General features: G+C 42.5%; 2 protein-coding genes across 5 annotated transcripts; both read right to left on the bottom strand.

The window, feature by feature from the left end:
- Window positions 1-8,242: 8,242 nt before the first annotated feature.
- med25 (mediator complex subunit 25) lies at window positions 8,243-42,511 on the bottom strand. Of its 4 annotated transcripts, none has more exons than XM_021321412.2 (20): window positions 42,365-42,511; window positions 41,720-41,891; window positions 41,588-41,633; window positions 41,347-41,471; window positions 40,764-40,862; window positions 40,543-40,663; window positions 38,897-39,053; window positions 36,568-36,692; window positions 36,356-36,431; window positions 32,982-33,244; window positions 30,656-30,757; window positions 28,016-28,098; window positions 27,707-27,764; window positions 27,512-27,619; window positions 26,296-26,472; window positions 18,870-18,986; window positions 18,640-18,711; window positions 11,006-11,176; window positions 10,605-10,722; window positions 8,243-8,472 (listed from the first exon to the last, which is right to left on the bottom strand). In XM_021321412.2, the coding sequence occupies exons 2-20, from the start codon at window positions 41,842-41,844 to the stop codon at window positions 8,369-8,371; spliced, it is 2,247 nt and encodes a 748-aa protein (XP_021177087.2). In that variant the 5' UTR covers window positions 41,845-41,891; window positions 42,365-42,511; the 3' UTR covers window positions 8,243-8,368. The 4 variants fall into 4 exon arrangements, with proteins under 4 accessions (XP_021177087.2, XP_012727596.2, XP_012727587.2 ...); XM_012872142.3 differs by having other exon boundaries at window positions 10,605-10,725; window positions 18,870-18,983; XM_012872133.3 differs by having other exon boundaries at window positions 10,605-10,725; window positions 42,365-42,510.
- A 6,324-nt stretch (window positions 42,512-48,835) lies between these two features.
- Window positions 48,836-116,394, bottom strand: syt3 (synaptotagmin III). The gene is made up of 13 exons (XM_012872121.3): window positions 116,017-116,394; window positions 102,905-103,195; window positions 99,408-99,770; window positions 84,680-85,054; window positions 80,443-80,551; window positions 78,143-78,319; window positions 70,137-70,263; window positions 61,889-62,107; window positions 58,169-58,289; window positions 55,789-55,960; window positions 55,123-55,252; window positions 52,717-52,810; window positions 48,836-52,323 (listed from the first exon to the last, which is right to left on the bottom strand). The coding sequence occupies exons 3-12, from the start codon at window positions 99,556-99,558 to the stop codon at window positions 52,721-52,723; spliced, it is 1,671 nt and encodes a 556-aa protein (XP_012727575.2). The 5' UTR covers window positions 99,559-99,770; window positions 102,905-103,195; window positions 116,017-116,394; the 3' UTR covers window positions 48,836-52,323; window positions 52,717-52,720.
- Window positions 116,395-118,411: the final 2,017 nt, after the last annotated feature.

The following is a 118,411-nucleotide window of genomic DNA, read 5'->3' as shown; positions in this document are numbered from 1 at the left end:
TGGCAACGCGGCTCCACCTGTACGGAGCGCTGCAGCCTCTGCAGACACCGTCACAGCCACGCTGCCCTATGCAGCCGCATTTCAATAAATTACAATATTATGGAAAAGTTCATTCCAGATTTAGATCACTTTCACACAAGGTTCCACATTTCCATCATTTGTTTATGTTCATGCTGATGGTTTAAAGCAAACCAAAGCAAAAATGTTGTTTCTGGGAATTTTATAGCTTAATAAAAAAGACTTTTGACTTGATAATTGTGCAGCAGACGGTCTGTTCAACCCTCCAGCCAGACGATAAAAAATCAGATCGCTGTATCCAAACATATTGGTGGGACATTTAGTGGAAGGAAAAGGTGCATAAGCAACATGAATGACAGGAAATACTGTATAGTCTAATTAACTGTGATTATTTTAAATAAAGGGAATTACTTGTTAAAATTGTATCTAGCTGGATCTAACCATAATGGGAAATTGAGTGGAAGGAAAAACTTATTTTTTGCCTTTTCCATGGGCATTTGATAATCTTAGTTGTTAAAAAAATTAAGTAAAAAATGTGATAGAAGGATGTGTACAAACAGCAGGGAGATGATTGTGAAGCAAAGTTAATTCAGGATCTTACTGTTAGTGGAGGCAGTGCACCCACCCAGGAGCTGCACCTGTCCCGTCCCTGTGCTGGGGTTCCCTGACCCAGAGGTGACATCAGAGCCGTCTTTCCTCAGCTGAGGGGAAAAGGATTCAAAGTCCTCTTTTTAGGTGAAGGTACATTTTCTTCTGTAAATCAAAAGTTCAAGAGTCAGGAGGAAGAATGGAGAGTGGAGAGGCCCTAAACCAGAGGTACCTGAGGTCCAGAGTGATTTTTTTCTGCATAAGTGATGGTTTTCTCTGAGGTTGGTCCACAAAGTGCTTGACTGGCCAGACAACAGCTCTGGTCCAAACCCCCACGGAGACCTGGATGATAAAAGACACCAGAGGCAACGATGCAGACAAGCTGAAGGGCACGATCAAAGCAACCTGGGCTTCCTCAGCAGAACCACAGGCTGATCACCTGAATGCCACGCCGCCACGATGCACTCATTTATTCCCAACCAAGTGTTGAGTGCATACTGTATCATACATGGACATAATTTTCAGTTTGCCTCCATCTCTTTATGAAAAATCATTTGTATTGAGTTCAGTTCTATTAATTTGTATCCATGTAGCGCCAGTTTTCAACAGCTGTACTAATAATCCAGACAGATTGGCTAAAAGGTTTCCTGTGGAAGGACTTCTAAACAATAACTGAGTTATTGAATGAGGAAACGGTGGAGTGATGAAGTTCCAGCACTTTTATTGAGAAACAGAGCAGAGATCCCATAGATGGAAAGTAATCACACCCCTCGGTCCCGCTGCAGTCTGCGTCTGCCTGTCTCACTCCACCGTTTCCTTATTCAGTCATTCTGAGAAGTTATTGTTTAGAAGTCCTCCAACAGAAACCCAGCAGACTGCATGGACTCACTGACTCCTCCCCAGATCAGCATAGAGCCACAGTCGACAGATTGGTCTTGTGTAATATTTAAATTCTAATAATAATCACCAAAATTAACAGAAAAACGTATAAAAAATCTCAGTGTGCCTGAGTGGAGGATGCACTAACTCGCTCGGCGCCGTTCCCTTTTGAAGGGGATGTAAGGCTGATCCTGGGTGAGAGCAGTTTATCAAAGGCTCCCCAGGGAGGGATAACAGAGGCAAAAGTTAAGGTCAGCTTAAAGGGAAAAGGTCTGCCTGGGATTGAGCCGTCACTCACCTCAGCAGGATATTAAACGGAGGACGTTGGAGTGTTGGTGGGGTGATTAGTGCAGGACTGATGACTCTTTGCAGTTTGTCGTCACAGCCACGTGTGAGGAGGACCTGCTGGTTCAGATAGAAACGGATCGCTGCAGAGCAGAACCCCCACAGGAGCTGCAGCTTTAGAGACGCTCTAACCGACCACCAGCTAGCCACCATGAGGGTTTTACATCAGGACCCACTCTTCTCTGCAGGACTGCTGTAATTCAGCCTCACCGGAGGCTTTCTCAGCATGTTTAAGGTTGTTTAACAGCGTCTCTATCACATTTAAGTTCAGACTTTGACTAGGCCACTCCCAATCCTTTATTTACTTTTCAGAGGTGGAATTGCTGATGTCCTTTGGATCTTTTTTCTGCTGTGTGAAATAGGAGGGCTGAATATTCAGCAGGACTTTCTGCTACAGAGCCAGATGTGTGGTTCCATGACTGACTGTAAAACATTTAGGAACTGATGCACCAGCAAACTACCACTATGTTACTTTCATGCCAAGTGAAACGGGACGCACACCTTCTTAAAAGTCATCAGTCCATAGAACATTTTCCCAGAGGCCATTAAGATGTGTTTTTTTTTTTTTTTTTTTTGGTAAATGTGAGATGGGCCTTTTTGGTTTTTGGGCCAACGGTGGGTCTACCTTAGATTTCAGTCTGGTTCTTCTCCTTGAATCACGAAGTCTGACCTTGAAGCAAGTGAGGCCCGCGGAGCTTCAAATGCTATCCTGCCATCTTTTGTGACCTTCTAGATGAGCCGCTGATGAGCTCCTGGAGTCATTTTGGTAAGTTGGCCACTTCTAGGAAAGTTCTTCATCACTCCGTGTTTTCTCAGTGAGTGAATAAGAGCTCTCATTGTGGTTATCTGAGCTTTTGGATTCCCAAACTGATTAGTAACCCTTTCCAGACCTACACCTGTCAGCTGTGGCGTCTCTACATGTGGGGCCCACCAGATGTCGCTGTGGAGCTCTATGTTCATTATAACTAGTGGGACAGGATCGTTCTTTATAGAGTAATATTGATTCTCTTACCAATAAGATTCTGTTTTAAACATCTGTGTTAATATATCTAAGTCTGCCAGAAAACTGAGCTCAGCAGCTAAATCCTCCTAAGGGACCTGGATATTGGGGCCGGCCCACCAGCGTTTGCTTAAATAATGAACATCTGAAATCTCAGAGAGCATGACCATCACGCTCTCTGTAGACATAGTGGGGCATAAATCCTACGGCCCCAAGCGTCCAATCAAAATGCTGCAAATGCAGACGTTATGTTTACATTCTGCTGGATAGAAAGACCATCTAGTGTCGGTTAGCCTTGTTAGCTCATTAATGGATTGATGTGAATCTGTTCAATAAATGAACAATTATGAGTGAGCCTTTAACTGTAATTTTATGTATAAAATGGATTTTCTAGTTTGTTGGTCGAGGCTTAATTATGTGTTTAATTTAAAATTTTATCAAAGTCAGGTTGTATTCATCACAAAAAAATTTATTTCTGCTAATTGGCGTTGAGTTTTGAACTTATTACTGCCTTTCAGTGACTTTCTTTCTCAGCTGATGTTGCTTTTTAGACGTCTTTTAGCCCACTTTGAGTTGTCAGTCTGGTTCTTCTTTATCACACTGAAATCATTCAGTTGTGGTCTTCACAAAGTGGAGCAGCAATGCTCTGAGGTGCGTCTGAGAGCAACTGGTTTTGGTGCTGTCTCTTTAAATCTACAGGAGACTCTTCACACCCCGCCCCCCTGCAGGTCTCAGAGCGTCCCACCCCGTTCAGCCATTTTTGCAGCATGCTGGGTATAAATGATGAACAATTCATCATTTATTCATTTAAGCTTCGGCATCCTTCAGTTTGAGCTACAAAATCGTTCTGAGAAATAAAAATGGTCAGATTTAACGCAGTTAGTAAGCTGGACGTCCATGACCTGGTTTTGCAGCTCTGCAGCAAATATTGTGACGTAATTGTAAAAAAAAAAAACGTAAAAGGGAACAGAGAAAACTGAACGGCTTGAATGATATGACCTAAAGAGAAAATAAAGATGTCCATGCATCGCCTGACTACATTAAAGTTTTCTGCACTCATATACGCCACGTGCTCAGCAAAATGTATTTAAGGTCTATTTGGATGACATCTCCCCTTTAAGGGATTCCTTGATTTTGCTGATATGCGACTCATGAAATTAAAGTCAGCTTTCCCAAATATGTTGTTAATCACCAGAAGCAGGATTAAACTACAGGTGAGGGGAGCAAGTGCTTTAAAAGTGTTATAACTCCCTAATAAATAGAATCCTAGTTTAAAAACTGTGTTTGGGTGATATTAAATGTCCTTTAATGTGAAAACTAAAAATGTGAAAGAATAAGACATCTGAACAGCTTCCCACCTGTAACCCCCCCGGTCAGTGGTCATAATGTTACGCCTGATGCGTGTATGCACTGATGGCGGCCGTGGAAGGAGCCTCGGCATCGCAGCCTGTCCCGCTCCTGCTTCATCTCGGCACCAGGGACTCTCTCTCAGCTTTTGCATTGCGTCGCTCCTTCCTCCCCCCTCCTCCTCCTCCTCCTCCTCCTCCTCCCTCGCTCTATTAAATTTCCAGTCACACAACAGTGCAGTGGATATCCCTCCCTTTCGCTGACTCCCCCCCTCCCAGACCTTCTCCTCATACCTCAGCAGGTTGTGGAGGTGTTGTCCTCCTGCATCTCTCCCTAGCCTGACTCTATTGACTCTTCTCTCCTTCGCTCTGCTTTGAACCTCTCACCCAGCCGCTCTCCTTCTCCTCTTCCTCCTCGGCTCGTTATTCAGAGGAGCTTTCTCACGTTCCCCCCCCCCCCCCTGTTTGTGTCTGTGTGCTGCAGTGTCTACCCAGGCTGTGGTGTGGAGCGTAACCTCCCTTTTCCCTCCCTGGCCGTGGTGTTTGTGCAGCGCCTGCTCCGTCAGCCTTTAGCCGGCTGATTGAGTGGACACCGCAGGCCCATAATGAATAAAGATGGGAGCCTCTGTGAGGATTAATGCGCCTCATATGAAGATAAAAAGCAGAGCTCTGAGGGCCGCTCCCTCCTCCTGCGCTGGGCTTGCCTTTCAGCCGTGGGGGGGGGGGATGGACCGGTTCCGTCCGGCTCTGGGGTCGTGCTCGGGTCCGGGGGCGTCCACACCGGTTGCTGTGCTGGGCTGAAAGCGCCAGCCTGTTGGGGGCCTTTCCTGAATGGCCTGCTGGGAGGAAGCAGAGGAAGAGGAGGAAGAGGAGCAGGCCTTGCCACAGACTGAACTCTGCACAGCCTCCCGGCTCTGAAACACACACCCTGATCCGTGTCCCAGGGTAAAACAGCACGCCTCCAGCTCCAGAGACCAAAGCGAACTCTCAGGCCATCGTGACAGCCAGGTCAGGGCTGAACGCTCTAACACACTCAGCCAGGCGCTGAGTTTTCACCTGCAGAGAGGGAAGATGCTCTTTTAACCAGAGCTAACCAGACTCCAGCACTAAAACCACTAACAGCTGCTTCATCCGACCCGGCACGATCGTCTCAACCTCCTTTATCCTCTAAAGTTGGGTTCAAACTGCTGAACCTGCAGCATTACGGCGGATTAACAACAGAATCAGATGCGTCGTGTCTTTAGTGTTCAGGATTTAATAGAATAGATCATGAACTGGACCTGAACTGGGTTAGATTGAACTCCTAAAATAAAAACACACCCTGTCGTATTTCTGGTGCAAAAATACAGGAGAGGTTCTGGGGTCCTTAGCAGCTTCTGACCTAATGCGTCTGGAATCATTTATCTGATTCCCCACATTGTCATTAATTACTAAAACATGAAGCCAAAGTTTGTTAAGAGCCCTGCAGACCCAGCAGCTTGTAGTTCCTGCAGCACCAGCTCTAAAGTCGCTGTGGAGGAACTTGGCCTGCTCTTCTTTAGCTAACGCTTTAGCTCTTTTAACTTTGCAACCTTCCTCATCTGCACCACCACAGCATGTTTAACTAGACCATTTCAGGGATTCTGTAGATTTGCTAAATTTGGGATCACAGGCTGAATCTCTTTACAGAGCCAGGACTCTTTAGCCAAAGCAGAAGAACTGTCTGAATATCAGTTAGGAAGGAGGTAGGAAGAGGAGCCTGTCTGCTCCATCCTGCATCTAGTTTTCCCCAGGAACCTCACAGCGCTGAGGAGCCTTATGGTATCCCACAATCCTTTGCGTGACATGACGTACAACCACAGCTAAATGCTGAAATCCACCAAAATGTCCAGAGAGCACTTTGTAGTTCATTTTCAGAAGAACTGATGATCCAGTTTGGTTTAAGCTTCAGCTCTCAGACAGATTATGACCTTATGCTTCAGTTTTTATAGGTTGGCACCTGAACGAGCCCAAATCACCCCCCCCCCCCCCCCCCCCCCCCCCCCCCCCCCATGCTTCAGTTATGACATACTGAGTCTTCTGGTGGATTCAGATGAAACTGAAGACCTGAATCTTTCTGCTGCTTTCTCTCTCCACCCCTCAAAGCCAGCTCTAATTGTTCAGTGATGAACTTTAACCTCTAACATGCCAACCGAGGCCTGTAGAGTCACAGATGGACCCCCACCAGCAAGTTTGAAATATTTTACACTTAATCTACATTCTACATGATGAACTTCCAATAGTTTGGACATGGTCATTCAATCTAGAGCCATTGCTGATGTCTTTCCATCCTGGCGCTGCCTTAAAGATGGAGATGTCGCTCTGGGGATAATTTACTCAAGGACTCTTATTTAAAGCTGGCTGCTACTTTTCCTCTTCAACATTACGGACACAGCAAGGGTGTGCTTGGTTTTTCCATTCATCTTTATAATTTTGAATTAATCCGTGTTGAATGCATCATGGCACGACAACATTTTCACTGAAAAGGTAATGACAAAATTTTTCACTACGTTTCATTTTCCTCACCCTGCAGCCTAAACTCACCGTATTCTTCTTTTTACCACGACTTTATCACACAAAAAAAAGACAAATTAGTCCTGAATTTGGAAAGTTCTCATCTACTGCAGCCATCAAAGCTGCGTGTGGTGAGGCTGATGCTTTGACTTTCCGTCGGTGTTCTCTGGCCACAGGAAGGGAATCAGCTGAGGAGGGCGGGGTTCATTAGGATGGAGGTTTTCCTGACACGTCCCACCAGGAGGAACCCTCGGGTCAGACGCAGTACTCCTGGTCCTCCTGGGAATACCGTGGGTTGAGTAGTTTTGGCCATGACCTGATCTTACATGGACGGATAAATGAAGACCCAGATAATATTTTACTTAACAGTGTAAATTTGTAAAATCTTTGCTTTATTTTACTTTTATTTCAGAGAAAATCAGATTTTTTTATATGAAACCTTATGCAGAGAGACTCTTTAAACTCTGTTGCATCACTTTTGAGTCATTTACCCCTGGCTGTTGTTTTTTTCCCACCTGCACACAAAAGCATCAATGATGGCGCGTCCATATTCCTGACTGGCCAGTTAAGAAGCTTTAAACAGGCCAGGTCAGACCAGTCGGGGTTTTATTTACCATAAAGCTTCATTCTGTAAACATTCCTGCCAGTAATAATAGAGAAACTGAGAAAGTTATGAGTTCAGGGAGAGAGGAGGAGGCTGAGAGACGAAGCGAGGCTGAGCCGGCCACTGATGAAGGGATGAGCTCCAATCTCTGAGGGACTAGTGTCTATCTGTGTGAGGGGGGGGGCTCACAAACAAGAACCCTCTGTCACGGTAACTTAGCAACCGTCTCCATCTCCCAGGTGACACAGGGTCTGACATCACTTCCTGTGGGTGAGTGTGTACACGCTGAGAGAGTCCAAGGAGCAGCACCAGCTGAGATGCTGAGATGTGTGGCGCGTGTCCGGGTCACCCCCCCATTGCCCCCCCCCAGCAGCTCCTGGGCAGATCTGAGTATCTGAGGCGGGTGGAAAGCGTGCGAGGACACGTGAGGAGCGCTCGCTGCGGCGCTGCGCTCACAGACCGGCGCTGGTCTGATCGTTCGCGGCGCCAGAGGAAGCGCGGCCAACTGATGCCATCTGGTAGGACTACTTGGCACAGACCGCCCCGCTATGGTTTCTGGACATATTGGAGTAGTTAAAATTAACACTGTGACACTATTTGGCAGGAAAAGACAGTCAACTATCTATTAGGGAATCTATTTCAGCCTCTCCCTCTCACCTTTTCAGTCCAAGCTGGAGGCTTTAGGTTGTTATATATGCATGCACCACCGAGGGCTTCTTCACTTTCTATGCTCAGTTTGATTTATCTAGAAAAGGCTTAACTTGATTACTTTAAAAACAACAATAAAAGTTTGTGTTTCCTGCAGCTCGGTCCAGCATGCAGCAGGAGGGATTAGTGTGCGCACAGTTTGACCGTTTCCCGTTAAAAATCCTAATTTTCCTGCCCCCAATTAACTCTGCCTGCTCAGTGGCGCTAAAAAAAAAATAAAAAAAGCAACAACACAGGGCTTGTTTAATTATGTTGAAGATTTAAAGAAGAAAGGAAACAAAATGCAGATTTATAAGTTCAAACTGGAGGTAAGCTAGAAGTCCCAGAGTGTGTAATGGTTCAGGCGCCTCAGAGAAGATCCCTCATGACGTCCTCATCCGTGATGCTGGGGACCTGGGGCATCCCAGGCTGGGGTATGGGCCCTCGCTGCCCCCCCGACATCAGCATGGGGCCTGCACACACAAATTAACCCTTTACTGTTTTCAGACATGCTGCTAATAAAAAATAAATAAAATCAGGAGCAGAGCTTCTTTGGAGGCAAGTTTATCCGATTACAGTTACTTCTGCTTTATTTCTCACACTTAAGATGTTTCACATCATCAAATGTTAATATCAGATAAAGATAACCTGAGAAAATACAAAAAGTCATTTTCAAATGATGATTTTAAGCCTGGGAAATGATCCCCAAAGCTAATAAGCGGTGGTGCCAGCCTCGGCAGCAAAACCTGCCATCAACAGGCAGAAAGTGTTTTAAATCTCTGCTCAGGGATTCTGACCCACTCTTCTTTACTAAATAGCTTTGATTCAGCTGCACTAGACGCTTTTTCAAGCATGAGTCACATATTTCTGGGTCCGTCAGACCGACAATGTAGCTAGGCAACTCCAAAACCTTCATTCTGGTCAGCAAACCGGGTTTTTGCCCTTCAACTCTCCCACTGATGCAAATCTAGATGTTTGTTTCTCTGTGGAGGTTTTGATGAGCTCCTCCTATATATGCCTAACTTTACAACACCGTGACAAAAAAAACATAGACCAACACAAAGTGGTACACAGCTGTGAAGTAGAAACATTTCACAGAGCGTCGTTCATCGCATCATGTGGAAATGGAAAGAGTACGGCACACTGTAAACCTACCAAGACGAGGCCGTCCACCTGAACTTACAGGTGAGGGAGGAGAGCCCTGATCAGAGATGCAGCCAAGAGGCCCACAGTGACTCTGGAGGAACTGCAGAGACTGTGAAACATGGTGGTGGCAGCATCATGCTGGGGGGCTGCTTCTCTTCAGCAGGGACAGGGAAGATGGTCAGAGTTGATGGAAGATGGATGGAGCCAAATACAGGTTAGTCTTTGAATAAAACCTGTAGTAGTCTGCAAAAGAGATGAGACTGGGGCGGAGCTTCACCTTCCAGCAGGACAACAGCCCTAAATATGAAGCCTGGGCTGCAATATTCATGTGTTATAACGGCCTAGTCAAAGTCCAGACCTAAACCCAGTGGAGAATCTGTGGCAACATCTGAAAGCTTCTGTTCACAAATGTTCTCCATCTAATCTGACTGAGCTTGAGCTGTTTTACAAAGAAGAATGGGCAAAAATGTGTGACTAGACGAGCAAAGCTGGTAGAGACAAAACCTGAAAGACTGACAGCTGGAACCGCAGCAGAAGCTGCTTCCACAAAGGATTCACTCAGGGAGGCTCAATACTTTTACACAATGCCCTTTAATTATTATTTATTTATCAAAAACCAATAAACACGAAATATATGTCATGGAAAAGTTGTCTTTTTCCCTCAGGATGCAAAAGGACACGTTTAACAAAATCTGGACTAAATGGATTGAGTACATAAAACCCTTACGGTCAGATTTTGTATGAAGGATACGTTTCTGTACTTAAAACCTTGTCTTGTGAATATTGGCATGCTTCCCATATGTTTATGTTTGTGTTTATATATGTCTTGATACTGTGAAAACGTTTAAAAAAAATTTATATAAAAAAACAATAAACAAAACAAGAAGTCATGTATGAATTTCTTTCTACTTCACAATTATATACCACTTTTTGTTGGTCTTTCACATAAAATTCTAATAAAATATATCTATGTTTGTGGTTGTTCAAGGGGTGTGAATACTTTTCTAAGTCTCTCTCTCTATATCTATCTATCTATCATATATATATATATATATATATATATATATATATATATATATATATATATATATATATATATATATATATATATATATATATATATATATATATATATATATATATCATCTCTTCACTCTTCAAAATGAGAAGAAAAGCAGGAACTCTAAATATCTAACAGATGCTGAACTAGGTTTAGACGATGTGCACAGTTTAAACATTACAGTATCGTTATTATTATTATCAATATAGATTGATGACAGTTTTGCTACGTGTCAGGAAAAGTCTGGAATGATGTAAATAAAGTTGAGTGTTTTCTCTTGAGTTTCTTCTCCAGAAACCTTTTGTTCTTTTCATCTTTAGAATTTCAACACAGTCGTGTAAAATGTAAATGAGGTTTGTGGCTCTTCAGTCCTTTATTAACAGTTGGCTGTGTGCTGACCTGCCATGGGCTGCCTCCACTGGCTTTGCATTGGAGCCCCCCCTCCTGGTGCCGGATGGACCATCTGCTGCCCCAGTGCTTGGTGGGACATCATGTTTGGCATGTGAGACACCGCTCCCTGCTGTGAGAACACACAAACCCCTCAGGAATGCTTGGACTCGACACCTACGTGTTTAGAAACGTGAATAACGAGCATAACGAGCATAACGAGCATAACGAGCATAACGAACATAACGAACATAACGAACATAACGAGCATAACGAGCATAACGAACATAACGAGCATAACGAGCATAACGAACATAACGAACATAACGAACATAACGAACATTACGAGCATAACAAACATAACGAGCATAACGAACATAACGAACATAACGAGCATAACGAGCTGCTCCTACCGGCTGCTGTTGGCTGAGGAGGAGGCTCCGCAGCTGCGGATTGGCTCCTGGATTGGGGAGGCGGAGTATAGATCCCTGCGGCTGGGCCTGTCCGCCCTGAGCCACCTGATTGGGTGGCGCTCCACTGACCGCCGGCTGCTGATTGGTTGGTCCTGTGGCTCTCATGGTCATCTGAACGCATGAAATCCAGGTTAACAAAAGTCTTATGATGGCAGAGAAAATGCTAGACAGTGACTGAAAGCTGGAATGGCAGCCAGCCTCGACCTGCAGAGAGACGCTGATCAGGTTTTAAACTTTAAAATATAAAAGGAGGCTAACAGCTAATAAAACCCTCTAAGGGCTGAAACATGCAAGCTGAACGTGTTTTCATTTAGTTAAATCACGGTTAACTGTTAATTAGATGAGAAACCAAAAACTTTAAAACAGTATTTTATTTTTTTCCAGCACATATTTATTTAAAGTCTTGCTTTTCAGAATAAGACGTTGACAATGTCCCTTCAAGCAGAGCTTCCCACGGCCTTTGACTTTTCTCCAGCTGTATAGAAGGAGTCCAGCAGGATTGGGGACTGGCTGCCGTTGTTACTGCAGCTAGAAACAGGCTCCCCCCCCCCCCCCCCCCGTTACCGCCTGCTCTGCCATCTGACTGCTTACCGTCGAGCAGCAGCATGCCCGTCACCCCAAAGTTGTTCTATAACGAACAACAGACAATAAATCACACATTAAAACACTAAAAACAACTGGACTTTTTTCCAAAGTCTGAAGATGTTTCACTTCCTCACTTTTTGAATTAAGAACGCTTCCAGGATGGGAAGCAAAACGTCTTCAACCTTTGGAAAAAAGTCCAGTTGTTTTGTTTTTTACTTTTTTGGCGTGACCCGGATGACTGAGAATCTTCACCAGCATCACACATAAAAGGCCCGTTGCTTCAGAACAAATGACACATTTACCATATTTTAAGGTTCTTGGCCGTTTCAGATGAAAAATGGCTTTAAATGTCATTTCAAAACTTGGAAAAAAAAAATAAATAAATATAAGGATCTCAACATATGAGCTTTAAAAATGCCCATAGTTGAGACTAAGCACAGCCCAGGTATTGACTTTAATGTTAAAGCTTTTAAAAATAAAGTGTGAAATAAAAATGTAGATTTCTGGTGATTAAATGCTGTAAGCTGCTGTTTCTGCCGTCTTCTTAAACCGGGTGGATCTTGCTTAAGATCCAACCGGTTTTATTCAATTCAATTCAATTCAATTTTATTTATATAGCGCCAAATCATGAAACATGTCATCTCAAGGCACTTTACAAAGTCAAGTTCAATCATATTATACAGATTGGGTCAGATTATACAGATTGGTCAAAAATTTCCTATATAAGGAAACCAGTTGATTGCATCAAAGTCCCGACAAGCAGCATTCACTCCTGGGGAACCGTAGAGCCACAGGAAGAGTCATCTGCATTGTACATGGCTTTGCTGCAATCCCTCATACTGAGCAAGCATGAAGCGACAGTGGGAAGAAAAACCACCCATTAACGGGAAAAAAAACCTCCGGCAGAACCGGGCTCAGTATGAACGGTCATCTGCCTCGACCGACTGGGGTTACAGAAGACAGAACAGAGACACAACAAGAGAAACAAAAAAGCACAGAAGCACACATTGATCTAGTAATCTGTTCTACATTAGATGGTAGTAGCAGGTGAGCCGTCTTCTCTGGATGATGTCACAGTTAACAGAACGCCAGACCAGGTGTACCTACTATGAAGAAAAAAGAGAGAGAACAGAAAGTTAAAGCAGAAATGACAACACATAATGCATAATTGAAGAACAGTAGAACTCAATATAGTGAGAAAATTAGATCCTGATATACTCCAGTAACCTAAGCCTATAGCAGTAAAACTATAAAGGTAGCTGAGAGTAACATGAGTCACTAGTTATAATTTTTGTCAAAAAGGAAAGTTTTAAGATTAGTCTTAAAAGTAGACGGGGAGTCTGCCTCACGGACCAAAACTGGGAGTTGGTTCCACAGGAGAGGAGCCTGATAGCTAAAGGATCTGCCTCCCATTCTACTTTTAGAGACTCTAGGAACCACCAGCAGACCTGCGGTCTGAGAGCGAAGTGCTCTGTTAGGAACATACGGGGTAATCAGAGCTATGATATATGATGGAGCTTGATTATTAAGGGCTTTATACGTTAGAAGAAGAATTTTAAATACTATTCTTGATTTAACAGGAAGCCAATGAAGGGAAGCTAAAATTGGAGAAATATGATCCCTCTTGTTGATTTTCATCAGAACTCTTGCTGCAGCATTTTGGATCAGCTGAAGGCTTTGAACTGCATTTTGTGGACTTCCTGATAGTAAAGAATTACAATAGTCCAGCCTTGAAGTAACAAATGCATGGACCAGTTTTTCAGCATCACCCCTGGACAGAATGTTTCTAATTTTGGCGATATTCCGGAGGTGAAAAAAGGAAACTCTGGAAACCTGTTTAATATGGGATTTAAATGACATGTCTTGGTCAAAAATAACACCAAGATTTTTTACTTTATTACCAGAGGCCAGGTTAATGTCATCCAGATTAAGTGATTGGTTAAGAAGTTTATTTTTTGAGGACTCTGGCCCAAAGATTAAAACTTCGGTCTTGTCAGAATTTAGATGCAGGAAATTTAAAGTCATCCAGCTTTTGATGTCATCAAGACATGACTGCAGTCGAAGTAATTGATTGGATTCATCAGGATTTATGGATAAATATAGCTGAGTATCATCAGCATAACAGTGGAAATTAATCCCATGCTGTCTGATAATTTTGCCTATCGGAAGCATATATATAGTAAAGAGAATTGGTCCAAGGACTGAACCCTGTGGTACTCCACAGGTGACCCTAGAGTTTGAGGAAGATTTATTATTAACATGAACAAATTGGAATCTGTCTGACAGATAAGATTTAAACCAGCCTAATGCTTTCCCCTTAATCCCTACAGTATGTTCAAGTCTTTGTAGGAGAATATTGTGATCAACTGTATCAAACGCAGCACTGAGATCTAACAGGACAAGTATAGACACAAGTCCATTATCTGAGGCCATGAGAATATCATTAGTGACCTTCACCAGAGCTGTTTCAGTGCTATGATGAGCTCTGAAGCCTGACTGAAACTCCTCAAGTAGGTCATTACTTTGTAAATGTTCACAAAGTTGATTAGCAACTACTTTCTCAAGAATTTTAGATAAGAAAAGAAGATTAGATATAGGTCTGTAATTTACTAACTCATCTTGATCAAGAGAAGGTTTCTTAAGTAAAGGTTTAATAACAGCTACTTTCAAAACCTGTGGTACATATCCATTTACTAAGGATAGATTAATCATGTCTAAAATAGTGCCACTGATCAAAGGGAATATGTCCTTAAACAACTTGGTTGGGATTGGGTCTAACATACAGGTAGAAGGTTTAGATGAAGCTAAAATTTTAGATAGCTCAGAAAGCTCTACTGCTTCTAAACAGTTCAGACACTGCGCAGGTTCTAAGGATTCCTCCAATGCTGCCTCACTTACTGAGGACGAGGTAATCATGTTTGGGAGGATGCCAATTATTTTATTTTTAATGGCATCAATTTTATTTATGAAGAATCCCATAAAATCATTACTACTAAGAGCTAAGGGAATGGATGGATCAACAGAGCTGTGGCTCTGGGTAAGTTTGGCAACTGTACTAAAGAGAAATCTAGGATTATTTTTATTCTCTTCAATTAATGATGAAAAATATGCTGCTCTAACTCTGCGGAGGGTCTTGTTATACAACAATAGTCTGTCCCTCCAGATTAAGTAGGATTCCTCTTGGTGTGTAGAGCGCCATTTTCTCTCCAATTTCCTAACATTGTGCTTCAAGGAACGCAGCTCTGAATTAAACCAAGGAGCCAGCTTCCTGTGAATAATCACCTTCTTTTTCAAGGGAGCTACATTGTCTAATGCAGAACGCAATGAGGAAGTCACATTGTTAGCAAAGGTATCGATTTGTGAATGGGAAGAAAACAGCAATGCTGCCATCTACAGGGCATTTCTGCAATACTGAGGATATTAAGAAGGGGACAGACTCTTTAAGTTTTGATACAGCATTATCCGATAAAAATCTACTATAATGGAACCCTCTTTTGGGGGTGGAGAATTCAGTTAGATTAAACTCAAATGTTATTAAAAAATGATCAGACAGGACAGGGTTGTGAGAGAATACTGTTAATTCTTCACAATCAATGCCATATGTCAGAACAAGGTCTAAAGTATGGAGCCGAGAGTGCGTCGGTTTATGCACATTTTGAACAAAACCAATTGAATCTAGGATAGTTTTAAAGGCTACACTAAGGTTATCACATTCAGTGTCAACATGGATGTTAAAATCACCCACTATAATAACCTTATCAGTATTTAACACCAAATCAGATAAGAAATCTGACAACTCATCCAAAAACTGAGTGTAAGGGCCTGGTGGACGATACAAAACAACAAACAGAAGAGGTTTTATTGCTTTGCAGTTTGGATGAGGGAAACTGAGGGTTAAATGTTCAAAAGAACTGTAATTATTAGTTGGCCTGGGACTAATTAATAAATCAGACTGAAAGATGGTTGCCACTCCTCCTCCTCTTCCCACAGATCTGGGAATGTGGAAATTTGAATAACTGGAGGGGGTTGACTCATTTATACTAACGTAGTCCTCTTGTAGCCAGGTTTCTGTGAGACAAAACAAATCAATCTGATTATCAGAAATCAATTCATTAACTAACAAAGTCTTTGGAGGAAGAGACCTTATATTTAATAGACCACATTTTATTATTTTATTTTTAGGTTCAAGGTGAACCATATTGATTTTTATTAGGTTTTTATGATTTGTTCCTTTTAGATCAGTTTTTGATCTGTTAAGTTTTGGCCGTGGGAAAGACACCGTCTCAATAGGATAATGGGTGGGTAACAGTACAGAAGCTGCAGAGAGGTGTGGTAAACTACGGCTCTGCTTCCTGGTCTGGACCCTGGGTTGTCAGCATTTAGGAGAACTAATAAATCCGGCCAGATTCCTAGAAAGAAGAGCTGCACCATCCAAAGTAGGATGGATGCCGTCTCTCCGGATCAGACCAGGTTTTCCCCAGAAAGTTCTCCAGTTATCAATGTAGCCCACGTCGTTTTCTGGACACCACCTAGACAACCAGCGGTTGAATGATGACATGCGGCTAAACATGTCATCACTGGTCAGATCAGGCAGGGGACCAGAGAAAATTACAGAGTCCGACATAGTTTTAGCAAACTCACACACCGAAGCAACACCAACTTTGGTGACCTCTGATCGGCGTGACCGGGTGTCATTACCGCCAGCGTGAATAACAATTTTGCGGTATTTACGCTTATCCTTAGCCAGTAGTTTTAGGTAGGATTCTATGTCGCCTGTTCTGGCCCCTGGTAGGCATTTAACTACGGTCCCTGGTTTCTTTAGTGCCACATTTCTCATTATGGAGCTGCCAATAATTAAGGTCGGCTCCTCGGCGAGATTGTCGCTCAGAGGGGAAAATTTATTAGAAACGCAGATGGGTTGGTGGTGATCTGGGGTCTGTAATCTAGAGCTATGCTTCCTACGAACTGTCACCCAGCCAGCCTGGTTACCAGGCTGCTCGGGTGCTACTACTTCAGGTTCGCTACGTGAAGTTACTCTATGCGGCTCCGCGCTAGCAAAAGAGCGGCTATCAGCTGGTTTTTCAACAGCACGGAGCCGGGTCTCCAATTCTGACACCCTCGCCTCCAAAGCTACAAAAACACTACATTTATTACATGTACCATCATCACTAAAGGAGGCAGAGGAATAACTGAACATCTGACACAGAGAGCAGCAGATAGGAGACTTAGTCAGAGCCGGAGAAGCCATTATGAGGCTAAGGCTTGGCTAGCGCTAGGCTAACGCTAGGCTAAAGCTAGGCTAACGCCCTATTACCACGCCAAAGAACAAACCGTGTGAAACACGAGGAGTTCCCAAACGTGATGAGCAGCCACAGACAATGTTTTAAAAGTGCTTATGTTTGGAAACAGATGTTACAGCAAAGAGGTTTAAAGATAAAAAGCGAGAGAGCCTGGAGCAAAGCTCCGTCGTTCACACAGCAACAACAGGAAGTGACGCAATACGCCTTACCGCAAACAGGAAGTCCGCCACACCTCCAACAGAAACAGCTCTAACAACAGGAGTTAGGTGAGGAAAAAAACCTAACCTAAAAATTCAGAACAAAAAAGCAACATGTATTACAATGCAGCCGCTAAAACTATATGTTCGTTATTACGGCTTTGATAAATTTAATATTTTGCTCCTGATACAGGCAGACAGACATGGAGAGCCAGGGACAAGCTGGACTGTCCGTCTGTCTGAGAATCCGTCTCTGCTTTGCTGCCGTTCTGCTCCCTGGAGTCTATCCGCTGATATTAGGAAGACAATTTAACACTAAACAAATGAAAATTCCCCGTTAGGGTGGTAATCATATGTTTCCTCCAAGGCAAAATAATATTCTTACTAGGACTGGCTGATATGGCTTAAAAATAAAATCCAGAATTTAAACTACACCAAATCTGATTAATCGATTTTTGTTTCACGAAAAAAATTAAGAAATTATTTTCAAAACTTGCTTTTATGTCAGCATTTCGTTGGCCTGAATTCAAAGTGCAAAAAAAATAAACTGTGAAACATGCTTGTAAAACAAGATGGCTGCCGTTGTAAACAATAAAAATATAAAAGTTTGCTGCTGGTGGTTTTACACATGAGCTGAGAACAGAATTCACTTCACTTGTGTAACTAAAACCTAAACTTAAAAAAAAAATAAGTAAAGTTTCTCGTCTTAATAGTAAAATAAGTTTCCTCTTTATAATATTTTGACAATATATTTTTCTAAACATACATTCAACATCGCTGCTATTCTCTTAATGAAAGCCCAATGAGTTCATTGGTAAAATAAAATCCCAATTTTCTAAAATTTAAATCTTAAATTTTTTAATTCGAATTAAACGATTACATCGATTTATCGCCCAGTGCTAATTATTACTTATAAAAAAACAAATTAAAGCTACCAACAACTGCAACAGCTTATATTTAAGACGTCTTGAATTACAATAATAAAAGTAAGAAACACGTTTAAGGCAAAAAATTATTTGTTTGCCTTAGAAGGATGATGTTTGTATGGACAGGAAGAAATGCATTCCAGATATCTGACACTTATTACCAGGAAGAGTTGATTTGAAGATAGTCCCCGTCTATTAAATGTAAAAACAGCTTGCCGTAGGGGAGCGCCACAAACGGAGGCAGCAAGTTTCCTGAGTAGTACGATAAAAAGCCCCGACTGACCGTTAATAAACATTAACAGCAGCGTAATTACTGTATTAAAATAGATTTTAAGGCAATAAGTGGCATTATTTATAAGCTGGACTTCTATCTTAAATTAAAAGCGACCTTTATGGTGTAGTTTTGCTTTAGAAATGTGACGTTTTGGTGGCCAACGCCTACAGTTCAGACATGCAGGAACAGTGAGGCCAGCGCTTTAGACTGTGAGCGATTAGCCAGACTGGAAGCTGAACCAAAGCTTAAAACCCGCAGTCAGTCGTACTTTAAGGACGTTTTGGGTTCTCACCATGCTGCTCGGCCTTTGCTGCTCCTCCATAATAGAGACCTGACTAACGGGGGGCATGCCCACCACCACAGACTGGATGCAGCCCAGACCCAGGAGGAGGAGGAGGAGGAGGAGGAGGAAGAGGAGGAGGAGACAGAGTTAGCAGGAAGGCATGCACCGGGCAGGCGGCGTGAGGAAGAGGAGGAGGAAGACGTGGCGCGGCTCAGGAAGCAGAGAGGGACGCCGTTTACCTGCTGCTGGACGCTGCCGCCGTGGGACACCGGGATGGGACCAGGGGCCCGGTTCAGAAAGTTCTGGTTGGGGGGGACTTGGTTGGGCTGCATTGGAACCCCGGCTCCACCCAGCTGCTGTAAAAAACAAGAGAAACGAAGCAGCCAGCGTCACATTTACGTTTCCACTCAAGTTAAACCACAACAGACCAGCAGAAAGCCACGCCTCAGAGGGACGCAGAGGGAAAACGTAGAAATAAAAAGCTGAATGTGCGCCGTGCATTCTTACTCAGCCCACTAAACTCTGGCAGCTCTAAATAAAAACTCAGAAGTCACCCGACTAGTAACTGCAGTCCTCCTGATCTCAGTATGAATCCAACCGTCCTGAGAGAGCGGCCAGCATCATGAGGACCAAGGAAGGCAACAGACGGCTCAGAGAGAACGCTGAGGAGGGTGAACTAATAATCAGGAGAACTGATAATCAGGAGAACTGATAATCAGGAGAACTGATAATCAGGTGAACTAATAATCAGGAGAACTAATAATCAGGTGAACTAATAATCAGGTGAACTAATAATCAGGAGAACTAATAATCAGGAGAACTAATAATCAGGTGAACTAATAATCAGGTGAACTAATAATCAGGTGAACTAATAATCAGGTGAACTAATAATCAGGAGAACTAATAATCAGGAGAACTAATAATCAGGAGAACTGATAATCAGGAGAACTGATAATCAGGAGAACTGATAATCAGGAGAACTAATAATCAGGAGAACTAATAATCAGGAGAACTGATAATCAGGAGAACTAATAATCAGGAGAACTAATAATCAGGTGAACTAATAATCAGGAGAACTAATAATCAGGAGAACTAATAATCAGGAGAACTAATAATCAGGTGAACTAATAATCAGGTGAACTAATAATCAGGTGAACTAATAATCAGGAGAACTAATAATCAGGAGAACTGATAATCAGGAGAACTAATAATCAGGAGAACTAATAATCAGGTGAACTAATAATCAGGTGAACTAATAATCAGGTGAACTAATAATCAGGAGAACTAATAATCAGGTGAACTAATAATCAGGAGAACTAATAATCAGGTGAACTAATAATCAGGTGAACTAATAATCAGGAGAACTAATAATCAGGAGAAGAAGGGAGTCTCTGGGTAGGGCTGCCACGAAAAATTCTGCTGGATGATAAAATAATCCCAATAAACCATAATCCTTTCAACTAAGATGATAATAACATGATAACAAGTATATCCTCTCAACATGTTCTCGTCTTTGGCTTTGATACCAAATCCACTTTTTCTCAAACTAACGTCTCTCTGGCTCTGATGCTGAATTTTGAGCCAACCTGATTAGATTTAACTCCTCCTTCACTTAGGAAAGGAGGCGATAAGGGGAAGGAGACGCCGGTGCACCCAACTGAAACCCTCTGTTGTCCAGTCTCAGAGAAAGGAGAGCGAAACACAAAGGGGAAATTAAATCAAGCATGCATATTTAAGCTTATCACATAAATGGTGATTAATTGCTGTATTATTTATCGTGATATATCAGCGCAGATATTATCACCAGGTGGATTCATGGGGATTATAAAGGGATGTGGAGTCTTCAGGCTTTCTGCTGGACAGCTAAGTTAATTCAACATAACAGTGAAGTTTATTCTGCCGTCATGTTAGAAGCAGGACAGCGTAGTCCAGCAGCTACTCTGCTCCCTCTGGCATGCGCATACGCGGCGGGGCGGAGGGATACCAGGCGGTGCGACGTCTGTAGCGCAGCATCACTTTACTTCTTTATAGCGGCTTATTTTAGAGTCCAAATAAGCGACTACACGTTCAGAAATGATGCCAGTTTACAAGCGACAACGGGAAAAAAAAAGTCCAAAGTCGCCTGTAATAAGCAGACTTGGCAACGGAGCCAAAAACATTTCAGAGGAGCCGTTAGCCGTAGCTTGGTACCAAAAACATGGAGGCCATGTTTACATGGTCACTATGACGCTCCGTGGCTGCTGCAGCCGTTACTATAATTACACACCGGGGCTTTAAAAGAACGTAATTATCAATCACTGTAGGTGATCAGTGTTCAGAAAGGCTGACGGCTCATTTCAGATTTTTTTTAAAGCAGACCTACAGATGCAACGATCAGCCTTTCCCTCGCCGACACGATTACCAATTTTCTTTTAGATCTGAGCTGCTGATTCCGATTTTAAACCGATAACGAAGGAGAAGCGCTGAATCCCATCAAAAACTAATTAATTACAGCATTATTTCCATCTCTGCATCAAACCAGAGGTCATGCCTCCACTTGGGAGGATCGCTCACAGAACTAAGAGAGAAATCCAGATGTTCGTCCTCCCAACATCAGCTCAGCCTTTTCCTTTCAGCGTAGCTCGTTTTTTACCATAGCGACGGCCGAATTACTGCAAACGAAGCTCCGACCTGTGGATTTATCCTCTACTTCATCCTGACCATCACCTGTGTTGAACTCCTGCATAACAGGAGATTTTCAGAATCTACCAGATGTGCGACTCCACCAGCAGCTACTAAACCTGCTTAACTAAACTAACTAAACTGTTTAGTTTTACTCTCGCTGTGGTCTGGGAACACGGATTAGAAACAGACTAATACTGCATTAATTGATTAATTGGTCCAATTAATCAATTAAGGACGGCCACCAAATGTGTCGGTGGAGTGGATTTCATTTGGTCTGTGCCAATCTAAGCCCTCAGAAAGAAAAAGAAGCCATCTGCTGAGTAAAGACGTCATGTATGACCAGTTCATAGCAGTTAAGCTGTGAAATCAAATCAAAACCAGATTTACTGTGGAGGAAGTCCGTAGTGACCCACGCATCTTTAACAATTACAGCATGCAAAGTGTTTCTCTTCATCGCAGAACATAAACGCTGAAAACTATTGTAAGTTTACGGATTAAAGTCTGTTAGAAACCATTTAGTTAAGAGCCTTTAAGTCTCTGAAGATGCTGAAACCGGACAGATATCCGCTCTTCCAGAATCAATGTTTTCAGATGCAAACGCTGTAAAACACCAACAATCAGCATGTGTGGCTCAGTTTTAATACCGTGTTGCTGCCTTAAACCTTAAAGCCAACAGAAAACATGACCTGGAGAGAAGAAATGACTCAAATAAAATGTTGGTGATATTCATCGAGTGGGAAATATGCAGCATCCTCCACCCTCAGTAAAGGGACTAGAGAATCCACCTCTGCACCAGGGGCCACCGTCAGGGGCCACCGTCAGGGGCCACCGTCAGGGGCCACCGTCAGGGGCCACCGTCAGGGGCCACCGTCAGGGGCCACCGTCAGGGGCCACCGTCAGGGGCCACCGTCAGGGGCCACCGTCAGGGGCCACCGTCAGGGGCCATGCCCCCCCACGTTTCTCTGCTTCTGACCTGGGTGGAGAGAACGGCCCCAGAACATCACAGAGGTTCTAGGAAAGCTTCACGCCTTTATATTTAAACAGAGATTGAAAAAAAAAAAAACCTACATTTCATAAGACATCTTTATGTTTTAGATTTTGCACGTTGAGCCGTTCTGCTGCTTCTGTTGACATAACTTATATTTACAGCACACACCTTTTCTCTCTGTGATTTAATGTGTTACCGTTGTTGACAGTTTGCTAGACGGCTTTCACAGCCACCATCAGACAACAGATGGAAGGAGAAAAAAAGTTTTACTTCAGGCCCCGCCTGCCAGGTCACAAACTCCACCTGAGACCCAGAATCTCCAGCAGAATCTGGAGATAACAACAATAATCACTGATAAAAAATGTGCAGAAAATTGCACTTAAACTGGAGGAATCCTGCAGGGCGCTGCTTTCACCTCGACGTGTGATTAAATGTTCTGAAGCGCCGCGTATCTCTAATCCAACGTCTCATTCACAGAAGAGCTGACGGCACACGTCGCTTCGCCATGAGATCAGAAAAAGGTTGAGAAATTAACATTAACATTAAAGAGGACGCAAAACGTGGCTCTGCTTCCATGAACGGCCCTGAGGGTCCAAACCGTCTGCCCCAGATGAGATGAAATCTGCCCGGAGGTTCAGGAGCCAACGAGGCGTTACCGTCTGCAGGGAGGCCGTTTTAATGCCGCCGTGGACGGCACCGTCTCCACGGAGGAGGAGACGGTGCCGTCCAAAAGCCGAACCTTTCCTGCATTATCTCTTCATGCTTTTTGACATTTGACCGCCATCCATGGAAAAAACTGCTGATCTAAAACTGTCCAGTCATGTCCAAGTTTAAAATGTCACAACATATTTAGGGTCATCTGTCGGGAGCACGGCAGTGTCCAAAACGCCCTGGTATGCCTGGAGTCAGCGACATGTAGGCGGTCATGTTCTGCAGGAGGAGTGGCTGATGCTGCGCCTTAAAGGAAACATTGTAGGCACCATCTCAACGGGTCACATGGTACAATTTCATAAAAACTATCCCTGAGAGTCTTTAATAACGTAATCTAGGCACACCTCTTAGCAAACCGCTCCTTTGAGCTTTAGTGGAGCCAAATGTTCCTGAAACCCAGCAGCGCTCCGACATACAGCTGCAGAATACAAGAGAAACCTGATCAGGAGGAAACGCTCCTGATTAATGACAAACAGAGATTCCCTCTCGTCTTCTGCGTTTACTTGGAGACGTCCACTGAAGCTTCGCTCAGACGTCCACTGAAGCTTCGCTCAGACGTCCACTGAAGCTTCGCTCAGACGTCCACTGAAGCTTCGCTCAGACGTCCACTGTGGATGTGCAGCTGTCATTTAAAGGGACCAGCAGCAGCAAAAATGTCCAAGATTTGTGAGGGGGGGAAAGAAAGAGCTGTATGTTTTTAAAAACTAACATCATTGAAATGTTGACAGCTTATCTGCAGATAGTTAGCAGCTAGTTTTAAAAGGCCTGTGGAGGATTCTGGGTCTCCACAGTCTGGGAGACAAGGAGAAATGAAGGACATTTCATCTCCACTCCCAGAAAAGAAAAGATTAACTCCAGAGTCAGGAAAGCGTGATGGAAAATAGAAACACCTTCACTCATCCATCTTCCTGAGTGAACAAATCAGCCGGGGATGGTGCTAATAGGCGCTGCGCTCTCTGCGCTCTCTGCGCTCTCTGCGCTCTCTGCGCTCTCTGCGCTCTCTGGCCGTCCACAGCGCAGCTCTGTCTCTCTCCTCTGCCGTCTGTGATCCGTCTCCTGCCTCAAACCGCTAACCTGTTCCATCTCTGATGACGGGTCAGCAACACTTCAGACGGCAAAATATCCCAAACCCAGGAAAGGAACAAACAGCAAGCTGGCTGCTGAGCCTCTCTGAGGGCGCCGCACAGGGAAACCTTCACTACACGGCCCAGATTGAATTTTAATTACGTTAAGATTGCTGTAGCGCTTCCTTATTAGCAATGCAGCATTGAATTCGTGATGACACACAAGAGGCAGAGGTAGAAAAAATAAGTCTCCATTAAAATTTCATGTTTTCTGCATTCTCTAAATGCCCTGAAACTCGTACACACACGGCGTCTCACAAAGACATAAAATGATCAGGATGGTTAGAAAGGAGCCATCAACAGTGACCACATCAGAGCACGAGGGGAAAAGTAATCTGAATCATGTAAAGTTGCCAAGCAGCTTGATTTCTGCACCGACTGCAGGAGGGTTGGTGTCTGTACAGCCAGGAATCGGCTTGGTTTAGCGCTGAATGGCAAAGGTTTACACGTTTTATAAAGGGGCGGTGCTAAAGAAGCCAGCGTAGCCGGTGGAGTGTGTTCTCAAACCCAACTGGACGTACGGAGCGCCTTGAATCCACGCCGACCCGCTGCAGCTGGCCTGTAGGGCCAACAGGTCTGTAGATGAGGTAGTAAACTGTTAGAGGTGCGCCTGACTCCACCTGCAGGTGGATCACTGACGTCCTGACAGACAGGAAGCTGGACAGGAAGTCAGGGATCCACCTGATCAGGACGGACAGGAAGCAGCACGTCTCTGATCCTCGTCCACCAACGGCTGCACCTCCAGTCACCAGCAGAGGAGGTGCTTCCTGTAGGAGCTGAAGGAGTTCAGCCTGCCAAAGACAGTCCATCCTCTCCTCCTCCGTCTCCAGCTGACACGCTGCAGCCACCTACAGGCATCAGGGCCGGCTTCACCTTATCATTCGCTCTGCAGAGAAGGTGATCAGCTGCAATCTCCCTTCTCTTCAGGAACTGTGTGTCTCCAGGACTCTGAGGCCAACCCCCCCCAAACCCTGGACACAACCCGTTTCAGGCTCTCCCTACCAGCAGAAGGCCAGGGTCCATCAGGACCAAACCTTCTCACCACCAGAACAGCTTCTCCCGTCTGCAGCTGCCGTAATTAACGAGGTCCAGCTCTCCCCCCCTTTGCAAAAAGCACAAGTTTCTCCACATATGTGATAAACGTTGAACTTTATTTCATACACAAACCTGTATATTATAGTATGTTATATAGTATATTATATAAGCTATGATGTTATATTCTCTATTTCTCCGCCTGCCTGCATGCATCCATGCATATCCTGCACATAAAATGCACAGATGCATATCTGTCCTGTTGTTCTTCCTCTGTAAAGTTTTTATTATCATCATCATCATCATCATCATCTAATTCTGTTATTTCTTTACAACTTGCAGTTGTTTTGTTTATTTCAAATTATTTCTATTATGCCGTTTCTATGTCCCTGTATGTGTAAAATACGACTTGGCAATAAAGCTCATTTTGATTTCAATTCTGGATATTTGCTATAAATTGTAATGATGTTGAAAAATTCTTAAACCTAATAAAAAAAAAAACAATTAAAGTAAAGACCATTCAAAACTGCAATAAGTAGCACATCTTGTGCTCGTTATGAGGAGATGAACAGCGAGTGAGATCCAAAGAGAGGTCTGAGGCTGTTAGAACAAAGACTGCAGCAGTAAATGAGTCTAATAAGAGATTTTAAGGAGGTCTAAGAGGACTTTGAGATTCAGTAATCCAATGTAGGCTAAATGGTGAACAAGTAGAGGACATTCATAACACCTGCTGACATGCCCAGCAAGTTCAGCCAGAAAACAGACTGAAAGATGCTAAGAGAAGCTCCTAAAGCCTAAAACATGTCATCACAGCACCGACAGCAGACTCCTGCTACTCTAGACATCATTTGCTCTCCATGAAAACCAGACATGAAGCATGGAGGTGGACGTGTCACCCAGCAGGACCCGTACAGCTCACCACATTGGGGAATGTTTACAGAATTAACCTAACGGTTGTAGGTTTAGTTTTGAGGTAATATTCTGTTCCTAAGAGCCGACCCTCTCCGGTGCTGTTCTCCTTTTAGACGAACATATTAAATCACTGCTCTCTGTTTTGGTCATTAAAAAGAGGAGAAACTACCCTGTGGACCATGTGGGTGAAGTTATTCTGATCAGCGTTGGTAACAGAGGCGTCCCGGCACTCACCGCCCGGTGCTGCTGGACCTGCTTGTGGTTGGTGATCACTTGTCGGATGCCGTTAACGAAGCCGCTCTGGTCGTTGGGGATGAGGCCCATGAAGATCTTCTTCTTGGAGGAGTACAGCAGCATCAGCACCCGCACTTCACACGGCGCAGTGGTGTGGGGGAAGTGCACGCAGCCCGCCTATATATATAACAATAAATACATTAATAATGATAGAAACAATCATGACTTCAGCTAAAACATAAACGTCCCCATTTGATGCGCTCTACCACATTATAGCATAAGCTAATTACCATCTGCAGTAACTTAAATACCTCCATACACACCTTTTAGTTCCCATTTAGGCCTGATTTTGTAGTTTAACATGTTTATATGAATCCTATCATTAATAATCACTTTGCTTTTTTTTCAGTTTCCAAAAGTCTTAATGGTCTAGAACCATATTTGTCTAAACGGTTGCACCTATAATTAAAATTTTAATATATTCGTACATCCCGCCTGGCTCAGGAATGTTCTGAACCCCCCTTATATACATTTTTAAATGCTTTTTTCTTTGTTTATTCTTTAGTTAACGGTTTACGCCACTGGTCATTTTATACATTGTGCAGAGGGTTTTTTTTGTGAAAAAATTTAAAGAAAAAAAAAAACTTTTGGACTTTTCAAATGTGCTTTAGAAATGTACTAGGACTTTACTTATTTATGCAACATTATTATTATTATTATTATTATTTACACGTAGATCTTACTTCAGGCACTGTGAAATCGTTTTTTATTATTTTTACAGCAAAGACATAAAGTGTTTTTTCCCCTCTTTGCGTTAGTTTCAGTCACATTCGTATTCTTTTCCTTTTTTCCTCTAGAAGATAAAACCAAAACGTTCAGACGCTGATGCGGTTCCTCGCTGTCTCAGCTTCAGATACAAATGGTGTTAATTCATAAAGCGCCGTTATCTGTTTGTTTTTCCTCTAGTTTTAACAGCGGTCCTTTACAGCTACAGAACATTTCTACCAGAAACAAAAAGGACATTTGTGATAATATTTCGACTCCAAATTAAAAGATTTAGTGGAAAAGAACTCCTGTTGGGGTTTTTAATAGATGAGGATTCTTGTTGAGGCCACCTAGTGGGCAGAGGAGGAAGCTGCACTTAGATTTATACGGAACAACAGAAAAGAAAACACAATTTAGGTTTAGCAAGAGAAAGGAAGAAGTAAATACTCACGAAACCATTGGCCATGATGCGATAGAGGCCCCTCAGGGACTCCATGTCTTTGTTGGTGAAGAGAAACTGAACCATTCGAGAGTTTCTGAACAGGTGACCCAACGTCGTCTGCAGGACAACCAACCAGGACTTAATTAAACATGGTTTAGGAGGCGTCGGCTGCAGAAGGCAGAGACGGAGGAGTAGCTGGCTCACCAGTAACTGCTGCGGGATCAGCTGCATGATGAGCTTCTGGGGCCACTGGTCGGTGTTGCTGCAAAGACACGAGAGCAACAAGTTCAGAGAACTGATTCCCAGAACCTGGGGCATCCAGATGTTCATGGAGCCAAATGCATTATCTGAGGCGTCCTACACATGTCCAACATCTGTCTGCATGCCACATAAGGTGGGATTCAGATGACGCCTGAGCGCCTTGTACTCTGCAGACGTCAGGGACTTAAAACCAGGAGGCAAACACAGGAAACAGCTACAATGTGACGGCTGGACCTAGCTTCAGCTGCTCACAGGTTCTCTCCTTGGTTGACGTGAACTTGACACGGCAGAGAACGCGTCAGTTTGGTTGAATCCATAGACGAGGCTTTGGGCTTCTGCAGGAATGAAGGAACAACAGAGAGAGAAAGAGATGTTTAGTATTCATTTAGTAACCTGAACATACAGCTAAATATAATTATTCTCCACCCAGAGTTCCTCAGGCACGCTGGTGAACGTCCAGAGGAAAAAGTCCCGCTCCAACCTTTGTCAGTGACCCCAATCAGGACAAGCAATTAGAAAAAGTCCCAACGGGAGGACAGCCAAGTCTCATCTTCAGGGCATCAATACAGGATAAATGATTAATCAATCACACATTAGTCAGGTCCACTGTACTCAATTACAGATTTATTGCAGTGAAGACAAATGGGTAATTTATTTTAAGTGCTGGCTCAGGCAGAAAGGACGTGGAGCAAAGATGTAGAGAGCAACAAAACAATTCCTCCTGCCCTAAATCAGAGCTTGATTACAACCAGGGAATAAAAAGCAAATACTACGCCGATGACGCCGTACTTTTGAGAAATCGCCGTCCACTCCTTTGTTTTCTCAACAACTACTCTCTACAAATGACTTTTGGATGCTGCGATGTAATTCTTCCCAACAATACAAACTGCCCTGGCAAATAATCAATCCCCAAACAAAGAGCCAGATGAGTTAACCGGAGGAGGAAACCCTAGATTAAGAGCAATGCTTCATGCTCCCAATTTGACCCGTACGGCCGTGTATGGATTTAAACTTTACGCAGCATCTCAATCTTATTCCTATCCATTTAACCGGCTTCGATAATTCTGACAAACAGATGAGGGAGGATGAGGCTGCAGTCGATGGAGGCCATTGATCAGACCCGCGCCGCCCAATGCGAACACACACGCCGTCCCTGGCGGTGTCGCAGAAACGCCGTCCGCCTCAAACTTCTTGGTTCTGCACAGTAAACTTGATCGATTTGCCCTTGTGCTAAACTGGCGAGAGCAGGACGGCAAGTGATGCGCGATTAATCAAACCGTACAGTGATCGATAACGAGGGCTTATTAGGACTTTGCACTACAGCGGCTTCAGGACGTCAGTGACGATTACATCACGTCTTCCCCACCAGCAGCTTTCAGATTCATCAAATACAGATATGGAAGAGAGTGTTGAGGATTTAGAAAAATAATCTTCAACCGAGGCCGACTGCTGCCATCAAGGCACCAAGTTCTAAACATACAAACCATTTTTCTACAGTTTTAAGTCCTTTTAAATGTGTATTTTTATCAGATTAAAATACCCTGGAGAAGCTCATATATCCCAGTTATTAAACTGAGAAGTAAAACTGATATTTTATAAAAAAAAAAAAAAAAAAAAAAAAAAAAGTACAGACAGTGATAAACTTTAAGTGTTTATTTCTATAAATTTTAACGGTTATGGGTTAAACATAATAAAAACTCACTTCTCTGAAAATAAAGGTATATAGCCATGTTATATGCTATAAAAAAGACCGTCTGATCATGACAAAAAAAAAAAAAAAGGTTATTTACACAAAGCCTCCATCTTGATAAGGTTTTGAGCTGAAAAATAATTTGCTCTCGGGCAAAACTAGCAGATATAAACAGAAGTGGCGCCATCTGGTGGCAGTGTCACAGAACTATCATAATGCCGGTTTGCTTAATTAATAAATCACTAGTAAATAATGTCAGACAGAGCCTGACCCTCTGTGATGCCTCGCAGTAAAGCAGCAGCTCAGCTTGATGAAGACCAACATTTATCAGCTCTGTGTCACATCTGAGCCTCGGCAGGTTTAGCTTCAGAGAACATCGACGTTCAGACTGGATTCACAGAGACATTCCAGGATTTTCCATCTTGGAATCTTATATTTATGCACTTTTTTCACTGGATCTTGGACCATTTTTAATAGTTTTGCTGAGAGATGCTAATATCCGTTAGCCGCTTCCTTGTTTTAACCCCTGCTGCACATGCTCAGTACGTACTTCCATTAATATTGTAAATAAATATGACAGGCTTTATTTACTAACGAACTGAGCAAAGACAAAGATTTGGTAAAACACCAAAATAACAACTAATACGCCAGCAGGACGTGATAATATTTTATAAAAACTCTGTATGCAACCAGAGTTAGGATCGATAAAAAGGGATTTTTTTTTAAAATCAAAGAATCGTTATGTCTTGACCATGTTACGGCCCATGAAATCATGGGGAAGCCTGCAGACTTCACAGCTGTCCAGCAGACAGAGAAAAGAAGTGTGTGAAGAAGCTGGCTGTGCACAGAGTGCTGTATCCAAGGGTGTTAATGGAAAGTTGAGTGGAGGGAAAAACTGTCTTGTCTGTCTGTCAATGGCACTCTTTTAAATGAGATTATTAATTGCAGCAGATTTCTTTCCTGTTTAAATAAAACTATAATCAGATGGATATATAAACTAAATAAATGAACTGCGGTAGAAAAAGGAGAAAAATATCCTGGATTAACTGCAACCTAGAGAGGATTCTGAAGCAAAGCCCATGAAAGACTTTTAGAGTCCAGCCAAGTTTTATTCTCAGAGTGAAGAACTTCTTAATTTCAGTTCTTCATTTTGGAAAAATGAACAGTAAACTCAACATGCCTTGGTTTTTTATTTTTGTTACCTCTTGCCACTCCAGAACGCCGTTCCAGGCCACAACTTTGTTTGCCACTCCTTGAGGTTGTACGATTGCGTTTGCGTTGCCTTGACCTGCGCCGACACCAGCCTGGGGACAGAATAACAACCTGTAATTGTGCTGCAGTGATACACACGTTTTAATTAAAAAAGAAAAACACCCAATCTGACGTAACTTTGCAGAGCAGACCAAAGTGAAACATCATGACTTTAGTTTCTGAAGAAATAAAAAAAAAAAACCGTACTGTTGTGATTTTTAGAAGAAAACAGGACGTTGTTTGGTTTCGATCAGCCAGCAGCGATCGCACAGATTCATAATTAATTCTGATATTAAAAAGTTCAGACAGCGTTTGAGTCTCTGCTGCTAGAGGCTAAAGCAGCAGCAGCATGAATTAAAGATCTGGTTGTGTTTTTTATATCTAAAATCTCATTTTGTGTTTCATTTGTCTGTCATTTAGCCTGAGAAATGAGCTGTCCTCTTCCAGGGAGACCCATTAGAAGCAACAAAGCGTTTAGGAGTTAGGCAGTGCCATTAACCCGCTCCTGTTCCCTCTTTAGTAATTAATACAGACAAAGCAAAGAGCGCTGCTTCTGTGTGCTTCTAAAGCCAAAGCTGCATCCTGGAATGAGCTGCAGTCATGTGACGCACCGGGGAGCCTTTAACTAAACATGTTTAAACTATTTCAGCTCCCACTTACCTACTGCATTAACTTTCACCTCCTTTTACAACTCAAATTCATCTTTTCTCCTCTGGATTTTCTCTAACGCTGCCTTTTCTTCAACGTTCTTCATCCTTTGGTAAAAGCGATGAACCTGGCAGCATTTTAGTCCCACAAAAAGTTTCCACAAACGAGAAGTTGGGGACAATAAGGAAGCTTTGCGCTGATTACGAGGAACATTTTGACGGCTGTGCCTCCAGGCATGTAAGGAGCAGGTTTTATGTTTATTTCTCACGTCTTACAAGAAATAAACATCATCCTCATGAAAACCTTTCTCCTTTTCCCTTCAGAGCCACAGATGAAACCTAAAGGAACTTTATGAGATGACCCAACACTTTGCAAAGTATTCCCCAAATAAAAAAAACGAAAAATGTTTGTTGCATTTGTATTCTGCCCCCAGTACTTTGAGACCTCTAAATAAAATCAGTTGCCTTCAGATGTGACTAAAAGTAAATAAACACCAATGCTGTGTCATTTAGTTAAATATAAAACGCTGTACTAGGAAGTCCTCAGAGAGCTGCGGAGAAGTTTAAAGCATGATTAGGTTCTAATAAATTCCCTAATGTTTGAATATTTCACAGAGATCTGTTTGACAAATCATCAAGGCAGATAGACTAGCTGCATAACTACCAAGAAATAACCGTCCACCCAAACTGACAAGCTGAGCAAGGAGGGCATCAGTCAGAGGAACAGAGGCTCATGGTGGCTCTGGAGCAGCTGCAGAGATCAACAGAGAATCTGTTCACAGGACAACCATCACGTAAAAAAAAAAAAAAAAGAAAGAAAAACTCCACAATAATGGCCTTTATGAAAGAAGGGCAAGAAGAAAGCCTGCCTACCCTTTGCCACCACAATGCTTGCATAAGCAGATGTAGATGTCTGTAAAAAGCAATCCAGCATTGGCCATTTAAAAGCATCAGTCCCTCAGACAAACCTTTCCTCTGCAGCATCAACGCTTGTCAGAGCTGCTGGAAGGGTAGATGGAGCGGACCACGAGTCAATTAAGGTAGGACACCTGCTAGAGAGCGGGCCAGCAATTAACCACCCCAACCACACAGTTTACATCAAAGCATATTGAGGTGCTAGAATGTCCTAGTCAAAGTCCAGGCCTAAATCCAACAGAGCACCTGTGGGCTAGGCTTGTCCACAAAGAAGCTCTCCATCCATTGTGACTGAGACGGAGCTTTTTTTGTAAAGAGGGATGAGAAGACCTTTCAGCATCTGGAGGACTTGCAGCCATAACTGCGACTAAAGCTGCTTTTACAAACTATTCTGATCACATTGGTATTCATAACATCCTGATTTTCCTATTACCTCACAGTTATGCTCCACTTTGTGTTGATCTATGTATAATCCCCATAAAATACACTACATTTTTAAGATTTTACAAGTAAAAGATAAATAAATCAAGAGGTAAAAGTTGTTTTTGCAAAATGCTGCTGGTAATATAAGGGTCCCTTATTTTAAATTGTAACCATGTATTAAAAGGTTTAACTCACTTTTAGCCAAGTAGTCCCAGTAATTATTTAAAAAGCTAAAGGTGTGTGTGTTACAGCATTAAAGCCCATAAAGTGCCCTGGTTCCACAGGAACTTACCATGTTGGGCTGTCCCGGCGGCGCAGGGGCCTGATTGGCTGAGGGCTGCTGCTGCGGCTGCTGCTGCGGCTGCTGATTGGCCACGGCCTGACCCTGGGGAGGAACCGGCTGCTGGGGGTTGGGAGGAACCTGCTGTGGCATCATCGGCTGGTTCACCGTGGTGACCGTGGACATGCTGGGACCGTTGTGCTTCATTCCAGAAACCGAAGAGATGGGCGGCTGGTTGGTGAACGGAGGCCCGCCTGCACCGGGCATCACTGCGACTGGAAGGAGGAAGCAGAGCCTACAGATGTAACGCTGCAGGGACCCGTGCCGAGCACACGCAGTCAGACAAAGGTTTTCATCACCACTCGTTTATTCTAGGGGCCAAATGTGGAAAAGATTCCCCCTAAGCACTCCACACCAAAGCAATGCAGGAACGGCTACTGGCGACATAAAAAGTCCCCCGCTTGTTTTACTGAGCAGTGAGGAAGGTGTTCAGGCTTTAGCTGCATCGTGACCAGCAGCTGAACCGTAGTTGGTATTAGGGGGCATATTCCCCTAACAGCCATGTAGGTTAAAGAATAATTATTATATAATAATGATAATAATAATGATGCTATGGAGCGGCAGCAGCTTTATACACGGGTAACTCCAGGAAGATGTGCACACAGGTGCAGCCTGCGCCTGAAACGCTGCACCAGCCTCCATCTAATGATCTCTGCAGCTTTAACTGTGTTTGGTCCAGAAGTGATACAGACAGGAGCTTCATGCTTTTCCCATCCAGAGATTAAACCATCTCCCTGGTAGAGGATGGAGAAGACGCCGCCTGGAACGCTCTGCTGGGCTCTTTCCATTCGTCACTGGATCTTCGTAGTGTTCAGGCAGACTAACGCAGAGCTTCATCGTGTGACTGAACCAGAGATCAGACGAGGCTGTAACGCTCTTCACAGCTGCTCCTCTTCCTCATCGAGCAGCTCTACCGCCGCTGACGCTGAAACATTTGAAACTTCCTCCATTTTCTCAGCCTCCTTGTCTCTTTGGCTTCTTGGTTGTAGTAACGTACCTGGACGGGGTGAAGGCGCGTTGCTACACACCGTAAACGTAGCACACAGTCTTAAAAAGCACAGCATGGCTTCACCTATAAAAACGACTTTTCCTTTCATCTTTCTTAAAAACCCGAAAATACCGACATGGGCAGAAATAAGTTAGTTATTGTGGGTAAATCCTCGGCTTGTCACCCTGAAAACAAGGAGACCCTGGGTCCACCCCTCCTGTTTAGCCGCAGCGTGTTCCCAGCACCAAGAGAAAAGCCGACTGAGGTCTGTAGATGCGTGCAGACATTTCAGCGTCGAGGAGAACGGAGAGGAAGCCGAGCCGTGGCTTCACTCTCTGGGTCGCCTCGCTATCGACAATCAAGAATGTTTATTTTAGGGCTGGGCAACGATTAAAATTTTTAATCGCGATTAATCGCATAATTTGCCCGATTAATCATGATTAATCGCATTGTATGCGCAAACTCCAAGAATGAATTCAAAAGTAGTGTAAAGAGCACTTTTATTTTAATGTTCTGCTGCCATATGAACAAAAGTGTTGTAGCATTTGTAGCACTTATTTTATACTGGATATTTTCAACCCATCTATTGAATTTAGTGCACTAGTTGATCTTTTCTTCATAAGAGAACAGCAAGCACTGCAGCCAAAATATGGCCTTTTTTGACCTGCTGTATATTAGCCAGTCCCTAAGCTTGATGTATCATGAAACTGTTGACCTTTTGGGTTTTGTGGTTTTTATTTTATTATTACAAATAAATAATAATAACAATAATGTTATATTCAGTGTTTTTTCGCTAATCCACCTCTTATATATTTCAATCCTAATGTAATTTTGTCTGTGTTGTGTGCACCTGCCTGTTGCTTTAATCCTATAAATTTCCCCGTCGTGGGATAAAAAAAGAATTAGCTAATGTTATCTTATCTTAAATAACACTTTTTAATATATGTACTGGGTTCTTTCAAGGTTTTAATTACATTTTCTGTGTGGGCTCCAGTAACATATGATAGATAATATCTACTTTGAAAGTTAACATGAACTGCTGCTGAAGATGACCACTCTGATCTACCTGGATGTTCCATGGAGGACTGAAACGCCTCAGTCAGAGACGTCTGTGGGTCTGTCGGGGCAATGACAGAAGTTTCGTCTCCTCTCTCCGTTTCTGTGGCTCGACGTTTTCATGTTTTTTCACGTGCTTAGATAAATTTGTTGTGTTTCCACTGAAATGAACCGGCTTTTTACAAAACATACAGCTTGATTTCATTTACGGTATTAAAATAAAGCCAAACGGTGCTACTTCCCCTGTTCATGTTTTTCGCTGCTGCGGTCTCTCTCAGCTGTTTGTTTGTTAAGTTTGTGTGAGAGCTGAGTGGGCGGGCCAGGCTGAGCCTGCGTGCTGATTGGCTGGCGCCGCTGAGCCATGTACGAGAGGGGGAGCGGGAGAGTGCTGCCGTGAGACAGCGCGCTGCAGTCAGCGCGCCTGCTGACTGACACTGACTGAAAGCATGTGAGCAACATGCATTAATGCGCGATAAAATAAATATCACCATTAATAGTCTAATGAATTAACGCGAAATTAACGCGTTAACTTGCCCAGCCCTAGTTTTTTTATGACGGCAGCTTCAGCATCAATGGTAATGGAGAACGATCCTAACCGAGTACGGCCAGTCGAGCTGAGCAGGGGCTGATGGGAAATATTTATTGATTTATTGATTTATTACACGGGTCTCATCATCGCAGCAATGTGACGTATTTCTGTTATATCGTGCAGCTCCAGGGGAACGTTTGGAACGCATCGTCTATATTTTCTTAACTTTTAATAGGAAAACTGTCCAAAATGCAAATTTCCTGTTTGAACACATTTGTATTCAAAGTTTACACTTTGCTGTATCCATTTCAAACTAAATGATGTTTGTACTGTATGCCTAAGCTTTGGACCTTTAGACTCGGTTTAAAACATTTCTCTCTGAGTTAACACACATTTTTTCACTTCTTAATAAAGAAAAAGCAGAAGAGGTGGTGCTATCAAAAGTTATACTACTGTATTGCTCACAGAGTCCCACTTTTGATGTTTAATATGCTCGTTTTTTAAAGTGTGGTTCAGTTTTATGCATTGAAAACCTCAAACCTTCACAACTGCAGCGACTCTGGTAAACATCAAAAACACAGAAAAAAAAAAAAGAGAGTGAGGACATAAAGGGGATTTCTAGAGGCAAAAAAAAAACGAAGGATTTAGAGAAAGAAAAATCACAGACATGGTGGATAAACAGGGAGGAAGTGCAAAACAAAGCTTGGCAAAAATTAATTATTCTCAAAAGCTTAGCGCCTCCTGTTAACTTACAGCGATTCTTCTGGTTATTGGCTGCATCCACGGCCATCTGTGCAGCCACCTGAGCAGCAGACATGGGGGCCGGATTCTGCAGCAAGCAGATTAAAAGGCACACAAAGCGGCGTCAAACATTTTACTGAGGAAGACGTAAACACCGCCTTCTGAGGGCCAGCCAAAAAGGAGGCGACAGGAATTAGCATGAAGGGCGCCTGCTCGCCCGTTACCTGATAAGGGTGCGTGGGGGGGTTAATGGATGGGGGGGGCTGCGAAGGTCCGACAACAGACTGGCTGCCAGGCAGCGGCTGAGGAGGGAGGACGGGTTTGTGCGGTGGTCCTCCACCTGCAGAAACTAATAAAAGACAAAAAAAAGGTTTTCTGCTCAGTAAAAAGTGTTAAACCTCGCTCCTACGCAGCGAGGAATGTGGGGGAAACAGTTAAAAACAAGCGTCTGGTTCTGCTGAGCAGCTAAAACCTCTCAGGAATAAAGAAAGTGCAGCAGATCTGTGAAAAATCTATAAAAAAAAGTGTGAAAATTAACAACCAGAGATGATTTGGCAACAACATAATTAAGAGAAATCTGGCAGTTCAAAAAATAAAAGACAGGAGGGTTTATTTGATAAATCTGCTGGTGGACAATAAAATCATGTATGCTCATTTATTTTTCCCCAACATAAAAAAAACATAAATGTGTAAATTGAACACATATCTAAAGTTTCTCTGAGTTTGGACCCAGCTAGGTGTTTTAAAACCTTTTTATTATTGCATTGTGAGCTAGATGGGCAGAAAGCTCCAGAGCGTTTTCTGCAGATAATACAGGCTGTCAGCTGAGCAATAAACAGAACCTGAACAGAGATGTGAATATTTCAGAAATAGCCCAGTTACATTCAGCCGCTTCCATCATTTATTAGACTCAGATTCATTTATTTAGTCTAGAAAAACACTTTGACCTTAATGACGCAGCTTGAAATCGCAATATGAAAAAAGAGAGAAAAAGTGTGAGAATTTCAGGAGTTCAGTGTCAGCGCACAGGCACTAATGATTTTTACTTTCACAGGTTGTTTGCTGCAGCTCTGTTACAAACGATCAAATTATGCGAGTAATCGTGCATTTATAATGAGTAAATATTTCTAAACCTGGAGGCGTTTCTAATAAGCATTTTCTCCATCTTATCCCCACTTTTAGCTCTTGGGACATTTTATTTTTTACCGTACAGTTTTTACAGTAATTTAAAGTTTTGTTTTTTAGAGCTTCCTTTTAAGTTATTTACATGTTTTAGGGAGACTAAAACCTGTTTTAATCCATCTGTTTATGGCAATAATCTTTGCGTCGGGTGCCTGCTCAGTTTTCAGCATCTCTAGGAACTGTTCACCTATCTTTGTATTGTTTTGTTGATTTATTTTAGCAAACAGTGTGTACCACCTTAGTATTAAGTGTCAGATAGTCCCCCGGCAGCATCTAAAGACAGAAATAAACATTTCCTCTTCAAATTCACGACATCGAGTGCAGCTCTAACCGTTTGTCCTTGAACCTAAATTACTACAGAAGCATTTGGGAATTATCTTTAATAATGAACTCATGCATGCAGAAAAACTGCTGAATGCTACTTTATATCATATGAAAATCGATCAAATGTGTTATTGCTTCCCTTATAAACACAAATATGCATTAATGCTCAAACAAAAATAATAGAAAAAGAATAAAACCTGTTAATGTTGAATTTCTCATGCTTTTTTATGCTTTATAATGATTAAATTAAACCTTGTTTATCCCCATCCTTTGATTGTCCCCTGCTTCATTATATATTGTTCAAAATAAGGTTTAGAGGGTTTTCTTCTCCTCACTCTAAACTGGATGATTTTTAATAATATCAGAAAACCATTTCCTGAAGCCATATTTAAAAGCTTTGTTCTCAACTCTAAATAATAAAGACGTTCAGATTTAATGTGTAAACGAGGCTCAAGCGCCGATCAACAGAAAATCGTCCAATCTCAGGTTGTTGCAGCTCTAAAACAATTTCTGCAGCCATCATTACATTTTAAATGAGTGACAAAAGTAATGGGTATAAGAGCGTTGAACAGGAAGTGCTTTTATTTTGATATTCCAAGCTGGAAGTGAGCTTGTAACCCTTCCAGCTTAATAATGAGACTTCGGGAGGTAAATTAAGCTCGTTTTGATCTGAAATGATTTCAAGTTATTTAACGCAGCATTCAGTTAGCGAGACATTGACGTGGTCGTTGTTATGAAGCTACAGCTAACATGAACAGATGTTAGGAGTCAGTAAAATCCCACAATAATCCAACTACACTGCTGGTTAATAATAGAGCTCATCTTTTCACAGGAAAACATGCTCAGCAGCAGCAGGTTCCCTTTACTCTTCATCACATGAGATAAAAACTGATACCAAGACTCAAGTCTCAGACCACGAGTCCAAGTCGTGGACTCAGAGTCTCAAATTCAAGGAGCCGTCTCCATAGTCAGGATTATATTCTAGGGCCAAAAAGAAAAGTATAGGTGCGTAGTGATGAGATCAGGGCTGTAAAGAAGCGGTCTCACCAGGCAGTGAGATTCCTCTGACCAGCACCATGTGGAACGGATCCTGGCTGTAGTCCGGATGAGGTTCCACCGCCCCTGCCACCGGAGACGCCCAGTCAAACAACGCCCGCAGAGCTGGGAGTTTCCGAGGAGCCACCACAGAGAAGTGAATCCCTCGCTGCAAAGGAGGAGGGATATAAAAATGTCCAAAATCATTTTCCTTCTTCCTGGTCAATTAAAAACAGAAAGCTAAATCCCTCTAACACAGAGCTTCTCCCCGTGTTCCACTGTTACGCTTTCCTAAACTAAAATATAAAATCAATTTTCAGCTGACATCCACGTAGAAATGTTTCAGGTGATTTGCTTTTAACCTGTTAACAGTGTTTTAATGTTTAATTCTGTTTAATTCTTCTCTGCTCCAAACATCATACAAACAAATCCTGTACACATGTAGGCATCCCATGTCCTTATTTAAATTTAATGTCAAAACTCACTTCTATAAACGCGCTCATTCTGTCTAACCTCGTTTATTAAACCACTAATCAGGATACTAATTGTTTTATTAACTGCTCTTATATTTGTCTTGTTCGGTGACTTGATAAGCGCCTTCAAATATAACGGATCCTTGTTATGAAATAAAACTAAAGTTTGCTGAGGAGCTTATAGATGGGGAATAGGTGTGAGCTGCTGTGTTTCATGTACTAAATGTAACGTAAAGAGTTTTCCGTATCCAGACTGATCCATGAAAAACTGGCCGCCTGAGTCTGATCTCCTTTTGGAGCGTTTCTAAATCCTTATTTCTGCATCAGCGCAGTTTAAATGACGGAGACAGGCAGGAGGTTTAGACAGGAAGGTTTTAGGTTCTTTTAACGCTGGATTTCTGTCATCAGTTAATGACACACATCCAGTTTTCTAACTTTTGATTTCAAGAATCCTCGATTTTTACCAACTTAAATGTTTTTTTTAGCAACTTCAGAGGTTTAGCTGTAAAGTAACGGGGAAAAGTATCCACGCATAATCTCCTGATCATCAACAGACCATAACCTATGTTGCATTGACTTGCTATTGTTTTATATAATGTATATAGAGTTTTTCTCTGTCTGTCCCTTCCTGGGCTCCACATGGACCGGGCGGCTGTAAAACAAGTTGCTCTTTAAAGGTTTAATGAAGTTCTACTGACTCAATCTCATCTTAAAGTTTAAAAGTTTTTTTTAATTTTTTTTATTAAATCTAACCTCAGGTGTAAAAGAACGGACATCCTCCATCCAGCCAATAACCAGAAGACTGGCAGCAGTTGCTGAGATTAGCAGCAACGCTGTGCTTCTTTGTTCCACACAAAGCTTGTTTCATTCTGGCTTCATCGTCTATGTGAAATAATGAAAGTGGAAATCTGTAGTTTGCTTTAGTCGACTTGAGGATAAATCTAAATAAATATGGGTTTAGGAAAACGACAGAAGCTACTTCAACACATTCCGTGATTCCCCTATGATTATCTAAGGCAGAACATCTTCACGGTTAATTTTATTAACATTATTAGCCCTTCTAAACAGCGCAGGATCGCATCTTGAGCCATTTCTGTCTCAACATCTAAAATCAACGTAGATCATGGAAAACGCTTAAAGCTAATTCAGTACGTTTGAAGCAAAGGAAGAAAAGGATTTGCTCACATCTCTGATGATTTTGACCAGGTTGTCCGCCGTGTAGCCAGTGTAGCTGACGCTCTCCACGGCGGGGAGTAGATAGGGGGGAGAGTTACACAGCAGCACGCACACTTTGTGCGTCTGACCTCTGAAACGTGCACAGAATCACCAAATCATGCTCCATTAATGCAAAAATGGAAACATTTCAATCAGTTTATGTAGGATGAGAAATAAAAACCCTGCCTTACATTTGCTCTCTCATCTTTTTGAAGTCGTCAAAAAGCTGCAAGGCCACAGAAAGTCCCTCTGCAATCAGACTGCAGCTTTCAGCGCCGCCGCCCCTAAACCTGCAGCCAAGCATAACGTAAGAATCAGCTCATCTTTGACGACACATACGGTCAGTGATGGGAGATAAAGGAGGGCTGGACGATACAGGAAAAAATATATATCCATAAAATAGAAATCATATTGATCGATATCGATAATTATCAACAGATTCAAAACATTTATTTTAAGTGCAGCTCTGGACATTTTATGCTGCTGATTAGCAACTTGTTTTTAGATAATGACACAAACACTGAATTCAAACTCAACCCTTTAGTCAACCAACTTTTACCAAAATTGCAAGTTTTTAAAGAAATGTGTGCTCTCTGAACTCTGAGGGGGGCGGAGCTTGGTTTCTGTGTCTGTGTTGTGATTGGTTGTGAGAATCTAATGATGTAATATTAATCTACATAGCTAAAATACATTAAGGAACTTTTTTATCATCGTCTATCGACCGATATATATCGTTATTAAATCATCGTCCAGCCCAAAGATAAAGCTATTTACTGGATGCTGTCGATCCACGACACAAACTCGAAGGCGGAGCTGGTTGGTGCGTGACACTGGGCGTACGACTCTGGGGCGCAGTCGACGGTGTTGAACACCACCAGGGCGTACTGCGTTCCCCCATACTGTAAAAAAAACAACAAAAAAAAACACACACAGGGATGCTTACCTTCAGGGATTTACCTCTGTAACAAACACGCATGTCTGTCAAAAAACAAAGAGAGGTAAGAGGAACACTCACGTCTCCACCAAAATCTGTTTCTGCCGGGGGGCCTCCGTTAAAATATCTGATGGGTAAAAAAAGCAGAACAAGCAGGTGTTAGTTCTGCACAGCAGGAAGGACACTCAGCAGCTCGTGTCTCCAGGAACTCACTCAATGGCTGGAAGAATGTAGTTTTTCCTTAAGGACTCGAAGTAGGGGCCCAGGTTGGCCGTTCCCTCGATGACAAACACCACATCAGCGACCTGGCTGGAGCCGGGCTTGCTGGGCGGCTCCATGGCCGCTGCAGAGCTCAGAGCGGGAGAGCAGGGCAACGAGATGGCATCTAGATGGAAGCAGAGCAAGCAAAGTATTCACACCCCATGCTTCTGATTTGTGAAAATACAACAACGCTGGGCGTCATTTCATCTTAACAATCTCTTGTTAACTTGGTGAGCATTTATTTTCAGCAACGCTTTACTTTGATCCAGCAGGTAGTTCTGATCGATGAACTCCAGGATCGATTTTTATTTCCCCCACATTTAAAACCAGAAAAGCGGGGAACCAGCCCTTTAATTCAGCTCCAAATCAACGTGATTATTACCTTTAATTGGTTCAATGTTTTTCTTTTTTTTTTTTAAAAGCTAGCTTATCTTAAATTAGTTTTAGGTTGAAAGAATCCAAAAGCAAAAGCTCCAACAATGACGAATGGACCTGCACAGAGATTGTCGTTTAGCATTAGCAGGTGTGACAGTTTTGGATCATTATGGCGAAAACTTTCTCCTTCATTAACCAAACTAGGAAGCGATGCGGACTAACCTGGCGTTTCACGGCTGTCCGTGGAAGCCGTGGAACCGGAATTAAAACGATGTGAATTTAAATGGACAGCAGAACAAGCAGGCTAGCGCTAGCATAAACAAACCAACGCTTCTTTTATTTCTTATCCTACGGAAATGACGCAGTGATCCACTCACCAAGGCGGAACATTTCTTCTTCTGGTAAAAAATAAATAAAAAAACTTAAGATGCGCGTTACCGCCACCATTTGGTAAGGGGTGTGGGACAAAATATTTATTACTATTAAATTATTCAATCTCGTTTTACTTTAAAAAAAATTAATTAGTATAACTTTACTCCCTGTTTCTTTTTGTAGTTTAATTATTATTATTACATATAGGTGTTTCTTTAATCTCTCTAAATGTGTCATGCATCTCCTTTCTCTCTGGAGAAAGGCAGCCACGGGGGTCATGCAACAAACTGCTTCAAGGACACGTCAACACGGCCGCCATATTGGCAAGGGAGACCGTTGCTCGGAAAAAAAAGGAACCAGACGGAGATTTCTGTTTGTAAAAGGAATAAATAAACCTTAAAGAAGTATGTATTTACAATTAGGAAAAGGTGACAATAATACTTTATTATTATCAGCGATTAATTATCCCTGAAATATAATTTCGTATAACATAGTACAAAAATTAGAAACAATAAAACAACTACTACTTAAAATTAATATGTCAACTAGCACGTTTTGCATACTTTGCACACTTCATTGAACAAGGATTTTTATTCTTATTATCCCGTCAGTAGTAATACATTTTCAAATTACTATTATATTTACATATAAATATAAAAAAACATTATCAATACCGTCTTAGTTTTTACTGTATATTAATTAACAAATTAAACAGTTTCCTTGTGTTGTCAAACATTTTTCGACAGTTTCCAGGGTTTTATTGGTAATTGGTATTATTGGTGGTAATAATAATAATAATAATAAAAAAAAAAAATAATAATAATAATAATAATAATAATAATAATAATAACAACAACAACAACAACAACAACAACAATAATAATAATAATAATAATAATAATAATAATAATAATAATAATAACCACAGTCTTTATACATATTCCCTGTAGCAGTTTAATAACACAATAGCCATGTAAGTTTATGATATTTGAGCTGGAATTAAATTAACATTTTAAGTTTATTGTGTAGAAAATCAAAAAGTGGATTTTCTTTTCATATTAAATAAACCTGGGTCAGTCTTCTGCTTTTTGCTGTGCCACTTCTGGACGTAGTCAATGTCAGTGCTGTTGTTTCCAGTAACTTTATGTGCACATTGTGTTTCATTCCTATAGAAAATACTGCCGGCTCACTTTATCTATGTGTTGAAGTGTCCTTACACAATAGAATCATTGAGTAAGATACCATTTACCTACACTTTAGGTAATCTCTGGTTTATATTCTCTATGTTTCTGTTTTTATTCTTTTTTTCTCGGGAGTAAATTGGTAAGCCATTACTGCATTTGACTTTGTGTGCTTTTGGTTTTTCTTTCCCGTGGAAAGTAACCCTGGCAGGGCGATTAAGTGTTTAGCTTTCGTTAAACTGAGATTTTGATGGCTCCATTGGTACAACTATCTCTGTTACTCCTTTATTTGCATTGAATTGGACCACATGATTGTGACTATAACATTGGATTGAATTAGAGGAATTAGACTGACGTTGACCATATTAGAAATACATAATTTAATTTTTTTGTGTGAATTGGCACATCTTAAATAAACTCAACTAGGCTCGGAGAGAGAGAACTTTAACATGTATTGTTCTGCTTTGCATTCTCGGCATCAGTCATAAAGAGAGGAAGTTTTCCAGGACCTCCAGTAGATGTCAGCAAATATCTTTGACAAGTTAACTCCTTTATCAAGCCTCTGCTCAGTAACTTCCACTAAAAGTCCAGGAGGAACGAAGCTTCTTTGGAAACGTCTGGAAGTTTCATGGCTTTTGACTGACGTTATTTCCAGTAATCTCACTTTGACGTATTTTTACTCCTCCATGTTGTCTTCAAGGATTGTTAATCATACAATTTCATTTACAGATCAGGCCTAAAACGCTGTAGATGCATTTTTTAAATTAAAAAATGCATCTACAGCATTTTTCATTAAAGCAAATGAAAAATCAGACAAAACAGCAGCGATCTGCAGCCTTCAACTTTTCACCCCACATAAAATCAATGGGGTGGGGGGGTGTGGGGGATGGGGCAATTACTGAGTGTTTTCAAGACTCACCTTTACGACCAGCAGCAGACTTAACATAAAAGCCCAGGGAGACCAACAGGATGGGAAACATACAGCATCCCAAGTGTTCCAGGTAGCTCTGGTAACCCACTTGTGAGGATTTAAGTGCAACAGCATGTTGGCTGTGATTACCTGTTGTGAGGAGACCATCTGGCCCCTCCAGCTGGCTAAAATGGTCAGAAGATGGATCGTCTTCATCACACCACCTGGACCTTGCAGACACAGTGCACCATATTTTCATTCATATTTTATTATGTCAGAGTCGGACAGTACAAAAAAAAAAACAACAACAAATAAATAAAATAAATTGCAGTAGAAGTACGCATTGTCTGGCTGTCCAAAGACACATGGAGAGAGCAGGTCCTCTGTAATTGCTTGGCAACGGCTTGCATCGTGTGTGTGGAAGTTCAAAGATAGACGGTCTATCTCAAAGCAGCAGAAAACATCAGAGCTGCAGAGAGCAGAGAGGTGCTTACTCCTACAGGCACAATCAGGCTCAGACAAACATTGGCCAGCCACCCTGTCGGTTTAATTTGACCGTGCTGCTCGGTCAGAATCAAAAAGCACCGTGGGAGGTGGAATGTTTACATGCAAACTTTACTCATCAGCTGCCGGAAGGGGCCGGGTCGGGCCCACGGCACTTTTCTCCTCAATCTGGGTTAAACCGATGCCGATTATCGTGTCTGTGGGAGGTTTTGACTTTGATGAGCTCTGAAGATGCTTTGACGAATGCTGAACCAAGCAGCCTGCCTGCCTGGCTGGCATTGCCACAGGGAGAGAACAGACCTATGGAATAAAGGCAAAATTATGCTGCTGCATTAAAAACTCATGTTTAGTTTCATGTTTAATGCTCAGATCTGGTAACTTGCCCATGATGGTGCTTCAAAGTGCTTTACAAAACCAATTATCCCCCTTAGCTTTTCACCTCCATTGCAGCCTGTAATTTAAATGCTTTAAAATAAATGTAAGTTTATGTAATGGGCCAGCACAGAAGTCTAAGTTGGTGAAGTAAAATGAGAAAAAAAAAATACAAAAATAGAATGATAAATTAAACAAAGAGCTGAAACTAACATGTGCATTATGTATTCAGCCCCTTTGACGCTGCTAAAAAGTTCTGGGGCGACCAGTTACCTTCAAAAGTCCCATAATTAGTTCAATTAAGTGGGTAATCTAAGTTTCATATGATCTGCCAGTATAAACCCACCTTTTCTGAAACAACCCAGAGGTTGTAGCAGTACTAAGCGAGAAGCGTCACACCATGAAGACCAATGAGCTCCCCAGACCAAAGGAGACCCTGAAGGAGCGGCAGAGACTGGAGGATCTGTCCAGACGCTCCATAGAGCTGGACTTTATGGAGGAGCTGTCAGAAAAAAGCCATTACTAAATTTTTAAAAAACACGGCATGTTTTGAGTTTACCTAAGGGCCTGTCAGCGACTCCCCAAATGTATGGCGTGAAGAGCTCTGGTCAGATTCAACTAAAGTGTAACTTTTTTGCCACTAAAGAAAAAGTCTGTCTGGACCAAACCCAACACACCCCATCCCTGAGGAGTTTTCAGCAGTAGCTACGGTTCTGGTCAGCAGTGTTCTGGAGCGCTGCAGTCAGTCTGCATGTGATTTCACACTGGGATGGAGGCCCAGCTTCCAGCGGGACGATGGCCCGCAGCATGCTGCTAAAGCAACACTCGGGGAAATATTTAAAAGTGTTGGAATGGCCTAGTCAAAGTCCAGACCTCAGTGTGTGGTTAGATGGCTGATCAGAGGTGAAAACCATCCAACCTGAAGAAGCTTGAGCAGTTTAGCTTTGAGGAATGGGCAAAAATCCCCCAGGCCAGATGTTGGGATCCATCTTCAGTTGTTTGGTCCCATTTGCTCGTTTGCTTCACAATAATAAAAATAACACATCTTCAAAGTTCCGGGCATGGTCCGAAAACGTAAAGATGCAAACTCTCAAACAATCAATTCTAATTCCAGGTTGTGAGGAAACGAAACATTAAAAAAATGTGGGAGGTGAACATTTTTTTAGGCGCTGCAGACGTTCCTGTCCCATAAATCTTCTGCACTCTTGTGTAATGATGCAGGTGAAGTCATTACCAGCAGACGTATCTGACCTTTCTCCCCCCCCCCCCCCCCCCCCCCCCCCCCCCCCTCGCTGCAATAACAGTTAATGTTTAGTTGTCGGGTTTTGGAATAAATTCCTCCAGAGTGAAGCAAACAGCATCAGCCCCGGCGTCTGAGTGCCCCCCCCCCCCCCTCCTTCCTCTCTGCCTCTTTCAGCTCACTGAACTGAGTGAAATGTCTTTCCGACTAAATGATTTTTTTTTTTACACGGTGGGAAAGTTGCCATGGAGACAGCGCTCCCTCTCCCCCTCTGCACCCCACCCACCCCATCCTCTCATTTTTCTCTCTTAGTCTTTAGTGTTAAAGCAAAGCTAACGGGTGGGTTGTCACACTGTGTGTGTGTGTGTGTGTGTGTGTGTGTGTGGTCTGCATGTTGCCCATTATGAGTGTGTCTATATACAGCCCCATCCTCCACACATCCAGCCAGCAGCAATCTCCTCTGCTGCTCCAGGTTTTCCCGTTCCCACTCTCCTCTTCCTCCTCCTCCGCCGCCTCCTCGCTCTCGTCATCCTCTTTCATTTGTTTAATCCTCTCCTACTCCTCCTTCCCCCGTCATCCCTCTGCTCCTGTGATCTGGTTTCTTCTGTCTGCAAGAGATGTCGGACGTGCAAATTGCTACTGGTTGCCTTTTCTCTCCGGCAGAGATGGCGGGAAGAGCAGCAAAAAAAAAATACAAAATAAAAATAAAATAAAAGCAATTAAAAGAAACAAAAGAAGACGGAGCAGAAGTTGGAGCGGGCAGCGGCTGGAGCCAGCACTGGTTAAATAAAGGAATAATAATAAAAAAGCACCGGTTCTACATTTTGGGCCGTGATGAAGAATTCATGACAAAGTGGCAGAGTAATTAGCAGACTTTATGCAGAGAGAGTCTGCAGGTGGAGCAGCATGTTGATCCCAGCACTCCAGTCATTTACAGCGGCTAATAATCTGATATCCCCACAGCTTTACATTTGATACACTGCCTGGAGGCGAGCGGCTAAAGAAACAGTCGGAAACAGGAGAGTGGATGATACATATCCTTTATTTCCATTATTGTTGCTTCAGCCACGCCGTTACTTACACATTCACCGACATCCTGTGACCTGTCCTGACTGAAACAATCGCCCTCGCTCCAAATCTCACCAATAACCAATAAAAAAGTAAACTTCTTGAATAAATTATATATATATAAAAAAAACAACTGTAATCTGACAAAAGAAGGGAACAAACCAATACTGATAAACACAGCATAAACGTCATTTTCATCATCGTTGTTTTTCTTGACAACAGAGATTTAAACAACTGCTAGGTCTCCATTTAGTCGTCATTAGTAGTATTAGTATCAAGTTCATTGTCAGATTTTGCTTAAAGCATCACTTATAGAATTTTTCATTGCATCAAGTTGACATCATTCGTGTTAATATAAGCATGCAAACATGTTTTCCCCATGACCATTCAGGACTGCACGAACAAGAGAGGACAGCAGGAGAGGGAGGAGAGAGGATGGAGGGAGCAAACAATAAGAAAGACCAGATGGAGGGCTGGAAAAAAACTAAGAGGAGCAGGTGAAGGTAGGGAAAGAAGGAGAGAGCCGGAGAGAATGAGTAATCAGACAGCAATCAGACGGACAGAAACAGAGAGACAGGTCGCTGACGGAGGGAGGAAGAAGCGGGGGGGAATGAGCTCGTTACACCATGAGCTGTGTAGTCTCACACGAGGCAGTGAGACAGGAGCTAAACCAGGCTAACACACAGAGAGGAAGACGGGGAAAGAAGGGGAACCATGGCGCTTCTGGACCCACGTCCTGGTATCGCTGGCTGATCATCCCCTGACTGGCAAATCACACAGAGCATGTGACCTGATTTCCTTCATCCGGAAGTTAGGAGGAAGAAACTAGACCCCCCCCCCCCCCCCCCCCTCTGGAGAACACACTCCTGTGGAAAGGTGTGTTTGTGAGAGAGAGGATTAGAGGGAACACACCGAGCTGCTGTTCTGGTAAAGTTCAGTCGTCTTAGCAGAGACAGCCACGGCTTTCTGGGTCTGTATCCGTTTACAGGGGAAGACATTTCAGCACCCCCCCCCCCCCCCTCCATGTCGGCTCTCTTTCAGGGAGGGGGGGGGGGGGGGGTCTAAAATCGTATGGAAGCCCATATCTGCCACTTGAAAGGAAGAAACACTAACGCCCCATTGCATTTCTAAAATACTACTTCCAGCTTGATTTTCAAGCTCTTGAAGCTAATTTGCTGTTGCTGAAGCTTTTCAGCATCAAGGTCACACACCAAGCAGCTGATACTCAGCACACACGCCTCAGGTTCCACCTTGCCCTCATTTTTCAGGTCATTTCAAATGAATTCTCTGGAACTTTTATTCTCTAGCGCTCACTGTTAGCGTTAGTTTCCACCACCCTGCTCCTTGTCACTATCCGGTTTTGTTTTATATGAAGAGAGGCACCAGACCTGTGATGACCTCCAAAAACAAGACAAAAACAGAGGATTTTCCTGAGGCTATGGGCCTCGCTTTTAAACAGATTTGGCATCCAAAAAGCCTCAATTTAAGACCCAATGAACCGGATCTTTAATTATTAAATTCAATTCAGCCTATTTATAAAGCACCATTTGACAGCACGTCATATCAGGACCTTTTACAAAGTCAGATGTATAAAATCCTCCAGACAGGTTGGTTAAACGTTTTCTACAAGGAAACCCAGCAGATTGCAGCATTCACTCCGTCCTGGACGAGTGTGAAGCCACGGCGGACAGTCGTCTGCATTGTGTTGTTAGCTTTGCTGCAATCCCTCATACCAAGCATGCATGTGGTGACGGTGGAAAGGAAAACTCCCCTTTAACAGGAAGAAACCTGCAGTATAACCAGAAGGTGGGGAGACATAGTTGTGGCCGGGGCTTACAGTTCAAACTAAGCTCTTTACTCACGGTTGGAATTTGTTCAGGACCTGGGACAGTTCCTTTAATAATGAACCCTGTTTTCTTAATATAACTGGCTGTCAGCTGTTGTTGGTTCTTTTTGAAATCTTTATTGGAAGTGTTCATTCTGGGCTGATTCTAAACACATTTTTGATCCTTTAAAATATTCAGAATCTGTCATTTGTTTGATTTTGATTTGTTATAAAAATGTTTAATAAAAAAAGGAATTTAGCCATCAGATGATGATTAAAAGAATGCTGATCATTCTTATCTTTTTCAAAATTCACTTTTTAACTCATTATTCCATTCAAACTCAAAATTAAAACTTGTGAATTTAAGTGCCATATTTGTGACTTGTTAACTAGTCTTTTTAATGTTATTTACGTTTTATACTATCAGGATTTTCAGAGCAAAACATATGACTCTTAAAAACTGTACCTGTTTGTCTTCTTTTTAGTGAACAAACTCATAGTTTGTTCACTCAGAATTTTTAATTATAATTACGCAAAAATTGTTATACTCAAAAATATTACTTTGATTCTCATAATTATTGCATCTATAATTTTGTCTCATAATTAGGACATTTTACCTAATGGTTTTTTCAACTAAAATCCATGACTTCATCTCATAATAATGACTTTCAGTTTTCTAATTATGACGTTTTACCTGATATTTATAATTTGAATTTATTTTCATAACTATGATTTGAACTGCACAAAAAAAGTTGGGATTTTGTTTTGTGATTAGGGTAGAATTTTTATTTTATATCATCATGACTTTCAAACTCAAAACTTTGACTTTTTGACTATATAATCATAAATCTGATTTAAAAGTCAAAATGGTCCCTTTACTATGACTGTTATACAGAACATTATGGGATGCTAATTCCCCATTTTCCTTCCCTTAATATTGGCATAAATGGGCTTCCATACATCTGGTCAATGGCCCATAAATGCCTTTGAATAATTATAAGCAAAATACACCAGCACTTCACCACTTTCAATCCCATCTGATTTTTCCCTCCGACATAGAGCACAGGAATTAGTGAAAGAAATACACGATTAACACACGATTACTTACATCAGGCAAAAGGGTTGGAGAGGAGAGGAGGGCTGACTGGTGACTGGCAGCAGTTTTCAGAGACAACATAGACAATAAAAACTAGCGTCTATCAAAGACGGTGCTTCCCCACCTATAGTGCAATGAGGCACGAGTAGAACACACACACTCACACCCTCTGTCTCTCACACACACACACTCGCACACATTAATTTACCCCCTTTAGAGACACAGAACGAGACAAAGTTTGGCTCCGGAGCAAACTTTTCAGTGCAGATGCCTGGATTCAACGGGAGAGGAAAGAAAAAAGGATGGGGCGTGGGGACGACGGTGAGCACAGATACGTGTCAAACATACACACACAGACGCACACGAGTACAAAACAAACACGCCCACAAACACTGAAACACTCACTGGTAAAAGCAACACAGAAGTGTGTCCTTCTAAAGTCCTGTCACAGACATGATATGGACAACAATTTGATCCGTTGAAGCGTGACAATTACATTTTCTGTTCTTTTCTCTCTTTTTTTTTTTTTTTTTGATTGAGAAAGCAAAACATTAAGTCCTGGAATGATAGAAAAATAACTCGAGTGGTGATACATCCTCCAGAGAGCACGCTCCAAACAGTCCAATCCCAAACGCAGGATTGTGTAAACCTGTGAAAGTCTGGTGGTTTGGTGGGAGAACCGGGAACGGCCAAGTAGTCTGTAATCCATCTGTAAAAACGCCACGGATAAACTCCCCTCCTGACGGATGGATGCCTCCTCCATCACACAGCTGACAGCCAAAGATGATTTAAAAAAATTACTAATGAGTCCCATTAGGACTGAGATGAAGAGCATGAAGAAGAGGGACACGTTTCAAGGTTGCGTAACATGCTGAGACCAATGAGTCCGTCCTCGGTTTTCACTCGTCTGACATCAGTAATGACCCGACGGACGCTGCGACGTCTTCCCTCCGGGCAGAGGCACCCGGGTCTGGCCAGGAGACCCACCCCCACCACCCCCCCGCTTACAGGAGACATATCTTCTCCCTGCCCAGTGCAGCTCTTACTGCACAACCCTTTGACGCAGAGGTTTTCTCTTGATAGTCTGTACAAGTGCACGAAGCTTTGGTCCTGGCTCAAACGACCACTCTATGATGGCTTTCTTTTTTTGTTGGTTTTTTTTTCAAGAGAGAAACGCTCTAGAGTGAACTACTACACATATCTGAAGAGCACATGAACTACACACATACTACAAACTCTGTGTATGCGTGTGTGTGTGTGTGTGTGTGTGTGTGTGTGTGTGAAAGAGAGAGAGGAAGGTGTGTGCCCTACTTGCTAAGTCTGAAATTTACACCTGACATCAGTCCCTGGCGTTATTGTCTGCATGTGTTTGCAATGTGTAGTCTGATGTTCACACCGCAGCTCAGGATGGATGAGGTCCCCCCCCCCCCCCTTCAGCTCAGCAAAGACAGCACAGAAGTTGGACTATTCATTAGCAGAGGCAAAACGGCACTAGCAGTCGGACACTGGCAGCGTCTCCGCGTCTCTCTTGTCTTTGATGGAGAGAATTATTCACAGATGAGAGGAGAGGAAATAAAAACAGGAAAATCTGGAGCTGTAGAGATGATAATGACCTGAGGAAGGAGAGAATAAGGGAGAAGAGGCGGATTAAGCACGCGTGAGACAGTGGGAGACAAGATAATAAATAAACAGCTTGGAGTTTTTCACAAGTCAGTGGTGGTGGGGGGGGGATGCGTTACATAAGGCATAAAATCTAGATTATACAGATGCTGGAGCCTCAGAGCTGCAACATCTGACGACTCCACAGCCTGCGCTTTATCGTGCTCTCACAGTTTGTGTCATGCTTTTTAAGACTCGACTAGATGTCCCCGTGCTAATCGGACCGGAGAGCATCTGCCACACAGCGCTGGACGTGTGCGGGAATTTAAAGAGTCACAGGGAAACGGTGGAGAGAGTCTGAGCTATTTACGGAGTGCTTGGAGCTAATAAACACTGAGGCGACTCACCGTTTTAATCAGAGTGGGGGCTGTCCACCACAATATGCGGCTTAGGGGAGGATGTTGTGGCACTCTTTGATACGAATGTACCGATCGCTTTTTCCTGCAGGGAAAAGTTCATGTTTTAGAATGGAAAACAACACAGAAAATGAAGTTTTTACGTCATTCTTTCACAGCTGCAGGGATCACAGAAGATTGTGACCCTCGGCAGTCATAGGAAAAAAAAAACAGCAGAAATTCATTCAGGCTTTCAGTTTAAGAAATTAAAAGCTATTTATTATCTCTCATTTAGTTATAATATTATTTCAGTTTTAGAACCTTTTACATTTTCTGTATGCATTGTTAGGCTATAAATAATCATGGCAAGTACACGCTTAACAGTTTTAGATATTCTCGTACATATGGTCTTAACTATAGTGTTTTTATACATTTTATTTAATTATTTTTTGCTTATTCTTTATCAGTTTATTTGATCATTCCATCATGCGTTTATGTTTTTACATTCCTGTGTTAAAGTGTTCTATGAATAAAGTTTGATTTAAAATCCTCCAGGATCAGTTATGGCCTGTTAGGAAGTTTTGACAACAACTGCTTTTCCAAACATGCTTAAATTTTGTGCTTGTTTGAATTTATTTAGATTTTCTCTCAGCACACAGGGTAGAATTCTGCAAACAGGTTAGGATCCCAACGTCTTCTTCTTCTTCTGCCGTTTCCCTTTCAGGGTCTCCACAGCGAGTCGTCTTTCTTCGTTTAGCCCTTTCTTCTGCTTCTTCTTCCTTCATGTCGGCTTTAACTCCATCCATCCATCTCCTCTCTGGTCTCCTCAGCTCCAGCCTCAGCATCCTTCTACTAATGTCCTCACCATCCCTCCTCTGCAACACCTCCAACCATCTCAGTCTGACCTCTCTGGCTTTATCTCCAGAACATCTGACATGATCCTGATCCTCTCCATCCTCGTCACTCCCAAAGAGAAGCCCAACATCTTCGTCTCTACTACTCCTGACTCTTCCTCGGTGCCTGACGCCATTTCCCTACATGTTCCAACTTTCTTGGACTCGTTTCTTCGCCTCTTTTCCACACATTCACCTAAATCTTTTAATTGGTGGTGCTGAAGTCTCCAGAACTGATTTTATAGCGACCAGTTTAAGACAGCTGACAAGCCATGTCTCATACCTACAGAGAGGTTATGTAGTCGGCTGTGACAAAGACTGAGCTGAATGGCCTCAATGGAAACACAGAAAGTCTGTTTGTTGAAGTCTAGTCGAGTCATTCAAACCTGAGAATCCTGTATTATCTGTAAAACACGGTGGTGGTGGCATGATGCTGTGGGCTGTTTCACTATCAGTGCTAACGATGCACTAACTGGAAGAAATAATAAAGAAGTGCTTTGTAGCCCCAGCTTAAATTAATAGCTGTAAGGGCTGAAACTCAACAGGACAACAAATGTAAAACCCAGAGTAGTTTAGGACAGATGTCTGCAACATCTGCAGCCTGTGGCTCTTTACACCTTCAGCTTTGGCTCTTACAACTTAGACCAAATATGTGTGGGGAAAAACTGGTCAATATCTCTAAATGTAAAGGTAATTTAAAATTGCTAGCTTTAGGATGCATTTAGTTCTGTAATACATGCATAACTTTACCAGAAAGAAAGACACTAATGGTGTATAGAATGTTTTACTATAAATAAGTGAAGCATCTTTTTCATCTTTTTGATTCCACTGGCTATACAAATCAAATGTCATTAAACCTAAGCATAAAAATACGGTTGATTAAATAATAAAAACTGTTGATCTTTAATTAAAAAAAATTAAACAAGTTTCCTATAGTATACTATAAAAACAGGCTCTTGTTTCAAAGAGATGTGTAACTTTGGTGGCCTTTAATCAAAAAGTGTTTATCTGGACCGATGGCAGAAATGGCTCTGTGGTTGTAAAGGTTGCTGACTCCTGGTTTAGGATTAAACATCAATGCTTCTGGCAGGACCTTCTCTGATCCCTGGCTGGTAAAAGTCCCATCAGGGTTTAACAAACTTCACGTCTTTCTGATTGTGATGGTAGAACCTGACATGGCTGGTTGTCTTCCTCCCTCAGTCTTAAGGTAGATTTTTAGTTTTAGTCAGTAGCCATGTTGTTTTAACCATTTCCTGATGTATGCAGCTCATTAAGTATCTTCATGTAATGTTTTCTCTTGTCTTTCCCATGTTGAAGCTTAGAGAGAAGGGTCTCTGTGTTGTTTAAAACTTATACCTCAGCAAAACAGGACATTTTTTAACTACTAATTAAAAGGTAAGGATTGTATGAATAGATTTTTGCCTCTTGTCAACAGATTTTTCAAATTAAAGTGATAGATGACACTAAATTTCTAAAATATGAATTAGTTTTAATGATTTTTAATCGATCTAGCAGGGGCGCCTACCTCGACCAGCTGATGCCAGTGCTCTATTGGTTTGCGGGGGTTTGCCAGCATGGCCGCCCAGTGTTCCCTCCCGGGACCGTCAGCATCGCTTCCCACTCGACACATGCCTATAACCTCGTTATGACCGATGCTGCCACACACCGAGAGAAGACAAAACAGGACAGATAGAGTTTCACAGGCTTGTTAAAAAGGCAACAATAAAAGGAAGGAAACAGGTTCATTTCTCAAGCGTTGGGGTAGATATTAAATACTAGCTCACAGTCACAGCTTTGGATAAAAGCTTGATATCAACGAGGGAGCGGGCGGACATGCACACCTGTACAGATGTCAAATGCAGCGTCTCCACAGAATAATGGGGAGGCGGCGCATTTCTGCACAAACACATAAAAGCCGCCAAGTGATGCTGCAAGCGACTGTGAGATAAACATTGGCAGGACCGCACGTCTTCCTTCACCGTTAGCATAAATCATGCTTATTCATGAGCCGCCCATCTATGTAAAACAGGGGGGGGGGGGGGGCTGTCGTCGTGTTCAACACCGGCCCCAAAAATCAACAGCATGCTGCGTGCACACAGACGTTTGATAAACAGCTGCTTCCCGTAACGATGAGGCGGCTGTGAAAGCGCCCGGAGCGTGCAGCGGCAGAACGGCGCCTCGACCCGCTCACCAATCATAATCCATCACTGCGATGATGATGGAAACGCTCTCTATGTTCTCGTTGGGGATGTCAAACACCAGCGCCTCGTTGTACGTGGGATTCAGCGTGTTCTTCTTGATGGAGGTCTTCCTCTTTTTTAGCCGCCGCCCGTCACATATCAGGGAGGCCTTCACGTACGGGTCTGAGACGGGAGAGAAAGCTGGAATTAGGAGGAGCGAGGGAGGAAGAGGCAGACGCACAGAGCGTGAGATAAGGGTTCACACATATCTGCATCTGTCACACATGGAGGCTGTCCAGAATGGAGTCGCTGAGGCAAAGCTGGATTAGGAACACAAAGGGGAGCGGCGGAACCGGTCGGATCCCTTCGGTTAGTGACGGCGGCCGGGAACAATCACCAGCATCTGCCATGTCTGCATCTCATGATGCTCCTAAATCTCGCTGAGATCAATGAGGCAATAATAGCAGCACGTGGACATAATCGGTAGATGTGCATAACAATAAAACACGTCCATCTGATGCATTGTTTGTTTTTTTCCAGTTCTTATTGCGCCATTTGTTACCTTTCTGCAGACGAGTTCAGCTACGTGAGCAGCAAGGAGAGCCGTGAAGATCCTGCAACGTCGCACCAAGCCGGCAACAGCGTGGAGGAAGCAAACCCAGAGTTTGCATGAGAGTAAAAGTATTCACACGCCTTGATCTTTTTCAGCCACAACATTCAATTTGTTTCATTTTCCAGGATACACCAGCACAGAGGAGTCAACGGGGAATGACTTTATATGTCAATTAGAAGTGGAAATCTGAAAAGTGTGGCAAGCATTTATTTTCAACCTTCTTAAATTTGATACTATAGCACAGACGATTACTTTTAGGAGGTACGCTCTCCTGTTTCTGCACTGAACCAAAAGTAAGTAAAGATTTCTTGAAATTAGTGTATTTTTTATTTAAGCGGTTAAATAAGACTATTTGCCAATGGAATAAGATCTTTTGGACTAAAATAGGAACAATTAATCTCCATTATCTTATTTCAGGTGCAGGGTATCTAATTATCTTAATTTAGGGGTAAATATACTCATTCCATTGGCAGATAGAGTTATTTAACTGCTCCAATCAAGGTAAAATACCTTAATTGGAGCAGTTGGAGTAAAATTACTTTTAATTATTTTTTGCAGTGATGCCTCAGAGGTTTGTTTCAGAACAGTGAAAAATGGCATCTTGAAGATCGAGGAACACAGAGTCAGGGATAAACGTTGAATTAATCGAGTTAGCTCTGGAGGAGCTGCCTAGATCCACAGCTCTGGTGGAAGAATCTCTCACCAGGACAACAAAACATTCAGTAAATCTGACCTTTATGGAAAAGTATCAAGAAGAAAGCCGTAAGACGTCCTGATTGCAGTTCTTCATAAGTCATAGAGAGGATGCACCAAACACGTGGAAGAAAGTTAAGACCTATGTTTAATGGGCGGGCTGTAACTGCACAGGACAACACCGCACATTACCCTGAAGGCAGCATCCCAGCTGTATAACATAGTGGTGGCAGAATCATGCTGTGGGGATGATAGTCAGAGAGCAATGGAGCTAAATAAAGCCAATCTTAGAAGAAAACCAGCTAGAGGTGACAAAATAAATGTGGAGGTTCACCTTCCTGCAGGACAAAAACCCTAAAAACACGGCCAGAGGCTAAATGTACAAAGAGAGACCCTTCAAATTATTCTGTGTGGCTTCTCTTGTTGCTAAGGAAAAAACAATTAAAATCTGCTCAAGATAAAAAAAATGTGCATCTACCATCATTTAGAGATTCCTTCGTTACACCCTAACCCTTGTCACATCGTCCTAAGTGTCTGGTAGAAGGAAACTGGACTTCTTCTCTTGTTTCTTGAAGATGTTTCTCCTCTCATGAAGAAGACCATCACTGTGACTGAGCTTCAGCTATTTTACACTAAATAATGGCCAAAAGCTTCAGGCGCAGCTGCTGGAGGGAAACCCTGAAGAGTTGACTCAGTAGGGGGGAACAGACATGCACACCACACTTTTAAGATTGTTATTTGCATTTATATAGAAAAATCTAGATTTTCCTTCTACTTCACGATCCTGCAGAACCTTCCTTGATGTGTCAAAGAAATTTCAATAAACTACAATCCAACTTGTGCCTGTAAGTGAAGAAGTGGGTGTAGACTTAATGAGTGGTGTCTAAATGAAAGTGCAACGTGTCATTGCGTCAGATTATTATTAGCTGATGAGGCTCCAAATGCCTCCAAACTGCGCTGAGATTGCCAGCAAAGCCGAGACCAGCAGCAGTTCCTGGCTTCCTGTCCCATCCCTCCTGTAAACGTGTTTCCAGTCAGACCTTGGCTGGAGGTGCGGCAGCAGCAGAGACGTGTGATTTGTTCACCTGAGAAACCCGTCAGGTCCATGGCTTTGAGGTTGGTGGCCTTGATGACTGTGGCGGTGAGTCTGCCTGCGGTGGGCAGGTAGCACAGCGAGAAATTAAGCTCCCCGAGATCAGCCTTCTCCTGCAGATAAACACACCAGGAGGAGAGAGACAGATTACGCTGGAGAAAACAGCCACAGACACGCATGCCGTGCTTTCCCGTGAAAAGAGCTGCATCTGTGACGGCAGGAACTGAATCACACCAATAATCCGTCCACGTCCCCGACTGTAGAAAACTGTAGAAAACTGTTATTCACCTCCATTTGGATTTTTTCGTATCCTTTCCCCCTCTTCCATCAGTTATAAAATCTCTGCTGTTCAGGTCACCCCGCCGTCCGATGGCTCCGAGTCACACAAATCAATATTTGCCCAAGTGAAACACTATTTAATATATTAAACTCCGATGCCAAAAATGTTAAAGCTTTGCTCTGTCTAATTTGCTAATAGCCTCCTATGAATATTTCATATAAATCTATCTGGACGTAAAGCAATCTAAAGTTTGGATTGGGCCAGCAGAGCCGTTCCAGTAATCTATACGCTCTCTCTTAAGATGATTTTTCACACAGCCAGACTTTTAATGAATCTATCCTGCAGCCAGACTGCTTTCTATACACAATGCTCCTCACAGAGCAGAAAACAGTAAATTTAGCATCACAATCCCAGCATGTCAATGCTTTTGACTCAACTTGAATCAAAGCCATGCGAATGAATCAGAAGAAAGAGGAACGATCGCATTTTAAATTAAAGCTAAAATGTTTTAATGCTGTGAGGAGGAAGATGCCTCTGACGAGTTTAACGGACTCTGTGTGTGTGATGGTAATCACAATTAAATAATGATATTAAAGATTAAAAAACAAGTGGAAAAGACCATAAATACAGTATATTGAGTTTCGGTCTGTTGAACTGTTTGTCTTGGTTTTCCATAAGAAAATCTAATACTTTGAAAATAACCTGTTGAATGAAGATTTAAAAAAAATGCAAATACTAATTATATTTATTTTTTCCTCAGTAAGAAACCCGCTAGTTTGGTGTAACAAATGACCGTATTTACTATGGCAGCTGCTGTTTATTTAAGTGTTTATTTCTATGGCGCTGATTCTAAGCCTATGTTGTCTTTATGTAAAATAAAATATATATTGAGAAATATATAGACAGTTCCACCCAGTAATACAGTTGTATTCAAAGTCAATGATATACATTTGAAATTGATCTGAGGTTTAACACAATGCAACCAGGTTCAGTTTATTATTCTAACTGCTTAAAAGGTTTTCTATCGACTTATTGACTGCAGCATTCACTCCTCCTGAAAGAGCGTAGAGCCACAGTGGACAGTCGTCTGCATTGTTGATGGCTTTGCAGCAATCCCTCATACTGAGCATGCATGAAGCGACAGTGGAGAGGAAAACTCCCCTTTAACAGGGAGGAGAACCTCCAGCAGAACCAGAACCAGGCTCAGTGTGAAGTTTCAAGTAGACAGAGCTGACGCACAGCAAAAAAGAAACATAGATGCACTGAACCAGGAGTACTTTCAATGTTTAACAGAAAGAAAGGCTTAATGGCAGCAGTAGCTCCTTCAGTGGCTTCCTCATGGAGAAAAACACAGCTAAACATTTCAAATCAGCACTAAAACACAGTGTAATCTGGATTTATTTATACATTGTTTATGTAGTCAGCGTCATTTTTGGACTTTAGGTTTAGCTTGGATAAGGGTTAATAATTATTGCAAAACCTTTTTGGTTCCGGCGTTGCCCTGGGGGAGCTGTTAGGCTCTATGTGCCGTGGTTCTGTGTACGCTGCTTTGCTGTTTGAGTGAAATGATGAAGCTAAAAGAGTTTCAGCTGCAGCTATTCTTCCCATGCAGCCTGACAGACTGGAGAAGTTACCAAGCAACAAATAAGGGTTACAGCAGCACCTAACAGAGTTAGGGCAGCAATAGCTCCTTCTGGTGCTGTGTCCAGGAGAGAGACAGGAAGCAAAACATTTTATATGGATCGATCTTCTGACCAAATCTCTATGGTCTATGGTTGAACTAATTTAATATCCTTTGTTTTTTACTGACTTTTGTGAAACCAGTCCTGTTTTAGTCTGTTTTCTACAGGAGCCCCGAAAGGCAACAAACATTTCTCATCACCATGAAATCAATTAATTTATTAATTAAAGATTTTTTTGTGCAATTTATGGAAGAAATCTTTTTTGTCTTTTAAGTTTTTAAGATTTTTCTTTACCTATGATGAAAATTTGAGGCTCAATTTTCCAAGCAGTTGTTTTTGTAATACATGTTTCTGCCACAAGAGGCACTAGACGTAAGCGGATAGTCAAGGGCTACATCGAGGTAACACTTTAAGCTCCTTTGTCACTTCATACCTCCAGTTGGTAGCAAAGACGTATAATTTCATCCCAGCCGACTTTTGTTTCAGACCAAATCGTTTTAAACCACCATGTATCGCTTAATTTATCTCGACATTTGGGTACCTTGATGAATTCTAAAGATAAATAATCATGATGTGTTTAGATCTCTGCTATAATTTAACTTAATTGTATACTGTTTTGTTTTGTGAGGATTTGATATAAACCAAGGTTTTCCATTATCCTTTGTGAAAGTTGTATGAAACGTTCATGGGAATTATTTGATGGCGGTCAGAAAGTGTCACGTACTGTAATGGGCTCCTTTGTCCAACATGAAAATACATAAACATAAAATAGCTTCAATAAATGAGATGGTATATTCTAAATGGATAAACATATTTCAGGTTAAGGGTCCACCCTCTGCTCTATGCACCTACAGGGGGCATCAGGCTTTTCAGTTCTTGCTTTTCACACGGAAATAATTCAGTTGTGGTTTATATGAGGTTGATCTGCAAAATGTTTTACCAAATCAAAAAGTATTAGCATTTATAAAAAGCTAGCATTTGAGGGCTAACACACCCAAAAAGAGTCTTACATAAAATTTAAAAACCTAGAATCTTCAACTGAAAAACAAAGTTTTAATCTACAAATGTTTAGATCTTCCTTAGGGGGAATTTCTTGGACATGACTGCCACAAACAGTGTTATAATTCCGGTTTTATTTTGGTGGAAGAGCGTCTTTAGTCATAATGAAGCTAAACAAATACAACTACACAGACAAAAGAACCAGATTTTACCAAGGAAAACTCAGAGGAAAGGAAAATTAAATTCCCCCTCAGCTCGGCTACATCACACCAACATGATTCCTTCATCATAAAATGTCCACTTTTCTATTTTTCTTTATATTCCACAAATCATTTTCAGCAGTGCAGGATGTTGTGAGCCGACTATAAAATACAGGAAACATAAACCTTGATCATTTTATGCATGTTTAGTTTTAATCAAAGTATTTTGTTAGATTCTATAAAACAAATTAGGAAGACTGTTGTCAGGAAACCCAAAAATAAACTATAAGAAGCAGGAATCCTGCAGCCGCTGGACTGACCCTGGTGTAACTAAGAGTTGAGGCTGTTTGAGTTAAAATTTGCTTACTGGCTTTACTTACAACTTTACAACTTTACAGCTTTACTGCTCCCAAAGTTGCTTGACTATTAACCTGAAGCGTTTATCTGTTATGCGTTAACACAAAGCGTACAGCGGCCAGAATTAGGCACAGAGTCCCTTCAGTTTTCAGATCACATCAACACTGAGTGTGTCTGGTGGCTCTGCGTCTTACCGCGGTGCCCTCCACGATGTCCCTCCAGATGGGTTTGTCCCCGCTGCCCTCGCTGAAGTCCAGCAGGTTGTCCACCACCACCTGGCCGATCAGGTCGTGTCTGGAGAAGCGGTCGAAGTCGTACACAGAGAAATGCAGCTTCCTGGAATGTAGCTCGTTCAGCGGCACGCCGAACTGGAACGTCTCGTTGAACACTGGGTTTAAGGTCTTTCTGTGGACCTGAGGGACAGACGCAGTCTGAGTTAATGTCCTGGGTCACGCCGGGTGTCCATGCACAGGCTGCACCTCAGGGCATGGGCCAATGTAAAGGACGTTTAGAGGACGTACGAGGCGACGCTTCTATAGCCTGTCATAGACTAGAGCAGGGATGGGCAACTTCCATGATAAAGAGGGCCACATTTTTTTTCAGCACGTCCATTGGAGGGCCACATGACCACGCACTTCAAATAATTGGATATGAAAGACGCTACAAATTATTCTCAATACGAACAAATTTTAGATGAATTTATATCTGTATGTTTACTGCACCAACATATAACTATTTTCTGCATATAAATGCATTTTAATATGTCCTTAAGCAAAAGACAAACCGTTTGCTTTAAAAAAATTTGCAAAAAAGGAATTTAAACTCCATATCAATGCATTCAGGAGCATGGGACATTTCAAATTTACAAGGAAAGAGGCATAAAACGGCACAGAACTTAACTCAAACAATAATGTGTCTGTCCAGAAACTGTGTGGGCTTTCTTACAATACTGAATGCTCTATAATTGTATTTCTGTTACTTTTTGATTATGCACATCTGTTAGCTTTTTATTCTGAAAAATCTAATGTCCCATGCTCATGAATGCACCATAGCTTTCTGACGCTCACGAATGCATCACACTGGTCTGTGAACGCGGTGCTGCACGTTTGATCTTCTGCTTAAGACAAAGCTTTGCAGTTTAAAAACTCACGTCGGCTCTCACGGTTTATGTTGTGTGTGAATGACAAGAGACCAAAAAAAAAATTTCCCCATGTCCATACTTCTTCCCATTTTGTCTGACAAATGTGACTTTCTCGTCAAGTTTTCCCTTTATGCCACTGCTAGTGGCCAGGGCTCTTGACTTTCTTTCTCGCTGTTGCAAAGCGGCCCATGCCCGCTATTGTTTGGGTACGGCCCCCTATCGGTCAAAAGTATAATTACAATTTATTTATTTTTTTTAATTTTTTTTATCATTATTAAATTATTATTAATCTATTCGCGGGCCGCACTGAGTGATGACGAGGGCCGTGTGCGGCCCCCGGGCCGCCAGTTGCCCATCCCTGGACTAGAGGAACATACAAATTCAACAGAAATCAGACATTTTTCTCTTTGGGGATTTCCGTGTATTATATGAATAATATAGACCAGATAACTATAAAACAGAGATCTAGATTTATATAAAATAATGGAAGAAACAAGTATAGCCTTGCAGCTTCCATTGTGTTTAGAGGAAAAGTAGCAGCTAGATGTCGCTGATCAAATGCAATTGAAGTATTTTGACACGACGCTGCTAAAGAGCCAACAGACGCATGTTAGCAGAATGCCATGATGGAGAGATGACAGCAACAACCTCAGCATTCAGCAGCAGCTGCTGCTGCCCATCAATCTGACAACGACATTTTGAAATCTAGATTTCTCTACGCAGAACAATTATCACCAAGAGGAAAACATTTAAGAGAACCGCAGGTCTCCCCAGTAGTCGATGTCTCAGCAAAGTCCTCCCCCCCCCCCCCCCCCCCCCCCCCCCCGAGGTCAGACCGAGCAACGTCCAGAGAAGCTGGTAGCGTGACTCCTTCCTTTGTTCCTTCCTTCCTTAATAATAATAATAATAATAATAATAATAATAATAATAATAATAATAATAATACATTGGATTTGTAATGGACTTTATATTTATACAAATCTCAAAGTGCTAAAGTGCTCCTTCCATTTGTCCTTGGTTACTTTCCTCATCCTTCTTCTCATCCTTACCTCTTTCTCTACATTCTTCCTTGTGTCCTTCTTTCCCTTCTTGAGCCTTTCCCTGTTTAACCCTGTGCAACCATTCTTCTGCCCTTCCTTCTCTAAGTCCTGCTTCCATTCTTAAATTGTTTCCTTTACACCAATAATACATAGTGAGTCTGTGTCAGTCACTGTGGTGGAGGTTTCATGATTTGGGATTGTTGGGACATGCTGCATTTACTATGTTCAATTATTTTTTTTCTGTATACTCTGTATACAGAAGTATTCAATAATATAATCTAAAGCCAACTTCTTGTAGCTTGACCCAAACTGTGTCACCAACACAGCAGATATCAACAACAGCGTTGGAAAAATAAAGAAATTAGCGTTTTGCAATGATCCATTCAGAACAAAGACGTTAACCTGACTGATTTTTTTAAACTAAAAAGATATATTCAGTTTGCCTTAAAGTAGCACAGAGGTCACATTTATTATATTGGTACCTGAGATTGTTGAGGAAAGTTCTAACCTCTACGCTGATGAGGAAGAGGTCTTTGAAAAATTTGTATCAAAAATTATACATAAATGATGTGATATTGTTTTTAAATAATATTTCATCTTGAATAATAAAATGATTTTACTGCAGTAAGAAAAAAAACCTGATGCTCTAACTTCCTGCCATTATAGTATTACTGCCCTCAGCAGTTATTACAAAGATATATATAAAGAGAGACATATCTAGACCCGCCTTCTCTCATTCTTTAATAATTACCTCCGGACAAGAGTCCTAATGAATGCAGTATAACTCAAGCAGGGTGCGTGCTGAATATAATAATAATTGCACAGTAACTTGAGAGCTGCATTGTATGGCCTCAAAATAAATAATAATTTTGACGTGTGAGTCTTTCCATCAACTCATTTGTTGCAGCGCCATAAACGAGCCAAGGTTGCTCATAGATGCAAATAACTCACCAGGCTTTTAGAGGAAATTTAGCAACTGTTTTATGAAGATACATTTCAAAGCGTCACATATTTCACCATTTTCTCTCCAACTGAGAAACATAGAAAAACAGAGGAGCGAACTATTTCCCTCAGATTTATGTGTTTGGAAACTTGCTGGGAGAAGGGATTGCTTTCAGACGTTCAGAGTCAGTTTTCATTGCTCTGGTGATTGATTTAAATATTCAACAAGTGTTTGCTTTCTCCTTTCTCGCTGCGTACTTTTTCTTTCGTTTTGCCCGTAATGAAACACAAACCTCCCCTCCAGTTTTCTCCACAACATTTTAGAAAGGTACAAGGCATCATCGACCAGAGACCCACCCATGATGAAGGAATAAGCTGTGTCATAATTTTCCCTTATTCAGTCTGAGGTGATAATGATGTGCCTGTATGCTGTAGATGAAGGCAGAACCTGTATTAGTGAAGACAGGCCTAAACAACAGGAGGAAAGTCCCACAAAGACCAAAACGGCTCAAAATACAGTCAAGGTGATACCTGAGAAACTGTGAAATTCTGTTTCCCAAAATGTTTATTTTTTGTATTTTTCTTAGATTAAAGGGAAAAATTGCACCTCTTTGACAAATTGCAGGAAATAAAAAGCATCAGGAACCTAAAACCTGGTTTGTTCATTATGGGTTGAGTTTGGACAGAGCACTAACTCGGGTCCAGGTACGGGTTTGTGTCTGAATATTTCATAGATTAGAGTTAAATGGATTAACAAACAGGAGAAAAAAAAAAAGAATAATTTTGGAGTACAAAATGAGCAACAAAGCAACCAAAGTTCAATGGAAAACTTTAAAAAACCTTCAGAGAGTCCAACTAGTGATCAAGACTTTCTTTCAAAGAACAACAGAAAGTCTGGGTGGTTTTTTAGAAAGAGCATCAAAAGAAAACTGGATGACTTTTGCACAGTCGTTTCTGTCTCTTATTCCTTACTTTCCTATTTTATATTTTTACCTTTGCGTGACGGCACACTTTGACTTTCCCGTCCCTTTGCTGCTGCTACACCTGAGTTTCTTACTGAGGGACAATAAAGGACATTTCTGTTCTATTGCACATGCTGAAATTATCCTTGAGCCGTGCATTTAAACCTTAACCCACTGGCTGACCTTATTCCTGTGCCAGGTGGATAAAAGTGAATTTCTCTATTCCGTTTTGGACAGAACAATCAAATGAAATCCACTGAATTGAAACAGGGACCTTAAAGGTGCGGCTTTTCATTCCTGTGGACGTTTACAGTCTGGATTTTATGTAATTTTACTCAAAGCTTCTTCACTTTTCTGCAGATCAAGTAAAACGGACTATTTTCGACTAAGAAGCTAAGTCTGACCAATAAGTTTGAGGCTTTCGTTTGTAAATTTGTCCTGAGCCTCGTCTACCTTTAGACTCAAACATTTCCTATTTCCGGATAAACTGGTGGGATTAATTTGCAGCGAGGGCCTTTGATATAAATCGTGTTGAGCAGCAAAGCGTGTAATAATTAAAACGTGACACACAGACGGCTTTCTGAACAACTTTTGTCGCTGGCTGAGCGACTCTGTCAATCCAGTTTATTAGCACTTGATGATCACTTGTTAGCCTTGGATTAAACGTGCGTCTGACGGAGACGCGGCGGGTTTAGAAATCAGAACACAAGCCGCTCCGAACATCTTCTTTTCCTGAGCCAGCGTCAGTTCCTTTAGTCACAATCAGCCGAGCGGATAAAAGGCCTCCAAATATGAAAGGTGTAAAATTTAAATGTTAATGAGGGTGTGATTGAAATTAAACAATCAGACACACTTCAAACAAAAAATGGAAGCCACATTATGCAAATCAGGAAAGCATTCATGCTTTTCAAAGGCTGAGGGGGCTTTTGTTACAGGCAGGAGACAGTCGCACAAAGAGGAAGCAGTGGGGAGCGTTTTCCAGCGGCTACAGCTTCACCGGCGTTTGGAGCTTCAGCTTTTCCCTCTGTCCCACTTCTGTGACTTTCCCTCAGCCTTATTTATGCTCCTCAGAAGCACGTCTGGAACATCACCACCATATATCACATTTGTTAGTAGTTATATTGAGCTTTTCCACAGAGGATGGACAGGACGGGGAGATGTTGTTTTTTTCTGGAGCAAAAGGTTCTTTTTCTGATACAGAACATCCTGAAATGTTCCCAAATATTTACACAAGCCGGGTGGGAATTATTCGCAGACAGCTGGGGGAGGGTTCCATTTTATTTAGTTTTTCTGAATATGAAAACACTCCAGGAAAGCTTTTTCTTGTTATGCTTTAATGTCTGCCATCTGTACAGATTACAATAAACCAACCATTGTGGGGTAAAGCTGCTAGTCATGGTTACTGCAGCAGCAGACCTGCAGCATGTTCCCAGGTCCGGTCCTGGAACGCTAATTTCCTGCAAGGTTTAGATGCATTCCACCTCATCAGCATGTCGTTCACCTCTGCAGAAGCCTGGTAACCATCAGCCAATCATTCGCTACCCACCAGACACCGTGGCAGGTGTGCAATTTGGACTGGGGAGGCGTTTTGAATTTGTACAACGGACAATGTGCCAAAGCAGGTGCTAGAGTGCTACAAATGCCATTTTAAGTAGAAGATAAACGAAACAGCAACGTGGTGTTACATTAGCGGAGGAAGGTTGCCGGAAGAAGGTGGCGGGCTTTCTCAAGGTGAACAAAGGAATGCAACAGAACGACAAAGGCGAATTACGTGACGAATTACGTTTCTGAAATGTTAATTAACCTGTCAATTAACATTTCAGAAACATAAGACCATAGCTGGATGCCCAGCTGATGGAGCTAGCAGAAAACTCTAGTTAACTGTCTGAACGACCATCCCCTGGTTGCTCCCACCGCAGCAATCAGCAGATGTTTTCAGAGACTCAGTCTAAACGCAGAGCAGAGGCCACAGCCCTGACACACCTGGAGAAGGACAACACCTGGAAAAGGACAACACCTGGAGAAGGACAACACCTGCGTGGGGATGCTGTTAGGGGACTTCTGCCTTTAACGCTGTTATTCCTCATTAACCGGTAAATAAACCCATGGCCTGGGCAGCTCAGGGGGGATTGTGGATTTCCTCAGGACCAGACCACAGACCGTCTGGGTGGTAAGTTCACGTCCTTTACCCTCATTCTGGACACAGGGAGACCCCACAGGTGTGTCCCATTCAGTATACCCCCATAACCGCTCCCCATTTACTCCTCCAACACCACGTGATGTCCTGAGGACACCACCGCTGTAGGTCTGAGTTCTGATAACAATAATGATCCGACACAGAGGAGGTCCAGCACTGTGGGAAAAACAACCTGGACCTCAACATCTCACAGACACAGGGAGTAATTCTGGACTTCAGGGAATTTAAGGGCACCAAACGCTACACTGTGTGATCCTCCTGCTGCTCTGCTCTGCAGAACCAGAACCAGAACCAGAACCAGAACCAGACATGGAGAAGCAGCATTTAGTTCCTATGCTCCTCTGATCTGGAACAAACTCCCAGAAAACTGCAAATCAGCAGAAACTTCCTTTAAATTCAGACTGAAATCCTGCTGTTCAGAGCTGCTTTCTGCCTTAATAACAGGAACTCTGACCCACATGTTTGATGTTTATTGATGTTTTCACCTGATGCTTGTTACTGATCTCACACCGTTTCTGTGTTTATGATGTTTTAATGTAGTTCTAGGACGTAAAGCACACATATGAACTTGTCTTGGGTTGACTTGCTGTCAGGAGAACAACCTGCAGCAGGCGGTGAGGTCCGTAGAACACGGTGTTGGATCCCAGGTACCCTCACTGACGGATATTCACACCTGCAGACTCCAGAAGAAAGCCAACGCTGCTGCAACAGACGCCTGCTTTTTTTCTCCACTCCCATCTAAAGGCTCAGGACTTTAAACAACCAAATCCAACAAAAACTGTTTTTATCCCAGAGCGGTCCAGTCAATCACCCCAATCATTTAAAAACACCTTCAGGTCAGAAAGTAGTAAATATGACTGCTGCTAGCCTTTGTTTTGTTTAGTGTTTGGATATATTGTATAGAAACGTGTAATATTCAAATGAAAGCTGTTAAATTGTTTAGTATTGTATGAGACAACAGCCATAAGTTTGATGCATTGTGCTTAGACTCCTACAATAATTTAAACTAAAGATGCACCTATCCAGTTTTATTATTGATATTCAGAACCAATCAGGTCCTGCCAGCATATCGTGCCATTAGAGTGAAGACATTAGGCTCGACATAAACATCGTTAAAAAACGTTCTGCAGGCTCTTTAGCACGGTGCTTATTTAAGTCTGTGGTGTTAAATTTACCAACTTTACCGCCGACCATCACAACTTTCACGTGGCAGATGCTGCATGCTGCAGTCGGACTTGTTGGTGAATCAAGTGTGAAATGTTTCCAAAAAGCAGACTGGGCTCGGTCCGGTGTTGTTCCATCTCTGTTTGCTCATCACTGGCTGCTGTGTGTGCAAACGGAGAATTTAAGTGACTAGATCGCTCTAACTGTGTATGATATTAATAAAAAGGATGGATCTGCGTCATTAATCCGATATCTGATCCAGCTAATTAGTCAATATCTGACCCGGGCATCTCTACCTTAAACAAGGTGTAACATCAGTCTGGAAATAGACGGTGTGAGAAAATCACTGTGGTGTCTTTACGCGGACTTCCTGTGTTTTTCAGGCTCTAGTTTAAGTTAGGGGTCATACGCTTTTTATTAAAACGCTTTAAGGTGAATCACCTGCATAAAGTACCTCACAGCACTGAGCCGCTGGAAGTCCCATCTTCAGGAGAAATTATTTATTTATAGGTATTTATGTTCATTGTCCATCCTTGTTTTTATTTATTGATGTACTTATAATATATAATATAATATATACTAATATATTTACTATCAGATGTGATATTTTCTGTATGCACAAGGCTTTGGGACAGCAAGGAGTTGTATGTGAACATGCAAAATAAATTTGACCTTGATTTTGACCTTAATGTGTGTGTGGGGGGGGGGGGGGGGGGTGAAATCTCTTCCTCTCCCACATAGTTCTCTCCAGAGACTCAAGTATCTTCAAACCCCAGGAAAATGTGCCTGAAATGAGTAGCGCTGTTATCACCTGAAGCGCATTATCCTGAATAAATTGGGCCTCAGATTTGATTAGATGAGATTACGTAGTGAAACTGTGTGATTCTCCACGGGTTGTTAGAACAGAATAAAACTGGAGGGAAAGTGTTTGCTTTTCCCAGGATAACAGTCGAGTGGATGGAGGACGGAGATGAGTGTGAGGCGAGTGAGACGCACCTTTGTCTGGAATTTCTTCTTCCTGTCTGGCAGTAGGTAAATCTTCACGTACGGGTCGGAGAACCCGTTGGCGTCCTTCGCTGGCAGGTCCAGAGCTTTCAGTATCTTAACCACCAGCTGCTCCGTGCTGAGAGAAGGAGAAAAACAACAGAGGAACCAAATGAATCTCACTCTTAAACTAAGGTTTAAAGTCCGGGCTGAGAGACGCAGACAGGGTTAGCCCACACACAAACACTGAAACACCTGTGCTGAAGCCGGGCACACAAATTGGAGTGGGAGGTTCGGCGTCTCTGGAGAAGAAGAAAAGGAGCAAGAATAGCAAGTGTGTGTTTGTGTGTGCCATCTCCAGAGCTGTATCATGGCTGCAGCGTCAGCAGAGCTAAATGTGAGCTGGGTGAGCGCAGATGTACTGAGAGTTACAGAGAGTCCACGCTGAACTGAGCTCATTTATTATCTTTTACACCTCCAGTCTGCTCCACAGAGCTGTGGCTCCAGGCACTGAGGCTGGGCTCAATCTGGAGGATCTCCAGACACCAAACACGTTTAATTGACAGGAGGGATGAGCAGAGACGTATTAGCAGCACCTCGTTGTAACGCCGTGCTACAACCACAGGGGGGCGGTAATTCTGCAAGTTGTGTCCAGCTGCCAGGAAGCAGCTGAATGGCTCATATGGTATATATAAAATATATGGTTTCAAACACAACCGTCACTCTCCAGCCTAACTAGCGTGACCTTCATGCATGAAGCCGGCGTCACAGATTTAATGGTTCAGCAGTTCAATGAGTCACAATCATCTGGTTCTCATGTCACTTGGTACCAGGATGGAAATGCTGCGTGACCGTTGTCCTTTCTAAATTCACATTTAATAAAAATACACTTTAACGTACCCCAAAGTAGTAGCCTCCCCATTTACAAAATCCAATATGGCCGCCTCATGTTTGTACCTGCGTTGATAAAATGTTTATTTGTGGTCCCGATGTCATTAACTCATTAAATGAGTCACACACAAAGGGCTCTGCAACTTAATTCACATCATATGAAAGCACAAAATCCAGTCAACTCCAAGTTTCCTGGTTCAAATCCCACAGAGTACCGCTATGATCCCTGAGGACAAATGTATAGTTGCAATGACACATAAAGATGACTATTAATATATAAAAAAAATACACCTGAATAATGCCAGAAATGTTATCTACTGACATCTGGTAGATACTTGGTTTTAAAGTGATTTTGTTTTTAATGTCTAGACTTGGTTTAAGATGTTGATGAGAAGTCTAAAAGTAGCTGAGATGGACTAGAACAGAATAATAACTACGTATACCAACCCAGTCCTTTATTAAACGAGCTAACCATACATGTGTATTGTCCTCTAATGCAGAAGTCCTTAACTATGTGTGTTATTTTCACACTGTGAAACTATCATTGTCCTTTAAACACAAACTGAGTCCACTCCTCATCCTGCACAGCAGCGATGCTGTCGGCTCGTTCTGGTTGGAAATTACCAGCTTTGCTGCTCAGCTGACAGTTTTCTTGTGGCAACAAACTGAAAATTGTCTCTGCTGATATTGAAAACATCTCGCCATCTGTGCAGCTTGATTATTTAAGACACTAGATTAAAATGCATGTTTCCACTGGTTTGGCTTGGTCTGAATCCAAATGAAATATAGAGATTTAAATCAAAACCACGACTGTGTGAATGAGGTCTATGCATGTAGGAGGGCCCAAGTCCAGCCCTGCAAAGCTGCTATGCTGCAACTTCTAGATTCCTTCCTTCTGCCAAATCCAGTGAATGACTTGTTGGCAGGTCTCTGAAGCGCTGAACGACACGCAGATGAGGGAGTTCAGGTTTGTTGGAGCAGGGGTGCAGGATTCTAGCTGTCAGGCTCTGGACTGAGGTACCCTGATGTAGCTCCTGAATTGGAATCAGGTCTGTTGCTCACTGGGAACTTTTATGCAATATTTTCCTGTTCCAGATTTGGCTGATCCCTCTGTGGAGGTACGGTGGGCTGAATCCTCGTCTTTGATGCAGAGAACCTGGGTCTGGACTCCATTTGCATCAGGAGAGGGGATCTGGTGTAAAACCAGCTGTGATGACTAGCTGTGGATGAGGAAGCACTGATGACCCAGACATCCATGAACGATCCAGACAAAGATGAGAAGGACAGAGAAGGAAACACTGCAGGTGAGGAGTTTCCCCTAACCGCTGATCAAAGTCATCCCACAGCAAGAACAGCATCACCGCCGTGCAGCTCTCCATCGCTGCTGCCAGCGATCAGCCTGTGTTCCACTTTAAGACGAACACAATCACATCCTGAACCTGCAGGAACCATAAGAAGAGTCGCCTGTTTCCAGGAAAACTGGGCTGAACTCAGAATCCAACGTTCATCCAAAACCACCAGAGCCGTCTCTGGTCAGATGTTTTAAGATGCTGACCATGACAAGTTCTTCTGTCCTCCTCTTTGTGCTGCATAAAAAAGCATAGCAACATTTTCTGAGATTTAACCAGACAGTGCGGCCTTGTATTATTGTAGACGTCTCACAGAAATTAAAGCTGCACAAAAACACAATGACACAAAAAAAAGCTTGAATACCATATTTAATAGCTTATTACATTCCAAGTGCCATGAATTTAAACTTTGCAAGCCAACAATATGTTGGACAGAGTTTCTCTGCCTGCAACGCTCACAGCCAAAGATGGATTTAGTGACTGAGATGCTGACGTTGGCAAATGGGAGTTAATCCACACCGATCGTGTAATTGTGTGTTTTTCAGATATAATGCTAGCTGACATTTGGTCAAATCTAACCAATCACAACTCCCTCATGGCAACATCATTTCTCAAAGTAGAACAGAATGCTTCAGACAGACCTGCATGGGAAATGGCTGAGAGAATGAGACTCAGAAAGTTTTGGGCTGGTTTTCCATTTCCCCGAGCAGGAAACCGATGAAATTTAGAGGCGTGTTTGTTAAAAACAAGCTGCAAAAAGCTTCAGGTGGCTGATCATCACGTCTCGCCCCGTAGCCGTATAGCATTTGTCTTTCCACACAACAACATGCTTAGAGGTTGCCCACATTTGTTAGAAATTGGACAATCAGCAGCCTGGGATAAAAATAGCCTCCCAGCCTCTTCCTGCACAGTATAATTTAGGCACAAACGCAGCAGCACAGAGAATATTTCTTTGTCACGCAAACAAACATACAATAAATTCAGGCCGCCGATGATGTCTTTACATACAAACGCTTCGCCACGCGGCCGTGGCTGCATCTCACACGCCGTTAATTATGTATTTAATTACCAGATGAAGACGAGGACAGCTCGGAGGCTTTTAATCAGACCTCGTTAGGCTGTGTCTCCATGTGTTAACGAGGCTGTCAGCACTTCATTTGCTGCTGTAGGAGGACAACGTGAGCTTAAAGGCTGAGGGCAGAGCAGCGGGGCAGACGCCAGCAGCGACCCTGCAGCAGCTGCACCGTCCACAGGATACGCATGTTGACATCACGGCCACGGTGCTTACCCCCGACTCAGATAAACACGCCTCCTCTGCGTTCGGGTCACATCAAGATGACGATGAACGAGGCAAACCCCAGCCTGGCTTCAGACTCTGAGATAAATATTTCAATTTACCAGATAAATTACGGCCTGTGCCCTAAAAACAAAGAGAAAAGGCGTGACCCTGTATTTGGTTACAGGTTTAGCGGCAGGCGCGTGTCTCCTGCTATCAGAACACATGAGCCTGAATCAGACCTGGAGTTTAGAGCTGCAGAGAATACACCTATTACAGCTCAAAGAGAACCTGCCACCTTCTTCCTGGCAGACAACACGGACGGCGCGCCGTGGAAACGTGTCAGCTTTTAATGGGATTGTCAATAGAAAAGCTTTTCCCAGCAGACCTGAGCAGGACTGACATTATTGTTACAGACTGTTAACACTGCAAACGCTGGGTTTCACACATTAACATACCAGTGCTATCACAGCTTCAGCGCTGACACCCCCCCCCACCTGAGCGTCTGCGCACACATGGAGTTAGCAGCAGCATTCCCCGCGCCTCCTGGTTCCTACCTCTTCTCCTCAGTGTAACTACGGGGGACAGAAATTATCTGGTGACTTTTTAAATGAGAAAAGGGGAGACATGAATGGCTTCATGCCTTTTTTCCCCGTTAAGCTGCCTGCTAATTGTCTGCCTGTGTCCTCTGACAGTAACGCTGTCTGCTGTTGTTATGCATTGCTGGGCCTCCTGTTAAAACCAGCTCACATTTATAATTCATGAAAGAAACCGTCGCTGCTCCCTTCCTTTTTTCTGACCATCAGCACTTTCACGCTTTGCAATGTTTCAACGTGTCAGGCCGGCAGGAATGCAGAACTGCCAGCTTAGACACAACAGCCCCCCCCACAGACCCCAGCGTGCCCTTTACTCCACCCACTTAGACCCCGCTGGCACCTTCCTGCTCTCCGCTAACCACCAAATATGTCTCAGGGTAACAACCAGGTACAGTATTCACCCAACCTGGAGGATTCAGCTGAGTGACCCGCATGGTGCTAAAAACACACCAGTTATCTTTATATCAATCACATGTAATCAGGGAAATCTACCATCTCATGAGCAAAAATAAAAAGATTTCCCATCACGTTTGTATAATTCATCCCTCTTCAAAGCACTTCAGTGCTAGTCTGGGTTGTTTTAGAGCCGGATTCATAAAAATAGGGAAGAAGACACCCTCCATGGAGCCCCACCATCATGTCACAGAGGAGGGAGCCGGTTTATGCAAAGAAATGACTGTATTAGCAGCGTTTCCTCTGCAACACACTTTCTCAGTGTCATGCAAATTTAAACAACAGTCAGTACTTACAAAACATTCTTTACAATGCAGACTGACAGTTATGACCTTTATGTGGTATTACAATATGCGTCTGCAAACAGGAATAAGCAGGATTCAGAAACACCTGCTGGCAACACAGAAAGAAAAACAATAGTATTTATAAATGTCATTGCAAACAGCAAATCAAGGAGGATCTATAAATATCTGCAGGTGATACTATAGGACTCTGGTTTTTATAAATGTCATTGCAAACATGGCTGCATGGATTCACGTCTACTGCTGCTGATACCAACAGTGTCTGTACGCGTCTCTGCAACCAGGGTTTGATTTAAGCCGCATTTATAAATAAAATATTAATAAAAACATCAACAAAGCAGAATTTAAAAGTACCTGTTTTCTAAACGTAAAGACTAAGCAGCGTTTGTTAACAAAGCAAAAAACCCGAATTTTACAAATTCGGCTTAAATCAGTGATTGTGAAAGCTGATGCAATCACTAGGCAACAAGAGACGTTCAATTAAACACGATGAGATGAAGGACAACGAGTTTATGTTTTCAGACTCGCGCTGTGTTTATGTGTTAAATCTACTTCAGGAGCGTAAAATCGATTCAGTTGTTGGACTCTGTGAGTTAAAGCTGCAGCGTCTGGCTTAGAGTCGATGCTTTAGATGTGCAAAGAGAACGAACAACAGCTGAAAGCTGTCTGCTGGAGGAACGCCTCCTATGGTGCCATAACGATGCTGCAGGTTGATCACCTTAAACATGATTTTCAGTTCTTCCTAATATCACATTGAAATCAGTCAGTTTTGGTCCATATGAGGTGGAACTGCGACGCCTCGGTCTAAACTCCTCGTTAATTTACCCCCATGGTCTCCCTTTTCACCCCTCCGTCTGAGAGCAACTCGTTTTGCTGCCGTCTCTTTAAATCTAAAGAAGGCACCCCCCGACCTTCAGGTCGCAGAACGTTCCACTCAACCCCGTTCAGCCATTTTTGTAGTACGCTGGGGGACAAACATTGTGACTGCTCCTCTTGTAGCTTCAGCATCATTAAGCCCAACAGTTCACGCGTGACGTCACGAGCTACATCAGCGCTACATCAGCGCTACATCAGCGCTACATCAGCGCTACATCCGGGTCACGCTGGTAGACAAAAACAGGACTGTGTTCGTCCACCAGCGTGACAAACCGGTGAATTAGAGCGTGCTGTTAGTTTATTTTTGGGATCTAAACATGCCTACGACTCCTTTTCACAGAGTCAGCCAGAGGGTTTGCATACATTGTACTTGTACGTATATTATTATGAAATGAACATTTACATCTTGACTTAAGTATATATCCTCATTTTTTATTTATATAATAATTTAAGTAGAACAATGACTAGTGCAGAATTAAGTTGTATTTACCGGAGAGGACTGCACATTCTCTCGTAGTATGATGGCTCCCCCAGTCCATAGGGAGTGTCTGCCTGCGCTCTTTTCAATTAAATTATCCATTTCTTTCTTCTTTCTTCATCCTTCGGTAAACGACAGAAACGTACATCCAACGATTTGGAATGCCTCTCTGTGCAACCGGGAGCACAACAAGTCGTAGGCATTGCTTAGATTTTGAAAATAAACCAACTAAAAGTACGCTCTAATTCACCCGTTTTGTCATGGTAGACGAGAACATTTCTGTTTTTGTCTACCAGCGGGACCCGGATGTAGCGCTGATGTAGCTCATAAACTGGTCAATTGTAGCCGTCCAGTGGTTTCATGCTTTCGTGCTCTCTCGTCTGTACTGGCCTGCGTGTTTATAAGGCAGCTGTATGTGTCGTGGTACGGAACCCTTGGCCAGCATTTCACAGACTCGCTCCGTCCCTTCAGGCTTTTGCTGTGTGGATCTGGCAATCTGATACCATCAACCATCGACTTACTCTTAAAACGATCTTGTGATACGTTATCTAAAGAAGAAAAATACCTGGAGAATCCATCAGTTTCTTTGTTTTCGTCCGCCATTGTGTTCGCCTTTTGCCTACCGGTCCAGCGTGCATACATGAATAACCCGGATGAAAACAGTAACAATGAACTGGTCTATTCACTGGGACTACAAAACCACTCGGAGAAATAAAAACAGCGGATTGCTAAACCAGACCTCCTTGTTTAGCATCAAAAAAACATGATAGAGAACAGGGAAAACTGAATTACTTGAAAAATATGATCCAAACTGAATATAAAGATGTTGTTATAGCATCAGAATAGACTACATTCTAATTTAATGCACAACAAAATCTATTTAAGGGGTAAAAAATGAATTGTACATAGGTCCCCTTTAAGGTGGCTTTGGTCATTCAGTGATTGAGTGCTTGCAGAAATATCAATCAATGTAGAGATAAACGTCCCAGATCCTCTATAAGCTTTGATCGCTCATTGGTGTAACTAGAGAGGAGAGTTTTCTTCCCAAACTGCTTCAGTCATTTCAAACATGACACCAAGAAGAAGAAGAAGAAGCCTTTAGTCAGCAGGAAGTGCTGCGTCAACACAACTGGTGTCTGTGTGGATACTTCAAGTCTCTCACTATGTCTTTGTAGATGAGCTTCTTTTTTTATTTATCCATTAACATGATACCCTCTTCAGACCACTTCTGCTCCTTCACACATAACCCAATCAAGCCGGCACGTCGGTGCAGGCTTTCACAATCCTTTCAGGCCGCATGGAATCAAAGGCAGCAGAAAATGTGGTTGTTTTAAAACCAATGATGGCAGACCAGCCTCTCTGCCTGACCCAAATACACGGGTCAGTGCAAAATGCATGATTAACTGTTTACATCAAGCACATCTGCATTAGTCAGAACTAGTTCCAACCGAGGTTGATTTGACCAAGGGAAACGTATCAATGCTGATGGTGATGTAAGATTAGCTTTTTTAACTCACTAAATCAGCTTTTTGTTCCTTTCAAGTTGTACAACTTGAAAAGAGATCAAACTGTTAGGATGTGTAGGCTGCCTGGGTTACCAATTAGTAATACCAATTTTATTTATAAAGCACTTTAAACACCCACAGGACCAAAGTGCTATACGCAATCATAAAATACAAGTGGTCAATCATAAAACAGTTAGCAAAATGGTATATGAAATGTGTAATAAAATCAAAGAAAGCATCTGAGATTGTGTTAAAAGCCAGGGAAAAGAGAAGGGATTTAAAGTGTGCTTACTTGAAGGCGTAGCGCAGCAGGAAGCAGATCCTGCCACAGTTGTCGCCCTGTTTGCCTTCGCCCAGATCGCCTTTGGGTCTGTAGAGCTCCGGCTTGATCTGCCCGATGCAGGTAACCTGCTCCTTCTCCTCACCGTGGAAGTCAGGGCTGGAGAGCTGGTGAGTCATGGGCTTGGGTCTAAGCACACCAATAAGGAATCAGACAGAAAATACGCAGACGGGTTTCTGTGCAGCTCAGAGATTCTGCAAGGTTATTTTCTTATGCCATTTCTGCACCTCGCCTTTACACAGACCAGCATCCTAATTATTCATAAACGCACTAATGTGCTGCGGGGTAAGTTAATAAACAATGCACACAGAGCATGTAAATAAGGGCGCCCACTGACAATTCTTACATTTCATCTTATTAAGAAATAATAAAAATTATAGCGAGTTTAATAAAATCTAAGATGGAGAGCAATTCATGCTAAATTACACATCAGGACTTTATTTAGTGAAAACTAGGCCAAAATACACAATCATTGTTTGAAAGAAAACTAATTCTACGGCATGAATGTTGTGTTTGGTGTGTGGGCCGACGTTTGTTCATGCACAGCGTGGTTAAGGTCCATCGCAGCATTTTAATCACACTGAGGTCTGGATGTTTGATCGGTCAGCAGCAGGACCTCCTTTCTTTTCTCTTACACCATTTTCCTGCTGCTTTGCACGACTTATCTGTTAAACACGTATCTGTTAAACACGTATCTGTTAAACACGGATCTGTTAAACACGGATCTGTTAAACACGGATCTGTTAAACACGTATCTGTTAAACACGTATCTGTTAAACACGGAGCTTCACGTTCAGCTGTGGATGGACCTGGAGGTGCACGCTACCGACGGCGGTGGATCAACCGTGGACCAGTAACAGATACGCTTTTAGGTTTGTTCAAAAGCCTGACATGACATTTTTAAGTTTGGCTCGATTATGTTACTGTAGTGTTTATATTTGTACCTTTTTTGTTGCATATTACTCCATTTTCAAAGAGGATTGGAAGTACCTTCTTCTTAGAATCTATTTAAGCCAAAATACCTGGAAATCAGAGTTTATTCTCTATAACATTCTGTTAAAACTTTACATTTCTAACGTCAACAGCTTCATCCGTTCTCATAGTGATGTAAAAAGTATGTGACTCCATATATTTAGTTTTTGCTGATGCTGCTGCTGATGATGCATTGTCTTTTTAATTAATGTGTTTTAGCTTGTAGCAGTGTACAGAACTTTGTTTCAGTTGTTTTTAAGCACTTTATAAATAAAGATAGTGCGGTATGACGTGAAACACCTAAATGTTTCACATCATCCAACACATTTTATCTGGCAAATTCAACCCGAGTTATTAGAAAAGGATGATTTCAAATAATGATTTCATTTATAAAGGGAAAATAAGCTATCCAAACCTACCGGGTCTTTTGTGTAAACGCTCCATAATAAGCTGTAATTAGGTTTAATCACTTTGTTTCCCATCTGTTCTTGAGTTTCTTCAGATCAGGGAGTGACATGTTACTTTTTGAGCTCTCATAACCTCCTTCATGCAATCAGTCAGGCTCTATTTGAGTAATTTTGGCCGTAATAAAACCAGGATGTTGTCAGTGAGACTGAATGGAATAAAGAAATCAGAGTTTAGTCCAAATTTAATAAGGGAGGCAAGTAGTTTCTAGTTTGTGTTGGGAGGATTTATTTCTACTAATAAATAATACGATCATTTTAAAACGACTTTCTGTATGAACCTATCTTTAATATTAAAAACACACATTGTTTGTAAGGGCGCACTTTTGCTGCCTCAATGTGGACATTTTAGAGAACAGTGGTTGTTTCTCTTTACATTAAACAGAATCCCTTCAATCATTCTGGAATCATTTCTTAGTTTCGCTTTGTGTGCATCTTGTTTGCTTCCAGGACCTGTCAGTTGGACTTTCTGCCCAGATTTTGCTGAGCATTACACCCTAAAAATCTTTTTTAATGTCGTCTGTCCAGAGGACATCGATCAAATCAGGTTTTTTTTTTTTTGGATGCCACTTTGCAAACTCAAGCACTTTCTCTGAACATTGCAGAGTCTGACCTCAGGGTGAACCTGCCGGGGCGTCCACAGCTGAGAAGATTGACAGTTTTATGCTGGTTCTAATGTGTTTATGCAAAACATTGATGCTCAGAACATTTTTATTCCATTAGTTTATATGGAGTTATGTTTATCTTTAAACAATTTGCATGCAAAGACCAGATTTGATTGAGTAAAGTGCTGCAGCGGTGATCAGAAACACTGACCGTGGGGTGACCTGCTGCTGGGAATGGGCGTTGGGCAGCTCTTTATTGGGATGGGCTCCTCCCTCTGAGTTGGGGACATCCGGCGACGTCTGACTCAGCTTCAGAGTCCCTAGCAAAGCAGAAACAGGCCCATCTCTCTTAGTTAACGCTGCCACCGCTTCAGCTGCAACAATATGGTAAAAAGACTGATGTGCTGGTCGATGACGGCCGTCTGACTGACTTTGTGCAGACAGAAAAAGGGGCATGCTGAGCTGGTAAAGGCAAGACTGCCACCTCACTTAGCTCTGTAAATAATGAACAACGTTCAGCAGCAGTGCAGAGCCGCAAAAGCTGCATAAAAAAAATCTGCTCAAAAATCTAATCAGAGAATCAGCTACACTTTTAGTCTCAGCTTTGTTCTCTTAAAACGATTATTGGATTATTGTAGAGCTTTGCTGATTGTTTACTTATGACCGGCTACATAATTATCTTTCTGATCATGTTAACATATACATATTTCATTCTAATCACCTTCATTTTCCTGATGATTCATATGATATTAAGACACCAAAAAAGTAAAAATGACTCAGCATCTGTTTGTTGTTTCCTTCTGAGGGCTTTGAAGGACCAGCAGCGCCCTCCAGGCATTTTGGCACCCTACGCTAAATCTGTACAAAACCCCTCAGATTAATTCATCTGCTGAAGCAGAGCCATCACAAATAACCTTTCATTTCAGCACATTAAAATTATTTTTTTGATTCCTACAAAATAAACACAAGTTAGAGCAGAGGAAAAAGTGATGGAAATAAAAAAAGGAGCTTTCAGGCCGGAGCTGAAACACGATCTGGGTGACCGCTGCAGCTAACGCTATCAGGGAGAGAGGGAGAGAGGAAGAAGGGCACTTGGTGTTTCTTCTGGAAGGAAAGGTGGCAAGAAGACTTGGTGGTGGAACGAGGAAGGGCAGCAGTGTGTTCAGAGAAAGCTCCGCTAAGAAGAAGTGGGACAACAAAGACTGAAGAGAGTCGGCGGGGTTACAGAGAGATGCAGAAAAGTGAAGGTAGCGGTAACTAAGGCCAAACAAGGAGCGTACAGAGATTTATAGGACATGTTCCACTGTGAGGGACAGAAGGACTTAGACAGGCAGAGATGGTGAGGATGCTCAGCAGATTAATGTGATTAAGGATGGAGACGGAAATGCTCCGACAGCTGCAACAAGTGTGGTAGGAAGATGGAAGGAGTGGATGAATGAGGAAATAGCGTCTATTTGATCCATTGTATATATGAAGATTCACTGTATATAACTGAATGCACCTTCCCTACTCTGCACCTTCTTGTATGAGCCGATGTGACGAGTAAATTTCTCCATTGTGAGATCAATAAAGACTATCTTATCTTATCTCTTATCTTATAACGGGTCAGGAAGTGGCAAAGATAAGGATGAAGTAAGGAAAATAGAGAAAAGGATGAAGGGAGGAAAGGCAGTTGGTCTGGATGATCTACCTGTGAAGGTATGGAAGAGTTTTTGACTAGACTGTTCAATGAGATCTTAGAGAGCGAGAAGACGGAGGAGGAGTGTGCTGGTACCAATTTTCCAGAACAAGGGAGATCTTTATCCCTCAACTACTGAGGAATAAAGTTGATGAGTCAAGCAATTAAGTTGTGAGAAAGAGTAGTGAAAGCTAGACTGAGATCAAAAGTAACAATCTATGAGCAGCAGGATGGCTGTATGCCAAGAAAAAGTAGCTCAGATGCAGAATCTGCTTTGACAACGTTGATGGAGAAGAACAGAGAAGGTGACAGAAGGTGAGAGCTGCGTTGAGTTTTATTAGATGTGGCCCAGAGAGCAGCTGTGGTAGAGTATGAGGAAGTCTGGAGTAGCAGAGGAGTACGTTGGAGCGCTGCAGGACGTGTGAGAGCTGTAAGACAGCGGTGAGGTGTGCTGTAGGCGTGACTGAGGAGTTCACAGTGGAAGTGGGACTGCATCCAGCATGGGCTCTGAGCCCCCCCCCCGTCTGCTGTGGTGATGGACAGGTTGACAGATGAGGTTAGACATGATCTCCATGAGGTGAGATCTTTGCAGATGACATTGTGATCTGCAGTGAGAGCAGGGGACAGGTGGAAGAACATCTAGAGAGACGAAGGTGTGACCTGGACAGGAGAGGAATGAAGGTTAGGGGGGGTGAAAAAGAGGTGAAGGAATGGAACGGGCGGAGAAAAGTGTGAGGATCAGTGCATGAAAGGTGTAGAAGACGGTGGTGAGAGCAGCGATGGTGGTTAGAGACACTGAGGAGGAGACAGAGGCAGAGCTGGAGGCAGAGCTGGAGGCAGCAGGGATGAAGATGCTGAGGTTCTCTTTGGGAGTAATGAGGATGGAGAGGATCAGGAATGAGTCCATCAGAGGGGCGGCTCATGTCAGATGTTTTGCAGATGAAGCCGGAGAGGCCAGACTGAGGTGGTTTGGACGTGCACAGAGGAGGAATAGTGAGTACACTGGCAGAAGGATGCTGAGGAGGACCTGCCAAGGAGGATACTGATGGATGGAGTGACAGAGAACATGGAGGTAGGTGGTGTGAGAGGAAGATGCAGCAGAAAGGGTCAGATGGAGGAATATCACCAGAGAACATGTTATTCAACTAGATGAGTGTTGATCTTCATAAGATAATGATAGCTACAGGAGAAAGATTAATGACCTAAACTTCCCCAGATCTGCAGTCCAAACGATACTTAATAAAAAAAATGACTTGAACTATGACCAACAGGGCTGTATGAGGCTTAGATTTAACTTTGGAAAACCCTCCAAAGATCACTGTTAGAGAACTGTAGCAAAGAGCATCATCGCGTGGTCCCCGAGTCTCCATAGCAACCATGATGCTGTCTCCATGCCAACTGGCTGTCTGGTCGTTTTCTAATTCAAACATGTGAAGTTTACTAAAGGCTGATGTGATTTTAAGATCAACTGCAGGCTTTGGTCAGCTGAGACTGAGCTTAAGGTGAAAAACACTCCGCCCTGTCCTGAGCACTTAATGTTTTAAATGTTTTAAAATATAAAGATACACTGTTAAATACTAGCTTTAGCAGTTTTTCCTAAGCATTTTCATGCAAGAAATGTATAACATTTCCCAAAAGTATGTTGAACACTAGCTGTTTTTTTTTACAATCTTTCCTATAGAAAATTAAATGAAAGTTTTGAATTTAAGAACAATGTAACATTGTTGGTCTTTTATTTAAAAATGTAAACTAATTTCATTATTGAAAGCAAGCTGCTTTGTTTTGAAGAGTCGTGTTGCTATTGGGGAGCTGAACATATTCCTTTTGGTTCTCAGGTTTATAAAGGCTGCTGTCTCATGTTCAAGTGTTAAAGTAAAGATGAATAAAAGCAGATTGCATCAGTTGTTAAGTACAGTAGAAGATGTCTGATGGTGTGGGTCAATGGGGAGACTGATGGAGGGCTAAGCATCATCAACTCTTAAAAAGACCACATTTAAGTAAAACTCTCAGGTCTTTGTTAGAAATCTAAAAACGGGATAATGGTCCAAAATATAAGGTAAATCAACAAAGTTTGGCTCTTTAGACAGAACGCTAATTAACAGATGTAATAATCAAAAATATTTATGCTATAAAGATTGTGATACACAAAGGAAAGCGCTGTTGATAAAATCTAAATATTGGTATTTGATCATTTTCTGTTGTTTCTTCTTGAACTTCATATGATGAACTAACGGTCTGGGTCACAGGGGACTGAATGACCTAAATCAGGCAAAAGTTTAAATTAAAATACATTAAAAGGTTGACCCTTCTGTTGCAATTAAAGTTTTAAGCATTTTTACCCTTTTTTAAGTGTGGAGCTCTAACTGAACACGTTACAGGACTTATTCTATGCAAAAACACAAAAGTGCTTAAACTGGTTAAAAACACAACCTAATAACACATTTTTTATTTCTACATCTTTATTTCAGTCTTAGATCACTAGAAGAACTGATGAGAGGGTCAGTGTTGAACTCATTTCTTTACATTTTTCTGCCTGATTTGTTCGTATCTTGATCAATAATTTACCAGAAAGTCTTTAAAAGTTTATTTTTTTTATTTTTGCTTCCTTGGTCAGATTTAAAAAAAAATATTCAGTCAGCTTTCTGACCTTTTTTTTAAAGAAATATGATTTTTAACAAAGAAAGGAGTCCAATAAAGGACCCTATAGTTGGTATAGTCAACGAGGCATCGCCCAGTTCTGGGGTAAAGTGTGTATAAAGTCATTTCTCACCAGCGTTGTTGGGGTAGGAGTCCATGTCCAGGTAGGAGTGCTCCTGGGTCTCCCCCCCAACCACCCCTCCGCCCTCCCCCCTCTCCAGCCCCACCATGTCAGAGAAGTGGGGGTGTCCCTGCTGCCCCAGCGAGGGGTAAAGCGAGGATGACGACTGGCCCTCCTTCCTCTGCAGCAGCGGGGGTAAAAGGGACGGGCCCTGGGCCCCTCCCAGCCCGGCGGTTCCGGGCAGCAGCCCCGACGTCAGGCTCAGCCCGCCGCCCTCCTTGTCCCGCCATGGCAGCCAGCACAGCTTCCAGGAGACGAAGAGGGAGACAGAGAGGAGAACGATACCGCAGAACGTCACGATGACCGACAGCAGGCTGACAGAGATTTCTGCAGAAGGAGAAATAAAAAAAACACAAAGATGGAGGGGAAAAGTGAAAACCGGAGAACATGAAGCTTAAACTTTGGTTTTACAGAATCAAATCATCTCCAGGTGAACAACTAAAACAACGTCCAGCTCACGCTGATGGGAGTATTTGTTTTAAACCCGACACAAACCATACCTCTGGTGAGGAGTTAGTGTTCTGCAACGATCGTGATTCACCGTAGGAGAGGAATAAATGCCTGTAACGTTGTAAAGCCAGAATGATGAGGCAGGATTTGTCATCTTAGATCCTAAACTGCTTTGTTCGTCTCCCTGGTGCGTCTGACGGATCTACAACGCCCGCGTGAATGTCACCAACATCAGTAAAAAACAGCAACCTCGTCTCCCGGCGCCCGCTATTAACACGTCATGCATGTGGCAAACAAATAAACAGTAAACACCACAAATGCACCATTAGCACAATATCTACAAATCACACATCAGGCCGCGGCGGAGGGAAGCTGCTGCGAGCGTAAAGTGTAATTTGCAGCCATTCTCTGAAGCTTTTATCCAGCATTTAAATCCTGAGCTGGAAATGGGGGCAGATTTCCCGAGGAAGGAGAAATGAGACGAGGCGGGAGGAGGCCATGATGAGGGAGGCAATTAATTAAAAAAAAAAAAAAAACACACCCACAGTGATGTCATCCTGCATTTCTTCACAGTTATGAGCCTTTTAATCTCTGACAGGTTAAGGGGAGGCAGGAGGAGAATGACTCACTGGAACTGAAAAGCTGGACAGAATAAAAGTGCAGGACCGCTGCAATAAAAGCCTCCATCAAAGAAAGCATTCTTATGAAGAAATAGAATCATTTTCCTGTCAATCGTGTATATTAAAATTATTAAAGTTACCTAAATTCTAATCATTAAACAGTGGCTTGGACTTGGGATGGGTTTTTGTAGACTGATTGGACCAGACACAAAGTCACATGATGTTTATGGGGGCACTTTAACGCTTCAAAAGCTTCTTTATGGTTCTTAATGTTGTCTTGGGTAACTGCTAAAAAAACACCTGGGCTGTCAATCAAACATTGGTTCCTGAAGCTAACATGGGAGAACAGACTTCCTTTGTTTGTGGGAAGATGGAAGTGCAGTATCACCCGCCCCCCCCTCCCTTGACATTCTGTAAGGGGCCGGTCAGTCTATTAAAGATGTATTTGGGTTGTGTAGCGCAGACAACAGCTTACAACCGCGTGGAATAGACTTCAGGTTATAATACATGAGCTGTATGATAAAGCTGTATTTGTTGTCTCCCTTTGGAATTCCAGTTGTAATAAATACGTGTTTATTTAAAGTGTTTTGTCTCTGATAATTGTTTTCTTCCCTTGCTACCAAATGTCTGAACGGTGTGAGACGGGCCGTGGAATGAAACAGGAAGAACTAACGGCCGTCACTGACAGCACGCAGCTCCAATCAGAAGTTTACATACGCCCAACATGAATATGAATGTCATACTGATTTATGACTTATTATGATATATTTGGTTAGGTTCCAACAAGTTGCACCTTGACCACACCATATTTGTAGCCTATCAATGAGCAACTGGATCATGCCGGGTATTTTAATGACCTTCCTTCCCAGAATTGGAAGATTTCCCGTAAAGTATCAGCCAAACATTTTCAGTGAGACTGAGGTCCAGGGTTTGGAAGGGCAGTCCGTTAGCTTGATGCTAGCCTGCTGGATTAGTTCCAGATCCAGTTTAGATGTGTGTCTTTGGTTGTCCCATAGTGACCCCCAATTGTGTCTAAATTCAGACATCTAAACGTTTGTGCAGTGCAGGCCTACAACATATCTTAATAATTATTCTTCTTATGTTGTAAATACTGCTGGTGTGCCTGAGTTTCCCCAATGCGGCAGAATAACGGCTCTTTTTATTGTGTTCTAACACGATGCCGCCACCACCGCACTGAACAATGGATACCGTGTTGTTTGTTGAAAGCAAATTAATCTGTAAACATTCAAATTCAGTCCGAGTTATAATGCAGTGCATTCAAGTTTTCTCATGCTAACCGGCAAAGGAACGATTGCATCAAGTCACTGACTTTGCAGCAATCCCTTACTGAGCATGCATGTGGCAACAATGGAAAGGGAAGCTCCCTTTGAGCTAGAATAAACCTACAGAAAAACACAGAAGCTCTGATTCAGGGGTACTTTCTGTATTTAAGAAAAAGTAGCTCCATTAGACCTTTTAGCTAGTTTTTAAATGGAAAGGATGAAGAAAGGACACTGAGGCTGGTCGCAACCAGGTGTAGCTTCTATAAAGATACAACAAGAAGGTATTATGAAGTGTTAACTTTGTGAATGCATATGGATCCCACACTCTTCAGATTTCTATTTGTGAGAGATTTTTACGTTTGTGGTTGTAACGTGACAAAATGTGAAACTTTGGGAAGGCATCATTAGCTTCTGACTGCAGCTGTAATAGCAAACATGTGCTTTCCAACTCCAGCACATGTTTGGGCCCTTAAAAATGTTACATGAATATTTATAGATAAATAGACTAAATATACAATGAATATTTATTCTTATCCCGGACCATTTGAAGTCTTTTTATAAATAGCACATTTGAGTCTGATGACTGTCTTGACAAAAAAAGGACCAATCAGAGCTCACACTGAGTTGAGTCCCAGAGCTCTGAACATGAATATGCATAGATGGTGAGTAGACCAAGAAGACTCATTACAAAGATCTGCAGACTGTGCATGCCTGGCCCGTCCACCCGGAGGCTTGGCACTAAAAACTGCAGCTTTGCCCTCTTGGGTTGCTTCCAGACCACGAGACCACAGATTAGTGATGCTTAACCGAGAAAATGTGTTCTAAATTGTTCTTCTGTGAGCATCACAGGACAGGCAAAGCAAACCGGCACAAACGAAGCCATTTTATACGTGATAACGGCATAAAAACGGCAAAACAAGCCAATGGTTCCATTTCCACCCATCATTCCTCGCTGTCTTTTCCTTCAGCATCTGCTTCTTTGTTCGTCACCCCTTCCTCCTCTCCTCCGCTCTCTCGCTCTCCTGTTGGTGAATTATTCATCAGTCTGTGTATGTCATTAATCAGCACTTGTTCAAAAGATATGATTGGAGTGCGGAGAAGGTGGGGGGGGGAAGAGAACACGGCGAGGGGAAGCAGAGATAAGGAAGCAAAGAGAAATCAGGGTGGTGGAAAAATGAAGAGCAGGACGGGTCCAGGTGGAGGAGGGCAGGAAAAGACGGACTGGAACACGTGTTGAAACTGACACATAAGCTGAGAAGGCTGATTCCACGGAGGAGGAAGGCTGTGGCACGCGTGAAAGAGCGGATCCATAACGGGCAATAATAGGAGGAGGAGGAGGAACAGTGGAAACACAGATGAAGGAACCTGACAATGATTTAGAGGAAAACACCTGAAGAGCGGGAGCGCTTCAGAACGTGAAAGGTTAAAGCATTGATCTAAAGGAGGAGGGGGGGGGAATAAAAGGAGTAGGTTGTGTCGGGCTGGGAGATGAGTGTGCACTGATAAGACGCTGCTGTGATCAAACGTCTGCAGCGACTGTCAGGGGCAAAAACCCGCTCCCCTCCGTTTGTCTGTCTTTAGGCCAGTCGCTGTAGCGCAGCAGCCACTGATCCTGCCACAGATCCGTCACTAATCCACAAAGCATGAAGAGCCAGTCAGCAGGAGGCCGCCTTGGTAGCCGGCCTCTCACGCTCTCCATGAAGCGCGGCTCAGGCTGCCTGTCAGTCAGCCGCTGACGCAACCCCCGCCGGGACGCGTACAATGCGCTACATCAAACGCGTCTCCGCTGCTTACACAAGCCCTTCGCTGACAGCTTTCAGCAGCCGCCGGCCTCCGAGGGATCGGACGCTTCCATCAGCAAACGCAGGACCATCACGCCTCGTAAAGCGGGGAGCTCAACACCTAAAACTGAGGCCTGAGATTTCTGCACACAGTCATCAGAAGCCCAGGAGGTACGCTAGCCAATCCAGGCTAATCCACGGCTAACCACAGATCCATGCTAATCAGGGTAGCACATCCAAACGTCCCGTGGGAACGCGCACACAATACCGAGTCAGCAGTTTACCAAGAAGTGCTCAGATTGGTTTACATGCGTCTCTGTTATGATCACTGCAATGATACTGAGTAATCTGATACTGCACGATGAGGAAACTGTGGGCTTATGGAGTTCTATATTAAAAGAACGGTCGTCATGAAACATGCATGATGTTAGCGATGTTGCCTTGCAGGGAAAGTTCCTCAGCCTTTCTGCATGGAGTTTGTTTTCCCAGTGCATCTATAGGTTCTCTCTGGGTACTCCTGCTTCCTCACACAACCCAGAAACATGATTGTCAGGTTAACTTGCTACTGGAATATTCCAGTTTATAGAGACAAACATATTTTGTGTTTTTAGCTGCTAGTTAGCCAATTGCGGTATTCCCACAAGACAAACGGTTCCTAACTTTTTTCTTTTATCGAACCTGGATTCATTTTGGAGTTCCACAAATTCTGCCACACAAATGATTTACCAGTAGTGGAGCCTTCTCAGCGCTGGCCACAGGCTTATGGGCCCTAGACAGAATATAATCTGGGACCCTCTCCAGGTGTTGTGTGGGGCCCTGAATAGCGTTTTATCACAGAATCCGTGGAGGCCACGTTTAATTGGCTGAGCTTAAAAGCAATCAGGGATAATTGGTTGTTACTGCATTTGTGAACAAACTGAGCCTGTGTCTCATTGATTGTGCTCATAAAGTCAGATTGTAACTATGGTAACACAATCATCAAACAATTCAAATCTGCTTTAACTGTTCCTATTCCTGTAAATATTAAATGTAAATACTAAAACAATCTTAACTCTCCCAGGTCTAAGGCTATTGGGACAAATTTCCATCTGGACTTTGTTTTTAAATGAATTGTGGTGTTATAACACCATCTTAACAGTTTCAGCTGATGGATAAGTTGAATAGTCATAGCATGCCAAATGTGGAGTGCTCATAAGACTGTAATAAAATATATAGAACCACAAATACAAAGAAACGTTTCAGGCAGAATATATCCACACAAAGTTTTATTGATCAAACATCAATGAAAAAGCTGCTGAAATATGATCTACATGGTCTACCTGAACATTGTACAGTTTTTTGCATTTGTAGCATATCTACTAATATGTTCATTCTCCAGAAACGAAAAAAAAGTCTCTGCCTGATGCTGATGGTAGTTAAAAGACAGAAAAATGTTCCCATCTGCTGTCAGGCATGGGGGGACATCACAAAAATGCTTTTCCAGGGTGTGGACTGCTGCTTCTTATGCTTCTGTATTAGTTGACCGGTTCAGCGAATACTTTTACGAAGTCAAGTAAATCTATCCAGTAAATGTATCCCAATCTGTGCAATTATGCACACCAAACTATGATAAAGGACCGTTGTTTTGCTGATTTAATCTCATTTATAGCCTTTTATAGCATCTGACAAATGCATGCTAGCCTGTCCAGTTGAAGCGAGCTACTATCTTTTCGTCTAATACTGTCTGGTTTATGCATTCTGCGCTCTGATTGGAGGTTTATGTATTCTGCGCTCTGATTGGAGGTTTATGCATTCTGCGCTCTGATTGGAGGTTTATGTATTCTGCGCTCTGATTGGAGGACCATGCAGCGCGTCACCAAGACGCGTGCTCCCTTCAGACGCTGATTTTCACCCTATCATTACCCGGGTTGGAGAGGGCAATGATAGGGATGATAGGCAAACAGATATGTTGGTGGTATCAGCTGAAAGGCTAAGATCTGACATTTTGGATGCAAACAGTAAGTTAGTGGCTTCTATGGATCAAAAGATACAGGAGAAGATTTACAACATACTCTGGGAAGTCGTATACGACCTCAAAGACCTCGAAGGATGAATTTATCACTGTTGAAACCATCAAATCAAATTCAATAATATTCTCATCCCCAATAAAACAAATATACACATTTTTACATCTATAGACTGTGTTCATATTAAAGCTTTCATGAGAGGCACCTACTGGTTTGGGCTCAGTTCTCCTGTGTCCCTTCATCAGAACACATCATAGCACCAATAACCGCTTTATGATCAATGTTCAAACCTTTATACATTACAAATGACCATCATTACAAATAATCTATCCTTACTGATGCCATCACAACTCACCTACTTCCTGTCTTACTTCACAATAAGAGTTGCATATTTAGATGCAGAGATTCAGGCTTAAAGTAAGTTACTGGAACTGAAGTATCTGAGTTTTCCAGTGCAGCACTAGCCCATGAAGCTGCACTCTCAGACAAAGATTTATTCCTCCATCCATCATCTATACCCCGCTGATCCATTTAGGGTCGCAGGTGCAACGCCCGTCTCCGGCAGCCATTGGGTGAGAGGCGAGGTTCACTCTGGACAGATCACCGTTCCATCACAGGATAAACAATTGTGCACACACACTCATACCGGCAATTTAGAGTAACCAGCTAACTGTCTAGGGATTCAAACCCAGGACCTTCTTGCTGCACAACAACGGTGCTACCTTCTATATCCTGACTAATCCCTAAGGCTAATGCAGCCCCTGAATAAAACCCCAAGAGATAAATGCTTTTATGAATATGTGGAGTCTCTTGCAGAGGGGTGTTCAGCCCTCTGATTGGACTAAACAATACAACAGATACAAAAACACGCGACTCATCACAAGAAAGCTAGATCCTCAGGTTACGACTCATATGCACCTTAAAGCAGATTTTAGCTGTAAAGGACAGATGGGTAGATACCCCAGATACAAGCGTCTGAAATGAGATTCCTCCAGAGGGTGGCTGGGCTCAGCCTTAGAGATAGAGAGGGGGAGCTGCTGCTTCTCCGCATTGAAAGGGGGGGGGGGGGGGGGGGTTTAAGACAATTTTTCTGCCATATCCCACTGGGAAGACCCAGAACTCGCTGGAGGGACTCTATATTCCTCTGATCCCCTGAGAATGAGCTACAGGATGCTGCTAGAGGGACGTCTGGGTTTTTGTTCTCCTGGATCTGTTGCAGATTAGTAGAAGACAATGAATGGAGGGGATGGATGGAAGCTAGGTGGCCTCCAGAATAAGTAAAAGAAATCATCTACATTGAAATGCCAAACAACACTAATCAAGTGTCAACAAGTCAAACACCTCACATATTTGCCTTAAACCCAACATTCCCGATCCAAGAAGAGAAATGAAGAAGCCTTTCGAACTACAGCTGAAAAGTCTTCAAGAACCTCAGGTTGGCTTTGTGATCTACTGAGAGGCTAAAAATCAACACTAACAACTGCAGAGGCAGCGAAAAACATCGTTGGTTATGGTGGAGCACAAAGTTAACGTGAACCAGTACAACAAACACAGTGAGCGTGATTACTGGGACAAGGATCAGTCTAATTATAGGGATGTGGTGCAGCTGTGAGGACCTGAGCCACTGACAGCACAACTATCCTCAAAGGCAGGAAGGACAACATGTCAGGCTCTGTCCATGCGAAAATCATTTCTAAAAAGTTGCTCATGAACAACAATCGAGTCTAGAAATGTCTCCAGAAAATGTAGCAAATGTCTACAGAAACAACCGACAGGTCCCAAAATGTTGCAGTAATTATGCCAGGACCGTAGGTGGTGCTGTGACCCCGCCGTGGAAATAAAACATGCATGGCAAAAAACAGAGACGGAGCAGTGGAGCATGACGATTACAGAATGGGGCGAGGTTGGAAACACACATTTCCAGATATACTTCAGTAATGGCATATCCACGCTAATAATAATAAAAAAAAACGCACAAAAGGAGTATCAGTTATGAAAATTATTTAAACTGTTAATAATCAATGGAAACATCTCTTTTGACTTTACAGCAATCCGACTGGTCTAATAATTGTTAGTTTCCTTGAGTTAAATAATTATTTACAGTGGCTTGCTAAAGTATTCACACCCTTTGAAGTTTTCTACTTAATGTCACATTACAACTCCAAACATAAAATATTTTATTGGGCTTTTATGTGAATGACAAATACGAAAGTGGTATATAATTGTCAAGTAGAAAGAAAATCATACACAACTTCTTGTTTTGTTTATTGGTTTTTAAGAAAAAAAAAATAATATTAATTAAAAGGGCATTGTGTAAAAGTATTGAGCCCCGCTGAGTGAATCCTTTGTGGAAGCAGCTTCTGCTGCGGTTCCAGCTGTCAGTCTTTCAGGCGTTGTCTCCACCAGCTTTGCTCGTCTAGACACGCATTTTTGTCCATTCTTCTTTGTAAAACAGCTCAAGCTCAGTCAGATTAGATGGAGAACGTTTGTGAACAGAAGCTTTCAGATGTTGCCACAGAGTCTCCACTGGGTTTAGGTCTGGACTTTGACTAGGCCGTTATAACACATGAATATTGCAGCCCAGGCTTCATGTTTAGGGCCGTTGTCCTGCTGGAAGGTGAAGCTCCGCCCCAGTCTCACCTCTTTTGCCAACTACTACAGGTTTTATTCAAAGACTAACCTGTATTTGGCTCCTTCCATCCTCCATCAACTCTGACCATCTTCCCTGTCCCTGCTGAAGACAAGCAGCCCCACAGCATGATGCTGCCACCACCATGTTTTTAGTGCAGAGATCAGATCACACACAGGTGGCCTCTGTTCAGTCATTAGCAATCATCAGGAAAAAAAAAAAAGTAATCATCAGGAAACTTCTGAAGGACATTGGTCGCACTCAGAGAAAACGGGGTTGAATACTTTTGCAAGCCACACTTTTCAGTTTTTTATTTGTCAATTATTTTTTAAATCATGTATAATTTTCTTTCTACTTCACATTTTTATACAACTTTGCGTTGGTCTTTCACATAAGATTCTAGCAAAATATCTTTATGTTTGTGGTTGTAATCTCACAAAATGTGCAAAAGTTCAACAATTTTGCAATCCAACTGTATCTTTGCTGATGAGCTCCAAGTCTATGAGGTTGGATAGCCTCCTTTCCATCACCCTAATCTTTCTCCCTGTACATATTCACAATCAGATTCAAGCCGGGAATCTGAAACGTTAACATTTCCTCTAGTCATAAGACAGATGTTGGCAAAATTAAAAAAGATGACTTTAAACCGAAATCTGCCAGGGGTGTGAATAATTTTGGCTTCTCTGTATAGATAAATAACAATCTCTGGATCCCTTAGGGCATCTTAAAAGAAATGCAATGACTCTAACCGTCACCATTTCAATATACAACATGAATATTTCATGATTTGTTTTTCTGAGTCCTCATAACTTCAAACAATCCTGAAACAGGGGTGCTCAGAGATCCTCTGCGTTGTCATTATTGCCAATCACCAGTTACTCTGTGATGTATTGTGATATGTTAATGCTGATAATAATTTAAATAAAAAGCAGAGGGTAAACATCCTATTTCTGGAGTCAGATACTGGTTTTCCCCCAAAGACTGCAAAGGTGTCCGTTAAGATTCATTATTCCCCTCCAAGGACGCTGCATCTGTGCTTTCTGTGAAAACACTGCGCAGGAAACAAAAGCTACATTCATAAAGTGGAAAATGTATTTGTTTACATTCAAATCAGCCCAGAGAGGTGACCTTTAAATGCATTTTGAAACGTCTTGAGCAAACTGTGCGCCCAGAAGGAAAGCTGTTTATTTTCCAGGAGATGGTTGATGTGTGTCGATGCCTCCTCCTCCACCATGACCGTGGAATCAGGTTTTCATGGTCAGACGTTTAAGTCGAGCTTAATCCCCAAATAACCACGGCGGAGCAGAAGCAAACTCTGACATGAAGCATGAAGAGGAGTGTTTGATTCAACCATTCCCTTTTTTATGGCACAAAACGTGAGTAAACACTTTTTATATATAAAGCATTACTCATTTTATTTAGAATGATAGTTTGGTAACCAAGGAGCCTCTTTAATGTCCAAACAGAGTCAAACTTCCTGGTTGATGAAAATAATAATAATAAGCCCAGTTATAGAAGCATATGCACATCAGTGAAAGTTCACTGCTCATAAAAGGCAGTTCTACATTTAAAAAAAATTTACTCATTCATGACCACAGATAAGAAACCAAATATACACTATTTCACATTCATTTAACAGTTTTTCACAAGATTTTATCTGCATGAATAATTTGTTAAATAATAACAAATAATTTGGTAAATGATGTCATTTGTCAGTGAGCATAATAGGGATGCCAGCATTTCCATCCTGGTCTCTGTCAGCTTATTAATATCTGCTAAGTTCCCTCTTGTTCTCTGTGTTCACATGAAATATATTTTAAAATGACTGTCATCTTATTTGGGTTTATATAATCCAAAGTAACACAGACTATAGAACAGCAGTTTGGAGAAGAAAACTCCATAATTGGAATTGTTACACTCTGTTAATAATAACCCAAATATACCTGGACGTTCGTTGAGACATCCAGGCCCAAAAGTCTAAACTTTTGTTTTTGCAAAACTTATTTTTGCAGATTTTTTTGCAATTAATATGAATCATAAAGTAAAGCTCCCCCCTCCCACACCTGTTGCTGGGAGCTGCATTAAGCTCCGGGTCATGGCTGAATGTTTTCCCTCGCACATTGTTCCTCCTCGTAAATCAGTCTCAAGTCTCAAAAGAAAAACTCAAAAGATAAAAAAAAATGATTTTAAAGACATTTCTAAACAACTGTACGTAAATGATGGTCATTCAGAGCGTCACAACTTGCTAAGGTCTGGATAAAGCTGTCCACAATGAACAGAGTTTAAAATCTCTCTCAGAGGTTCCTGACTAACAAAGACGCCTCTGCTTCAAATCTCACATCCTTAGAATCCAGTAAAAAGATTGTGCTGTTGGTTCACAATGACAATAAATATATTTATAAGGGGAAAGTAAGAACATTTCCCTCAGCTCAAGCATGGTGGTGGCAGCATCATGCTGTGGGGCTGTTTTGTCATTGTCAACTTTATTTATATAGTATATTTAACGCATAAACCTCTGTCCAAAGTGCTGTGCACAGCAAACAGTATAGATATATAGCATAACAAACAAACTAATTAGAATAAGAATAATTAAAACTAATAAAAGTTAATGAAAGATAGTAAAACAATCTGCTCAGCTTGAGTTAAAAGCCAGCACAAACAGGTGACTTTTTAACAAAAGCTTAAAAATGCAAACAGCCTCTGCTGCTCTAATAAAGGAAGACGGTTCCAGAGTCTCAGCGCAGCTACAGCAAATTCTCCGTCTCCTTTAGCTTTCAGCCGTGATCTCAGCACAACCAAAGTTACTGGAACTGGAAGCTCAGAACCGACAGAACCGACAGAAGCTCAGAAAGATGGAGGAGAGCTGACCCGTTCCAACATTTAAAGTCACAAACAGGAGTGTCTTCAGTCCAGTTTCTGTGCTCACCACAGTACTCAGACTTCCCTCCGTCAAAGTGTTCAATGATGACATCCACCTAAACACAGACTGAACCACAGAGCTGGTTCTGTTGGACCTCAGCACAGCATCTGACACGGTTGACCATAATATATTATTAAAGTGACTGGAGAGCTGGGTCGGACTCTCTGGTACAGAACTCCATCGGTTCAAATCCTCTCTAAGAATCAGAGGAAGCGTATACAATGTCTATATGCTCCCACTAGCTGAGGTAATAAGAAACTAGATTAGTTACCGTCACTATGCAGATGATACTCAGCTCTACGTCACGATGTCACCAGGTGACTCTGAACCATCCATGACCTGAATGGATGCTTAGAACCAATCAACGCAGGGAGGCGCCAAAACGTTCTCTAGCTGAACAGAAATAAAACTGAAGTTATTTTCTTTGGACCTAAACAGGAACGAACCAGAGTCAGCAGCAGCTTCAGTTCTCACAGCTACAACCCAGAGATCAGGCCTGAAACCTGGGAGTAGTGATGGACTCACACCTGAACCTCCATCTAAAGACAAAGTGGACCTTCTAGAACCTGGAGAACATTTCCAGGATTAAAGAACTGATGTCCCAACGAGATCAGTAATCCATGCTACACGTAATAAAGGCATGAATAGCACCTTCTCGAGCAACATGAGGCTTCACTGCACTAAGTAAATGTAACTGGAAAATCTAGATTTAACAACTGACTGATTTGCTTGTCAAATTTAAGAAAAGCTGTGAAACACCAAGTAGCTACTCAGCGTGCCCAAGGCAGTGACATCAAATGGATTTCCAAATACTACAACCTAAGTCTTAAAGTCATTTAGCTTTAGGCAATTCTGTGAAGTCCAGTCCTTCACTTCCGTAAAAAATTTAAACAGAATTTGCATATTGCCTGAATTTAAAAGCAGATAAATTTGCAGATCATCTGCAAAACAATCAAATGAAATGTTATGCTTTCTAAATATTTGAGCCAAGGGGCAGCATATAGAAAGAAAACAGGAATAGAACCGTGCACCACTCCACAACTGGGTGAGGCAACATCAGAAAAAGGCCGACCTTCCAGATGTGATTTAAGCCAATGTAAGGCTGGCAGTACCTTTAATGCCAACATGGTTCTCAAGACGTTTAAAACATTAAACAGGACTTGGGGTCTATTACTATTTGTAGATATCAAGTTTGTCATATACTCAGCTTTTGCACGCTTTACTGTTCTCCGATAATTAGCCCAGCAGTTTCTTAAAATGTCCAGAGAAACATTTGTCCTTTTTCCACCTCCTCTCAGCCCTTTAGCAATCTCACCAAAGCGCACGAGTTGAGTCATTTAACCGCGGCTCAGATGCAGACTTAGGACGTCTAAAATTAAGACGCATGTGGGATTAAACAAGCCTGTAGCCTCCTCAACAAAACTGGAAGACAAGCCCAGTGTGGGCACTAAGGGAAATAAAAGCATCGGAAAATTTCTCTGCCTTTCAACAGTTAATTACGCGCAGCAAATGCGTCGAGGCGCGCGCTTTAAATGGAGCAGAAGGCAGCTTTAATGTCAACAAAACAGGCAGATGATCCGACATCTGCGTACAATTCAAAGATGCAAGCTATAAGACAGAACGAGGTCAAGTGTGTGTCGCTTTTCATGAGTGGGACCAATGACCCTCTTTTTAAGATTAAAAGAATTAAAGGAATCAATATGATTTAGACTTCAAGTCACAGCAAACATGCATATTAAAATCCCTAACTTAGGAGATGATCATATTTAAGAGCCCTGTCACAAAATCCAAGAAATCCATGATAAATCCTTATTAAACTTTAGAGGTCTATAAAGCAGAGCACACAGGACAGGCACATTGCTCTGTAGTTCAGTCAACTGCGGTTCAAAACTCGAGAAGGCATTTGCTGGACATTGTCGACTTTTAAGACAGGGTTGAGGCACCGATGCTAAGCCCCCCCCCCCCGCCATTGCCAAAGACACGGGGAGAGCTGAAGAACCAACAACCCGGAAGAAAGAGTTCAGGAAAAGCCGAACACTCACCAGGCAGAATCCGAATCTCGGTCAAAAACATACTATCCAGATGTTGGGAAAGAAAGAAATCGTTCAATTCAATTTATTTTATATACCGCCAATTCATGACACATGTCATCTCAAGGCACTTTACAAAGTCAAATTCAATCAGATTATACAGATTGGGTCAGATTTAACCCATAAGTCTTATTTGCCAGCGATCTGACCTTTAGAAGGGCCATCCGAAGAATATCCTCACTAGTCTGAGAGTTACACACAAGGGTTGACATCGCGATGGCCAGCCTCAAGTCTCTGGGTGGAGAGCCGACTCCAGAACCAAGATGAAACCCAACCTGGACTGCTGGAGGCATTACTGGAACAAGCCAACGCTCTCTCCACAAAGCAGAAAATCCTTCTTAACGGATCGCATCCAACGCACACAGAGCGTTGTGGTGCGCAGGTAGTCCGGAATAGACGTAAAGGAGGGGCACCTGATGATTGTTGAAACATGCAGCTCTTCACAAAAAGCTTCATGTGATGCCCGGATGTTGAGCAATGACTGCCGATCATACACAAGCATAGCAGATCCATTTGAGCAGCAAATCCAAATAATTGAACAATATGCAAAGTAGAGCAGGGAGACGGAGCTCCGTGCCCCCTGCTGGCGCCGTCGGTCCTGTGGTCGGATAATCTTTGGTGCCGGTACTGGATGGGAGAACGAAACAGGAAGAAAGGCCTTGCTGAAGATCTGACCTCAAACCTCTGTGAGTACTGATGGAAAACCGTGTCTGTGCCAAGAAAACAAATTTATATCAACTTACTCAATTCTGCCAAGAGGAGTGATCAAAGTGAAGCCAGAATTAGGCCGGGTTTATGGCTGCTTTATGACCGGAAAAAGACCTGAAAGAGACCCGATCTGCTCTACAACACTCATGGGATCAATGTTAAAGCGTTCCATAAGGACCTCCAGGTGTGTTACCTGCATCCGGCTGTCTGTTGTGGCCCCTCATCAGGTAGATGAACTCCTGGCACTGCTCGTTCTCGCTGTTATCCCTCTCGGAGTTGAAGCACAGCTCCTCCACCAAAATCAGCGCCTTCTTACACAGGTCTTCATCCCAGTCCCCCGACATGCTCCAATCCGCATCGCACTCCCACCGCAGCAGTCAGCCGATGGCAGCGCAGCCCTCAGCGCCCTCACCTATCGGACGGCCCCCTGCAGAAGAACGGTGCTGGCCCGTCCACCTTTCTGCAAGGCGTCAGCTGGGAAAGACGACGCAGGAAGAACACGAGGGACTCAGCGGGGTGTCCTGGTCTTGATCACAGAGACCAGGCTGGGGTGCCCCTGGGATGAAAGACATGAGAGAGAAACTGGCTATTGGAATCTGAGGGGGTAAAAACTGTACAAATTAAGCTTCTGGCTGTCTTGTCACTATAAATATAAAGTAAAGAAACACATAGATGTGTATCCTATAGATTGGTGCCTTTAGGACTTCGGGATTCTCTCTGCAGATTAAAAGCTGATGCACTTTCTGTCTCTACCACAACAAGCTGCTAATTTCTTCAAATGCTGTCACAATCTAGGGAAAGGAATTATGTATCCTCCTTCAGCCAAGGCACAACAATTACGTTTACCTCTGAACTAAAAACAGCAAACACTCATTTTAAACTCCAAGGTTTTACATCTCAGGCCATAATAAGAAATAATCTGTTTTTTACCAAGTTGTTAAATTAATTAACACCTACCTTAAATATGCAAAAACAGAGCACAACAGATCCCATTATTTATTTAACAAAGATGAAGCCAAAATGAAAAAGCTACGTATGAAAAACCAAATATGGCACATGTTTCACAGCTTTTAACCCCACCTGCAGCACCAATTACTCCCTGTAGATACTACTTTCTTTTTTTCTGGAAAAAACATGGATGAAATAATAAAAACAGTAGAAAAAGAGTTAGCTGAGTTGAAAATATGGTTTGATTATAATAAGTTGTCGTTAAATGAAGGAAAAACTAAATTCATGTTATTGTCTGGTAATCGTATCTATAATAATATAAAGTTATGCATAAATGGAGTTGAAATCGAAAGAGTTCATGAGACAACATTTTTAGGCATTATTATAGACAATAAACTTAGTTGGAAGCCTCACATAGAATATATTAGAAATAAAGTTGCAAAAACTATTGTAATATTGTTTAAAATAAAAGATTTAATAAATGTTGAAGGCTTGCATATTATATATTCCTCTTTGGTTATGCCTTATTTGTTTTATTGCTCAGAAATCTGGGGAAATGCAGGTAAAACAACCATTGATATATTAGTTATGTGGCAAGAAAAAGCTATAAGGCTTATTAATAAGGTGGGATACCGTGAACCAACTGATAAACTTTTTATTCAAAGTAATACATTAAAATTTAAAGATATGGTTTACACAAAAATACTTGAAATAATGTGTAAAGCCCTGAACAAAAGTCTTCCTTCTGGTATTCAGAAATTATTTAAGCTAAGAGAGAATAAATATAATTTGCGAGGTTTGTTTATATTTTAATGTGCAAAAGAGAAGAGCCAGATAAAGTCTAGATGTGTTTCAGTTATTGGTGTGAAACTGGGGAATGAATTTAATGATGATTTTAGGTTATGTCCTTTGTTGGTGAACTTTAAAAGATCTTTAAAATGTAAAATGATAAAATCTTACGCTGTTATACATGTATTGTGAAGACATCCTGGTAGGTTGTAAGGTGTAGAAACAGGGTAGGCAAGAATAAGCTTTGCTTCAGCCTATTCCTTTTTTGGTAAATTGTCGGTTTGTTTATTGTTGTTCTTTCCCCAAATCCCCCCCCCCCCCCCCCCCCCCCCCCCCCCCCCCCCCCCCCCCCCCCCCCCCCCACCCTGCTTCAGTTGGGATGAGGTGTTTTGCTTGATTTTCTCCATGGAGCTGTCCATGGTGCTGCCATTATGACCAAACATCTCTCCTTTGGTCTCCTCTGTAGGGCTGCAGCTTTCAATTATTTTAGTTATTAATTAATCTATCAATTACTTTTTTCAACTAATTGATTAATAGAAAAACATATAATCTTAGTAGATTGACATACAACAATAAATTTTTAACTTAAAATAACAAATAGTTATTGGACATTTCAAATAGATGTAAAAAACAAACTGAATTCAACACTCATTTGAATTGAGTTGTTCAGGAAATGACCTGTTTTACAGTCTGTATATTCCAGTTAAGCAGTATTTGATTACTAAATAAGTTAGTGATTATTTCAATAATCGATTCAATAATCAATTAATCTACCAAACAATTATTCAGATGCAACTTTGCAAACCCAGGCCATGCAGCCACGTTCTTTCACAGTGCAGAGCCTTGCTCTGACAACCACTAGATCAATCTTCTTCTTCAAGAGAAGAAGTTGGCTGAGTTAGCAGGTTAAACGTTCAACATTAAAGTTTAACATGTAACCTGCTAGCTGTGGCGTATGGCATCAGAGAGGAAACTGTTTTTGTTCCCTCTCTGATCTTTGCATGGTCTGACCTCGGCTTGGATTTGCTGGGACACCAACTCCTGGGAACATCAGCAGCCATCGTAAATGTTTTGCTCTTGTGAATAATCTTTGTCTTGGAGAGAAATGGACTTCTAATAGATTGGAAATGGATTTGAAGCCCTTACTAGACTGATGGGTGGCACCAGTTGCTTCTCCACAGTCTTTGCCGTTGTTTCTCTGACCTGGCTTTGTCTTCATGCTCCACAGCTGCTACACTGACAAAACTCCTGCTTCTACAAAGGTGGTCAATACTTTCCCTCTAAATCCTTTGGAAGCAACAAGGGAGCGTTTAATTTTTCAGCCCAAAGCTTTTCAGTTAAATTTGTAAATAAAGAATCTGTGTGGAATCTGCAGTGCATTTTTGCACATTTTCATTTTGATTTAAAGAATCTCAGGACCTGGTAAAGACCAGACACTGTAATTATTAAGTAAATGCGTTAAAGGCTGGAATCAAAACAGGGTGTACTTTCTTCTTATCATGACTATGCTACATAATATGTTCAATGAAGCTTTGCTTTCTATTTTTGCTTCTCAATCATTATTTCATATATATTTATAGTTTATTTAAAGCCAGATTATTGAATCAACAGTTTTCACGCCTAATTTCACAGGGCCATGTTAGCAATTATCTCCTGGGGCACTAGTGATAGCTTTGATGTCTAAAACTGACCAGTAGCTTTCTGTAATTACATAGTAATTTACACAATTACAGGTTCTCCTGAGCTGTGTCTCTAAATGCGTGGTGAAAGCAGACTGAGCGAGTAAAATGGGTTACTATGTGGGGTTTTTCATGCTGGAAATGATCAGATGAATTTGTTCATTTACTGAAACAAGACAATTTAATTTTAGACCATTTTAAAGAGAAATAAAAATATGAAAACATTATGTTTGTTTTAATAATGTAATAAAGTTAAAATGTATTTTTTTTTTACCTTTTCTGGACTCAGCTCTTGATGTTGGTGTCGGCCATGCTGAATTTCAGAAGCAGGTAAGAGACACTGCGTGTAAAAGTTTCTCTGTGAATAGATCTGACAGAGGAACATGGACTTATCTCTCGTGTGAATGCATAACCCTCGTTCTTCACTGCAAGGTGTGAATGGAGCTGACTTATTTAGCTCCAGCAGGACCTGCTGGCATGCATCGCCGTAGCTGCTCTCTTCCACCAATCTATGTGGTCAGGAGGCTGGCTTCTGAAGGTCCGTGTGAAAGCCCCCCAACAGCGCCTGAAACATAATACAAATCAATCAATCAAAAGCAGGTAGAGTGAACACAAACAACAAGGACGCCAATGGGTCAAATGTTGCAAACACTCATGAACATCAGAGGTTTTAAGTCTGGCTCTTCTGCCTGAGCCTTTTTCTGTCCTTTCATCAAAGGGTTTCTGGCTTTCTTTAGTTCATTGTCTTCATTTTTGAACCCATTCTGTCACAATAAAAACAGGTCAACACTAAAACGCTTCTCTTTCCCACAGTCTGCACCGCCTCCGGGGGCCCTGACCAAATGTGATGCATGTAAAGATATGTCTAATTATACAAATCTGCAGGAAAAAAAACGTCCTTACACTTGGAGAAAGTTATCTGCAAAAGTCCTGAGTCATCCCTAGTTTCTTTCTACCTGCCTACCAAGCTGCAATACTTTATTGTGATGTCTTAAAGTACTCTAAATCAGTAGAGCTACAGGCTTTCTGGAGGTTCTTTTAAGGTTTTGCCTTTAAATTGGACCATTTTTGCTAATTTTCAGTTCCTTTGCATGGCCCTGCATCCGTATATTGTGCAGCCTGTGCTCAACAATGGACGATCCTCATCTAGTTTGTGCACAGGATGAAGTTTCAGGTCCTTGAAAGTCTATAGTCTATATATCATGATTTTTAGGGGAAAAAGTTTTGATTAACACATTATTTAGCCAAATATTCTCTGTTGGATCTGGAATTTCCATTTTCTCTTTGCTGCAACTGCTTTGTCTTTGCCGTTGTTCTTGGATTCCAAACAAAGAAATGGGACTAATTGTGCCTTTCCACTAGCTGCTGGTAAGCCTTCTTTAAGTTGCCTCAATCGTTCATATGTCAAAGTAAAATGGCAAAAAAAAACACCTTTATCTGGATAGAGATCCTGCTTTATGTTCTCTGTTAGAACATTATTGAGCTTGAATCCAATCCTGTATCCCATTTAGTACTCTCTAAAGAGGTTTTCCCTGTTTTCCACATTCCTGAGACCTACTCTACACCCTCATCCTGCTCTGCAAGCTGATCGCAGCATGCATGCACCACACCCTGAGCCCTGGGGTACCACAGCTCTTCTGGGCTGTGTAAGGATGCAACAGTGGCCTAGAACTGTGGTCACCATTCCTGTTCGTCAAGATGTTGCCTTCCATGTTTTAGATGTGTCGCTGCTCCAGCCCACCCGATTGAAAGGCTTGCATTACATCTGCAGTGTGCTACAAAGTTCTGCAGTTCTGGTAATTAGCAGTTTGATGAAATCAGGTGTCTGACAACAGGAAAACAGCCTTAACCTCTGAAGACCGATTTGGAGACCAATGCTATAGAAGATCAAGCCATGTTAGCACAACTAACTTTTATTTAGTGCCTTATGACAAATATTTCTACTTCTGATGAAACAGCTTTTTCTTTGTCCCTTGTTAGTTGTTACTAAGCAGCTGATGGGGGAGATGGTTGGTGCTTCACAACTAGAAATATGACCAAACATAACTCCTAGTTTTGCCGGCTGACCGGCAGCGTGTTTCCAATCTGTCTGTTAATGTTACAGATTATAGTTTACAGCCTATGAAAACATAAAAATCATCTTCTCAGGAAGTCTGGGCTCCCTTTGCATTAATGATTGCATCAATGCAGTGTGGCATGGAGGAGACCAGCCCTAGTTGCTTTAATATTGCCCTTCAGCTCATCTTCATCACTGGCGTCTCTCACAGTCATTGTACCGGGTTTTGGTAGCTTTGGCAGCATTAGCCTGTACCTAGCCCTGCTGGAGAATGAAATCAGCATCTCTGTATTTTTTATAGCATGAAGGGCTTTAAAGTTTCCCAGTAGATGGCTGTGTTGAGTCTGGCATTGAAAAAACACAGTGGATCAACAGCAGAGGATGATATGGCCACCCCAAATTATCACTTCCAACTATACCTGACCCAAACCTCTCCGCTCTTCTTCCAGACTCTCTGACATTGATTTCCAAATCAAATCTATAACTTACTTTCAGCTGAAAAGAGGACTTTGAACCACAGTCCAGATCTTTTTGTCCTTTGCCCAGGTGAGATGTGTGCAGGTAAGAGAAAGGTTATAGCTGTAGTCCAGGTCCTGGATAAGTCTGTGGGTGGTGGTTCTTGAAGAGTCGTTAACCCCTTTTCTACATGTTTTCCTTCCACTCAACTTTATAATAATGTGCTTTGATTCAGAAAGCTGGGTTCTTTATGAATGACTCTTCGTGGCAATGACTGTCTAGGCCAGGGGTTCCCAAACCTTTCAGCCTGCAGCCTTCAAAATAATGGTGCCAGAGACTGGAGACCCCCCCTTTGAGCAGAGGGAGTTTTTTCTTTTTTGGGGGAGAAATTATGAGAATAAAGTCCTAATATTATGAGAATAAAGTAGTATTTTTATTACAAAGACACGCTGCCTTCTTAGTTAAAAGGAGGGATGTTGGGATTCTTGAGAAGTTGGTATCAGTTTTGTAAATAAAGAAATACAAAATCTTTTTAGCTCATCAGTATCAAATCATCTCACGACCCACACTTTGGGAACCACAGATCAAAGCTATAACATTTATTTATTTTTAAGTCTTTTAATTTTCTGTGAAGCTACATTTTGAGTCTATATTTGCTTTAAGCCATAATCATGAAACTGAACCGAGAACCTTGCGTTAGATATTCCACTCTGTAATGAATCTATATGATATACGTACAGAGAAACGAGGGTTGCCATGAGACCTTTGCACAGTCCTGTGAGCCCAGCAGGGATGTGTAAAAAATGTGTATAAGTGGTGTGGCTGAAAATAAATCAGCGGTAAAACACAGTGTTCATGATGAGAAGTCAGCTCAGTTCCCCACTCAGCTGTTTTGTCCTTGTAAAGACCTATTTCTCAAGTGAGGTGGCATGTCAGACAGAAGCAGGACTATTGATCATCTGATGTATGTGTTTCTGGGAGATGTCAGCATCAGCCGAGTGGCACGTCCCTAGCAAAGGGCTCCTTGAGTGTCCATCTGTCTTCCGTCTATCAATCAATCTCTGCATTAGGCAAAGACATATTTCACTCACTCAACAGGACCCGAAACAAGAAGTGCTTTCACTCAATCTCTACTTTTCCTCTCGGTCAGTCTAGTCCATTTTAGCTGTCCGTCTCAGCCCAAGCCAGAGGCAGAAGGGTTAAAAAAAAAATGAAAGAATCAAAGTGCCCAAGCAAGAACAACATCCCCTCCTCCTCCATTAAGAAAGCAGATTTGTTTGAGTGACTTAAAACCTGAGTTATCTCTATCCGAGGAATGGCCGTCTGGCACAGAAAGCTGGCTGCAGCATCAAGACGGAGAAGCGAAAAGCTAAAGATTCAGAGCAAACAGAACAATTGTGGAGCAAAGAAAGAAAGAAAGGCAGGGGAAAATCTGACAATAAAGCTGGTGGAAGTTTACTACAAGCATATTTACAGAGAAAAAAATCGACAAATCATTTCGGTTGGATAGCGACAAGCCCAGAAACACATGTTCCTCCTGTAGATATCAGAGCAACACTAAACCTGCCACAGACGCTCCATTGACTGCCGCTCGGCCCGGGATCAATACTCCCAGGGAATAAATACGCCACATCACAGAGCAGTCGGAGCTGCAGGGTCACCGTCCGGCTGAGCGCCGGAGACAGGACGCCGTGCAAGGTCACAGTCTCATCAGGCTTCAGAGGCAGAAGAATCAACCGCGTCCAATCACATCACCGGGGGAAAAAGTGATGAGAACAAGATGGGATCCGTCTCCAATCAGATCAGGAGCTAAATCTGGATAGATTTAAAAAGGTAAATAAAAAAGGGGGCACTTGCACCAGATAAAAGCAGGAGACAGCTGTTTGTGGAGAGATATAAATTCAAGGATGTATCAAGAAGAGGGAGGCTGTGAGTTCAAACCTCCACAGATGTCCTTGAGCGAGATGCCGACTACCCCCCCCCCCTCGCTCGCTGTTCCAGTTAAATCTCCCAGGATAGGCGTATCAGTTCAATGAGTCATTTTTAAAGCCGAGTGCAGCCATTACATCCAACCTTCCTGGTGATAAAGCAGATGAAATCTTTGTATTTGTATCTCCTTCTGATGAGGGGATCATTGCTGTGCTTGCAAAGAAAGGACGGTGATTCTCCCGAGTCTTATTGCTGAGATACACACTGATGAATCCATATGCGGTAATGAACCCACTTCTTCAGCTCGCTTTTCAAACAGTAGTTACAGACGGTTTGCTTCCTCATCGACCAGCAAATTTGTTATAAATGTCAGAAGGCACGTTCGTTAAGACGCAAGGGTTCACATTGGACTCTGTTCCTGATAGGAGGCGTTATTTTGAATTGAAGCGAACACTATCTGTGACTACCAGAAACCTTTTATCGGTTTCCAGGCTTTAGGGATTCATGAAGTGACGGATTCGCCTTCAGCTTTTTGTCTTTTCAAATCCCATTGGACAGACATAGAAAGGACAATGTTGCCTTCCATCTAGACAACAAGCATGGAGACGGGTCTTTATGTCTAAACGAGGTTGAAAGGTGGTAGGGGACACTCAAATGGACCAACCAAGCCTGACTTGTAAAGCCTTTGCTTGGGCTAAATTTGGACAGGACCTCTCAAAAAGTGAAATTTTTAACATAAGGTATTGCCAACCTCAAACAGACATAGAAAGATGTCGAGGAACTAGAGTAGAAGGGGCTCCTCAACCAGGATTAGCACTTGGATACACTGCTAATACATCAGCAAGAACATGAATAGTCTTCATGAGGTCTTCATGAGGTCTTTTTGGACTCATGAGGAACTCCTTGGCTGTTGTTATACGTGGTAGAGTTCTCTCTGAGAGTAATGAGCCTGCACAAAGCTTTGCAAGGTGACTATGGTGCCAGTAGGGGTAAAAACAGGCTTGTGGAACGAGAGTCTACCAAGTTATGGCGTTGTTACACCATCAAGGAGAAGTCCGTTACAGTCAGCAGACTTTGTTGGTGAAAGAAGTAGTGAGGTTCTGTTCAGCCCTTGTGGATGTTTTTTCTAGTTCATCAGGGCAGATTTGAAGGCATTAGTCACTATCAGGCTTCTAACCAGCTGTGGAGAATCAGGGATTTCATTATGTGACGTCGTCTTGCAAAACAGCTTTAAAAGCTTTAATAAAGACTTTAATTTAAAATCAAACTGAAGGCACAAGATTTTAAACTTGATTTTTAAAAGTTTCTTTTTAATATTCCAACTTCTGCATTCTTGGCACATGATTCATCGAGAATCACCAAAGTAGTTGTTGGTCTACAGAGCAACGTATTGCAGAGAACGCAGCAGGAATGCCTCCAAATTAATTAAATCATGTCAAACAACAACAACAAATAAGCCCATCGGCCATCTTGGAAAAAAAAACAACAAGGTTAACCATGGCCACACATGCAGGATCAACACCTAAAGCAAGCATTAAAAAGATTAATATCAAAGGTTCTCCAAATTCTTTGAATTTGCTTTACTGACTAGACCCAAACCAGAAGCTAGACAGCAAATGCTTAAGGTTTTCTGAGTGCCCAGGGGAATTGTGCGACCCTTGGGTTAACTACGTGTGTGTCCACCAACCGGAGACCATGAATGGTACAAATTTGGTCCTTGAGCAAACGGAGCAAATGGAGCTGATGCATATCAACGCTTTGTCAAGAACTAAATGTTTCAGGGCAAGATTTGCACTGACAAATTTATAGTCCATCTTCTTAAATGGAAAAAACTAGGCACAACTCCAAACATTTTTCTTTTAGTAGCCATGTCTTTGTGCTTTTAGTTTATTTTAAAGCAAATAGGGCCACAAACCATTCATTAAACTTGGCCAAACAAAGCAACGTCATAAAAAGACACTCGTGTTGCCATTGTTAGTAGACTGAAAACATTTTCTACACCAACTTAATAGCATACATTTAACCAAAACGGTAGGAACTGCACACATTACCTTTAAAGAGGACCTATTATGCTTCCTTAAACAAGTTAGCATAAGGGCTACACAAAACATGTGCAGCCAACAACAAAACATCTGACTTTTCCAGCAGCCATTGTGCATCGGTAGACCAACGGGCCAAACGTGATCCTCTTCTAGTGATCAAGTGGGCGGAGCTCTACTTGGGTTGCTGGGTGATGTGCAGTGCTCGCTGATTGTGATGTAATAATTTGAACAAAACATCTATACTTATTGCCAAAAAAGCCCTTTCCAGCACTTAGACAGCTTCTAAAAGCAGTAGAGACCCAAATGGAAGGACCAAAATGTGCACAAAGTGAACGTTGCATAATACGTCCCCTTTAAGCCACACATCTGAAAACATTTTTCAGACCAACAACAATTTATTTTCTTTTTTTCAACAATAACATATTGAAATAATTCACAATAATTCCAATTTAGTTTCATGTTGCCAAAGGTTTGGACCCCACTGCTTTACATCAAACTACGGAGAACTAGCTGGTGTTTGCATTGAAGCACACAGCCAGTGTAGATGGGTAAGAAATGTGCCACTGGCCTGCAAAAAGGAAAACAAAGCTGTTATTACCAGCAAAGTAAGGATTGTCCTTCTTTTATTTAACTATTGTCAACCGGCGTCAAGCAGGTAACAAGGAAATCTACAAGTTATCAGTAAGCTACACTACAACAAGCCTCATTTCATCATGCACCCAGCCAGTCTAAAACTTCAGTCTAAGTTACTGCTTAGACTTTATTTTTTTTCTAAAACTGAAGCGATTGGGATAACAAATTATTTTCCAGCAGTTTAAATTTCATAAATAGACGCCCAGCTCATGTCTGGTTTTCGTCTCTGACACCACGCTCATAGGAATCACCAACCATCTCCTGCATTGATTTCTTTGGCCTTCCTCAAAGATGCCTCCATGGTTGATCTGCTCGTATTATTACCAAACCTCCCTCATTTCATCACATCGCCCCAGTCCTACAGCAGCTCCACTGGCTCCTGGTTAAAGTCAGAACAGAAATCAAAATCCTTCTGTAACATTCATGGCCATACACAACCCCGCTCCCTCCTACATTTCTGATGTTCTTCACATCGCTTCTTCCTCCTGCACCCTCAGATCTTATGTTCACTTCACTGTTTCTCCTTCCTGCCTCAGCACCATGGGGAGCAGAGCTTTCTCCCTCTCTGCTCCCAGACTCTGGATCTCTCTCCCTCCAGACATCCGTAACACCGACAGCCTCTACCAGCTCACGTCTAAACTCAGAACCCATCTGTTTAAGAGTGCACACTCTGGAACACTGTCTGTAACTCTTATTGTTTGTTGTTTTATCTTTATTGTTCTGATTGTTCTGTACAGTGTCCTTGAGTGTTCTGAAAGGTGCTTTTTTAAATGAAATATATTATTGTTATGTCTGTAAAAGTATGATCTGTAAATCTTAGATCTATATCCTGAGCACCAGCCTGGAGAACAACAAAGGCCTTTCTTTGTGACGTGGACATGGTGTAGCGTTGAATTACATGAACACTCCTGTGCTAATTTATTATCCCAATTTATGACTGTGAGTGGAAACTGATCAAATGTCTAATTGTGTCTATTTGTCTATGTTTATGACAGTGTGCAATGGCACAGAAAGGTAATTTTGGATAAAAAATGAATTAAGAAACTCTATCATTGATCCAGCAGCTGTTCCTGGTGTTTGCTATGTTCTGTATGTCCTCCAGCGTGGTGGACAGGATCTTTGGTGACGTACTACTGCAAACACCCTACTCCTGTGGTGAAACGTCTATCTGCCTGAATGAAAAAGCTTCAGAAAGATGCTTTCTACAGCAAACAAATCAAACTCTTTCTAAACCCACGTCTTTGTTTCAGGCCTCGTTGTCTGCAAATACCCTCATTACCTCCCGTCACTCCTTATGACCCCCTCCTACATTAATGACCAAGATGTTACTTTTTAATAATATCCTGCATTGGAATGTCATATTTTTTTTAATGCTGCAGGATTTTTGTTTTTATTTAATGTTATTAACAGTTGCAGAAAATTTGAAACGCATCTCTGACCAGTCGCTTTAAAATTCACACAATGTATCTATTTTTGAAACTCTAATTTTCAAGTTTAAAAACAGTCAGCTGATAACAACATGCTCATTGTATCGGCATTGAAGAATCTAAAATTACTTATCTGGCAGCTTTCAGCAGAAACCAGAAACAGTGACGGTTTGTGGACACTGTGAGAACCCCAGAACTATTGTCAGAGCTAAAGTTGCTATTTTCAGCTTCCTGCTGGCGCTAAATGGTTGTTTTGTGTTGTTCTAAATGGTCCTGGGCTGCATTTGACCCGATCAAGCTTAAACTTTGAATATTTAAGCTGGTTAAAGCTAACAGGATGGTTTAACACTGGGCAGGGGCACTAAGGGTTCTAGTTGTAAGCTCTATAAACCTTTAATTGTTACTGAAAACAGGAAAAGGGAGAAATTGAAAAAGCTCTGATTTGCCATTATGACCACTTCAGAATCGGATCAGAATAAATACCATCAGTCTAAAGTTTGTCTTTGTTTTTATTACTACCTTTGGGAACTCCTTCAAGACAACTGGAAAAGCATTTCAGGTGACTGACCTCATGAAGCTCATCCAGAAAAGAACAAGGGAGGGGTATTTTGAAAAAGCCAAAATATACCAGATGTTTTAAATTATGTCTGATACATATTTCTATATACTTTTAAGACATAGTTTTGATGTCTTCAACATGACTCTGCAATGTAGAAAGTCATAGAAATAAGGAAAGGTCTTTGAACAACAAAGGTGAGGAACAAATTCTAATTATTTCAAACGAAGGTTTAAATGAATTCAGCGCTGAGTATTGTCCCATCTTGGGAACTGGACGTGTAATTACACCTGTAGGTGGCACCGTATTCCTGAGGTACAACCTGAACTATGCTTTCCTGGTGTGAGCTCCCTGTAGCCACGCTGGGTGAGGTGGTTAAGGCCTCTGATTATGTTGCCTCCTGGGTTCCTCTCTTTAGAGGTTTACCAGGCATGTCCCACTGGGAGGAGAACCGAGGAAGACCCAGAACTCACTGGAGGGGTTAAATATCCTGTCTCTCCTGGGAACGCCTTGGGATCCCCCAGAATGAGCCGGAAGATGTTCCTGGTGATGTTTGGGTTTCCCTCCTGGACCTGTTACTCCTGCAACCCGGTCTCAGACAAGCCGAGGACAAAGGATGGACGGACGGACGGAGACCGGTCCCCATGTGCAGATACAGTCCCAGACGGTTGTGTTAGTCCAAGGCTCAGGACACGAGGTAGAACAGGGCCTGGTGGGAGCATCTCAGGGAACCTCTTGACTTCTAAGACAAGGTTTGCTCACGTCTGGCCACTCCGGCCAAACCGGCTCTCCGTTTACTTCACATTAGAAGATCCTGGTTCTTACACCCGATCTGAATAGACAAACCCCAGGAAATGTCTCAAGACTTTTAAATTCAAACGTTTCTGCCAGATTGCTTTTGACCAGGGCTGACCGGTTCTGCCTCATATGAGACTGAAAACTAAAAAGCAAGCAGTAGCAGCAGGTCTAGAGCTATAAATCCAGATTTCTAAAGTTGGTTTTCTTAACATTATGTAAAGTTTTCAGTTAGTTTTTTGAACAGCACTTTGTGATCCATATCTTGAATGTTGCTGTATTAATAACATTTCACCTCCTAGCTTTCTTCATACTAAAGGATATTTCTGAATTTGCAGCGGCATCATCTAATGACGAACTGGGATCTTAATTCTGGGTCAAATGATCTTTATCAGGCGCTAATTTTAAATTTCACTTTGCAGCCTGCTTGGTTTCATTTTTCTATTTGCTGCTCATTCACATCATCTCCTACACCCCCCCCCCCCCCATCTTATTAACCTGCGCTCTCTTTATTAAACTCAGACCGATGGGGATTGCAGTTTATCACTAAAATAACAATTTTTACATGGGAGAATAAAAACACCTACATAATTAGAAACTGAGACAGGCAGACGCTTTTCTGTGTCAGGGCACAACGCTTACTGTCGACAAAAGGAAGCTAATCCGTTGGTTTTACTTAATAGGATGTTTCATGCCGATCCAGCAAACGTTCTCTCAGGTCTTCCTATCAGCTGCCACAATCCTTCCTTTGTTTTCAGCTCTACCTGCAAGTCATCTCTAATTGAAGCTCTTGTTTTTATTGCTTTGTTGCTTCTTGTTTAAAGCTGCTTAATTTCACACGCCCCCATGTTTGCACCTTTGTGGCAGCGCTCGCATTAACTGTATTTCCTGTAAGAACGTGTCATTTCCAGTCTGCTGCACTGTACCGACTGGCAGCTTGGCCCTGTGACCTCCTCCTCCCTGGTCCCGGCTTTCATGGCGTCTGCCTTTCGCTGCTACCCTGCTGGGCTCGTATCACGGGGCGTGCCCCCCCCCCAGTCGTTGTACTCATGGACCCGCCGTTCGCCAGAAATACCTCTGATTCACGCGGGTCGTGACCCGTCGTCGCCGGGGCTGACGTATCCTCATTTTTCGCCTTGCATCACTTCCTTTTTTGAGGCCCGGCTGAGACAATGCTATCATCGCTCTTCTCTGCCCGCTCAGCCGTGACAGATTGATGCACTGGGGTAAACAGATAGGGCTGCTACAACACAGCTTTTTGGAGACGGCGCCGCATGAGGGCCGAGACTGAGCGTGGGGATATTAATGCCTATTGACTCGAGGTAATAGCTTTGCCCAGTCTCAGCCTCGAGGTTGCTCCAATTTAGTCTGCCCTATAATAGAACCTGGACACCTTGGCGGCAAAAGAAAATATCTCCTCATGATCATATATCACTATAAACATATGGTCGAACAACCCAGCTCATCCAAACAGACTGTCGCCTTTTAATCTCCACCTATTCCTGTCCCACATTTCTAAATGTTGCTGCTGGAGCCTTCGCAGCTTCCCAGCCTGATCTCGTTGGAGCTGCAAGTGTCTAAATTATCCATAACATGGTGGGGGGGGGGGGGAGAGAGAACAAGTGGCCAGCCAGGAACCCTGGGATGCTGGTGCTGCTCTTTTCTGCCTGCTTCACAGCGAGCAGAGCTGCAGAGCAGGGCCTGCTTACAGGCAAGGAGTTCACATGTGACTCAGTCAGCTTCAGTGTTTTGAGTTTTGGTCAAAATCGTGTTGCATAGATTTTAAAACGATGACTTTGCCTTGAATATAAATGATGGAAAACTTTAAAGGTTAAAGGTTATAAAAACGTCTGCTGATGTCTAAACGGGGGTTGAAAGACTGTTGGTGCTGATCCTACAGACTAAGCAGGCCTCACTTGGAACATATTTAAATCGCATTTTCAACGTAACTACAGGACCGCCCTAAATAGACATGCAGGATTAGGACTTTGCTATGAAGTGTCGTTGGTCTTTGCAGTGTTGACGAGCTTCAGGGGCTCATTAGAACTCTGTGGGCTCCTTGTTGCAAGTAGTAAACCTATCTGAGCGTTCTTAGCATGGAGACAATGCATGGAGACAATGGTGGCAATGGTCTGTCTCCTAAAGTGCTATTCAACTGCAGTCAGCACGACCTCGTCTCGTAAAACGAGGCTGTGCCAGCAGAATCCAACTCCTGTCCTCCAGGGCTGGTGTCCTGAATGTTTTAGATGTCCCCCTCATTAATCAGAGCAGATCTGGACGAGCTGCGTGTCAGATAAGAGTCAGTTCCCGGAGCCTTGCTCCTCCTCAGGTGAAGAAGGATCTTGGTGGCTGGTTCGTGGTGTAGGAGACGCACATCATCTGCTGTAGGGGTAAAATAAGAGCTGAGCTGAAATGCAAAGCTCTTAATTTAACAGTTAATCGGCGTTCCAACCCTCACCTATGGTCGGCAGATATGGTTTGCCACCATATTTGATCCAAGCGACTGAAATGATCTTCCTCTGTGGGTCGGCTGGACTCCCCCTCAGAGGGAGGGCGCGGAGTTCTGTCATACAGGGCTGGAGCTCAGAGTAGCTGATGGTCCATACCATAACGAGGCAGCTGAGATGGCTTTAAACGTCCGATCTGGATCCCTGCTAGGTGTCTTCTTTTTGGAGGCTAGCTGGGGATGAATATGTGGGAGAAAACCCTGTGGTAGACCAAAAATCAGCTTCTGTCTAAGGATCCCCCAGGATGGATGGACGGTCATCAACCAAGCCTCTACAGAACCTGATGATATGTGGAGGATGTACAGTAATCATCTGAATCAGACACACGACTAAAACACGCTGGACCTGCCCCTTCAGGACTGGACCTGGATCTATTTGGCAGCTGGTAGAACAATATAAATGCTCACAAAGCAGCACGCAGTGTATCCACACACTGGCTTCATTTCTCACCTGCCTCTTTAAGTCTTTGGGACAGTTGTTTCTTTTTTTTTCTAAACGTGATTCTCCTAGGTGGAGAAACTCCAGCTTTGAAGGTGATGGAGGGGGAGTCGGGTGGAGGCCGTGGGGGTGTGGGATTACGCACATCTTACGCACGTCAACCTGTCGTCCGTGTGTGTTTCCTACGTGCTCGGGCGCGCACCCCGCCGCCTCTACGTCCTATATTCCACCTCATTCCCGTAGAAATGCGAGTAATAAAAACCAGAAAGTGAAATGATTGTGACCAGAGGACGACAGATAAACGCACTGCTGCCTGCAGGCGACCCGTCACAACCCTGGGATGAATGTGGAGGCAGAATGCAAGGCGGATGCACAAATAATAGGCGAAACATTAAATATTGATGGAAAACAGCCACATGCGGCTGGATTGTGGGCTCCCGTTGAGCAGTGCGGGGAAGCAGCGAGCGAAGGAGGCGGAGGAGCGACGCTGAAATCACAGCCGCGGATGTTTTACAGGAGCCGCGGAAAAGCGCACATCGTCCCCTACCTTTCTGCGTCGCAGGGACCGCCGGGCTCCTGCTCTTCCGCCGCTCTCTCTCCTCAGATGCGACGCTCGTAAAGGGGCATTCCGCACCTCTCCTCCACACATCCACCCATCTGTCCGAGCAGGAACCGCTGAAGGCAGACTGAGAGGGAGAAATGGACAATATGATCCCTGTCTCCCCTCCCCTCTTTTACCTCTCGGTTTCCCCGGTTCTTCTCTTATATTTCCATCCCCTCCTTGTGTTTTTTTTCCTCCTGTCCCCTCCCTCTCACTCTCCCTCGTTTGCTCACTCGCTGCCTCTCCTTCTTTTCCTCCCTGTGCTCTGAATACTAATATTCCGTCTCTCCCCTCTCTGCCTCTACTAAAGACATACTGATGTATGTGGGGCGTGTATCGGAGAGGAGAGAGGAGAGAGAGGCGGTTTGTGAGTGCTCCTGCTGATGCTGTGTGTGTCTTTTAGTGGGAAGTGGTCTCTGGATCTCGTCCTGGATCTGGTTTGGTCCTATTAGAGCCGTGATTAGATAATAATCCTCCTGCTGATGCTCCTGGAGGGGTGATGGTGGGTGTGCTGGGTATGCAGGTAAAATGTGTGGGTTGAGAGGAAGAGGGGTCGCTGCTTGTTCGGCTGGGAGTCAGAAAAAGACACGGCTCTGTGCTTGTTTGTGTCAGTGCTGAATGGGAAACCTCAACAAGAGGTTAGACACAGGCAGAGATCTAGTTAGAAGAAGATATAGTCTTATTGGAGGCGTGATTTGATCAGGATTCTCCTGGAGGCCTTTAGGAAGCAGAGAGAGGGGCTTCTGGGTTTTATGGGAACTTCAGCGGCTGCACTGTTGAAGCAGGGCAGGAGGAAGCATTACATCAGAGTGTCTGTGGAAGGTTTCTGGTGGAGAAAGGACTCAAATGCCAGCAAACCGGTAAATGTAGATTTTGATAATGAAATCGACAAAAACCAACAACCGACACGAGAAAGGGTGAATAATGAAACAAAATCTGTAGGAGCAACAAGGCAGCTGGTAGGATTAAGATGACAGCGGAGGAAAACCAGCAATGAGAAATGAAAACCAGGGCGTTTATATACAGAGGGAGGTGCGGGGGGAAAAAAAAGACAGAGCAGGTGAAGATAATCAGAAGGAGATGAGGAACAGCTGAGAGTGATGAAGACAGAGGAGCTGAGGGGAGGAGAGCAATGAACAGAAACTGAAGGGACACGTGGAAGAAATCTAACAGAGATGATACAAAATGTAAAGAATTACCAAAGAACCTATTCCACAAATGAACCAAAAATGTAGCAGCTAGAGAGCATAAGGGAAAAATAAACATATGGAAATAACTAAGGAAAGTATGACCTAAGGAACAAAAATAAATATTTACAATACAAGGAAATCAAAAAACTAAAGGAGATTGTGACACTTTGGTCCTTCTACTGAATTTGGACACCTGGCAGGAATAGTTTGAAGCACAAAGAGTAAAAGAGTGAAGTATTTCTTCTGTTTTCCTTTTTTGTCACATGATCAAATACATTTAAATATCAAACAAATGCAACCAGAATAAAAGCAAAGGGACGATTTCCGGTGATGATTTATTTTATTAAGGGAAAAGAAGACTTTCCAAACCAGCACAAACTTATGTAAAAAAATTGTCCCTCCTCATTTCAAATCATAAATTATTACTGTCATTAAACACAATTTGGAAAGTTAAGGGTCTGTTCCACCCATGGACCGCGGAACGCATTTCAAATTGGTCGGGCCCATCAGTCCGGCGCGCATGCGCGAAAAACCCGGATGAAAGTGAACTATTACAGCTAACACAATATTTACAGAATAAAAATACTTTATAAAGAAAAGTCAAACTCACCCCTGCTCTAAATATTCCTGGATGAAGTCCTATCCTCAAAGCATCCACTGTGGTCAAAAGATCCCTGTGTGTGTGGGCGCACATCAAGCTATTTAGTCTTTTCTGGGTCATTGTTGATCTCAGATAGGTCTTGATACGACGGAGGGACGAGAAACACCTCTCAGCACTTGCAGTAGACACAGCCTTAAAGCTAGCTAAGCTAACGAAGCAAACGAAGTAGCGGTCATTTTGTTTACATCACATGACACAATCAGCCAATAGGGTAGTTCACGCGTGACTTCAGCGCTACGTCCAGGTCCGGCGTGTAGGCACAAACAGTACTGTTCTCGTCTACTACATGACAAAACGGGTGATTTAGAGCGTAATTTTAGTTCGTTTATTTCTGGAATCTTAACAATGCCTACGACTTGTTGTGCTCCCGGTTGCACACAGAGGCATTCCAAATCGTTGGATGTATGTTTCTGTCGTTTACCGAAGGTCAAAGAAAGAAATGGATATTTTCAATGAAAAGAGCGCAGGCAGACACTCCCAATGGACTGGG

This window comes from Fundulus heteroclitus, chromosome 16, assembly GCF_011125445.2.
Source record: "Fundulus heteroclitus isolate FHET01 chromosome 16, MU-UCD_Fhet_4.1, whole genome shotgun sequence".
In the NCBI taxonomy this organism is placed as follows: Eukaryota; Metazoa; Chordata; class Actinopteri; order Cyprinodontiformes; family Fundulidae; genus Fundulus; species Fundulus heteroclitus.
This window is presented reverse-complemented; position numbering and strand designations above follow the sequence as displayed.

Bases quoted from the DNA above. Each gene is read 5' to 3' on its own strand.
- med25 (XM_012872133.3), bottom strand. From the start codon at position 41,844: ATGGAGCCGCCCAGCAAGCCCGGCTCCAGCCAGGTCGCTGATGTGGTG. The intron at 41,634-41,719 runs GTGAGTTCCTGG...TTTACCCATCAG, and splicing joins TACATTCTTCCAGCCATTGA to ATATTTTAACGGAGGCCCCC. The intron at 33,245-36,355 runs GTAAGTTAACAG...TCCTCCTTCCAG, and splicing joins CAATAACCAGAAGAATCGCT to TCGCAGTGATGCCCGGTGCA.
- syt3 (XM_012872121.3), bottom strand. From the start codon at position 99,558: ATGTCGGGGGACTGGGATGAAGACCTGTGTAAGAAGGCGCTGATTTTG. The intron at 85,055-99,407 runs GTAACACACCTG...CTCCTTCTGCAG, and splicing joins CAACAGACAGCCGGATGCAG to AAATCTCTGTCAGCCTGCTG. The intron at 55,253-55,788 runs GTGAGCGGGTCG...GGTGTGTGGCAG, and splicing joins GCAGTGATGGATTATGATTG to CATCGGTCATAACGAGGTTA.